This window comes from Balaenoptera ricei, chromosome 10 (assembly GCF_028023285.1).
Source record: "Balaenoptera ricei isolate mBalRic1 chromosome 10, mBalRic1.hap2, whole genome shotgun sequence".
Classification (NCBI taxonomy): domain Eukaryota; kingdom Metazoa; phylum Chordata; class Mammalia; order Artiodactyla; family Balaenopteridae; genus Balaenoptera; species Balaenoptera ricei.
This window is the reverse complement of record NC_082648.1, coordinates 40,136,500-40,258,395: the sequence shown is the minus strand read 5'-3', so window position 1 is coordinate 40,258,395 and position 121,896 is coordinate 40,136,500. Positions and strand designations below refer to the sequence as shown.

Here is a 121,896-nt window from a genome sequence, read left to right as displayed (position 1 = left end):
TGTCTCCCCAGCTCCCAGCCTTGCTCCTGACCTAAAACTCCCCTGATGGAGGGAAGCACTCCCACCCTTGAAACTCCATCCCATAGTCGGTTCAGCTGGACATCAGGGCAACCCTGGCCAGACCCCACTCCCACCCTGATAGGTTTGGCCTCACCCAGGGTCCCACCCTGGAAGGGACAGACCTTCCAGTCCCAAACTCGGAGGCACCATTGCTTCCTGCCTGGCCAGGGACACTCTCCTTTATTCCCTAAACTACCTGGGGTCCAGGATATGTCCCCGTGCTCCCTGTCCAGGGAGGGTGAGGATTCTGGCTGGCAGTGGCTCAACCTCCGCTTTCCAGTTATGCAAATGACACTTATGCAAACAAAGGGATCCTACTCCCTTTAAGCGGGCTTCCTTCCTGGAGAAAACGGCGAGGCTCACTCCCCGTCGTGCTGGTGGAGTGAGTCCCTTGCAAGGTGGGGACGGCCCCACCTTGCAGCTGCCCACCCTGGGGGACCTGAAAATTAAAGTCTGAGAACTTGGAAGGGATCATTAGCTCCAACCCCATCGTTTCAAAGGTGGGAAAACTGAAGACGGGAGAGAGGAAGAAAGTTCCACTGTTAAAGAACACTGGTTGAGGAGGATGTGCTCACCCCAACTCCACCCCAGGAAAAATGACTGCAGCGTGCTCTCACTTGTTCATCAGTTTTGCCTTTTTCTATGAGACTTCTTTTTTGAGAGGCCTGAGAATCTCCATGCAGTGCTCTTTCTGGAAAGGGCATTTTATTTATTTATTTTTTAATATAAATTTATTTATTTATTTATTTATTTTTGGCTGTGTTGGGTCTTCGTTTCTGTGCGCGGGCTTTCTCCAGTTGCGGCAAGCGGGGGCCACTCTTCATCGCGGTGCGCGAGTCTCTCCCTGTCGCGGCCTCTCCCTTTGCGGAGCACAGGCTCCAGACGCGCAGGCTCAGTAGCTGTGGCTCACGGGCTTAGTTGCTCCGTGGCATGTGGGATCTTCCCAGACCAGGGCTCGAACCCGTGTCCCCTGCATTGGCAGGCAGATTCTTAATCACTGTGCCACCAGGGAAGCTGGAAAGGGCATTTTACTTAGAAGATTTTACCTTTATTAGGAGGGAAAACTTGGCAGCCCTACGTTGCTGCATCTCTGCTCCCAGACCTGGGAAGATGGGAGCCCTGAGAGCCTTGTCTCTCTCTGGGGAGGGTTCCCTGGGGGAGAGGAGTGTAAGAGGGATGAAGGGAGGAGAGACATGATGGTCCTTTGGCTGCCTTTAAGAGGCCTCATAAACCTGGAGCCTGGGAGAACCTGAAAGAGGTAAAACCTGAGATGCTGACTCATTAAGAGTTATAGGCCCGTTTGCGTGACATTTCAAGGGTGATGTGGCCATGTGTGGCTTGATGTAGTAGAACAGCACTTGTTTCTGACCTATGCCTCCTAGATCGCTCCTTCTGGTACCCCAAAGCTTGCTTAAGCACTTCCTGTTTGTCTAACACGTAATGACCATCGTACTATGTTCCTCATGCTGAGCACCTGGAGTTCAAATATGGAGCCAGTTGAGGCCCTTGGAAGGTCAAGCCCCTGGCTTGCAGGTAGGTGGATGTTTGGAAGGCATCATCCAAAGATGAGCTCATGAGTTCTCCTAACCTGGACAGAGAACCCCCCAAACTAGACCCAAGTTTCTGTGCCTGCTTACACGACCTATTTTCTAGCTACAAACAGCTAGCATTACTTGTTCTAAACATCTGGCATTACCTGCCTGCTTAGTTATCTCGCCTCTGGCTTCAAACAGCTGTTGGGCCTACCCACTCTCCACCTCCTTCCTCCTGGAAGGATCTGGAAGCACCAGATCCACAAGTTCTGATGTCTTTAAAAGGATCAGCCTGGGCAACAAGGCTCATTTGGGAGCTGTGATATTCACGTCGACTCTAGTGAAAGTCCAGCAGCCACCCTTTTCGCCTCCAACTGGACACCATGCGGGCCTGTGTTCCCCTGATAGTGGCCGTGCTCTGTCGCCTGGCCTGGGCTGGTAAGTCACTACGGGTGGGGATGACAGGAGTCCTGCCGAGAGTTGGGGAACTTGGGAGAGTGTGAGGGTAGTGAGAAAAGAGAGAGCCAGCTCTGTCCTAAAGCCATGGACACCTTAGACCAGGCCTGGTCTGAGGCAAGGCGTTGCCTCTGGAGTGGATTGGGCTGTGTGAAGGGAGCTACAGAGCTGATGGACCGATGTCATGGAAGCCCCTTCTCGACGACTTGGAAGATGAGCCCCAAGCAGCCCTTAGTCTAACCTGACTTTTGATCTCACCAAGGTTTTGTTTTCTGGGGCCACTGTATAGCGTAAAGCTGGGCTGTGGCTGACTGGGTTTGAATGGCCTGGTCGCCCTTGGTCACTTCCTCTGCTACCTGGGGGTGGGTGAGTTGTCTGGGTGGGACCTTTCCCTGGGTAAAGGCTTAGGAGGAGGGCAGGCTCTGGGGAAACTGGAAGAGCCCCTGACCAGGAGGCAGGTCATGTGGTCAGAGGAATCAGTCTTGTCCTGTGTTAGAGGACCTAAAGCAGAGAAGGGTCCTGGCCCCCAGGTACTAGCGATGCAGGGACGGGACCTGTGGCTAAGGATGGGAACATTTTCCTGTTGAGCAGCTGGCAGATGCGGACGCTGGTGTGTTAATTAGTGGTTACTGGGTGAGTAGGGAGAGTGCCAAGGGAGGGGCTGAGCTGAGGGATGTGGGGGGAATCCTCTGCCCAAGGAGAAAGAATCTCACCCAGGTTTTTCCTACATAGGACTGTGGTAAGGGTGAAATAAGATAACATACAAGAAGCACCCTACATGGAGTGAGATCTCAATAAATTGGGTCTTTGATTATGATTGTGCTTATAAAGATAAATACATGTAAAATAATATATAATATTTATAAGTGTATTTAGAACATATTAATTATATTAATATAGCAAGTATTTATTTATATAAAATAATTATATAAATATAAAATTTACTCTTGGAATCATTTCCAGTCAGGTTGTGGATAAGGAGACCCCTAACAGGATTCCTAAATGGAAAACGTTTGGAGGGGAAAGCCATTCCCAGGCCTCCCACGCTGGATGGGATCGTGTACCCCCTCTCCAGCACACACGGCAGAGAGCTGGGCCCCGGGTGGTGCAGAGCTCTTGGTAGGGAGTGAGGGAGGGTGTGAGAGCCTCTAGCTTACTGTGAAGGAGTGGTGTGGGGTTGAGGCATTCCAGTCTCAGGAGAGGAGAGCAACTGGAGACATTTGATCCTTGGGGGACATCCCTGAGGGCAGAGGCCAAGGTGGCTTCAGAAGGGCAGATGGAGCCCTTGCCCCTGGGGCTGGTGGTCTGATCCTGCTGTGGGATTGATGCGGAAGAGAGGGTCCAGTGGGTGATGCCTCCTTCTTTCCTAAAGTGGGAGGAAGAGGCTCGGTTCTTGCCTGTCCTGTCCCAACATCTCAGAACTTAGATGCAAGAGTATGAATAGCATGGGAGCCAATCTTAGGTCCCTGGTTGTTTCAAGTGAATTGAAGCAGGAATCTGGTCCTGGTAGTGAATCTTCTTGGTTGGCTAGGTGTCCATGGAAACAGCATCTGAGGCCCCCAGAGAAGCACAGATGTGGGAGTCCCCAACCATCAGAGGGGCTGAGGGCTGGCATATGGGGACACCCAGGTTTGGGACCAAGTTTCTTGGTGGGCAGTGTGGTCAGGGACTTGGTGTTGAGGCATACTGAAGTGGTGGAGCGTACGGAGAAATTTAGCATTTCGTGTGGGGATGGGGGGTGGTGATAAGCTCTTCCCGGGAAATGGGGAGGGTACCTCTGTCCAGGAGAAGAAAGGCCAAAATGGAGTAAGGCAGAAAGAGAGAGTCAGAGAGATGGGGCAGAGGATTACTGGAGCAGTGATTCAGGCGCCTGGCTGGTGAGCAAGGCGCACACAGAGTGTTTGTATGAACCGGAGGTACCGGGTGGGATCGCTGGAGCGAGTAGTCAGGGTGACACTCTGACATTCACCTGAGTGTCCCCAGAACAGCACGGGGAGGTACCTATGAGGAGAAGTCCCTCCCACTCCTCCCCTCCCCCCTCAAATCCCAAGGTCCTCTTGAAGCACATGGTGAGGTTTACAGGGAAGTGTGAAGGACCCCTGGCCTGGGGTTCCTACTGGAGACAAAGTTCTTGAACAGAGATGAAAAAGTCCACTCAGCCAGGGCCAGTGGGGCGGTGTCCTCTCGAGCTCTACAGAGCTGACTATTCACTTGCAGCCCTTGTCGACTGGTGCCAGCTGCTGGAATGGAGTGAATTCCTTCCTTGGACTCTGCTGACCTGGCCCATTAAGAACGTTGCCCTGATTTGTCTGAATTCTCTCCCTTTGGACTCTGGGTGTACTGCCAGGCTGACTGAGCAGGCAGCTGACACAGCCTTCCTCCTGGGCTGAAAACTTCTCCTTAAGGTCTTTGCATTTGGGTTCCAAGGGAGCATCATTTAAGATTCAGGGGCAGTTCCCCTAGGCTTGGAGGGACAAGTGGCCTTGGGCCTGGTCTCTTTTAGGGACAATCCACTGGATCTGCCTTTCTGGCCACATGGGAAGCCCTTTACACAGTGTGAAGTTGCCTCAGGACCTGGGTTAATCTTGACGCGACGCCTCTTTGTTGTAAAGAACACAGACTCATAGCGAAGAGGTCAGCTAGAAACCGTCAGCAACATAAATGCGCCGACACCCCAGCCCAAGCGATGGCCCAGCTGAAACCCAGGGAGGGAGTCAGCTAGATTGAGTATATAGACAGGGAAGAGTGCTCCAGCCAGTCTGGACACTTGCCACCTTGAAGATGGGCATGAAATACTGACCGTTTATTTATCTGACATCTAAGTGGTGCTACTATGTGTCATGCAGTGTCCTAAGTGCTTTACAAAAATGAACTCATTTAATTCTTACGACTAGGCTATGAGATGGGCTCCATTATTATCACACTTTTACAGAGAAGGAAACTGAGGCACAGAAGGTCAAATAACTTGCCCAAGATCACGTAGCTAGAAAGCAAAAGAACCAGAATTCTGGCCTCGAGCAGTTTGGTGCCAGAGTCTGGGTTCTTGGTCTCTCTGCTGTGCCACCCTCATTAGCACAGTATAAACCCTAATCCCAGAATCCAAACCAGTGACTAAACCCATATCTCTCTATCTCTCCACCTCCACCCCAATGCAGGCTAAATTTCGATGCTATACCTGTGTGGAATCACAACCAGGACCAAACCCCAAATCTAATCTAAGGCAAAATCAGGATTATTTCTCCTCTCCTAGTCCTGACATATTCCTCAACCCTGCAGTTTTAAACCTATTCCCATTCCTTACCCAAACAGCAACCCAAAATTGTTATTTTACCAATAATTAACTCAAGCCCAAATCCTAACTTTAGCTCTTAATCTAAACCTAATCCACCCCAACCCGGGCCCCAATTAGGTTTCAGTTTCTTCATTCATACAAATTCCAGTGTTAACTGTGACTCTGACTCTGATCTTGACATTCTCCGTAACCCACAGCCTGACCCTAAACCCAGTACCCACTAAATCCAAACCTCAGGAACCTCAAATGGAAACAAAGGCTCTGTTATCACCCTTAAAGCCCAGAGTGAAAGGAAAGAGTGCCCAGCCAGCTGTCACCCTGGCTCACCCCCTCCACTGTCTTTGCTGTGGCGAGCTTGTTTTTTTAGGAGTGCTGGTGGGTTTGTACCGTTTCTTTCAAAATTTCTTGTCTTATGCCCCTTGTGACCAAAAGCTGGCTTCTGCAAGCCACTTGGCTGGAGTAAGGGATGTGGTCTGTGGTTACGTAACAGATCTTATTCCAAAGTCCAATTCTCACCCACACCCACCTCATTCCCCACCCTGAGCTAAACTAATCCAAACTAGAAGAGACAGAAAGACGTGACACAGGGGGGAAGAGGGTGCAGAGGAGACCAAACGAAGGGGAGGGAAGAACAAAGAAGCAGAAGACATAAAAGTGACAGGATGAGAGGCAGAAGTCAGAGGGGAGAAGGCAGGTGGGATCATTGGAGCGAAGGTGACTCACCATCCTCTATGTGACAGGTGAATGGTGGCCTCTGGGCTATGCCCAGCCCACAGACCTCTTTCTTCGGTCTGTCCGAATTTTTTAAAATTGGAAACTTTCACATAAAAATGAAGGCTTCTTTTGAAAACCTGGAGGCTCTGGCAACACGGAGCCTGCATCTCAACATGGCAACAATTGGCTGGAGCTGCTAGTGGCTGCCAATTTCAGGCAGGGCATCGTTCCCAAGTTTGTCACCGTCCCCACCTCTTTCTACTGCCTCCCTGCTTCTTGACTCGTTCGTGTTACAGGTCTAGCCGCAAGTGGCACCTGACGTTGTGATCCTGGTCTATATTATTAGTCAGTGGGTGGCAGGTGGCGGGTGGTGGGGACGAGGCTTATGCTGTGTATGGGAGGCTGTGCACGTACCTCTCCCTGGCAGCTAGCAATGACCTTCCCTGCCAGGTGGGACCCCTGCCCCTGTCTGTGAACCCTCCTGCAGAGGGTGCCTCGATGAGGAGAGTAGGAGCCCCGTAGAGCTAAGTTTGTGACCTTTACTGCCCATAGGCCAAACGGAGTCATGCGCATCTCGCTGTCATGAGAAATTTGACCGGGATGCTGCTTGTCAGTGTGACCGTCGGTGTCCCCGGCACGGGGACTGCTGTGAAGACTATGAGCGCCTGTGTACAGGGGAGGTTCCTTGTGGGATGAAGGGTCTAGGGGGCACGGCAGGCCAGACCATGACCATATCTAGCCTGCCTGAGGGGCTGCTGGCCAGGGCATCCAGCCGTACAGAGCAGGGTTCCAGACTGATGGCTGGGCTCAAAGGGCCCAAACAAGGACCCTGACGAGCAGAGCAGGGGTCAGGGCTTTGGCCACAACTCATCCTGGGTATTCTAGGATGTCTCCAACATGAGACCCCGACTTCAAATAAAGTAGATGTCATTTACCTGGAATATCTGTCTGAACTACCAGGATTAATAATATCTGGAAAATTTAAGTAATTCCAAAAAAAAGCAAAAGGATGAAAATATCATTTTAGCATGTATTACATTACCAATTATCATTTGCAAACGTAAAAAAATGGTAGTGAACTTTCCCAACTTGCATGCCACCAGGAAGACCGCATGGCATCAGTAACTGTCACAATTCATACTCTTCCTATCGCGTGTTGCACGTCTCTGACCCGTCGTTCCCAGGCCAGAGGTTAAATGGGACATGCACCACCCGCAAAAGCCAGTTGTTCTTCTGCTACTCCAACTACACAGTTTTAAATTTGAAAAACTCATTTTGAATAATTCCCTTGTTTGGATGCTTCCAATATTTTAGACTCCCAGATAAATGGTCTTCTGCTTTGTGACATGAAGCCTTGCTAAGTTCACTGTCAAACCATGTGCCCCATGGTAGGTAACCACCAGCAAGACCACTGCATATGGTTGTGCAGGTTGTGCACTGCACAAGGGCCCCTGGTTGAGAAGGTGAGTTGGACCAGAGTTGAATTTGTATCCTTCTCGCTAAGCCATGTGTCTTGGTGAAGAGCCGTGTCTGCTGAGAAAGGAGTACCTTTTCCTAATTTGCCCAAGAGTGGTTTCTGCTGGCCCAGCAATGTGCCCTCAGAGCTGCTTCCACCCAAAGGAACGCTGATTCAATTTACACAAAAAACACCACACATACTAGCAGTTCTGCTCATCAGACCCAGGCAGGAAAACCCAGGCCCAGAGCTCAGTGCCAGAATCAGAGCCAACCCCCCTTCTTTTTTTTTTAAATTAATTTTTATTGGAGTATAGCTGATTTACAATGTTGTGTTAGTTTCTGCTGTACAGTAAAGTGAATCAGTTATACATATACATACATCCAGTCTTTTTTAGATTCTACCCCCCTACAGGTCATTACAGAGTATTGGGTAGAGTTCCCTGTGCTATACAGGAGGTTCTTATTATTGATAGTTATCTATTTTATATATAGTAGTTGTATAGGTCAATCCCAATCTCCCAATTTATCCCTTCTCCCCTTCCCCCTGGGGAACCATAAGTTTGTTTTCTATGTGCCGACCCCTCTTCTGCTGCCCTGTGCCCCACGTGGCAGACACACGGAGGCCTGTGCACCTTGGACAATCAGGCTGGCATTTCAAGATAGAGACGATACTCAGCCTAGCAGCTATTTCATCACTGTCTCTGATGTGCAACTCAGAATCCTTTTCCCACAGAAAAAATATTATAAATGATGGTTGAGACTCTAGATCAGCTCACAAAGGTCTATTTAGCACAAACGGTGGCTGAGTTAAGAACCCTGTGGATTGTCAGCACTTAAAACACAGGCTGGCAGAAAGCAAATGATCAGGAGATGTTTGTTGACTGAATGAATAACCTGCCCCACGGTTCTGATGGTAAGAACACGATACTATCTGGTGACCGCGCTGACAGACTCTGAAGCACTTTGTAATAGTGTTGGGTTCAGGGCGGGGGTGGTGTAGGGGTAGAATTTATTCCACTCTGTGATGAGAGAGGAGCTCAGAGTCCCCAGCAACATTCATTCCCTCCTCTTCCTCCCCAGCCCCACTCCACCCTTCTCTGCCCAGAGCCAAGGTTGCAGTCACTCAGCTTGCAGGCAAGGGAATGGGCCAGCAATAGGAAGGTGCTTTTCTGAATGCGTCTAATTCCCAAATGCAGCCTTTGTGGCCATTGTCAAGTGTAATTGTGAAGAAAGAAGGGAATTTGGTATCTCAGGAAACAGTTCTTATTCCATGAGGCCTGGGAGGAGTTCACCCTTGACTCTGGGAGTCATTACAGGTAAGGGATGTTCCTAAGTGAGGGTCTTGTCATTTGGAGAGTTCAAACCTATCCATCTATCAATTTACATTAAATAAAAGTCATCCCAACCTCAGAGTTTTCAGCCCAGAAGAGACCACCTCCTGCCCACCACCTCCCCTTTCTACAGATGAGCACACTGGGTACCAGAAGGGTAAACAGTGAGGAAGGTTGTCGCCTGGGGATGTTCTTTCACTTCTGTGAACAGTTTTCAATCCCCCTGTCTTACATTTTCAGATTTTCTCCTCCTTCACCTGGTACTTATTCAATGTACCCTCGCCCCTGTTTCAGATTTTCTTCCACTGCACATGCTTGTCCCCGAAGCTGGGAGGACTGAGAATCAGTGCTAAAGAGGAGGGGCCCTTTGGGGATGTTTGGTGACTTGACTTCTCTGACCTACAGCTGATGAGGACCCCAGAGAGCCAGAGCCATTCCTGGAGCTGGAAGAAGAGACGGAGGGGGCCCCGGCTAGCGGTGAGGCTGCCTCCCCAGAGGGGGCCCGTCGGGATAAAGATGAGGGACATGGGAGGATGACGAGGAGGGGGCGGCCATGTGAGCGGCCACAGGCCCAGGCCGAAGCCAGATGGGACCCCAAATCCAGCACCTGGAGGTGGTGAGAGGGGCTCGCTGGACTCTTGGGGTCTGGGAGGGAGGAAGCCCCAGGGCCTCAGTGACCTGGGGGGTCGGCAGGAAAGAGTCCGAGGCCTGCTGAGAGGGAGAGGGAAGGGGAAGAGATTTTATTTTTAGAGAGGGAAGATTATAAAAACAACAGGCCAGCAAGTAGAGTTCGGCACCAGAAAGGACTTCCTGACTGTGAAGGGTGTGCACCAATTAGGCTTGTTTGTTTTCCTTCCCTGGAGTTCTTTAATAGGAAGCATCAGGAAAGCAAGGCTGGGGGGGCGGGGGGAGGGGTTCATGGAGTGGGCACGGCCTGGCCGCTGCGAGGAGCGACCCCTAGAGGTCAGCCCAGGACACACCTCCCCTCTGTCCTCTCAGACTTGTACGCGGCACCCAACTCCTGCCAGGGCCGCTGCCTGGAAGCCTTCGACAAGCACCACCTATGCCACTGCAACGCCCGCTGCCCAGAGTTTGGAAACTGCTGCGAGGATTTCGAGAGCCTGTGTGGCCATGGTCAGTCTCCTGCTCCCTTTAGCATAGCCCCAGAGGCAGAGGAACTCTCTAGAGCAATAGTTCTCCCGGTGTGGTCCCTGGACCAGCACCATGAGCATCACCAGGGAATTTATTAGAAATGGAGACTCTAGGGCCCACCCCGGACCCATCGAATCAGAAACTCTGGGGGTGGGGCCCACCAATCTGTTTTCACAAGCCCTCCAGACAATTCCGATGCATGCCAAAGTGTGAGAAACTTCCTAGGGGCAGGGGGCAGTGTGGGTATTTCGCAGACATTCTGTGGGCAAGGCCATGTGCCGAGCTCAAGGATCCTTTAGGCCCCTAGGCCCCTGCCCTGCAATCACTAGGGCGCCTGACTGCAGCCCCTCTTCCCCGCTGCTGGCTTCTGGAAGGTGCCCAGGAGGGGATGCACACAGACAGCTGCTTGCCCCCTGGCCTCCCTCGGGCTCCGAAATATCCCTCCCCCAATTCCTCCCAGAGGGCTTCTCCCACATCAGCGATGCCATAACCAAGGAGGAACTGCAGAGCACCTCTGAGAAGATCTATAGGGCAGACACCAACAAAGCCCAGAAGGCAGACATTGTTCTCAATAGCCAAAACTGCATCTCGCCCTCGGAGACCAGCGACCAAGTAGACCGCTGCCCAGAGCCGTGAGTTCCCTTCGAGCCTCTTCCTGCAGTCTCTCCCCCAGCTTTGCTCTCTTTGGTGCCTCAGCTCTTTTCTCCTCAAGGCAGGCAGGACCAAAGGGAGAGGGAAAAAACAGGTCTCCAGAGACAGATAAAGCCATCTGAGGACATGTGGGGATCCACTGGGGAGGGTTTCTGGGATTGGCTGGGCTGAGAATACAACTGACCTTCCAAGAGATGAAGTGGCAGAAAAGAGGGACCTCATGTTTTGTCCCCAAGAGTATGTGAGGTCCCCACTCTGCCTCTGAACCCAACCCTCTCAGGCCTGCCCCTGCATCTGGAAGTTCTGGAGGGGTTTCTGCTCCGCGTGCAGGCCTCTCACTGGGCCTTCCTCTACCTCCCCCAGGCTCTTCACGTATGTCAATGAGAAGCTCTTCTCCAAGCCGACCTACGCCGCCTTCATCAACCTCCTCGACAACTACCAGCGGGCCACGGGCCACGGGGAGCACTTCACAGCCCAGCAGCTGGCTGAGCAGGACACCTTCCTCAGAGAGGCCATGAAGACGGCCGTCATGAAGGAACTCTACGGCTTCCTCCACCAGCAGAGTGAGTGAGGCCGTGAGGCCTCCCCCAGGCCGCGAGAGAGAGGGAGGCCCTGCTGAGGACGCGTTGTGCCCACAGCGGGCCAGGCACCCTTGGGGGCTCCACGGTGGGTAGGTTAAGAGAGCAGGTGGGGACTAGGTGGAGGCCAGGGTACCTCTGGGAGGGGACAGAGAGGAGCCCAGATGAGGCCACAGACCCAAGCAGGAGCTGAAACATCCTCTGTCCGGCTTCGAAGTCAACCCATCTTTTGACCTAACCTTAGCCGCCTGGTTTACGCCCCACTTGCTGCTTCAGTCTCTGGGTTCTCCGCAGGCCGTCAACCCGCTCCCCCCCACCCCCCAGGGCACTCCTCTGCCACCTGAGTTGATCCCAGACTCAGCACCACTTTGCAGGCACGTAGGGTCCCTGCCCCTGCTCGCTCATTGGGCATTAAGTCCAGGAAGGAGGCCGGCCCATTCCACAGTTTTGCTGGGGAAACAGCAACAGAAAATCAACAAAGGTTCAGAGGGGCACGTTACACCGGGAAGGGTTCTGGTTGGAGAGACTTCAGATACAGATACATGTGAATCAGACCAAAAAAGGTTTGGGCCGCAGGACTTCTTGGCATGCGGTGTGTTTATTAGTGTCCTCCAGATTCCTTTCCTGAACTCCGGGCAGCTGGGCCTTGCCTGGGGGTGGTTCCGTCCCGGTCATCCCTTGCTGGCCGTGGGATCACCTCTGCTCGGAGCCGTTGCATTCCATCCTCCGGTGGCCCCGTTAAGAGTTAGTAACACTGTTTTTAGGTAAAGCCGGTGACACACAAGCAAGCCCTGTGAAGAGGGCGCGATCCTGCACCGCCCCCTGGTGTTCTCTTTGTAGTAAACACAGGAGAGGATCTTGGAGGTGGAGACTGAGCCCTACCTAGTCCAGGCTGTTCCACTACCCACCCGGTCTTCATATCTCTCCCTGTCCAAATCCCACTTATCCTTAAAGTTCTAGCTCACATGCCACCTCATTTTTGAAGCTGCACTTGCTGCAGCTCACAGCTGGCTTTCAGAGTCTCTTCAGAGGTCAAGGGTTTGGAGTGTGTCCTAAAATAGCCTTGGGCCAGAGAGACTTGGTTTCACTTGCTAATGACGCATGTGATCCCGGGCCGTTTGACCCTCAGACCCCATCTGAACCTTGTCTCTGCAATGGGGTCTTGGGGGATTCATGCATGTAAAGCACTCAGTGGAAAGCCTGGCACCGGTAAGTTGTAGCCATTCAGATTGTGAAGGTGTTCTCTGTTCTATCGTGTGTTCTTAGTCTTGTTTTCCAACTGTGTGGTTTTTTAAAAATATTTATTTATTGTATTTTATTTTTATTTTTGGCTGCGTGGGGTCTTAGTTGCGGCACGCGGGCCCTTCGTTGAGGTGAGCGGGCTTCTCTCTAGTTGTGGCGTGTGGGCTCAGTAGTTGCGGTGCGTGGGCTCTCTAGTTGTGGCATGCAGGCTCAGTAGTTGCCCCTTGGCATGTGGGATCTTGGTTCCCTGACCGGGGATCGAACCCCCCATCCCCTGCATTGGAAGGCGGATTCTTAACCACTGGACCACCATGGAAGTCCCCCAACTGTGTTTTAAATCCTTGAAAGGAGGGAACATGCCTGGTATCTCTTTTGTGTCCTCTACACACAATTCTGGGCAGTGAACCGTTGACAGTTGATAGCTCCCTAATTCAGATCCCCAGCCCTGACATTCCCCTGCCTGTCTAACTGGCATCTACTCAGAACTTAGTGTAAAGGGAACTCATGGTTCCCACCTCTTCCTCCAGACCTGCTCCTTCCTCATCTTCCCCATCTCATAAATGACCCCATAATTCATCCAGTTGCTCAGGCCCAAAGCCCAGAGGTTATATTTGATTCTTCTCTTTACCTCACCACTCCCCACCTCCATCTCCTCCACCAGGAACGCCTGGTACCAACCTGACGTGAAGAATCAACGTGAGGACTGAAAGCACTCAAACAGTGCCAGGCACACAGAACACACTCAGTAAATCTGAACTATTTTTGTTATTATTAAGGTTTGACTGAGCTCCAGCCTTCTTTGCATGGGCCCTCAGCTCTTTAAACACCAAACTCAAGGTGTCCTGGAGCCTTTGCATTTGCTGTTCCTTCTACGTGGAAGGCTCTTTCCCCCAGGTCTTTGCACGGCTGCCTCCTTACCCTTCAGGTCTCTGATCAGTGCTACCTTCTGAGAGAGGCCTTTCTAGAAAAGCTCCTACCCGAACCCCACCTCCAGGCATCATGGAATAATCTGCTTTATTTTCTTCACAGCACTTATCTGAAATCATACTGTTTATTGTTTATTTGTTTATTATCTGTCTCCTCCACTGGAATATAAACTATAAAGACAGGAATCTTGTCCTTGTGATTCCCTGATGAATCCTCAGCCTTTAGATCTGGGCCTGGCACAAAACAGGTGCCCCATAGAATCTATGGCATAGATAACTGCTGAGCGAACAACTGACTACATTTGTTGGCTGAACCCACCTGTCTCTTGTCACGCTGGAGCAGGTGGCCCTTCCTTGCTTTCCAGGACCTGGCTCTGCCTTCCCCTCTCCTCAGTCCTCTGTGTTCCTCTCCCCAGACCGCTACAGCACAGAACAGGAGTTCGTCAACGACTTGAAAAACATGTGGTTTGGGCTGTATGCAAGAGGCAAAGAAGAGAGGGACTCAGGTGGCTTTGAACATGTCTTCTCAGGTGGGATTACTCTGCTTGGGAAGAAAGAGTTGGAGGGATGAAGAGAGATGCTTCCCTCAGGCGCAGGGCAGCACCAGCACTGATGAATCAGCAGTCAAGCCAGCTCGCAGGGCAGGGCACGTCTACTCCCCGGCCAAGAGGGAGGGGACTGAGGGGCCATTTTGGAGGACCAGTTTCTTCTGGAGTATCGGAGGGAGAAAGAAGCCCAGATACCGGGGGCTCCCTAGGTGCACACGTAAGAAGGGAGATGTGTTTGAGGCCTGTCTACCTCTCAATGGTCCTCTGCTTCCAGGCCTCGGTCAGTTGCTTCCTAAGGAGGCCATGATCTTTTTCTGCACTGCCCCACCCCGTAAAGCTCCCACCCAGTCTGGCTTGCTCCTAGGGAAATGGCTAGAGAAGTATCTCAGATTGGCCCTGGGTCAGCAGGGAGAAGGAACTCTCCCAAGGGCTTCAGCTGAAATGGGAGTTGTGTGTGTGGGGGGGGGTGGGGGGGTGGGGGGTGGGTGGAGCTTTCTGAGGTGAGAGTTAGGGACGTGAGGGACTCCGGGAAGTTGGGTTGGACATTCTAGGAATCAGAGACTGGAGAAGGGGTACAGCCTTGGCACGGGAGTGGGGAAAGAGGTCGGAGGGGAGGCCCAGATCACCCACCTAGATCTGTTTATTACAGGTGAAGTCAAAAAAGGCAAGGTCACTGGCTTCCATAACTGGATCCAATTCTACATGCAGGAGAAGGAGGGCCTCGTGGACTACTACAGTCACATCTGTGACGGGCATGTGAGTACTGAGTGCCGACCCCGTGGGCTGGACAAGCCTGGTCAGTACCCAGACGTCCCGTCCTCATTCTGAATTCCAAACAGGCAGACTTGTCTCCCACCCTGACCCTCTTGGCAGCCTAACGGGGATCGTGAATAGGACTTCCCTATTTGCTGGAAAGAGGGTTTAGCCAGCCAGGACGCTTCCAAACAGTGAAGGCTCCCGAGCTGCAGGGGGCAGGCGGCAGAGGGCATCCTCTCTGGATGGGAGAGTGTGGGCAGGGGAGAATCCTTAGAGGGGAAAACCAAAGTCCTGAATTTCCTTAGAATGTGGTGTCAGCTGAAGTTTCAGTCTGGCTAGTCTGAGTTAAACTTCTTACATTTTTATAAAAAAAAGAAACCTTTGCTGCCCTGATCCTGGAAATAATTTGGCGGCAATAAACTGTCCTTCTCTTCCGCATGTGAGGGCCACAGGGAACGGTTATGTCCCTGCTCCCCTGGCATCGGGCACGTGGGTGCCGACTGTGGCCTTCCTGGGAGATGCGAGCTGGCGGCTCCGGAGAGAGGGTTTGAGCAGGACTCAAGACATCCTAGCAGGGCAGACTGCACCCTCTGTCGATTTAAAGAATCCAGTCTCCCCAGAAAGCTCACACAGGCCCCCACGGGCCCTCGACAAATCCTAGCCAACCCTCTGTGCGACTCTGCACTGTGGCACTCACCAGACCCCCTTTGCCGCCCTTCTCTCCGCAGTGGGATTCTCACCCCCACGTGCTGGCCTTGCAGTTCAGCTGGGACGGCTACTACAAGGAAGTGAGTTCAACTTTCATCGGCAGCAGCCCCGAGTTTGAGTTTGCACTTTACTCCCTGTGCTTCATCGTCAGGCCAGGCAAAGTGTAAGTCCTGGTGGCTCAGGGGGGCTTGGACAAATCACTGTTCTGGGCCTCGGTTTTCTGTCTTGGAACGTGAAGCTGTTGATCGGATCAGTCGTGTCGCTGCCAACCTTCATCCCAGCGGCAGAACCACATCCCCTCCCTCCTCCAAGTGCAATCGCACGCAGGAGCTTAATACACAGAACAGCTAGAAATGGAGCTGCCCTGGGGCTGCAAGCCTCTCTATTTGGCCCCTGAGGCTGTTTGGGGGAACCCTGGAGCCCCAGAGGGTACAGTTAGAAACCACTGGCCCTCATCTTCTCTAACATTTGAGGACTCTGGGTCCAACCACTTCTGAAACCCTAAGCAGACATTTCATTTCTGGGGGTTTCAGCTCTGGAATTGGATTTGAGAATATTCCTGTAGGAAAGATGAGGAGCAGTATTCTCTAAGAAGACAGAAAATAAGACAGATTTTGAAAGGGCCCTCTTGCACGTGGGGAGCCAGAGGCAGAGGCTGAAGCAAACTGTGGCAGCTCCCTCAGAGGCTAAGACAGGGTGGAACCCTTCTGCGTGGGCTGAACTCGATCCTTCCAGCTTGGGGACGGAGGTGGAGTGAAGCAGGTCCCTGTGATTTGCTGATCTTTCCCCACAGGTGCCAGTTAAGCCTGGGTGGACATCCCTTGGCCATCCAGACCTATACCTGGGACAAGTCAACCTACGGAAATGGCAAGAAGTACATCGCCACAGCCTACGTGGTGTCTTCTACCCAATAGAGCTTCGAGCTAGAAAGGGGCATGAGGGCAGTGAGAGCTCTAGTCGGACTGAGATTCTATTTGCTCTGCGCTGGAGGGGGAGGGAATGGAGGAGACTGGGAGGGACTCCCCAATCCAGAAACGCCCATATGAGAAAGAGAGAAAAGATACAAATTAGAGAAACAGTCAAATCTTTGTCCTCCAGTATTTTGGAAACAGAAAGTGGGGACCCTCAATAGCTCTTTGCCCTGCTGGGAGGTGGAACCGTGAATAAGTCCTTGAGGTCTCCAGGCCTCATGTTTCCTTTTAATGCAAAGGGAAGGGGTTTGCCCCATTTCTTCTTTTGGGGGTTGGTGAGAAGGCAAACCTGATGACATTCTTACGGTGAAGATGTTTTCAATTGTTCTTAGGAAGAATGGCTGATAGAAATTCAAGGTTACCCTAATGGCTGTTATTGTACACAGCTCTGCAAACTGTAATCACCCCCATACTGGGGCCTCAAAGAAATCAGGCTATGGAGATCAAGGGTGGGTATTTGGTCTTTTCTAGGGTTAGAGCCTCTCAGAACAGGGTCTGCGAGAGGGTAACGGCTGATGCAGTGAGTAGGCTGGAGCGGCAGTGGACTCCTCCAGGCCTGATTTTTTTGTAGTCAGCTAGGTAACTGCAACAAGAAACTTCCTAATTGTGGATATTTAGTGCAGTTACAGAGCTGTATTTTGATTCCAAATAGTTTGTAAAAGAGTTCCCCTCATAGGAGGAAGATTTTGCATCAGAAGAAGAAAGGAACCTATAGCTTGGTGTCACTAACATAATTATTTTAAGTCTAATTCAGCAGCCATAATTTGCATAACTTCTTAGGATGGAAGACAGGGAGACTGGGGCTCCCTATTCCAACTCAATTATGCCTTTCTCCCCTAATCACATTGGGAACCAGATGCTGTCCCACAGGGCAAGGCTTGAACTATGCTTTAGAGTCTTGAGTCTCAAGTCATTTAAGAAAGCTTGAAATGTGTCTCTTCTTTGCATATGGCCCCCCCACAACTGTCTGTCTCCCAGCCTTTTCCGTGGAGCAGAGCTGGGAGTGATGCTTCTGGCTTTAGTGGCTCTTTGGGATGACCTGGAGGATGTGGTATCTTGGTAAAGTTCCTGACTCACCTAGTCTCTCTAGCTGAGATGGGTGGAGAACTCACCTGGTGGACTTGTAACGTGAAGGGTGGAAGGAGAGCCCTTCCCGCTTCTGGTTCCACATATAAGGAACCTGGAAGTCACCATTCCATCCTAACAAGTAAAAACTGAACAGGGTGAAAAACCAACAATTCTTCTTGGATCTGTAAGACAGGGGAGAACACAGGCAAACTGCTGCCCTCAAGACTGGAAAGACAGGTGAATGTAGGAAGACACAGAAACCAGTGCTGGGGTAGAAAAACCTGAACTGTAATTGATAATTGCTGGAGGTTCAGTACAGTTGACTCTGAGAGTTAAAAACTCCAGGGGGCCCAGTCACAGGGTGCCTGCACAATGTTGTGAAATTTACCTCCGGGAGCCCTCAGCCTTCCAGCACAGGTGTGAGAAAAGAAACCATTCTGAAATACTCCAGAGCATTCTGTCCTTCTTAACAAAGTCTGCCCTGAGGGGAAGCTAGTTAGCCAGAGCCTAAGCTGCTGGGGTATCGTCAGAGCCTAACTGACAGGAAGGGAGAGACCCAACTCTGGCCTTCCACGTAGGAGAAGAGAATTACCCAACTCCAGTCCCCTTCTAGCCATCCTCTCCACACAAGCGGGGAGAAACACTTGTGAAGTTCACAGTACAGAGGCGTAGGCTGCCTGAAGGACAGACCTACAGAGGACTACAGAATGCTTTCCCTCCCCTCACACCTCACCACCCCATTATTAAAGGCCTATTTACAGCACTTTCTTTTACTGGTACATTGTGTCTGGCTATCAAGAAAAAACTGTTACCCCAAAACGGGGTTCCCCTTTTGGTGGGTGTCGAGCCAAAAGACAACCAAGCCAAAGATTGGAAGGAAGAAGGATTTATCACTTGCAGCCAGTCAGGAGAATACTGGGGATCTTTCCCAAAGCAGTGTCACCCCAAACAGCAAAACTGGGGAAGCGTTAAGCTAAGCGTCCGTGCATATTCACGGAGGGGCTTGGGCTGTGTGACAGAGTCCGAGCCTTAGCTGACTGAAGTCATGAGGGTCAGAAAAGGTCAACAACATCGTCCCTCAGTTTCCAGCTGATCTGGTGGTTGAGTTCTTCAGGCTAATCTTTACCACTGAAACAGAACCGGGAGTTTTTACCACTGATCTTTGCTATCTTTTTTTTTTTTTTTCCTGATCTTTGCTATTGTTACTTCTCTTGCCTGATAACAGTCCTTTGTTTCTGCATTCTTTTGTTCCCTTAAGGTCATTAAATACTCAGACCTGTTCAAGGGCAAGCACGGTGGCCAGGCTTAGATTACAGAATGGCTTAGGCCCCAAGTGGCTTCTCTTCTGTCAAGAAAGCCATGCCTGGTTCTCTTTCTCTGGGGACTCCCTACCCTATCTGCTTGCATACCGAAAGGCAAAAAACACAATTTGAAGAGATAGAGCAAATAATCAGAACCAGACATGGCAGGAATGTTGTAATGATCATACTAGGGATTTAAAACAACTATGATTCATATGCTAAGGGCTTTAAGGGATAAAGTAGATGGCATGCAAGAACAGATGGGCAATGTAAGCAAAGAGATGGATGTTCTAAGAAACAATTATTGGGCTGCACCCCGCAGGCCTGCAAGCCCTGTACTTGCCCAGCCTGAAGGCTGAGGAAAGAGCCCAGAGCCAAGGACAGAGACATCAATGGCTTAGTGGATAGGGGGATCTTACATGTCTGAAGCAAGGTCCTGGAGCAACACCCCGCTCTGTGCAGCAGGTGGCAGGCAGCAGTATTCACTACCATGGGGGTGGGTGTGTAGAGGAGAGGGAGGTTACCGGTGATAGAGGGAATTGACCTCAGCACGCCCCTCGCTGCCCCTCTATGGTGGCAACACTAGTATGATGGGGAAACTATCATAGTGGAGACATTGTGATCTAAAGGTTAGAACAATCACTAGCTGGGACCTGGGGCAAGTAGCAGGCATTTACCGATTAGGCTCTATGATTAAGAGGGAAGGTCAGTTATGTGAGTAGCGTGTAGGCAAGGCAGGGACTGGTTGAACAGGGATGTACAGAGAGCAAGAGAACAGTCATCTTGGGTGGCCTGATCATACAACAATCAAAAAGAAATGTTAGAGATAAAAAACACTGTAATAGAGATGAAGAATACCTTTGATGGGCTTATTAGTACACTGGACTGCTGAGGAAAGAGTCTCTGTACTTGAGGATAGTTCGATAGAATCCTGAAAAACCAAAAGGCAAAGAGAACAAAGACTAAGAAAAACAGAACATTCCAAGTACTGAGGGACAACAACAAAAGGTATAACATATACATAATGGGAATACCAGGAGAAGAAGGGGCAAAAGGAACAGAAGAGATATACTTAAGAAAAACATTTTTTTTTCCTCGAAGGATATTTATTTATTTATTTATTTATGGCTGCATTGGGTCTTCGTTGCTGCGCGCGGGATTTCTCTAGTTGCGTTAAGCAGGGGCTACTCTCTGTCACGGTGCGCGGGCTTCTCGTTGCAGTGGCCTCTCTTGTTGCGGAGCATGGGCTCTAGGCATGCGGGCTTCAGTAGTCGTGGCGCACAGGCTTACTTGCTCTGCAGCATGTGGGATCTTCCCAGACCAGGGCTTGAACCTGTGTCCCCTACATTGGCAGGCGGATTCCTTTTTTTTAAAATTAATTAATTAATTAATTAATTTTGGCTGCATTGGGTTTTCATTGCTGGGCACGGGCTTTCTCTAGTTGTGGCGAGTGGGGGCCACTCTTTGTTGCGGTACGCAGGCTTCTCATTGTGGTGGCTTCACTTGTTGCAGAGCACAGGCTCTAGGTGCGCGGGCTTCAGTAGCTGTGGCACATGGGCTCAGTAGTTGTGGCATGCGGGCCCTAGAGTGCAGGCTCAGTAGTTGTGACGCATGGGCTTAGTTGCTCCGTGGCATGTGGGATCTTCCTGGACCAGGGCTTGAACCCATGTCCCTGCATTGGCAGTCGGATTCTTAACCACTGTGCCACTTGTGCTCTAGAGCCCACATGCCAAAACTACTAAGCCCGTGTGCTGCAAGTGCTGAAGCCTGCATGCCTAAAGCCTGTGCTCCACAACAAGAGAAGCCACCACAATGAGAAGCCTGTGCACTGCAATGAAGAGTAGCCCCTGTTCACCGCAACTAGAGAAAGCCCACGTGCAGCAACGAAGACCCAACGCAGCCAAAAAAAAAAAAAAAAAAAGACAGACATTGTCAGGGTGAATCAAAAAACAAGACCCAACTACACATTGTCTACAAGAAACCCACTTTAAATATAAAGACATGTACAGATGAAAAGGAAATGGATAGAGAAAAATATACCATGCTAATACTAATCAAAAGAAAGCAGGAGTAGCTATGTGAATTTCTGACACAGCCGACTGCAGAGCAAGCAAAGTTACCACAGATAAAGAAGGGCATTGCGTAACGATAAAGGAGTCAGTTCTCCAAGAAGACATAACAATTCTAAACTGTATACACCTAACAACAGAGCATCAACTACATGAGGCAAAACCTGATAAAACTGAAAGGAGAAATAGATGAATCTATTATCATAGTTGGATATTTCAATATCCTTCTCTCAAAAGTGGACAGATCCGGCAGTAAAAAATCAGTAAGGACATAGTTGAACTCGACACCATTGATCAACTGAATATAATTGACATCTATAGATTACTTCATCCAACAACACAGCATACACATTTTTCTCAAGTTCATACAGATCATCCACCAAGACAGACCACATTCTGGGCCATAAAACACACCTTAACAAATTTAAAAGAATAGAAACCATACAATGTCTGCTTTCAGACCACAATTAGCAAACTGAATCCAAAACAATATAAAAAGAATTATACACCACCGACCAAGTGGGACTGATTCTAGGTCTGCAAGGCTGGTTAAACATTCAAAAATCAATTAATGTAATCCAGTACATCAACAGTCTAAAAAAGAAAAATCACATGATCACATCAGTAGATGTAGAAAAAGCCTATGACAAAATTCAACACCCATGCATGATAAAAACTCTCAGTAAATTAGGAATAGATGGGAAATTTCTCAACTTGATAAAGACTATCTACAAAATAACCTAGAGCTAACATCACACTTAATAGTGAGAAACTCAAAGGTTCCTGCTAAGATCAGGTACAACGCAAAGATGATCCCTTTCACAATTCTTTTTCAACATTGTACCCCAAGTCCTTGCTAATACCGTAACACAAGAAAAGGAAATAAAAGATATACCGATTGGGAAGGAAGACATAAAACTGTCTTTATTCACAAATAACATGATCATCTATGTAGAAAATCTGAAAGAATCAATGAAAAAACTCCTGGAACTAACAAGCAATTATAGTAAGATTGCAAGATACAAGGTTAATATACTGAAGTCAATTGCTTTTCTATATACCACAATGAACAAGTGGAATTTGACATTAAAAACATAATACCATTTATATTAGCCCCTCAAAAATGAAATACTTATGTATAAATCTAAAAAAAATATACACAAGATCTATATGAGGAAAACTACAAAACCCTGATGAACAAAGTCTAAGAATAATGAAATAAATCGAAAGATATTTCATGTTCATGGATTGGAAGACTCAATACTGAAGGTGTCAGTTCTTCCCAACTTGATCTACATATTCAGTGAAATCCCAATCAAAATTCCAGCAAGTTATTTTGTGGATATCAACACGCTAATTCTAAAGTGTATATGGCATGGCAAAAGACCTAGAAGAGTCAATAAAATATGGAAGAAGAATAAAGGAGGACTATATTACCCAACTTTAAGACTTACTATAAAGCTATGTAATCAAGACAGTGTGGTGTTGGTGAAAGAACAGACAAGTAGAACAATGGAATAGAATAGAGAGCCCAGAAATAGACACCCCTAAATATAGTCAACAATCTTTGACAAAGGAGCCAAGGCAGTACAACGGAGTTAAGGTAATCTTTTCAATTTTTCAATCCTTTCAACCTGTCAATGATGTTAGACCAACTGGACATTCACATGCAAAAAAATCTAAACACAGACCTTATATCCTTCACTAAAATTAACTTAAAATGGATCATAGACCTAAATGGAAAACACAAAACTATAAAACTCCTAGAAGATAACATAAGAAAAAAACCTACATGACTTGGGGTCTGGTAATGCCTTTTTATATATTTTTTATTTTTTAAAATATTTATTTATTTTTTGGCTGTGTTGGGTCTTCGTTGCTGCGCGTGGGCTTTCTCTAGCTGCGGCGAGCGGGGGCTACTCTTTGTTGCGGTGCACGGGCTTCTCACTGTGGTGGCTTCTCTTGTTATGGAGCACGGGCTTTAGGCATGCAGGCTTCAGCACTTGCAGCACACGGGCTTAGTAGTTTTGGCATGTGGGCTCTAGAGCACAAGGGCTTCTGCAGTTGTGGCGCGTGGGCTCAGTAGTTGTGGCTCACAGGCTCTAGAGTGCAGGCTCTGCAGTTGTGGCACACAGGCTTAGCTGCTCCGTGACCTGTGGGATCTTCCCAGACCAGGGATCAAACCTGTGTCCCCTGCATTGGCAGGTGGATTCTTAACCACTGTGCCACCAGGGAAGTCCCTGGTAATGCTTTTTTAGGTACAACATCAAAGGCAAAATCTGTGAAAGAAAAAATTGATAACCTATACTTCATTAACACTAAAAACTTCTGCTAGAATAAAAACCATATGATCATCTCAGTAGATGCAGAGAAAGCTTTTGATAAAATTCAATATCCATTTATGATCAAAACTCTCCAGAAAGTGGGCATAGAGGGAACGTATCTCAACATAATAAAGGCCATCTATGACAAACCCACAGCTAACATCATACTCAGTGGTGAAAAACTAAAAGCATTCCCTCTAAGATCAGGAACAAGTCAAGGATGCCCACTCTCGCCATTTTTATTTAACGTAGTTTTGGAAGTCCTAGCCACAGCAATCAGAGAAGAAAAAGAAATAAAAGGAATCCAAATTGGGAGGGAAGAAGTAAAACTGTCACTGTCTGCAGATGACATGATACTATATTTAGAAAATCCTAAAGATGCCACCAGAAAACTACTAGAGCTCATCAATGAATTCGGTAAAGTTGCAGGTTATAAAATTATAACACAGAAATCTCTTGCATTTCTATACACTAACACAACTATCAGAAAGAGAAATTAAGGAAACAATCCCATTTACCATCACATCAAAAAGAATAAAATACCTAGGAATAAACCAGCCTAAGGAGGCAAAAGACTTGTACGCTGAAAACTATAGGACACTGATGAAAGACACTGAAGATGACACAAACAGATGGAAAGATATGCCGTGTTCTTGGATTGGAAGAATCACTACTGTTAAAATGGCCATACTACCCAAGGCAATCTACAGATACAATGAAATACCTATCAAATTACCAATGGCAATTTTCACAGAACTGGAACAAAAAATTTTAAAATTTGTATGGAAACACAAAAGATCCCAAATAGCCAAAACAATCTGGAGAAAAAAGAATCGAGCTAGAGGAAACATGCTTCCTGACTTCATACTATACTACAAGGTATAGTAATCAAAACAGTATGGTACTCAGGACTTCCCTGGCAGTCCAGAGGTTAAGACTCCATGCTTCCATTGCACAGGGCATGGGTTTGATCCCTGGTCAGGAAACTAAGATCCTGCATGCTGCGTGGTGCAGCCAAAAAAAAAAAAAAATACACACAAAAAAACCCAGTATGGCACTGGTACAAAAACAGACACATAGATCAATGGCAAAGGATAGAAAGCCCAGAAATAAACGCATGCACTTATGGTCAATTAATCTATGACAAAGGAGGCAAGAATATACAATGGAGAAAGGACAGTCTCTTCAATAAGTGGTGCTGGGAAAACTGGACAGCTACGTGTAAAAGAATGAAATTAGAACATTCTCTAACAGCATATACAAAAATAAACTCAAAATGGATTAAAGACCTAAATGTAAGACCGGATACTATAAAACTCCTAGAGGAAAACATAGGCAGAACACTCTTTGAGATAAATTGCAGGAATAGTTTTTGGATCCATCTCCTAGAGTAATGGAAACAAACGCAAAAATAAACAAATGGGACCTAATTAAACTTAAAAGCTTTTGCGCAGCAAAGGAAACCATAAACAAAACAAAAAGACAACACACAGAATGGGAGAAAATACTTGCAAATGATGCAACCAACGAGGGATTAATTTCCAAAATATACAAACAGCGTATACAGCTCAATATAAAACAAACAAACAAACAACAGAATCAGAAAATGTGCAGAAGACCTAAACAGACAGTAGGGAACCCTCCTACACTGTTGGTGGCAATGCAAATTGGTGTAGCCACTATGGAAAACGGTACAGAGGTTCCTTAAATAACTAAAAACAGAGTTACCATATGATCCATCAATCCTACTCCTGGGCATATATCCGGAAAAGACGAAAACTCTAATTTGAAAAGATGCACCCCAATGTTCACAGCAGCACTATTTATAATAGCCAAGCCATGGAAGCAACCTAAATGTCCATCAACAGATGAATGGGTAAAGAAGATGTGATACACACACACACACAATGGAATATCACTTAGCCATAAAAAGGAACGAAATAATGCCATTTGCAACATGGATGGACCTAGAGATTATCATACTAAGTGAAGTAAGTCAGACAGAGAAAGACAAATATCATATGATATCACTTAAATGTGAAATCTAAAAAAATGATACAAATGAACGTACTTACAAAACAGAAATAGACTCACAGACATAGAAAACAACTTATGGTTACCAAAGGGCAAAGAGTGGGGAGGGATAAATTAGGAGTTTGGGTTTAACAGATACACACTACTATATACAAAACAGATAACCAAGAACCTATTGTATAGCACAGGGAACTACTGGGTTGGCCAAAGAGTCCGTTTGGTTTTTTTCTGTACGATGGCTCTAGTAGTGCTCGTCTTTAACTTCATTCGAAACAATTTTGTTAGATTATATTGTGACAGCATATCAGCATGCATTAAAAAAAAAACTTATCAAAATTGGTGAATTTTTGTGTAGCCATTTTAATACTGAAGTTGGAAGAAAAAAAGCAACATTTTCAGCATATTATGCTTTATTATTTCAAGAAAGGTAAAAACACAACTGAAATGCAAAAAAGATTTGTGCAGTGTATGGAGAAGGTGCTGTGACTGATCGAATGTGTTGAAAGAGGTTTGCAAAGTTTCATGCTGGAGATTTCTCGCTGTATGGGGCTCCACCGTTGGGTAGACCAGTTGATGTTGATAGCGATCAAATTGAGACATTAATTGAGAACAATCAACGTGGCTATACCACATGGGAGATAGTCGACATACTCAAAATACCCAAATCAAGCGTTGAAAATCATTTGCACCAGCTTGGTTATATTCATAGCTTTGATGTTTGGGTTCCACGTAAGTTAAGCGGAAAAAAACCTTCGTGACCATATTTCCGCATGCGATTCTCAACTTAAACATAACAAAAACGTTCCATTTCTAAAACAAATTGTGATGGGAGATGAAAAGTGGATACTGTACAATAACGTGTAACGGAAGAGATCGTGGGGCAAGTGAAATGAACCACCACCAACCACACCAAAGGCCAATCTTCATCCAAAGAAGGTGATGCTGATGTTGTGTATATGGTGGGATTGGAAGGGAGTCCTCTATTATGAGCTCCTTCCAGAAAAACCAAACGATTAATTCCAACAAGTACTGCTCCCAAGTATATATATATAACTGAATCACTTTGTTGGACACCTGAAACATTGTAAATCAACTATACTTCAATTAAAAATAAAATTCTGCTCTGGGAAAGACAATATCAAGGGAATTAGCAGACAAGCCACAAATGGGGAGAAAATATTTGCAAAAATATTTGATAAAGACTGTTCTCCAAAATACAAAAAGAATGCTTGAAACTACAAAAAGTAAACAACCAATTAAAGAATGGGACCTTAACAGACATCAACCATCAATAGACCAAAGAAGATATACCGATGGCAAATAAGCATATGAAAAGATGCTCCACCGCATATGTCATCAGCGAAGTGCAAATTAAAACAAGACACCATTACACACCTGTTAGAATGGCCAAAATCTGCAACACTGACAACAGCAAATGCTGGTGAGGATATGGAGCAACAGAATCTCTCAGACATCGATGGTGGAAATGCAAACCGGTACAGCCACTCTGGAAGACAGTTTGATTTTGTAACAAAACTAAGCATATTCTTACCATATGATCCAGCAATTGCACTCCTTCATAATTACACTCCTTCATAATTACACTCCCAAAGGAACTGAAAACTTCTGTCCACACAAAACTCTGCAAATGGATGTTTTTAGTGTTTCATTCATAATGGCTCAAACTTGGAAGCAACCAAGGTGTCCTTCGGCAGGTGCATGGATAAACTGTGGTACATCCAACAATGGAATATAATTCAGAGCTAAAAAGAAATGGGCTATCAAGCCATGTAAAGACATGGAGGAATCTGAAGCTCATATTACTAAGTCAAAAAAGCCAAACTGAGAAGACTCCATACCGTATAATTTCAACTATTTGACATTGTGGAAAGGGCAAATCTATGGAGACAGTAAAAATAATCAATGGCTGCTGGGGGTGAGCGTGGAGGGGGAGAGATGAATATGCAGAGCACAGAGGATTTTTAGGGCAGTGGAAATACTCTGTTTGGTATCATAATGATAGATATATAGCCATCAGTCATCTGTCCAAACCCACTGTACAACACCAAGAGTGAACCCTTAGTTAAATTATGGATTCTGGGTGACTATGATGTGTCAATGTAGGTTCATACTTGGTAAAAAATGTACCATTCTGGCAAGTGATGTTGATAAAGGGGGAAGGCTATGTATATCTTGGGGTAGGGGGTGTATGGGAAATCTCTGTACCCTTATCCTAATTTTATTGTAAACCCAAACTGCTTTCAAAAAATAAAGTCTTTAAAAAAAAAAAAAAAGAATGGAAGGAGCCTTGCACATAGACTCTGAGGGGATACATGGAGACTGGTGGTCCCTAGCCTTGATAACCAGCCCCCTTGACCACGTACACAGGGAACATAAGGACGCCTCTGGATGCAGCTTCTGTGGTTGCAAAGGTTGACCAAACTGAGGGAGGAGGAGTGCCAGAGAGATACAAGGAGACTTCTCACCTGTAAACAGATTATTTAGGCCACAGATGCTAGGAAAATGCCAGGTATGGAGGAGTGCCTCAGGTAAGTTACAGAGTACAGATTTAAGAAACAGGGCCTACTCTTACCCTTCCTCAAGGGAGGTCACAGTCAAATGAGCAAGACAGGGGGTAGTAGAACAGGCCGTCACAGGTGCCAGCTCTGAAGTCAGACTGCCCAGGTACCTCACCAGGCTCCGTCATTTGCTGGCTGTATGGGCAAATTTCTTAATTATTCAGGTCAGTGTCTTCATCAGCAAAATGGGGATAATATTACCATTGTTGTGAGATAAGGAATGTAAAATAACATGCTTATTTCTTATAATAATTCTTACTTGTCTTCCTTATTATACAGATTTCATTTTGCATTAGGAGAGGCAGTTTACCTTCCCTGCTATCACCCTTAACCTTTATCTCCTGGTGCCCAGTACCTGTGCTCCTTAGAGACGTCTTCAGAGGTCTTCCAGATAGTCAAGTGGGAGACAGGGAGAGATGTAGGAGAGAGTTATTAAATCCCCGGGTCTGGACCTTAGCGTTACAGGAGGGAGAGACAGGAAATAACATTTGTTGAGCTCCAACCATGTCCCAAGCTGCGCTAAGTAGGCCGTCTACATACATTTTCTTATTCCAGTAGGTATTTTTATCTTCTCCATTTTAATTTTAATTTACATTAAGCCTCAGTGTACAGATTACATTCAGATTACATTTTCAGTAAGCGGAAGAATCAGCATTTCAGAATTCAACCGTTTTCCTCAGGTCATAATGAGCCTGGATTTCTAGCAGTATCGACTCATTCATTCACTATTCTTTTGACAAATACTTATTAAGGCCTTTAAGATAGAGGTTACTGGTTGCCCCTCAGTATCTGCTCCTTTCTTCTCCTTCCTTATTTATTGAATTCTTGTTTTTAGATGAGCACATGACTGCCAAGAGTAAAAAACCCTCAACCTCCCTTGCAGAGGGAAGGCTGCCATTACAGGCATAGCTTTTTGTAGGACAGTGGGAGCTTCAGGATTAGGTGATGGTGGCCATCAAGACCATCTGACTAACTCCTCTCACTTTGATTTTGTATTCACCAAGCAACAACTGATTATTATGTGGAGAGAGACAGAGAGAGAGAGAGAGAGAGAGAGAGAGAGAGAGAAAGATGTGGAGGGTCTATGAGGTTTTACTAGAGCAGCCAGCTGGCCCCCTTCTCTCTCATCTCAGTTGACTCTGCCAGAATTAATTTTTAAAGACAGAGTTGCTTTGGGACTTCTCTGGTGGTCCAGTGGTTAAGACTCTGCACTTCCACTGCAGGGGGCACAGGTTCCACCCCCAGTCGGGGAACTACGATCCAGCAGGCCCTGCGGTGTGGCCAAAAAAAAACCCAAAACAAAACCCATAAAAACCCCAACAGAGTTGCTTTAGTTAAGAACATCTATAAATCAATATGTTTTAAAATTATTTATTATTAGATTAATTTTAAAACACACACAAAAAACCCCTTAAAAGTCAGTTTTCTGTCCGCCAACACAAAAAGCAAAAGAATCATTCCCTTAGTAAATATTTTGGTGACAGTTAATGATTTGACTACTATGAGTTTAAAATACAAAGATACCAAATAATTATACAGTGGGAAAGATGTGCTGATGACTTTGTAAGGAAGGTCCCCAGGGTGGTTTTTCACTGATCCTTACCTGGATTAGTGGGTCCCAGCCTCAACTGCACGGCTATATCTTGTGCTTTTTAAAAAATCAGGATGCCCAGGCTGTGCTGATTAAATCACAATCTCTGGGGAGAGGTCCTAGAAATCAGTATTTTTTCCCCACACTCCCAAGGTGATTCCAAAGTTCAGCCAAGCTTGAGAGCCACTAATCTGAATTTTTGGTCTAATGTTTAAGATCATAGAGCTATTTCAAATGGAAAGGTTTGTTTGTTTCTGTTTGTTTTTGTGGGCTTTTAAAATTACTTTTGTTTTACAGTTTTAGAGTTGCTATGAAAAATGAGAGAAAGTTCACTCATACAGGAAGCAGAAGCACAAAATATTAAAAGCTTCATATTCTTTTTCCTTTGTGGCCAGGGAATTCTAAAGACAGACCTTAATACCTGACACACATCCAAGAAAGACTCAGAGATAGATACATTTAGAAAAGGAAAGAGTTTACTTGCAAAGGTTCAAGGTAGGCAGACTGAAAAACTGGTTTGCCGAATACAAGAACTTAAAGAAAAAAAAAACTACTACAAAAATTGCTAGAGTTACTAGTTTACATAGCCTGTTTACGGTAGACAAACAGTAACTTTCTCACATGATTATCATACAAAGGTTGTAAAATACCATTACACGCAGCAAGGCAAATATTAACATTGAGGGGAATCCAAGGAACTATTCAAGGCGTTATTATTTGGGGAATCAGAACAAGTCTGGATGACCCTGCAGTTTTTGGATTACCTAGTGTGAAGTTTGGTCATACCGGAAGCAGGCAAAGCAGCAGATTTTGCTTTAACACACCTGTCAACGCTCTAGGCTGCTTCTACCCCGAAGAGGGTATAGTGTATCTGACCTTCTGCGCACGCTCCGTCCCGGCTCCAGGGGGCGGGGCGAGGGCACGCGGGGACTTGTGGGAAAGCCCAGGAAGGCGGGGCCCGGCGTGAGTCACTGCGGGCGGGAAGTCGCGGCAGTGGAGGCGGTAACGGCGTGTTGAGGTGAGCCGGCTTTGCGGTTATCACCGGCTGCAGCAGCGAGGAGGCTTTTGGGGTCGCCCTGCGGGAGGAGGGGGTGCAGCCGTGGGTCCTGGGTGAGGCGGAGAGGGCAAGGGCGGGCGGCAGGGCGCGGCGGCGCGGCGGTGTCCAGGGTAGAGGCGTACCGGGGAGCGCGTTCCGGGAGGGGCTCGCCCCGAGCAGCCCGGGCCTGGACGGACAGCCTTGCTGTCGGTCTCTCCACCCCGGCTGCCCGGATTATTGGGCGATTTGCGGTGGTTAGGACCGCAGATCCACCCTCCCCAGGAGACCTCGGTGGTGCTCGCCCCCTTTCGGCGTGGGTGTGCAATGCTCGCCCGGATATTGGGTATGAAAGTGATACCCAAGGCGCTGGAAGTTTCTGGTTGCCTGCTTGGACGCAGGTTCCGTTGGAGCAGAGGTGATAGGTGAAATGGAAAAGGTTTATTTCCCCGCCCCCCCCCCCCCACGTATCTCAGTGGTTTGCTGCGCTTTTATTCACATTTTTGAGTCCCTCGGCAAAACATTGTACTAGCTTTGTTTTTTAATGAGATATACGTATGTGATCAAACATGGGCACTGCATGGAAGAAACTTAAGTTTAGTTTACTTTCTGACGCAAGGCCGGGGGGTCAGAAGACCTATATGCGGTTGCAAACATCTTTTCCTCCTCCTAAACGAATCCCTTAGCTAATCTCTTCTATCTCTCCCATCCTAACCAACCCCCGCCCCCCTGTCCCCCCCATACACACTTAAGCTTTGAATTCCCTCCCACCTTTTTGGGGACCTTGCCCCATCACGCATCCCCTTTCCTATATCTTCTTTTACTTTGTTCCTCAATTCCGCCCCCCCCCCATACTCGTGGGCAATTTTAGGTTATGAAGGCAAAATTATGCTAATCCCCATATAATCTTATTTACTCAGCTCATTTTATTTCTGTCCTTAAAAACAAATCCCCTTAAAACTCTAAATAATCTTTATATGACTAAATATAATGCACTTTATTTCCTCCATGTGACTTCTGTGGCCTTTGACACTGCTAACTTTCCGTCTTCTTGAACTCCTGAAAATTCTCTTCGGTGACAGTACTCCAAGTTTTCCTCCCAGGTCTCTAGATGCCACTGCCTGATTTTTACTGTGTTGGCATTTCTTCCTTGTTCTGTTCCCTAGATATGCGTTCTTCAGGCTTCCCCCAACAGCCCCCCCCCATTGTCACAGTAATTAAACATATCCAAATCTCATGATTGTAGCTTCTACCTTTATGCTAGTGACACCCAAATTTATATTTCTAGCCCTCTGTAACTACATACTGGCTATGTCCTGATGTCCCATAAGAACTCAAATTCACCTTATCCCAAACTGAAAAAAATCTGGCTTTACACTTGTTCTGCAATTCTGAAACCTCTTTTCCTTTTAAAATTGTGATTCCTGACTCAAAGTGGTACCACTAATCTTACCAGGCTCCCAAACCAGAAATCTAAGACTTTGAGTCCTTCTCTTCTCACCAACTCCTCAATCTAATGAGTCATCATGTCCCTTTTATTTTACCACCTTAATGTTTCCCATAGCTTTCAGACTGTAGGTCAGATCTCATGGCCTGGCATTTCCTGATCTGTCCCATATTTGCCTTCTCTTCCGTCATTCTGCCTCCCAGTCCCTCATTCTCCTGGCCCACTCCTCCACATTAATCACTTGGCTGACCCCTTTTGAAACATGGCTAAATTTCAGCACCTCTGGGGACTCTTTCCTTGAACCTGCCACCCTACTGTGTGATTTATACCTGTCCTTTGTGGTCAGCCCCATAGCATCTGCATGTACCTCTAGCACAGTGGTTCTCAACCAGGGGATATTTGAAAATGTCTGGAGACATTTTTGGTTGTTACAGTCCAGAGGGAAGGGAGTAGTACTGGCAACTAGTTAGTAGAGGCCAGGGATGCTGCCATCCTACAACGCACAGGACAGCCAACCTACAACACAGCATTATCTGCCCCAAAATGTCAGTAGTCCCAAGGTTGAGAAACCCTGCCTAGCATAATATTTTGTTACTCAGTACTTCGATTATTTTGTTTTCTCCTCCACTAGAGAAGGGACCTTGTCTTGTTTTTGTATCCCTAAATCTTGATACAGGGCCTTTCACATAGCCAAAGTTCAATAAATGTTGAAAAAAAAGAGTAAAGGAGGTAATTAGGCTAAACTTATAAACTCTAGAGATGAGCAACCAATCTGCTACCATAGGCTGCTTGCTAATTTCAGTGATTTCCTCCCTGTTGCCTTTCATTCACATTGCATGGATGCCCGACCTTTCTGTTTATTTTGCATTTGTTTATTCAGCAAACACTGATTGACTCATTTTAAACATAATATACTGATATTTTCTTTCTTCTGCATCACTTTAGGTTCCTTTCCTTACATGTATCTTGGCCATTTATGAAGAGGTAAAAATCATTAATTAGCTGGGTTTCAAAAAAAATAAACCAAATAATTCTATTTAATTCTTATCAGAGGTTGGTTGATCAAAACTGTGCAGGCCACAATGACTTCAGCAAGTAAAGCAATTGAATTACAACTACAAGTGAAACAAAATGCAGAAGAGTTACAAGACTTTATGAGGGATTTAGAAAACTGGGAAAAAGATATTAAACAAAAGGATATGGAACTTAGAAGACAGAATGGTGTTCCTGAAGAGGTAAATTTCTTAATTAAATTCCTACTTTAGCATCCAGCAAAACTATTTATTTTAAAGTAAAGCACCACCTTTAAAATGTTTTGTGGAAATACTGATTGAAGTGATTTGCTTTCTGCCAATATTTTGAAAAATTCTACTTTTTAAAGTCTTTGTAATAATTGTATTAACTATATTAAGACATTTTAAGGCTTAGTGAATAGTTACTGAAAGGAAGACCATGTGATAATTCTTAAGGTAAATGAACAGAATCATAAAATATGTAGGTTTGTATATAATTATGTATATCATATATAATTATATATTTAGTGATATATTAACATACAGTATTACCGTAGAAACTTAGGTAGTACCTAGGCTCAACCAAATGGTTTTCTTAAGACAGTGCATTCAAATACGGATAGCCTTTTCATACTGTTTGTAATGATGTGGAGGCAGTTCAGTGTGCCATTGTACTGCTGCTAAATCATTGTACCAAGGCTGAAGATCAGGCAGTTTTTGAATTTAGGATTGCAAATCCTAAAATGCAAAGTGTATAATTAAAATTTCTAGGTAATAGCAATACTTTTCTTATGACTGAACAATGTTCAATATTTGTCAAAGGATGAATTAAACTTTTCAAGCATAAGTTATCATTATAAATGAGTGAATTGGTATTTCTAACCACTTGAAAATTAAATTAAAAATTACTTTTACTTGAAAATATACTTTAGTGAGAATTTTAAACATCGCTAGTTCAGAAAAGTAAAAGAGCAGTCTTAAAACGTTGTGTTGTTTTCCCTTCCTAGAACTTACCTCCTATTCGAAATGGGAATCTTAGGAAAAAGAAGAAAGGCAAAGTTAAAGAGTCATCTAAAAAAACCAAAGATGAAAACACAAAAAACAGGATAAAATCTTATGATTATGAGGCATGGGCAAAACTTGATGTGGTAAGTTAATCTGGTTATATGCTTCTTAGTATTTGAGTAAAATTTTCTTGGAGTTAGTTAAGAGTCATGGATTAAATGAAAAATAATGTAGAGTTCTTAGGACCTGTGTCTTTCTCTTATAGGCTATTTTGTGTGGAATGAAAACTTAAATACCTAGTTGTTCAATTAACTAGATTATTTTTTCTCCTATAGTCCTCTTCCAGTGAATAGTGGCTAAAACAGCTGGATTCTTTTCTTTTTTCCTATTTTTTCTTTTTTTCTCCTTTTGCACAAATAGTACATAGAGATCCAGTGTACTCTTCACCCAATCTCCCCTAATGGTTACATCTTATTTAACTATAGTACAGTATCAAAACCAGGAAATTGATATTGGTGCAATGTATGTGTAGTTCTTTGCCATTTTATGACCTGTAGATTTGGGTAACCACCATTGCAATTAAGACACGGAAATATTGCATCACCACAAAGACCTCCCTTATGCTATCCACCTATAGTTGCACCCACCTCCTTCCTCGTCAACACCTCTAACCCTTAAACAGCCAGAATTCTAAGATAGTAATAATGTGAGAAAAGAAGGACTCTACCAACATTTTTTTTTTTTTTTATAGACTGAAGGACCTGTAGAATACTGGCTAAAAGAGAATGCCTTTGGGTTTAGTCTTAGGGCTAGGGCTGCGTGACAATAGAAGTAGGGCTATCTTGATTTCAGGAAGGGTGGGCTTCACCCTTCTAGGCTGGTGTGGTGCATGCCTCCCATCTCCCACACATGAGACACAGTGTAGCTGGAGAATTAATTACTCTGCCTCATAACCCTCTACCCAGTATTCCAAGCAGCCACTGTCAGGCCAACCTGTGAACAGGAACCTGTTGGCCAGCCTTATTCTAGACTCTGACCCACCCTAAGGGTTGATTTAGTTAGGTTGATTTGGAATACACACTCGCTTTTAGTCTTTTTAAAAGTGTTCATTATGTAATATTTGATTCATACAAAACAGTTTGTAGAGATACGTGTTCTAAAGCATGATAATAAAATGAATACATAAACCCACCACCTAACATAAAGAGAATTATTCCAATCCCATTGAAGCTGCCAGGGTGCTCCTTCCCTGTCCCATCTTCTTTTCTCCTCTCTACCTTCAGAGGTAACTACTATTCTGATTTTTATGTTTATTATTTTATTTTCTTTTCACTTTTTTGTTTAACATTTTTATTGAGGTATAACATTCATACAGTAAAGTCCCAAAATCTTAAATGTACAACTTCCTGAATTTTCACTCATGTACAAAACTGAGAAACTACCATCCAGATCAAGATATAGAACATTTCTGGTATCCCAGAAACCTCCCTTTTCGGTTGATTACCTCCCAAAGGTGGCCACTGTTGTGATCTCTAATATTGTAGATAGGTTTTGCCAGTTTTGGAATTTCTTGCAATTGTATCATACAGTATGCACTCTTCTCTGTTTGGCTTCTTTTGCTATTATTGTCTGAGATCGATCCGTACTGTCAGTAGCAGTAGTTTGTTCTTTTTCATTGCTGATCAGAATTCCATTGTGTGAATATATCACAATTTGTGTATCCATTCTCCTATTGATATACACTGAGTTGTTTTCAGCTTGGGGCTGTTGTGAATAAACCTGCTATGAACATTCTTGTACATGTCTTTTGATGGATATAAGCACCTGGGATGGTATTTGCTTGGTCATAGTTTGTATATGCATTTAGCATTAGAAGATACTGCCAAATGGTTTTTCAAATTAGTTGTATTTCTCTATTTTTAAAACATTTATTTTTAATTAATTAATTTTTTAATTGAAGTATAGTTGATTTACAATTTAGTTTCAGGTGTACAGCAAAGTGATTCAGTTTTATATGTATATATATATACACACACACTTATCTGTACTTTTTCAGATTCTTTTCCATTATAGGTTATTACAAGATATTGAATATAGTTCCCTGTGCTATACAGTCGGTCCTTATTGTTTATGTTTTATATATAGTAGTATATATCTATTAAACCCAAACTCCTAATTTATCCCTCCCCCACTTCCCCCTTTGGTAACCATAAACTGTTTTCTATGTCTGAGAGTCTGTTTCTGTTTTGTAAGTGAGTTCATTTATATCACTTTTTTCTTTTTCTTTTTTTCTTTTAATTTTTATTTTATATTGGAGCATAGTCGATTAACAATGTTGTGTTAGTTTCAGGTGTACAGCAAAGTGATTCAGTTATACATATACATGTATCTATTCTTTTTCAAATTCTTTTCGCATTTAGGTTATTACAGAATATTGAGCAGAGTTCCCTGTACTATACAGTAGGTCCTTGTTGGTTATCTATTTTAAATATAGTAGTGTGCACATGTCAATCCCAAACTCCCAATCTATCCCCGCCCCCCGACCCTTCCCCCCTGTAACCATAACTTTGTTCTCTAAGTCTGTGAATCTGTTTCTGTTTTATAAATAAATTCATTTGTATCTTTTTTTTTATTTTTTAGATTCTGCATATAAGCAATATCATATGATATTTGTCTTTCTCTGTCTGACTTCACTTAGTATGATAATCTCCATATCCATCCATGTTGCTGCAAATGGCATTATTTTATTCTTTTTTGTGGCTGAGTAATATTCCATTGTATATATGTACCACATCTTCTTTATCCCTTCCTCTGTCGATGGACATTTAGGTTGCTTCCATGTCTTGGCTATTGTAAATAGTGCTGCTAGGAGCATTGGGCTGCATGTATGTTTTCAAATTAGAGTTTTTGTCTTTTCCGGTTATGTGCCCAGGAGTGGGATTGCTGGATCATATGGTAGCTCTATTTTTAGTTTTGTAAGGAACCTCTATACTGTTCTCCATAGTGGCTGCACCAATTTACATTCCCACCAGCAGAGTGGGAGGGTTGCCTTTTCTCCACACCCTCTCCAGCATTTATTATTTGTAGACTTTTTGATGATGGCTGCTCTGACTGGTGTGAAGTGATACCTCATTGTAGTTTTGATTTGCATTTCTCTGATAATTAGTGATGTTGAGCATCTTTCCATGTGCCTATTGACCATCTGTATGTCTTCTTTGGAGAAATGTCTATTTATGTCTTCTGCCCTGGTTGTATTTTTCTTAATGAAACCAAGGCTAATTGAGTCCAGAGAGAGCGCACATTATTATTTAAATAGTATGTCATCTGCTTTAGTAACGTCTCGATGTAAGAGAAGTATGATTTTGGGTCTTGAATTTATTACTGTTGGAAATGATACTTTCTGAACATGTGATTTATTCTCTGCTGAGTATTATTTAGTCTGCTTTCATTTTTTGTAACTTTACCCCCTTCTATGTAACCTTTTCCTTTTCATGAATTGGCATCTTCTTATAGTGCCCTTTCCTAAAAGGCATCATGTCAGATGATTTCTTAGAGAGTTGCTGTCTACAGTCATTTATTCATTCAACAGATATTGATTGAACTCCTGCTTTGTGTGGCCAGTGCAGTCATGGTTGTTCCATTCTAGTTCAGACCTGAGCAGCGGCTTTGGCATTCTGCTGCTGTTAGTTTTCTACACATGTCTGCGTAACAGGGTTGGACGGTCTTGGCTTTAATCTTGGTAGGCTGGTGGAAGTTCTAGAATCTTCATGCTAAAACACATAGCTAAATTTCAGTCCATCTTTGAATGTTCATTCAATGAAACTAAGCATAGGTCTTATTTTGTTTTTTAATTTATCAACAATTTTTTTCCTACATAAATTATTTAAAATAGTATATTGTTAAATACAGAAAGGATTTTGTTTATATAATAATTAAGTTTTTGTTTACATGAGTTTTTTTAAAAAATAAATTTATTTATTTTATTTTACTTATTTTTGGCCGCATTGGGTCTTCGTTGTTGCGCACGGGCTTTCTCTAGTTGTGTCAAGAGGGTGTGCTACTCTTCGTTGCAGTGTGTGGGCTTCTCAATGCGGTGGCTTCTCTTGTTGCAGAGCACGGGCTCTAGAGCGCAGGCTCAGTAGTTGTGGCTCATGGGCTTAGTCGCTCTGCGGCACGTGGGATCTTTCCGGACCAGGGCTTGAACCCGTGTCCTCTGCATTGGCAGGTGGGTTCTTAACCACTGCACCACCAGGGAAGCCCTGTTTACATGAGTTTTAATTAACTCTTTAATGGTTACTGGTTTAAAATCTCTTACTAGGGAGTTCCCTGGTGGCCTAGTGATTACGATTCTGGGCTTTCACTGCCGTGGCCCAGGTTCAGTCCCTGGCTGGGGAACTGAGATCTCGTGAGCCAAGTGGTGTGGGAAAAAAAAAGAAAAAAGAAAAGTCTCTTACTAAAAATCATTCTTTTATTATATGTGCTAAAAAAAATGATTAAAAAAATACTGATGGGGTCCATGAAATGATTCGTTACCGTGAAAGGAATGTGTGAGTCAAAAGAGATTGGGAATTGCTGGACCAGCATGTTATGTATTTTCTTTGGTAGAGTCAGCTATATTTCGGAATACACTGAGAAACAGTATAATATAGTCATTGAGAGCCCTCTGGAGGAGGCACACTGCCTGGGTTCAGATCCTCATTTGGCCACTTACTAGCTGAGTGACCTTGAGTGAGTTAACTAACTTCTATTTGTCAGTTCCTTCAAGTGAAACACATGGGTAATTATATCTACCTCATAGGTTGCTGTGAGAATCAGGAGTTAATTGTGCTCTACAAGCAGTTTTTGTTTTAAAAATAAGAGAGAAAAGTTTTTAGATAAAACCTTTCTCTGCTGTTGGATGCAATTACATAGATTTGGGGTTATTTGCAAACTTCTCTTATGTAAAGGAATAATACTTCGCTGCTAATAGTTTGTGATTTAGGGGTGATTTTTAGACTCTATTGACTTAGCTTACTTTATGAATTCAAAGTCAGATTCTCTAAGTGGTTTGGATCTTGGTTTTCTAAGCAAGAATACCCTTTTCTCTGGATTTAATCTTAAGAATGAGAGGTTATTTGAGTTGCTTTTGTAGGCCTTTAGGTCCTTAGATTGTAACAACTTAATGTTCTTTTGAATGTTCTTTTTGGGGGGGCGGAGTTTATCTTCTTTTTTTAATGGTCATGTAATTATGAACACTGTTTCCCTACTTTTGATTTCAGGACAGTATCCTTGATGAGCTTGACAAAGAAGAGAGTACCCATGATTCTGTGTCTCAAGAATCGGAGTCAGAAGAAGATGGGATTCACGTAGATTCACAAAAGGCTCTTGCTCTAAAAGAAAAGGTACTCTTTAGGTTAGCTGTTGGTTCCTTCAAGTAAGCAGGATATGTAGGAAATCATGTCCATACCAAGATTTCTACAGCATAATTTAGGGGGTGTTCAGACTTTAAGCTGTTATTGGCTATATCCCTATCAGGAGGCAGTATAGCATAGTGGTTAGGAGTATGTGCTCTGAAACCAGATTATCTAGGTTCAAATCCTGTGACAAGTTCTTTAAATTGCCTGTATGTACTCAGTTTTCTCAGCTGTAAAATAAGATTAATATTATTACTAAACCTCAATGGGTGGTTGTGTTATTAAATGAATTATTATATGTAAAGTGCTTGGAGCATACAGAGAGTTATTCCAGGGCTTTAAGTAGTAGACTAAAGTACTAATCAAATCAGCGTGTGATTCTTGACATGGACATTATATCCCACTCCTCCATATCACAGACCATCTTTGGTTGCTTTTTGGAACGTTCAACATCTCCCTGAGGAATGCCTCATTATTGTAAAACTGGCTATATTGCTTTTCAAAGAGGTGGCACTCTTTCAGATTAAAATTTATCTTTATGCCTTTCTTTTGTTACATTTCTGTGGGTTCTTATTGTCAATAAAAAGTATATAATGCTAGGTATTTTACTCATTTTTCTGCCAGGGCTCTTGGATTGTGACCAAACTATGACTATATAGTGAATTTTAGCACTTGTAAAAAGACCACTTTGCTTAATTCCCTTGCCTTTCCTGTGAGCCTTGATCACATGGCTAATGAGATAAGGAAGAGATGGATAATAATGAAAGAAAATGGCTCTGGAATTCTATGCCAGTATATATCTGACTTGTATGCTTTTTCAGGGCAATAAATACTTCAAACAAGGAAAATATGATGAAGCGATTGAATGCTACACCAAAGGCATGGGCGCTGATCCGTATAATCCCGTGTTGCCAACAAACAGAGCGTCGGCGTACTTTAGACTGAAGAAGTAAGGCGTTTCCATAATGTGTGTGAATATTTTATGTGTATGTGGAGACTTTAAAAAAAAAATCTTTCGTGATAAAGTGTGTGGGAATGCTTGAAAAAGTTTTACATTTCTTTTCAACTATAAATTTTTATAACTCACTCCCTTTTATTGAGTTCTTTTACTTAAGCCATTTTAAACATTCAGGTGCTCAAACCATGCTCCCGTAGCTCACTTTACTGAGGTGTTCCTCCTCTAAAAGTTGAGTAATGATGCTCTTTACCTAATTCACAGACGAAAAAAAAGTTAGCTGGGTAAAAATGTTTTATAAATTAATTTTGCTCCATTATTTTGAAAAATTATGTATCCACTATTAAACACAGAGAACTTATATTATGGTAAACTTAAAATATGTTTCAACATTTGTTTAAGTCATACCCTTTAAATAAATACTTAATGTTGAAGAACATAAATGTGTATGGTCTTAATCCTAAGCAGGGAACTGACCTATCATAAGAAATTTTAAAAAGACAAATACCATCAAGGAGGACATTCTTACTGTTTTAATTATTTGGAAATACGAACTATATTGGTATCTGAATTTTTACTGTTTTAAATAGCATATTTTTAGATCTTTGAAACTCGTGCTATTCATATCCTGACAAATTAGGGGACTATTTATATTTTATAATATTTGATATCTACACTGTGTAAGTGATGAAGAATAATTTTAAATAAACCTGCATGAACCTGCCACCCAGCTTAAGAACCAGAACATTATTTTTGAAGCTACCTTTGATATTCTTTTCCATATCCTGACTCTTGTCCCTCCCTGTAAACCACTATCTTGAGTTGTATATCATTCTTTTGATTTAAAAAAAAAAAAGTTCATTATATATGTATGTATCTTTAAATAATATATTGCATAACATTGCTTATTTTTGAGCTTTAAAAGTATTTCATACCGGATGTAGTCTTCTGTGGCTTGTCTATTTCTTTGAATAGTATCTTTCTAAGATTTGTTCGTATTTTGCATATAGCTGTAGATCTCTCATTTTCACTGTTATATGCAGTTCCTTTTTAGTAATATACCATTATGTATCCATTCTCCGGTTGCTGGATTGTTGGTTTGTTCCTTTCTTCCTCTCTTTCCTTTTCTTCTCCCCGCTTTCTTTCCCTGCCTTCCACCCTCCTTCCCTTTCTTATTTAACAACAGTGATACTGTGAACACTCTTGTACCTGTTTCTTGGTGCTGGGTCATAGGATGTGCACAGGTTCAACTTTAAATGGTGGTGACCAGTTGCTACAAGGGTAGTTGTAACATTCCCATTAGCAGTGTATAAGAATGAATGTTCCGTATCTTTACCAACATGGGTATAATTGGGCTTCTGAATTGTTTTCAGTCTAGGGGGTGTAAAATGGTAATTCACTGTGGCCTTAACTTGCATTTCCCCAATTTCTAATGAGGTTGAGCATCTTCTCATATGTTTATTCACCACTTATTTTTTTTTCTTCTGTGAAATGTCTGTTTTATCTTTTGACCATTTTTCTGTTAGGCTGTTTTGCTGTTGATTTTTAAGAGTTCTTTATTCTAGATACTAATTCTTTAGTGTTTATAATAATTATCTTCTCTCAATTTGTAGCTGATCTTCCTTTTTTTATGGAGTCTTGGTGAGCAGAAATTTTTAATTTTATTTTATTTTTAAAAAATATATTTTATTATTATTATTATTTTTTCGACCCCACCATGTGGCATGTGGGATCTTAGTTCCCCAACCAGAGATTGAACCTGTGCCCCCTGCGTCGGGAGCTCAGAGTCTCAACCACGGACCACCAGGGAAGTCCCAGAAATTTTTAATTTTAATGTGTTTCATTTATTGATTTTTGTAAAATGTTGGCACTTTGAAAAATATGATTTGTTAAAGTAGTTTCCTTCCCTGAGTTCATAACAGTCTCCTATGTTTACTCGTAAAAGTTTTACTTTTCACACTTGTCTTTTTATATATGCTGAAGGTAGAATTCCAATTTCATATCTTTTCACATGAATATCCCAGTTGTTTCAGATCTATTTGTTGAATATCCATGCTTTCCCCATGGATCTGCAATTCCACTGTTGTCATATGTCAAGTTTGCACGGATCTCTTTTTCTTCTCTCTATTCTTTACATTGATCTGTTGCCCATTACTATAACCATTCCACACTGTCTTTAATTATTATAGCATTATAATTATAATAAGTCTTGGTATTTGGTATAGGGCATTCTCCTACCTTATTATTCTCTAGGAATGTTGGGTATTTTTGAACTTTTACTTATCAGTATAAATTTTAGAATCATCTTGTCAAATTCCTTGAAAAATTTTGATTACAATTGCATTGGATTTATACATCAGTTTGGAGAGAATTATATTGTTGTGTTTTTGTGTCTTATTATAGATGAATGTGAAATTGCTCTATTTCTTTGATGTCTTTGAAGACAGTCTTGTAATTTTCTGCATATAAGATCTTGTACATCTTTTGTTAGATTTATTAGTTTTTTGTTGCTGATTTCTAATAGAGTAGCCACCTTGCTAAACTTTCATTATTTCTAACAATGTCTCTAGATTGTTTTGAGTTTTCTTGGTAGACCATCATATCATCTGAGAATGTCAGTTTTGTTCCTTCCTTTCCAGTTCTTTTGGCTGTTGTTTCTTTCTTACGGAACTACATTGGCCAAGACCTCTAGCACAGTACTGAGAAAAAGCAGTGATAGTGGGCATTTTTGTTCTTTGCTTTAAAGGGAGTACTGCTCACGTCTCACCATCAGGAATTATTGATTTCAGTGGGCTTCAGTAAAAGGAGATGGGAAACATGCTTTCAATGGGGAAGTAAATTCCCTTTTCAGAGATTTCAGAAACAAATTTTTTGAAGTTTTGGTTTAACAGATGATTTTTATTAACTTTATTTTTCTAAATTGTAGATTTGCTGTTGCTGAGTCTGATTGTAATTTAGCAGTTGCCTTGAATAGAAGTTATACAAAGGCTTATGCAAGACGAGGTGCTGCTCGATTTGCTTTGCAAAAATTAGAGGATGCCAAAAAAGGTATTAATATTTTCCAAGTCATCATTATCTAAAAAATTATTGAAAATTTTAATTTAACTGATGCTATACGAAGAATAATAGAGAATCACAGTTACTACCTTTAGAGATCTGTCTATTATTGAATAAAACTCATTTTTGAAACTTAAAACGTGTCTTGATATTTTGGGAAAAGAGCATGTTATTTGCCACCAATTAGACTTTGGTTCAAATTCTCATTTGACCATGAGCTGTGTGACCAGGGGAAGGTTATGTATCTTCTCTGATTTTCAATTTCTCATCTGTAAAATAGGGATTAAAACATCTTGTTGGCTATTGTGAGGCTAGAGGTAATGCATGTAAAGCCTTAACACATTTTTATTTGTAAATTCTAAGCCTTCCATTATTCCATAAAATAGGTTTGCATAGTACAAATCACAAAATCTGAATGAAGCTGATGTCTGAAAGATTGTGCTCCTTCTTGGTTTTATGAAGTATAACTATGATAGCAAGTATTCTTCCTGGGGCTGGTAGAAGAAGGTGATCTGTCACAAGGATTCTGTCAGGGTTTTGTCTGTCCTGGGGGAATGGAGGAAGTCCAGTGGCATAATGTTAGTGTTTCTTAGTTCCTCTTAATTTTGCTATAGGATAGTTACCTATTTGTCACATGTAAGCAAATGATTGTTGTTCTATACAGGTTTTTTAATCTCATATATCTTTCAAATATTCTTTATCTTCTGTTTTACTCAGATTATGAAAAAGTATTAGAACTGGAACCCAATAACTTTGAAGCTACAAATGAACTCAGGAAAATTAATCAGGTAAACTATAGTTATTTAAATTAAGTATGTTACTTATTACTTTTATTTGGTAAAGTAAAGGTTTTTGCATAGACTTTGTACTACGTAACATAGACATTTTTCTACTTTTAATTCTTTGTACTATAGAGTTTTTTACTAAACAAATTTGTAAGCTAGAGGTGGTATAATGGTATTTAAAGATTCTTAATTAGTTATTATCTTAAAAAGTTGTCTGAGATATTTAGAACTACTGCTGCTTCACTTTTTCCTAGATGTCAGAATCATTTTTCTTTATCTCACTGATTTTTCTTATTTGGCTTGTGCTTTGATTTTTGTACTTTTGCATATTTCTTTGATTTCGTATAGTTTTAAACTTGCTCCATCTTTATGGTCTATATAGCAAAAATAATACTAATTTTTTAACAGTAAGAAAATAGATACTTAAATGTAAAATTTGCTGTCAAATGATACTGAACAGTTACATATTCCTTTTACTTTGCTGTTGAATCAGTTATAATTATTTTGCCATCTGTTGAAACTTTGATAAAAAAGTGACAATGATTGGGGAAAGTCTGCCTTTAAATATTGCCGTTACTTATTGCACATAGAATCTGTTGGTAAATATATCAACTTGATTATAATTGTGAACTGTATTGTATATTTTTGTGTTTTGTCCTAGGTCAAATAATGACTATGAATATTAAATTTGAGAAATTTGGTGATGTGGTCTCAATTACCTTCTTTATTTTTGAAAATTGTTCCTAGAACAGTGTGGAAATTCAGTAAATATTTGTTGAATAAATAAATGAACAACTGTCTTTAGTGAATATTACTTATTTGGAATAAGATGCACATTAAATTTCTTTGCTTTTTATTTTAGTAAGTAGAAAGATTTTGAATTGGCATAAATATTAATTATTTGAAATGTGGCAGGAATTCTAATATATTTGAATAATTTATTGTTTTAAAGTCAAATATGTATGCGTCTTCCATTACTTGTTTTATTTTAGCTGACTGCTATGTCTCCTAGGCTTTAACTTCCAAAGAAAACTCATATCCAGAGGAAGCTGATACAATGATTAAGTCAGCTGAAGGAGAGAAAAAACAAATTGAAGAGCAACAGAATAAACAGCAGGCCATTTCAGAGAAAGATCGGGTAATACAGGATTCCAACAAATATATGTTTCTCTGAGCTTACTCTTAGCTTTTTGTGTATCAGTTAAGTTTCTGTCTTTCCTAATATTATATTAAAATTCTTCTTCAGTAGAAACTGAAACTTAAATATACTAAAACTTCTGGGGCCTACTAATTAAAACTTTGAGTAATTGATGACTTAATACATAATTTTAAAAGTATTTAAGTTTAGGAAACAAATTATTTTTGAGCATTTTAACATATATTTACATATAGTGGTTATAAATTTAACATACAAATAAATTACAATTCATTCTTACTTATTTTTCATTAATTCCCACTGAACTATTTCTGATCAAAATTTCTTTAGAAATCCTGAGTTGAGATTTAATTTAACATATTATAGCCTTTCATGGACCCACAAAAGATTCCTAATAAATACTTATGGAATGATTATTGATTGTAATATATCTGATTCTGATTATAAATAAATGTTACAGTGAAATCTAGTATACACATTCCAATACAGTTTAACTTATTCTATGTTTAGGCATATTAATGTTACTGGAGAGTGAGGTATACAGTCTGGTACTCTGTTCTTTCACAAAAATTATTTGAGTTTTGAAATTCTTTTGTACAGATTCTATTTTTTATGGCTGTGCCTTGTGGCTTGTGGGATCTTAGTTCCCTGACCAGGGTTCGAACCAGGGCCCTCAGCAGTGAGAGCGTGGAGTCCTAACCACTGGACCACCAGGGAATTCCCTGTACAGATTCTAATATAACTAAAGAGTGTAATATTCGGGCCTATATTTATTTATTTATTTATAAAATTCTATTTACTTATTTATTTTTTGGCTATGTTGGGTCTTCGTTGCTGCGTGCGGGCTTTCTGTAGTTGCCACGAGCGGCAGCTACTCTGCGTTGCGGTGCGCGGGCTTCTCATTGTGGTGGTTTCTCTTGTTGCGGAGCATGGGCTCTAGGCACACGGGCTTCAGTAGTTGTGGCGCACAGGCTTCAGTAGTTGTGGCTCACGGGCTCTAGAGTGCAGGCTCGGTAGTTGTGGCACCTGGGCTTAGTTGCTCCACGGCATGTGGGATCTTCCCAGACCAGGGCTTGAACCCGTGTCCCCTGCATTGGCAGGTGGATTCTTAACCACTGTGCCACCAGGGAAGCCCCTGGGCCTATATTTATTAAAATGTGTTTTTAATTTAAGCTTTGTCCAATCTTTAATTAATAAAATAATGGTTAATGCTGCAAGGTAATATAGTAGCATACTTTTTTCTTTTAGTACTGAAAAGAGATTAACGCCAATAGAAAAGCAATCCAAACTAACAGATTCTAAAACATGTATCATGGATTTTTAGCAATTAAAATATAGTTTAATTACTGATATAATGATGGGTATACTTGCAGTGTTGCTAAAGATTTGAATTCAAATAATTTTTTTTTTTTTTTGCATTTTCTTTTTTTATTCTTCTCCATGCTTCTTTCCAAAATGATAGGGGAATGCATTTTTCAAAGAGGGGAAATATGAAAGAGCAATTGAATGCTATACTCGAGGGATAGCAGCAGATGGCGCTAATGCCCTTCTTCCAGCTAACAGAGCAATGGCCTATCTGAAGATTCAGAAGTAAGTACTGGTTACTTTTAATTCTTTTCAAGATGAAAAATGAAATTTACCATAAATTGGCATATTAGCTAAATAATAAATTTAAATTTAATTCATTTACTCCTAAGCATTAAAGTTAGAGAGAGAGAGAGAGTGTGTGTGTGTCATAGTACATATTCAGTAAAAGTTAGCTCTAAAATATTTTTCCAGTTTTAATGCTCTGGCATTACACAGTTTAACACTTCTTTAATTTCTTTATGTTATTCTGAATTAGTGATTTGAAAGTTATTTTTAACCTCAGAACCCTTTGGGCAGAATCTTATCTAGAAGTGTATACATATATAACAAAAGGGAATTGCTGTCATTGAAACTGCTGATTGATTACATATACAACTAAAACTTGGTCCTGTGATACTAACCACATATTTCTCGATGCACTCAAGGGCTCCATGTTGGACAGTCAGCAGGATAATATCTGATGACAGAAACTATGTCTTTGAATCTGTTGTAATAATACTTTACACACTAGTTACAGAATTAAAAAATCCTATAAATATTATAAGTAAGGATTCTAAACATTTTTGGTGCCATAGACCACTTTGGCTGCATGGTGCACCTTTCTCAAGATAATATTTTTAACTGCATAATTATACATTTAGGATTACATAGGAAATCAACTATATTGAAATAGAGTTTTAAAAATATTAAAATTTGTGATACATTGGTATACATACTTTTAAAACTTAACATAGTACAAAATGAGAAACTATGTTTAAAATGCAGGCAAGTTAAAAATAAAAAATACAGGCAAGTTAAAGTTAAAAAATGTGTTAAAGACATATTGTTGTGAAAGTTTGAGTATAAGCCACTAGAATTTGGGGGTGTTCTTTGACACATCTTCCACATATTGATCAACCAGTATGTCTAGGGAATGCCCAGAAAGCAGCACAGATGATTACATTATACCAGTGTGATAACATATGGCTTCATTCTTTGGCATCTGAGTGACTGCTAGGGACAGAGTTGCCTGGTAGTTGGCCAGCTGTGTCGTAGGAGCATTTATAAACGGGTACTATGATCACATGCAAACAAACAACAGGTTAAACTACCACTGTATTCCTGAAATAGTTGTGGTATCTCAAAGATATCTGTAACAAATGTAATGTGATATGAAAATAACTGATTTTTACTGGTGACAAAGTCATAGGTACTGTTTTTACTACTGTGGTTTGTTATCTACAGTTGTAATTGAAAGGAAAGCTGCATTTCATTTAAAAGTTAATGAAAATAAGGATACAGTATTTTTCCCATCCAAGTTTTCAGATCTCTCACAGGATCTCAGGCTAGGAACCTCTATCACAGAAGAAAATTTTGATTGTATATTTAACCTCATTGAAACTAATAGACACATTAGAAGTGTATTATTTTGATTAGTCAGAGTAAAGATCATTGCATATCTTACTAACTTAGGAAAATTTAGAATTTTGCTATTCCAGAATTGCACATGATTTAAAAATTGTAAGGCCTACATTTTTAGTTTTGACTACTGCCAAGAATAATACCTTCTAATAGGTGATTATATTTGCATTTATGAGAGCTCTAATTTATTGTGTTTTATTGCTTTAGTTGATAACCACATAAGTATATTATGACAAGTTAACAGTATTTTTTAATTTGAAAGAACTATTATGTGACTTTTTAAAACATCTTTAGTATAATTGCTTTACAATGGTGCGTTAGTTTCTGCCTTATAACAAAGTGAAGCAGCTATACATATACATATATCCCCTTATCTCCTCCCTCTTGCGTCTCCCTCCCATCCTCCCTATCCCACCCCTCTAGGTGGTCACAAAGCACCGAGCTAATCTCCCTGTGCTATGCAGCTGTTTCCCACTAGCTATCTGTTTTACATTTGGTAGTATATATAAGTCCATACCACTTCTCACTTCGTCCCAGCTTACCCTTCCCCCTCCCGGTGTCCTCAGGTCCATTGTCTACATCTGCGTCTTTATTCCTGTCCTGCCCCTATGTTTTTCATAACCATTTTTTTTTTTTAGATTCCATATATATGTATTAGCATACAGTATTTGTTTTTCTCTTTCTGACTTACTTCACTCTGTATGACAGACTCTAGGTCCATCCACCTCACTACAAATAACTCAGTTTAGTTTCTTTTTATGGCTGAGTAGTATTCCATTGTATGTATGTGCCACATCTTCTTTACCCATTCATCTGTCGATGGACACTTAGGTTGCTTCCATGTCCTGGCTATTGTAAATAGAGCTGCAATGAATACTGTGGTACATGACTCTTTTTGAATTATGGTTTTCTCAGGGTATATGCCCAGTAGTGGGATTGCTGGGTCGTATGGTAGTTCTATTTTTAGTTTTTTAAGGAACCTCCATACTGTTCTCCATAGTGGCAGTATCAATTTACATTCCCACCAACAGTGCAAGAGTGTTCCCTTTTCTCCACACCCTCTCCAGCATTTATTGTTTCTAGATTTTTTGATGATGGCCATTCTGACCGGTGTGAGATGATATCTCATTGTAGTTTTGATTTGCATTTCTCTAATGATTAATGATGTTGAGCATTCATGTGTTTGTTGGCAATCTGTATATCTTCTTTGGAGAAATGTCTATTTAGGTCTTCTACCCATTTTTGGATTGGGTTGTTTGTTTTTTTGATATTGCGCTGCATGAGCTGCTTGTATATTTTGGAGATTAATCCTTTGTCAGTTGCTTCATTTGCAAATATTTTCTCCCATTCTGAGGGTTGTCTTTTCGTCTTGTTTATGGTTTCCTTTGCTGTGCAAAAGCTTTAAAGTTTCATTAGGTCCCATTTGTTTATTTTTGTTTTTATTTCCATTTCTCTAGGAGGTGGGTCAGAAAGGATCTTGCTGTGATTTATGTCAGAGTGTTCTGCCTATGTTTTCCTCTAAGAGTTTTATAGTGTCTGCCTTACATTTAGGTCTTTAATCCATTTTGAGTTTATTTGTGTGTATGGTGTTAGGGAGTGTTCTAATTTCATTCTTTTACATGTAGCTGTCCAGTTTTCCCAGCACCACTTATTGAAGAGGCTGTCATTTCTCCATTCTATATTCTTGTCTCCTTTATCAAAGATAAGGTGACCATATGTGCGTGGGTTTATCTCTGGGCTTTCTATCCTGTTCCATTGATCTATATTTCTTTTTTTGTACAAGTAGCATACTGTCTTGATTACTGTAGCTTTGTAGTATAGTCTGAAGTCAGGGAGCCTTATTCCTCCAGCTCCGTTTTTCTTTCTCAAGATTGCTTTGGCTATTCGGGGTCTTTTGTGTTTGCATACAAATTGTGAAATTTTTTGTTTTAGTTCTGTGAAAAATGCCATTGGTAGTTTGATAGGGATTGCATTGAATCTGTAGATTGCTTTGGGTAGTATAGTCATTTTCACAGTGTTGATTCTTCCAATCCAAGAACATGGTATATCTCTCCATCTGTTTGTATCTTTATTTTCTTTCATCAGTGTCTTATAGTTTTCTGCATACAGGTCTTTTGTCTCCTTAGGTAGGTGTATTCCTAGGTATTTTATTCTTTTTGTTGCAGTGGTCAGTGGGAGTGTTTCCTTAATTTCTCTTTCTGATTTTTCATCATTAGTGTATAGGAATGCAAGAGATTTCTGTGCATTAATTTTGTATCCTGCTACTTTATCAAATTCATTGATTAGCTCTAGTAGTTTTCTGGTAACATCTTTAGGATTCTCTATGTATAGTGTCATGTCATCTGCAAACAGTGACAGCTTTACTTCTTCTTTTCTGATTTGGATTCCTTTTATTTCTTTTTCTTCTCTGACTGCTGTGGCTAAAAATTCCAAAACTATGTTGAATAATAGTGGCGAGAGTGGGCAACCTTGCCTTGTTACTGATCTTAGTGGAAATGGTTTCAGTTTTTCACCATTGAGAACAATGTTGGCTGTGGGTTTGTCATATATGGTCTTTATTATGTTGAGATAAGTTCCCTCTATGCCTACTTTCTGGAGGGTTTTTATCATAAGTGGGTGTTGAATTGTGTTGAAAGCTTTTTCTGCATCTATTGAGATGATCATATGGCTTTTATTCTTCAGTTTGTTAATATGGTGTTTCACATTGATTGATTTGCATACATTGAAGAATCCTTGCATTCCTAGGATAAACCCCACTTGATCATGGTGTATGATCCTTTTAATGTGCTGTTGGATTCTGTTTGCTAGTATTTTGTTGAGGATTTTTGCATCTATGTTCATCAGTGATATTGGTCTGTAGTTTTCTTTCTTTGAGACATCTTTGTCTGGTTTTGTCTGGAAGAGTTTGAGAAGGATAGGTGTTAGCTCTTCTCTAAATGTTTGATAGAATTCGCCTGTGAAGTCATCTGGTCCTGGGCTTTTGTTTGTTGGAAGATTTTTAATCACAGTCTCAATTTCAGTGCTTGTTTTTGGTCTGTTTATATTTTCTATTTCTTCCTGGTTCAGTCTTGGAAGGTTGTGCCTTTCTAAGAATTTGTTCATTTCTTCCAGGTTGTCCATTTTATTGGCCTATAGTTGCTTGTAGTAATCTCTCATGATCCTTTGTGTTTCTGCAGTGTCAGTTGTTACTTCTCCCTTTTCATTTCTTTTTTTTCAATTTTATTTTTTAAATTTATTTATTTTTTAACATTTTTATTGGAGTATAATTGCTCTACAGTGGTGTGTTAGTTTCTGCTTTATAACAAAGTGAATCAGTTATACATATACATATATCCCCATATCTCTTCCCTCTTGCGTCTCCCTCCCTCCCACCCTCCCTATCCCATCCTTCTAGCTGGTCACAAAGCACTGAGCTCTGGCTAATGGTTTATCAATTTTATATATCTTCTCAAAGAACCAGCTTTTAGTTTTATTGATCTTTGCTGTTGTTTCCTTCATTTCTTTTTCATTTATTTCTGATCTGATCTTTATGATTTCTTTCCTCTTGTTAACTTTGGGTTTTTTTTGTTTTTCTTTCTCTAATTGCTTTAGGTGTAAGATTAGGTTGTTTATTTGAGATGTTTCTTGTTTCTTGAGGTAGGATTGTATTGCTATATACTTCCCTCTTAGAACTGCTTTTGCTGCATCCCATTGGTTTTGGGTCATCGTGTTTTCATTGTCATTTGTTTCTAGGTATTTTTTGATTTCCTCTTTGATTTCTTCAGTGATCTCTTGGTTATTAAGTAATGTATTGTTTAGCCTCCATGTGTTTGTATTTTTTACAGATTTTTTCCTGTAATTGATATCTAGTCTCATAGCGTTGTGGTTGGAAAACATACTTGGCGCGATTTCAGTTTTCTTAAATTCATCAAGAGTTGATTTGTGACCCAAGATATGATCTGTCCTGGAGAATGTTCCATGAGCACTTGAGAAGAAAGTGTATTCTGTTGTTTTTGGATGGAATGTCCTATAAATATCAATTAAGCCCATCTTGTTTAATGTATCATTTAAAGCTTGTGTTTCCTTATTTATTTTCATTTTGGATGATCTGTCCATTGGTGAAAGTGGGGTGTTAAAGTCCCCTACTATGATTGTGTTACTGTCGATTTCCCCTTTTATGGCTGTTAGCATTTGCCTTGTGTATTGCGGTACTCCTATGTTGGATGCATAAATACTTACAATTGTTATATCTTCTTCTTGGATCGATCCCTTGATCATTATGTAGTGTCCTTCTTTGTCTCTTGTAATAGTCTTTATTTTAAAGTCTATTTTGTCTGATATGAGAATTGCTACTCCAGCTTTCTTTTGATTTCCATTTGCATGGAATATCTTTTTTCCATCCCCTCACTTTTACTCTGTATGTGTCCCTAGTTCTGAAGTGGGTCTCTTGTAGACAGCATATATATGGGTTTTGTTTTTGTATCCCTTCAGCCAGTCTATGTCTTTTGGTTGGGGCATTTAATCCATTTACATTTAAGGTAATTATCAATATGTATGTTCCTATTACCATTTTCTTAATTGTTTTGGGTTTGTTATTATAGGTCTTTTCCTTCTCTTGTGTTTTCTGCCTAGAGAAGTTCCTTTAGCATTTGTTGTAAAGCTGGTTTTGTGGTGCTGAATTCTCTTAGCTTTTGTTTGTCTGTAAAGCTTTTGATTTCTCCATCGAATCTGAATGAGATCCTTGCTGGGTAGAGTAATCTTGGCTGTAGGTTTTTCCCTTTCATCACTTTAAATATGTCCTGCCACTCCATTCTGGCTTGCAGAGTTTCTGCTGAAAGATCAGCTGTTAACCTTATGGGGATTCTCTTACATGTTATTTGTTGTTTATCCCTTGCTGCTTTCAATATTTTTTCTTTGTATTTAATTTTTGATACTGTGATTAATATGTGTCTTGGCATGTTTCTCCTTGGATTTATCCTGTATGGGACTCTCTGCACTTTCTGGACTTGATTGACTATTTCCTTTCTCATATTAGGGAAGTTTTCAACTATAATCTCTTCAAATATTTTCTCAGTCCCTTTCTTTTTCTCTTTTTCTTCTGGGACCCCTATAATTCGAATGTTGGTTCATTTAATGTTGTTCCAGAGGTCTCTGAGACTGTCCTCCATTCTTTTCATTCTTTTCTCTTTATTCTGCTCTGCAGTAGTGATTTCCACTATTTTATCTTCCAGGTCACTTATCTGGTCTTCTGCCTCAGTTTTTCTGCTATTGATTCCTTTTAGAGAATTTTTAATTTCATTTATTTTGTTGTTCATCATTGTTTGTTTACTCATTAGTTCTTCTAGGTCCTTGTTAAAAGTTTCTTGTATTTTTTTAAAAATTTATTTATTTTATTTATTTTTTTGGCTGTGTTGGGTCTTCGGGTTTTTTTTTCTTTTTCCTATACAAGGGCTTCCTCTAGTTGCGACGAGCGGGGGCCACTCTTCATCACGGTGCGCGGGCCTCTCACTGTCGCGGCCTCTCTTGTGGCGGAGCACAAGCTCCAGACGCGCAGGCTCAGTAGCTGTGGCTCACGGGCCTAGTTGCTCCGTGGCATGTGGGATCTTCCCCGACCAGGGCTCGAACCTGTGTCCCCTGCATTGGCAGGCAGACTCTCAACCACTGCGCCACCAGGGAAGCCCTAGTTTCTTGTATTTTCTCCATTCTATTTCCAAGATTTTAGATCATCTTTACTATCATTACTCTGAATTCTTTTTCAGGTAGACTGCCTATTTCCTCTTCATTTGTTTGGTCTGGTGGGTTTTTACCTTGCTCCTTCATCTGCTGTGTGTTTCTCCGTCTTCTCATTTTGCTTAACTTACTGTGTTTGGGGTCTCCTTTTCGCAGACTGCAGGTTCGTAGTTCCTGTTGTTTTTGGTGTCTTCCCCAAGTGGCTAAGGTTGGTTCAGTGAGTTGTGTAGGGTTCCTGGTGGAGGGCACTAGTGCCTGTGTTCTGGTGGATGAGGCTGGATCTTGTCTTTCTGGTGGGCAGGTCCATGTCTGGTGGTGTGTTTTGGGGTGTCTGTGGCCTTATTATGATTTTAGGCAGCCTCTCTGCTAATGGGTAGGGTTGTGCTCCTGTCTTGCTAGTTGTTTGGCATAGGGTTTCCAGCACTGTAGCTTGCTGGGCATTGAGTGGAGCTGGGTCTTAGTGTTGAGATGGAGATCCCTCGGAGAGCTTTCGCCATTTGGTATTACATGGATCTGAGAGGTCTCTGGTGGACCAATGTCCTGAACTTGGCTCTCCCACCTCAGAGGCACAGGCCTGACACCTGGCTGGAGCACCAAGACCATGTCAGGTACATGGCTCAGAAGAAAAGGGAGAAAAAAAGAAAGAAAGAGAAAAAAAAGGAATAAAATAAAATAAAGTTATTATAATAAAAAAATTAAAAAGTAATAAAAAAAGAAAAGCAATAAAGAAGAGAGCAACCAAACCAAAAAACAAATCCACCAATGATAACAACGCTAAAAACTATACAAAAAAAAAAACGGACAGACAGAACCCTGGGACAAATGGTAAAAGCAAAGCTATACAGACAAAATCACACACAGAAGCATACACATACACACTCACAAAAAGAGAAAAAGGAAAAAAATATATCGTTGCTCCCAAAGTCCACCTCCTCAATTTTGGGATGATTCGTCATCTATTCATGTATTCCACAGATGCAGGGTACAACAGGTTGATTGTGGAGATCTAATCCGCTGCTCCTGAGGCTGCTGGGAGAGATTTCCCTTTCTCTTTGTTCGCACAGCTCCCGGGCTTCAGCTTTGGATTTGGCCCCGCCTCTGCGTGTAGGTCGCTTGAGGGCGTCTGTTCTTTGCTCAGACAGGATGGAGTTAAAGGAGCAGCTGATTCGGGGGCTCTGGCTCGCTCAGGCCGGGGGGAGGGAAGGGTACGGATGCGGGGCGAGCCTGTGGCGGCAGAGGCCAGCGTGATGTTGCAACAGCCTGAGGCACACCGAGCGTTCTCCCGGGGAAGTTGTCCCTGGATCGCGGGACCCTGGCAGTGGCAGCTGCACAGGCTCCTGGGGGAGTGTGGATAGTGACCTGTGCTTGCACACAGGCTTCTTGGTGGCGGCAGCAGCAGCCTTAGCGTCTCATGCCTGTCTCTGGGGTCCGCGCTGATAGCCGCGGCTTGCGCCCGTCTCTGGAGTTCCTTTAAGTGGTGCTCTTAATCTCCTCTCCTCGTGCATCCCAAAACAATGGTCTCTTGCCTCTTAGGCAGGTCCAGACTTTTTCCCGGTCTCCCTCCTGGCTAGCTGTGGCGCACTGGCCCCCTCAGGCTGTGTTCACGCAGCCAACCCCAGTCCTCTCCCTGGGATCTGACCTCCGAAGCCCGAGCCTCAGCTCCCAGCCCCCACCCGCCCCGGTGGGTGAGCAGACAAGCCTCTCGGGCTGGTGAGTGCTGGTTGGCAGCGATCCTCTGTGCGGGAATCTCTCTGCTTTGCCCTCCGCACCCCTGTGGCTGCGCTCTCCTCCGTGGCTCCGAAGCTTCCCCCCCCGCCCACCCCCCGTCTCCACCAGTGAAGGGGCTTCCTAGTGTGTGGAAACTTTTCCTCCTTCACGGCTCCCTCCCAGAGGTTCAGGTCCCGTCCCTATTCTTTTGTCTCTGTTTTTTCTTTTGCTCTAGCCAGATACGTGGGGAGTTTCTTGCCTTTTGGGAGGTCTGAGGTCTTCTGCCAGCGTTCAGTAGGTGTTCTGTAGGGGTTGTTCCACATGTAGATGTGTTTCTGATGTATTTGTGGGGAGGACGATGATCTCCACGCCTTACTCTTCCGCCATCTTGAAGGTCTCCCTATGTGACTCTTATTTGTATCTTTTTCTAGTGTGTCTTTTAGATTCAGTTAATATCAGAAGTTTTCTCTGCTACATAGTAACTGCTCTCAGATATTATAGACTAAATGAGGAACAAGGAAAAGAGCAACTCTTTCAAACAGGAGTTTGAACTGAACCGAGATCTAAAGGGATAGTATGATTAGTGATGTGAAAAAAACAGGTCGAGTGTCCTCGTGCAGGTTCAAAGGCACGGGAGTGGGAAATTCCATGGTACCTCTGGAAAGGACAGGTGGTCCATATGATGGCTGGTATGCAGGGGCAGTGGCAGAGATAAGGCTGGAGTGTCATGCAAGCCCCCGACTTTGTGCTGTGCAGACTTTATTGTAAAAAATGTGGGGACCGTGCAGTTTCTTGAATGGATGAATGATATAATCAGTCAAGTAGAAAATATACTGGTTGGGGCATGGGCATGAACACACACAAACATGTTCTTTATCTTGCTGAAAAGTGAATTAAAGAATTCAGAGGTGTTTAATCTTTTTCATACTAGGTCTTGTTTTGAAGGTAGAATGGCATTCACTTAGGCCTTGGGAAGAATGTGATCACAGAAGATTCTTTTTTAAAAAAATATTCTTTATTATGAAACTTTTCATAATAAACTCTATGTACCAAATCATCTAGTTTTCACTAGCCATACCTTTTTTGTCATATTTGTTTCAGCTTTTTTCCGCCCTGAATTATTGTAAAGCAAATCAGAGACATTATATTTCATCCCTAAAGGATGTTTCGTACATAACCACAATACCATTATTATGCCAAATAAATTCACAATAATTCATTAATGTCATTTTAATATATATGAGGGTCTTACGTTTTTTCTGTTGTTTGTTTTCTTTAGCTTTTCTTAGCTTTTTGTTGTCATTAAGCAGTACTCAGACTGAATTAATTGCTGGTTGCGTGACTGAGTAGAATTTATGAAAAGTAGAATATATGAAAAGCATTAGATGATATGCTTTCACGTATATAATGAATCCTAAGTTTTGTGTGTGTTGTTTTCCTTAGGTGATGTGTACTGTGGGTAAATATTAATGAAGTTTGGAGATTTAATGCCAGTTATAATTTTTAATATAGTACCTGTACATACTGAGAGTTGTAGGGGAGGTACACTGCCAGCAGTGGTGTTCTTTTGTCTGCTCTACTCATATTTTATCGTCATTAATTTCATCCTTCCAGCAGACTCATTCCTGACTTTCCCTTAATCTGATACCTTCTCTCTCCTCACTAGATGGTTCCAAAGTTTGGTGAGAATAAAAAATTTAAAAACTAGTCTTTTCCCTCAAACACAGATTTGGGAGCTGGTAATTGAAATTATATGTATATTTTTATATTAGAAACTCAGTTTATATGAAGTTTTCTGTAAGCTACATTTTTCTACTTGGTCATTTTATCATGTTTAATAGGTATGAAGAGGCTGAAAAAGACTGCACACAAGCTATTTTATTAGATGGCTCATATTCTAAAGCTTTTGCCAGAAGGGGAACTGCAAGAACATTTTTGGGAAAGCTCAATGAGGCCAAACAAGGTAAGACTATTTTTATAACACCTGGCCCTCACTCTTCCTGTTGACACTCCTGTTATAGAAGCAGAGATTTGCATAGCCTTCCCATGGTCCAAAGATACAGAACTTAGAGAAGTACATTTTCTTTCACAGTTTAGATCATGAATAGGTTTGTAGATTTGAAGGAATTCAGCTTCCATAGTGGACCTGTTTATCTTTTAATAGCATACAGTACAATCTGACCAAAATTAATGAAAAATTCGAATTATAGGTGAGAAGGAAAAAAGCAAGAAAAAGGCAGGAATGAAAAGGGAGTCAGCAGCCAGGAGGTAGAGGATAATATGAGACTGTAGTGATGCCCCCACTTTTTTTCTTGTTACTAGTTATTCTTATTTTTTCATGATCTTTTAAGTATTTATTCTGTTAGTCATTTTGAAGAACCAACTTACTTCTCTTGTGTGTTTTCTGTTTTACATATTTCTGCTTTTTATTTCCTTCCTTCATCTATCTTTTGGCTTAATTTGCTGGTTTTCTAACTTCTTGACACATCAATACTTATATAATTGATTTTCAGCCTTTGTGTTTTGAATGTTCATTTAAATCTGGCAGTTTAAGTCTGGCTTCAGCTGTAGCCCATGCATTTTTTTATTATGGTAAAATAGACATAACATAAAATTTACTGTTTTAACCATTTTTAAGTGTACAGTTCCGTGGCATTGAGTACATTCACATTGTTGTGCAACCATCACCATTACACATCTCCAGAACTTTTCATTATTCCATTCTGAACATTCTACCCATTTGACAATAACTCTCCATTCCCCCTTGCTCCAGCCCCTGGTAATCAACATTCTACTTTCTGTCTCTGAATTTGACTGTTCCTGTACCTCATGTGAGTAGAATCATACAGTAGTTGTCCTTTCGTGTCTGGCTTATTTCACTTAGCATGTCTCTAAGGCTCATCCATGTTGTGGCATATAGCAGACTTTGATTCCTTTTTAAGGATGAATAATAGTCCATTATCTGGGATTCTCTTAGATTCTGTCTTACGTTTGTGATTACCCTGTCATTTGTTAACAGTGTGAGTTTCGGTAAGTTAGATGACCTCTAGATCAAGGCCTCAGTTGTTTCACTGTAAAGTGGAGTTGTGGTCATGGTTACATGAGAATTCATATAAAGCAACTAGAATAGCAGTTGGTAAATGTTAGTTCTTATTATTGCCCACCAGTTTCCTAGCATCCTGAGTAAAACTTCTTGAGATACATATGGGGTTACTAACTAAATATATCATTTCTTGAACTCCATAAAGTATTTTCACTAATTTATTATATTTCTTAAAAATTCATTTTAGATTTTGAAACTGTTTTACTTCTGGAACCTGGAAATAAGCAGGCAGTGACTGAACTTTCCAAAATTAAAAAGGTATGCATTCTTTCCACCAAAATATGGTCTTATTTTCTGAAGCATAAACACATTTATTTGTTGCGTGATTAACTTGAGAATATTTTGATAGTCATGATTACAAATTTATTTTCAAGGAATTAATTGAGAAAGGACACTGGGATGATGTCTTTCTTGATTCTACTCAAAGGCAAAACGAGATAAAACCCATTGATAATCCACCTCATCTTGGATCAACTGTAAGTAAAGCCCTTTAATTTTTTCCCTTGCTATTTAAATATCAGTGTTCTATTAATAAGAGCTGAAAACAAATGTTGAATTAGTAGACTCTTAAAAGAAATGTTGAAATCTCTTCCTAGAGCCATTTTTAGAATCTTTAAAAAATACTTCTTAGGAATATTGACATAGTCAAATTGGGGAAAATTGAGCTGTTTAAAGTTCTGGGGTAACTTTTTAAAGTGACTTTTAGTTTAACACTAAATATTTCTACATATTTTCTGGCTTTAAAGGAATTTGGAGCAGTTTTACATTTTGTAATTAAATATTTTTATTTCTATTACTATTCTTATTTGAGATTGGGATTTTATTACAGTAGTCTTGCATCTTCTGTGGGGTTTGATCTAAAGTTAGCACTTTGGCAAAAATCTAGTACAGGCATACCTTATTTTATTGCACTTTGCAGATACTGCATTTTTTACAGATTGAAGGTTTGTGGCAACCCTGTGCTGAGCAAGTCTATCAGCGCCATTTTTCCAATAACATTTTCTTACTTCATGTCTTTGTGTCACATTTTGGTAATTTTTGCAATATTTCAAACTTTTTCATTACTATCATATTTGTTATGGTGATCTGTGATCAGTGATCTTTGTTACTATTGCAAAAAGATTTGCTGAAGGCTCAGATGATCGTTAGCATTTTTTTTTGCAATAAAGTATTTTTAATTAAGGTATGTACTTTTTTTAAGAGATAATGCTATATTACACACTTAAAAGAGTACAGTATAGTGTAAACATAACTTTTATATGCATTGAGAAACCAAAAGATTTATGTGACTTGCTTTATTGCAATATTCACATTATTGTGGTGGTCTGTAACTGAACCTGCAATATCTCCAAGGTATGCCTGTATAGGCAGAATTATTCTTAAGAATATACACTGCACATTGTTTTTGGTATACCATACTGTTTTTCATTAAGTCCAACAAAGCCAGATTTTTCCTGCAATACTGGAACAGAAAGAGTAGCTGGTAAAATTCAGTGGTTTGTTTTGTTTATATATATATATATATATATATATATATAAATAAATATCTGTCAGAGCAGATATTTTTATCCTCCTTTTACAAAGGAAGAAGGTGTGGCAAAGAAAGTTTGTGTTTTGCCAAGTTCATAGTTCAAGTTAGTAACAGATAGAGGAATTCTTTGTTTAATATTTTTCTTGGGTTCTTATTTTGACTTTATTCTTGAATTTTCTGAGATAATAATTGTTTCCTGTGCCAGGCATAAATCTTAGTTGCTTTCATACATTTTCATACATCATATTCACTTGCTATTATTCTATTCTTAACAATAAAGGTGATTAAATGTTTAATCCAATGTGATTTAAACTTTTATTTCTTTGTAAAACTTTGTCTCAAAAGTTAAAAACAAAGCCTTTGTCAGACTTTTGCTATCCATAATTATAAAGACATTACCATGTGGTAAATCAGATATCTGTATATGGAAGAATGTCCCATTGCCAGTATACCCTAAACAGCTTTTATAAATCTGTTGGGTTCTCTTCTCCCTCAGTTTAAATATCAGTTTATGTTAATAGTTGTGAAAATGCAACATAAATTTGAATCTTTTGTGGCTGGATCTCAAAACAGAACACCTTCATGAATTGAGAGATCTGGGGTAAACCATTTTGTAACTGATCCAACAGAAACAAAATCATTATCCTAGTGGGAAGGGGAAAAAATTGCTATTTATTTTTGTAATAGGTCTCCATTTTAAAAAGTGGGCATTATTTAGAAAATAGTAGGTGCAGTTTGGTATGATGCTTTTGAGTTGATTTGAGCCCCATTTCATAAGCTTTAAAATTTTAGGCGAATGTGAACTCTATGTGATTCTTACTTTTTCTACTTAAGTTGAGAATAACTCACAGGTTAGTTGAGATCAAAGGAAATAATGTCCAATAATGCTAAGGCAGTTTCACGTAAAACAAATGTTAATTTCCTTTTCAGTCATATATGTGTGAGGCCACCTGGACACTGAGGAAAGTGGTCAGGAAAGAAAGGAAGGCCCAGGAGGTGGAGAAAAAAGAGTCCTGGGGTTACTTTATTCAAGCGAGAGGCTCGGTTGGAGTGTCCTGTGCTTGAGGGCTTGCAGCGGGGAGTACTGTTAATATATATTCTCTAGAGAGACTGTAGGAGAGCAGTAATGTAGGTCAGCTGGGCCTGGGGTTCCTAGGTAGGATAGTAGTAAATGAGAGTTTGTCCTGATCTCTTGGTGTCCACTAAAATATTGTATTTTTTTCATTTTCCTGGTTTCCCGTATCAGAATTTCACCTTTCTGCGTGGTGCTTCGTCTCTTTCTCCTTTTCTGTTTATTCTTGTTTTTTTTTTTTTTTTAATAATTTTATTTATTTATTTATTTATGTCTGTGTTGGGTCTTCGTTGCTGCACACAGGCTTTCTCTAGTTGTGGCAAGCAGGGGCTACTCTTCGTTGCGGTGCGCGGGTGCCTCATTGCCGTGGCTTCTCTTGTTGTGGAGCACCGGCTCTAGGCACGTAGTTGCCAGTAGTTGCGGCTTGTGGGCTCAGTAGTTGTGGCTCGTGGACTCTAGAGCACAGGCTCAGTAGTTGTGGTGCATGGGCTTAGTTGTTCCGCGGCATGTGAGATCTTCCTGGACCAGGGCTCAAACCCATGTCCCCTGCATTGGCAGGCGGATTCTTAACCACTGCACCACCATGGAAGCCCTCTGTTTATTCTTATTTCTTTTTTCTTTTTCTTGAAATGGTATAATATAGAGTGAAATAAAATGTTATGCTTCTAAGTCTTAATTTAAAAAGAGATGAATTGATTCTTTCATATTTTCTTACATCTTTCAACTGTAGTGATATCTTTTGTGTTTCACTCCTGTTACCAGCATACTGTCATCCCCTCATCCCTCCCAGCCATCAGTAGCATTGAGCAGCTCTCAGTAGCCACTGGTCTACCCTGAAAGAGATCATCTGTTAGGAAATTTATTAACTAGGATCATGTTTGCACCTCTGTTGTCAATGAAAGGATTTGGTTTTAAATGGAACTGTATTGATACAATTCAGTAGTTATAGTCTATTTTTTATAGCCTGTTCTTTAACACTATTTTTTAACACTAACACATATCCATTCGTGGTCAATATCTTGATAGAAAACTATTGATGTTGATAGTTATCAGCAAAGCAAAGGCCTTAGATTAACATGATTATCCTTAAAGATAGAACCGCTAACAGGATTCTGTTAACAGACTTTTAATAGCTTTTTTATTTATGTGCATTCATCTAGTAACAATCAGTTGTTACCATTAGGTCTTTTTTTAGTTATGCTAATGGAATGCCTGGTTTTAACAGAGTTTAGTATATATGTCAAAAGTTTTTATATTTACAGCTTTTTGATTTAAAATTCAACTGTACAGTTGGAATGAAAATGAGTATATTGAAGAACGTCTTTTATTAAAAAGTAAAGAGTATTACATGTAAACTTAGGAAGAAATTGAAAATATTTGCCACCTGTTATGATTGAAATAAATAGTGAATGCTATTTATTTTAATAAATTAAAAACCATTATTGTGGTCAGGTACTTACCAACTTTGTGTAAATTATTTGGCAAATCTTTAATTCTGGGCTGGTTTTATCCAGCAGTTAGAGGATGCAGTTAGGTTTTTGTTTTTGTTTTTTAAAATACTTATTTATTTACTTATTTGGCTGCATCAGATCGTAGTTGTAGGATCTTCGTTGCGGCATGCGGGATCTTTTCTTTCATACAGAATGCAGGTTATTGCCTGGCCTTGTTCTACTTGCCTTCAGCCCACAATACTGATGTCACTTGGTCATATTTTTTCTTGGCTTTGTTGCCTCTAGGATAAACTTCAAACTCCTTGATATGGCACACAAGTCCCTTTATAAGCTGTCTTTAAGCAGCCTTTCAGGCTTTGTCTCTACCTCTCCTCCCCTTACACCAGCCCTACTGGACTTCTCACCTTTCCACTGGCCATGCCATACCCTTCAACACTGCATTCCTGGGTACTTTTTCTGTGAAGCCCCCCGATGTCAATTTTTATCTTCCTTTCTCTGTTCTTTTAGCACTTTGTACCTGTACCTTTTATAGTGCATATTCCATTGCCTTGTAATGATTTATATATGCATCTTCTTTCCCCCATTTAGACCTACATATGGTAGTAGTCTGGCAGTATGACTCCAAATTGAATTTACTTACAACTGGGATATTGGCTGTAAAAACACTTTAACCTTTTAATTTGTGTTCCTAAAATAGGAAACCTTTGTATGTTGATGTAAAGAATTGATTTTAATTGTTTTAGAAACCACTCAAGAAGCTTATTATTGAAGAAGCTGGTAATTTGATTCAGACTGTTGATGTGCCAGATAGCACTACTACTGCTGCTGCTCCAGAGCCTAATCCTATCCATCCAGCAAAGGTAACAGCAACCACTGGCACAAGTAAGAAGAACTCAAGCCAAGATGACCTTTTGCCCACAAGCGATATCCCAAAAGCAAAAGTATTGAAAATAGAAGAAATCAGTGATAATTCAGCTCAGCAGTGAGTAGAAATACTTTCATTTGATAGTCATCTAGAATGGTAATAATCCCACTAGAAAACTGATATTGCTGGTGAGACTTCTGGTTTGTACTCATCCCCATAGTTTTTTGAACTATCCGACTTTACATTGTAGTTTTTCTTTTAACTGTAAGAGAGGTTTTGCTGAAGGAATGATCACTATTCCTTTACCACACTGAGGACTTTAGAAATAAGAGAAAGTATGTTTTTTTAAAAAAATATTTTAATTTTATCAGAGTATAGTTGATTTACAGTGTTGTGTTAGTTTCAGGTATATAGCAAAGTGATTCAGTTACACATATACATATATTCATTCTTTTTTAGATTCTTTCTCAATATAGATTATCACAGAATATTGAGTAGAGTTCCCTGTGCTATACAGTAGGTCCTTGTTGCTTATTTATCTTATATATAGTAGTTTGTGTATGTTCATCTCAAGCTCCTGATTTATCCCTCCCCCCCATGTTTCCCCTCTGGTAACGATGTTTGTTTTCAATATCTGTAAGTCTGTTTCTGTTTTATAAATAAGTTCATTTATATATTTTTAAAAAAAATTAGATTCCACATATGAGTGGTATCATATGATATTTGTCTTTGACTTACTTCACTTAGTATGATAATCTCTGGGTCCATCCATGTTGCTGTAAATAGCATTATTTCATTCTTTTTTATGGCTTAGTAATATTCCATTGTGTGTATGTACCACATCTTATTTATCCATTCCTCTTTTGATGGACATTTAGGTTGCTTCCATGTCTTGGGTGTTGTAAATAGTGCTGCAGTGAACATTGGGGTGCATGTATCCTTTCAGATTATCGTTTTCTCCAGATATATGCCCAGGAATGGGATTGCTGGATCATATGGTAGTTCTGTTTTAAGTTTTTTAAGGAACCTCCATACTGTTCTCCATAGCAGTTGTACCAATTTACATTCCCAGCACCAGTGTAGGAGGGTTCCCCTTTCTCCACACCCTCTCCAGTATTTATTATTTGTAGATTTTTTGATGATGGCCATTCTGACTGGTGTGAGGTGATATCTCACTGTAGTTTTGATTTGCATTTCTCTCATAATTAGTGATGTTGACCATCTTTTCATGTGCATTTTGGCCATCTGTATGTCATCTTTGGAGAAATGTCTGTTTAGATCTTCTGCCCATTTTGATTGGGTTGTTTGTTTTTTAGACATAGAGCTGCATGAGTTGTTTGTATATTTTACAGATTAATCCCTTGTCATTTGCTTCGGTTGCAAATATTTTCTCCCATTCTGTGGGTTCTTTTCGTTTTGTTGATGGTTTCCTTTGCTGTGCAGAAACTTTTAAGTTTAATTAGGTCCCATTTGTTTATTTTTGTTTTTATTTTCATTATTCTAGGAGGTGGATCAGAAAAGATATTACTGCAGTTTATGTCAAAGAGTGTTCTGCCTGTGTTTTCCTCTAAGAGTTTTATAGTGTACAGCCTTACATTTAGTTCTTTGATCCATTTTGAGTTTATGTTTGTGTATGGTGTTCGAGAATGTTCTAATTTTATTCTCCTACATGTAGCTGTCCAGTTTTCCCAGTACCATTTATTGAAGAGACTGTCTTTTCTCCATTGTATAGCCTTGCCTCCTTTGTTGTAGATAATTGACCATAGGTGTGTGAGTTTATTTCTGGGCTTTCTAGCCTATTTTATTGATCTGTATTTCTGTTTTTGTGCCAGTACTGTACTGTTTTGATTACTCTAGCTTTGTAGTATAGTCTGAAGTCAGGGAGTCTGATTCCAGCTCTGTTTTTCTTTCTCAAGATTGCTTTGGCTGTTCAGGGTCTTTTGTGTTTCTATATAAATTAAAAATTTTTTTGCTCTAGTTCTGTGAAAAATGCCATTGGTCATTTGATAGGGATTGCATTGAATCTGTAGATTGCCTTGGGTAGTATAGCCATTTTGACAGTATTGATTTTTCCAATCCAAGAACATGGTATATCCTTCCATCGGTGTCATCTCTGATTTCTTTCATCAGCATCTTATAGTTTTCACAGTAGAGGTCTTTTGTCTCCTTAGGTAGGTTTATTCCTAGGTATTTTATTCTTTTTGATGCAATGGTAAATGGGAGTGTTTCCTTAATTTCACTCTCAGATCTCTCGTTGTTAGTATATAGGAATGCAAGAGATTTCTGTGTATTAATTTTGTATCCTGCAACTTTACTGAATTAATTGATGAGCTCTAGTAGATTTCTGGTAGCATTTTTAGGATTTTCTATGTATAGCATCATGTCATCTGCAAACAGTGGTGAAAGTATCTTGAACAAATTGATTTTGTGCATTTTCTTTTCTAGAACTTCAGTAGATGTTTCACTTTGTAATTCAGGAAGAATTTTTAATTTTTTATAGGGAAGCTTCATAAACAATGTAGAATTTAGGCATTATCATTATTCTAGCCATTACTATTTAAGATATTCATGGGCTCTTTAAATTTTGTTCAGAATTTTTTAAAAAGTCATGCATTTTCTTAATGATGAGAATATAAAAGACATAGATTAGTAGTTTACTTTAGGGTGTTGAAATTTTATTCATATATTTTTGCATTGCTACTGAACAATCCTATTAAAAGGTTTTTTTGTTTTAAACGTTGAACTTTAGTAGTTCTGTTTAGAGTGATAGTATAGATTGTGGGAAAACTAAGTAGGCAGGTTTGTTTTTTTTTTTTTTAAAGGAGGAAGCATTTCTTCCTTCTTGGAATCTTTCTTGAAACTGTGGTAATTCACATAATTCAGAGTGAAAGGTTGACTTGTGAGTATATGTGATATAATAATGCAGTGTATAGAAATGTTTTGTCAAAAGGTGGCCAGGCTATTAGCCCAGCTAATGAGAATAATCATTACGTAACCAGCATCTGAAAATTTGCACAAGTATAATCTGTCTTGCCAAAAGTATACATATATTATCAGCTGAAAGAATTTACTACTGGCAGAATATAAATAGAAATACAGTATGAATAAAGTAGAAATTTAAAAATCTCTGTTGATGTTTCCTTATATAAGCTTTGACTATTTGTGGTTCTTCTCTTTGTTTTTCTTTTTTATTATTATTATTTATTTATTTTTGGCTGCCTTGGGTCTTCATTGCTGCTTGCGGGCTTTCTCTAGTTGTGGTGAGCGGGGGCTACTCTTTGTTGCAGTGCATGGGCTTATCATTGCGGTGGTTTCTCTTGTTACAGAGCACGGGCTCTAGGCGTGCGGGCTCCAGTAGTTGTGGCACGTGGGCTCAGTAGTTGTGGCTCGCGGGCTCTAGAGCGCAGGCTCAGTAATTGTGGCGCATGGGCTTAGTTGCTCTGCGGCATGTGGGAATCTTCCCAGGCCAGGGATCAAACCCGTGTCCCCTGCACTGGCAGGCGGATTCTTAACTACTGCGCCACCAGGGAAGCCCTGTGGTTCTTTTCTAATTGTTTGATGCCTCTGAAATATTTCAGACCTGAAGTCAATTTGAAAAAGAATGTATGTCAGTCTTTGAGTGAGAAGATTTCTATAGAGGTAGACAAAACACCTGCTCAGTTTATCAGGACTGCTCTTCCTCCAGTTCCTGCAAACTCATTTCAGCTTGAATCTGATTTCAGACAACTGAAAAATTCTCCAGATACGTTGTATCAATATTTGAAGGTAAGAAAGAGGGAGGAAGCTGGTAGTTCTCCTGTAAGTTAGAGGTCAAAGAACTTCTTTGGTCACTATATAATAATAGTGCTATATTTGCTTATAATATGATTGTAGAAAATGCTCTTATCCCTTTCCTGATACAAATATATCAGCCTGGTCAGACCATTTTAAATATTTGCAACCAGTGAACCTCTGAAAAAGGTTGTGTTAAATTTTGTTTTCTAAAGTAACTTAATCTAGTTTCATACATCATGACTTAAACTTAACTCTTCATCCTTCAAGATGAGGAAAGAAGCTGAAATACATTGAGTGCTTTCTGTGTGCCAAACAATGCTTGCAATATTTAGGCCGTCAGTCTCCTGAAAATGAGCTTTTATTTGCTCAAGGAAAAGAATTAACTCATATGAAATTTACCAAATAATGGATTTTTAGCATTGTCTTTTTCAAGTAGTTTTATTTTTTAAACTCTCTAATTCTTTTTATTGCTCCTTGAGAGCTCTCTTTCATTTCCTGTTTCTGTTGGGTAGTACACATCTCTCCATGAGATTTTTCTCTGTCTTGAACAGAGTGATTATTTTATAGTTCCTCTAACTTTCATTCTTCTATCATAGTTACATTTCAGTGTGACTCCATTATTATATATTCATTGAATACTAATGCATAATAGTTATTTTTTACTATGTTGAACTAAGCAATTATTATATAAATAATTTGTGATTGGGAATGTTGCCATAATTTAATTTTCTAACACCTTATTTTTCCCAAGCAAATTGAACCATCCTTGTATCCCAAGCTGTTTCAGAAAAATCTAGATCCAGATGTATTCAACCATATCATTAAAATTCTGCATGACTTTTACATTGAGTAAGTAAGTTTAGTTATGCTTTCATGTTGTAATGCTCAGCTGTTTCTAGTGATTTGGGAAATTCATTCTTTTTGGTGTCATATTACCTTTTATATAGCAAAATTAGCTCTCTTGTAAATTTAGCTGTTGCAGAAGTTGTAAAGAGATGACAAGTACAAACAATGAAGAAGGAAATGATTAGGAGGAAAAAGGACTTAAAATTTTTTTTAGAGAAAGGTAGAGTATGGAAGTGACAAATATTATAGCAGATTAATAACATCTGTGCTATGCCTCACATTTAAGAATATTACAATTTTTTCAGTTGACTTGATAAAATTCTTCATTTGGGCACTTAAAATATAGACAGTATGCAGGGAAAAATGATACATGAAGACCTTATTTATATATAATTAGAAATATTATTTTAGTAAGCAGACTGAATGAGCTGCTTTTCATTGATCATTTGTTTTTTTATTTGGGTTATTTCAGGAAAGAAAAGCCATCACTCATCTTTGAAATCTTACAAAGACTTTCTGAACTAAGAAGGTTTGATATGGCAGTGATGTTTATGTCAGAACCTGAGAAGAAAAGTGAGTTCTGTGAAGAAAGCTTTTTCATATCTCTTTATTCTTGTGTGTTCCTTTATTCAACAAATGATAGCAAATATTTATTGAATGTCAATTATGTACAAGGTACATACAATTAAATTAATTACAATTAAGCTAATTAAATTGAATGACTATTAAATTAAGTAAAGTTAAATTTTTTGATTCTGACAAGAACTTTGTGAGGTGTAGGTATGATTATCATTTTGGTTTTACAAAGGAGGAAACTGAAGCATACACAGGTAAGGACCTTGACCAAGGTTCCATAGCTAGGAAGCCAGACCCAGGAGTTAAACCAAGGTGTTCTGGGCTCTTCTACTTGAAAACGCAGTGATAGCGTAATGGTTGAGCTCCTGGCATGATGGAACTCGTGCAGGGTTTCTGCCACAGGAGCTTGCAACTGGGCGTGGGTGCATGGGAGGTCTCACCCATTTTTTGAGCTAATTTCCTTGAGTTTGTTTGATTTAAGCTGAATTCTCAAAAAAGTGCAGGAGTCAGATGAAGGAGGTGGGAATGTGCAGAGGTTTTGAGGCAGGAGAGAGCCAGTTGAGCTCAGAAAATTAAAAGGAGTGCAGTATGGCTGGATTGTAGAGTTAGAGGGTAAAAAGAGGCAGGTGATGAGCCTGAAGAGTTAGATTCCTTATTTATTTCTACATCTCAGTCTTTGGCATAAAGTGTAAGTTTTGGGGAACCCTAATTTAAGTAAAATCAAACTATGGAGAAGCTTCAATTACAGTTGACCCTTGAACAACATGGGAGTTAGGGGCACCAACCCTCCACACAGTTGAAAATCCACGTACAATTTTATAGTCGGTCCACAGTATCTGAGGTTCCTCATTCACAGATTCAGCCAACCGTGGATCATGTAGTACTGTAGTATTTACTTTTGAAAAATATCCGCCTTTAAGTGGATCTGTGCAGTTCAAACCCGTGTTTTTCAAGGATCAATTGTACTTGGAGTTTTAAGGCTATACTGTAGTTTTAGGAAAAAGAGAAAAATCATTAGAATGCAGGAATACCAGTTTTTTAGTTTTAAAAATAGCAAAAACTATGATTTTCAGATACTTTCTGGACTAAACATACTTTGGGCTCCTTTTCTGTTTCTTCTTTATGTTTGTAGCAGTGACATTGAATCTGAATCACTAAGAAAAATACTCTGTATGTTGAACTTAGGGAAGTGGACATGTAATTTAGAGAGATTCCTAATAGGGGTAAACCAAAAGAAGTTTCTTCTTAACCTTTAATCAGAAACAGTCCCTGAAATTCCCTGAAAGTATTACTGTTTCTTATTACTATTCTGACCTCGTTTTCTATCACTTTTTTTAGTCATTCTGCCCCACTGCACTGACTTTGTGTCTTTTTAATATACCAAATTGCCAAACTTCTTATGGCCTCAGGGTCTTTGTGTTTGACTGTTCCCCCTCAGCCTAGACTATCTTCCCCTGCCTCTTCCTCACTTCATTCAGTTTCTACCTAATAGTCACCTCCTCAGAGACACCTTTCCTCACAGGCCTACTCACAATAACTGCCTGCCTCCCTTTCCTCATCACCCTCTGTCATCTTACCTCGCTTTATTTTTCTTCATAATACAGAACTAGCTGACAGTATTTTAAGTATTTGTTTATTATTTCTCTCTCCCTAATAGAATGGAAGCTCCATGACAGCAGGAACTTTGTCTACTTTGTTCTCTAGGCCTCAGCGTGTAGAACAGTGCTTAGTACATAATAACCTCTTAGTCAGTGCATGAGTGAATGCATTTCTTGCCACTGTGATGTGATAACTTGAAGTGCGGTCAAAGAATGTGAGTTGGTCCTTCAGACTGGCCTGCCAACAGTACTGTCTTGGTGGGGTCACCACTGTCCACTAAGTTAAACATGGGAAGCACTTACAGTGGTTCCTGGCATGTAACTAAATATTCAGTAAATAGTAGCTGTTGTTGTCTTTTATTATTGTCATTATTATTAAAGACTGTTAGCTAGTTTTAATGTTGAGGAATGTATGAACTATAATCCCGTTTTCCATAGTGTTGAGTGTAGACCAGCCATTTCAGTGGTATGAAAGATAAAGATTTTAAATGACTCATAAGCAAATCTTTTTTTAACTTTTAATTGTTATTATAAAAATATATATAGCTTGCCCATCAAACATGATTTTTGTGAATGTTATTGCTAATTTTTAATTTATAGTAGTGATATAAATTTTTCTTTTAAAATGATTTAAGTTTTGAAAAAGTTAATTGGAATATTAAGTAAGTAAAAGTGTACTTGTTACACAGGTCAAAAATCTTTAGGGTAGTACAGAATGAATTATGTTTAATCTGCAAAGTTAATGTCATTGAGGATGTAGGGGAAATTTTTTTACTGCCAAAGCAAAATATTCTGCTAAGAAACATCATTGGACTGCCGTATAATTTTCTGTTCTCAGGTTGGCTTTTTAAATATTTGAATTAGAATTTATAAATAATCCTAATGATTGCTTTATAATGTAAAAAATATTTAACAGATTTGATTACTCCCTTTAATTTTTGCTTTACTTTTTAAAAATGGAGATTAAAATGAATTTTTTTTCTTTTTCAGTTGCACGTGTATTATTCAATCACATAGGCAAATCAGGATTGAATGATAGTTCTGTTGAAGAACTCAAGAAAAGATACGGTGGTTGATTTCCATTTTTACTGAAATTATTGCCTTTGGATTTCATATGTAAATTGTTTTCTACTGAAAATAAAATGTTTTGCTTTTTAAGAAAATGATATTATACAGGAGAAGTACTGTTTTTGGATGTAAGCTAATTAAATATAAAGTGATTTGTGATTTAACTAGTGAGAAATATATGTAAGTGAACTATTTATAAGTTTTCTTCTGAAAATAAAAATATAAATAATGAGGTATACTTGTAAAGATCAGTGTTTTATGTCATTTTATTTTATTATTTTTATTAAAATTTTTTTTTATTTATTTGTTTTTATCTTTGGCTGCGTTGGGTCTTTGTTGCTGCGCTTGGGCTTTCTCTAGTTGTGGCGAGCAGGGGCTACTCTTCGTTGTGGTGCATGGGCTTCTCATTATGGTGGCTTCTCTTGTTGCAGAGCACGGGCTCTAGGTGCACAGGCTTCAGTAGTTGTGGCATGCAGGCTCAGTAGTTGTGGCACATGGGCTTAGTTGCTCCGGGGCATGTGGGATCTTCCCGGGCCAGGGCTTGACCCCGTGTCCCCTGCATTGGCAGGCAGATTCTTAACCCCTGCGCCACCAGGGAAGTCCTATAAGTCATTTTAAATGTTAAGTTTAGATACATTCTTCAGTGCCCCGTAAGTGTTACATTTTTTAAAATATTTTCATGAGTTTTTGTAACCACATGACAAGGTTGCTTCCTTAGCATATGAATAAAGTTATATAGAGGAGTTAAGTAGATAATCAGATTGTTTCGTTATAAAACGTTTTCGTACCATTGTGCCAGTTCACTAACATAAAATTGCTTGGTTGCAGGATGTGTATTTTTAGTATTTATGTTGAAAGGAGACTTTCAGTTAGACTTTTTAAATAGGTTACTTGACAGCATACTTAAATTTCAATGCTACAGCTTTTTTTCCTCATCATAGCCATGTTATATTTCAACTGAATGCAGATAATCTAAAGCAAGGTGTAAAAGTTTAAAAACTAGGAATGTTTAAGGTAGTAATTAGTGTATAGCTTGTGTGTACATGGTTCATGTGAGTGTGGTGTCTGTGAGCTTTTGAAATCCAGGCTAGTGTTCTACTTATCCTTGTTCTGCATGGTCCCTGGCCCAGTCCTTTGCACATAATTAGGTGCCCACTTGGTAAATTTAATTGAATATAAAATTTAATTGAATTGATGGTAGGAATCAATTTTAGTAAATGTTCAAAGTAGCAACTTAGCAAATTTTGGGCATCCTGTAAATATTGCTAAAATCAATTTAATTTTAGAGGCTGTCATGTTAAAAAAAATACTAGGTCACCATCCTATAGCTGTTAGCATCAATAAGACAGTCAAATTTAAGAATTTATTTTTGTTGCAGCATACATATTATTATGCCTACAATTACTTGAGGAATAATCAATCTGTTTAAAAAGATAATTTCCCCAGTTCATGGTATAACTTATTAAGATGATCATAATTTGTATAGCTCAATGTTTTACAACATGCTTGGGGTTTATTAATGTTGTATGTTGCTAAATGTATAGTCTTATGATATATAAACAGGCAATGAAATTTAGTCATAAAGTATAGCTTATACATAATAATAATGAAGTTTGAATGACTTGAATTTTTCTTAAGTCATTAATAAGAAGGTGATTTTGCAGGGGTTTTGCAGCTGATAGGCAGGAGGATGCTTGTGGGGGCTTGGCTGTGGGGAGATGGTTGAGAGGGTGGGAGCCAGGTCATGACGGGCCTTTAATGCAGTGACAAAGAAGCTAGTTTTCTGAAAGTGATGGGGAGCCACTCAAGGTTTTAAGGAAGAGAGTGACATGTGGTTTGAGTTTTAAGATCATTCTGGTAGCAGTGATGAGCAGTGGATTGGTGATGGTGTGGCTAGAAACAGGGAGACCAATTAGAAGAATACAAGAATGCAGGAGATAAATAACATTTGAACTAATAATAATGGGTAACGTGAAGTACTGCCTATTCGCCTGACATTAGGGGCTTTATGTCTTTTTTCATTTAAATCCTCAACAAACCTAGGAGGTAGGTTCTGCTATCTCCACTTTACAGATAAGGAAATTGAGGCATATATAGGTTATGTAACTTGCCCATGGTCACCTGGTAACGGGTAGTCTGTATCCAAAGGCTACTTGCCCAACCACCATTCTATACTATACTGACTGGTGCAAAGGGATGGAAGACAGGTTGAGTTTAAGATATCTTAAGGAGGGAGAATCCACAGGGCGTGGTGGCATTCATTCACGTCTATTCAAACATTTCTTGAGTGTCTATAATGTGCTGGTAGGTGACTAAGCACTGGGGAAAACACAGGCCCAGTTTCTGCCCTCCGGTAGTTGGCAGTGTAGCTGGGGAGTCAGATAAACCAGCAGTTACAGTACAGTGTCATGAGTGCCCTGACAGTTTGGAGAGGGCACTGGGGGAGCACGGAGGGTGCATCTCTGAGTCAGACTGGGTGGCACAGGGAAGGAGGAGGCAGTATTTGGTATGAGACTTGAGATAAGAGAGCGATGGTCCAGGTGCACAATGGGAGGGAAGGGGTCCTGGCAGAGGGATCAGCATAGGTGAAGGTCATGTAACATGTCATGAGCCCCTTGACTTGCCCTGGGGGTTGTAGGCAATTCCATACACTATCAAGGCTATTGTATGGGATCGAGTTTGAATTTGATTGGCTACAGTCTCCTTTCATTTGTTTTTGTTTTTGTTTTTGTTAATTTTATTTTTTAATTTATTTTTGGCTGTGTTGGGTCTTCATTGCTGCACGCGGGCTTTCTCTAGTTGCGGCGAGTGGGGGCTACTCTTCGTTGCGGTGCATGGGCTTCTTATTGCGGTAGCTTCTCTTGTTGTGGAGCACGGGCTATAGATGCATGGGCTTCAGTAGTTGTGGCACGTGGGCTCAGTAGTTGTGGCTCGTGGGCTCTAGAGCGCAGGCTCAGTAGTTGTGGCACGTGGGCTTAGTTGCTCTGCGGCATGTGGGATCTTCCCGGACCAGGGATTGAACCCGTGTCCCCTCCATTGGCAGGTGGATTCCTAACCACTGTGCCACCAGGGAAGTCCCTCCTTTCATTTGTTTTTATTTGTTAATTTTTCATGTGCGTGCATCCTGACTCCATACTAGATTTTAAGCTCCTTGATGGTCGTGACACTGTCATGTGTGTTCTTAGTGCTAACATTGGCCTTGTCCATGACAGAGGCTCAGTTAACGTTTATTGATGGATCAGTCTAGATTATTACCACCTTTCTTCTTAGATTAGGTTAGAGTTAGTGCATTTCTTCTCTCACTGTGGTTATTTAATGTAGGACCCTCATTAATCCTGGCTCTAGGAAAACAGTTTCTCCTTAGTAAGATTCAGTGATGTTGAAACCAACTCCACAAAGAAGCTATCGATTTAGTTTACCACATACCAAATCCTTTTTTGGGGGGCTGCTACTGATTGGCTTTGATTGCAGATATTTTGCTACAGCTAATCTTCACAGATGTGGTTAAAGAAATCTTGTTTTCATGCTTTTAAAAATCTGAAAAGGTAGAAAGTAGACTTTAAGGAACATTTGCTTTTGAAAAAGAGGTGAGAGATTCAGTTGTTTTCATGAAGCGAGTTATAAAGCAGGTGGCATTAGAAAATAAAGCAGAATTTCTAATTCACTGGAGAATTACACTATTCACAACTTTTTCACAGAAATCACTTGGAAAATAGAAGAAAAATGAAACTATACATAGTATGGGTTATCCCCGTATCAGTAGGATTAAAATCAATAATAATTTGGGGCAACAAAAGGACTTGATTAAAAATCCTTTTTAACATGATTGTTTTATTGAGCTTGTATAGGTATAAAAACTCAATTATTTCCCCTTGAAGCATGAGGATGGATAGCTTCACTTTAACTCAGCCCTAACGTCAGCTCATCTAGCCGTAAGACATTTAACAATATGAGTGATGTCTTTTACTTTTATACAGCAGTCCTTGTGGCCTTCTAATCCCAACCTGGCAGTGGTGAGGAGGCAGAATTCCTTACATCTGAAAAGGGCTGCTCCTACTTGAACACCTCAATATGTGGAATCCTTCATTAACTGATGCTTACTATGGAGTGTAAAAGTAAGCAAAAAAGGCCTCTGGGTAATTGTACTTCATAAATGTTCATCTGCTATGTATGCCCCACTAGATGCAACTCTTGTGGCGACTGTGGTTAACAGTGCGGAGGGCCTACAGAGGGCTTGGTGTCTTAGTTCTCCTGGGCTCTTCCTATCCCAGGATCCAGGGCCGTGGGCAGCTTATCTAAGAAGACAACACTCCTTCACTTTGTGTTGACTTCTCTGATGGCAACCAGCCAAGCACATGGGAGATGGGAAATAGTAGATTCCCACGTAGCTTATGGAATCAGTATGGTGCTTTGGCAGTGACTGGCGCTGTGTTGACAGCTGCAAAGCCAGCAGGAGAGTGATGAAAGGCTCAATGGAGCTGGAGATGTGGGGAGCAGACAGGGAAGGTTGCAGGGAGAAGGTGGGGTCTGAGCGGGCCTCAAAGGACAGGTGGGATCTGGTTAGGTGGGGGAGGAGTGACGACATTCTAGCTGTCCTGAGTTGCAGATGGGTAGTAACATGGCGAAGTGGAAATTGCTGTGACAGCAGTTGCCTAATGGCACAGCAAAACCCAGTCCTGTTCACGCAGGAGAGGTCGCAGGGAGAAGAGCAGTAGTGGACTTGTCATTTGGTGTGTTTCCTGGAGGATCTTACATTTTACATAATGATCCTGCAGCATTTAAACTTCATGTTTTGAAATAATCAGCTTGAGTGGTCAGAGAAAAAAATCAAAGGGAACAGGCGGTCATGTAGTTGACATGGGTAAAAGTAAATTTAGGCCTCATTAGAATCCTTCTTTTGTTTATTATCTCTGGGGAATAGTGTAAATGAGGAAGATATGCCTGAGTTCCAGTGGTCTAGTTTAATCTACTTAAACTAATCTGCTTCTTTACTGACCGACAATTAAAACCATCAAATTGGACATATTGATGATGACCCCGAGGCTGATGATGGGGGAAAATGTAGTTTCATGAAACCAAGGACATCCCTTGGGTGGTGTGGGACAGATGAAATCAGGATACAATGAGCAACTTAATAAAGGTTGAGTATAGAAATAAGAAATATTGAAAAGTATGGAAAAATGTCATCAGTAATAAAAGATTCTCAGCTGCTAATACGCTACTGAAATACATCAAATGCTCTTCCAACCCCTGTCCGTTGTCTTTCACTAATGAGCCTCCTGAGTTGCTTCCTGTCTCGGGATGGAGGCCTACTGTATTTGCATAGAGCAGAGCAGCTGGGCGCAGGATAAACGCTCACTGAATGGAAGGGAGTGGAGCTGGAGACAGCTGTTGCTGTATATTGTCCGCAAACACCAGGCAAAAGTGATTCTGAATTAATTCAATTTTACAAAAGGAGAGTTTAAAAAAAACAGCCATTCCTATAGCCAGAGTGGTGAAAACACACAAGGGTAGATGACTCAATCATTCCATTAATCATGTAGCAGAATGGAATTTGCAGCACCGTTTAGAATACATCTGGAATTTTGTCCCGAAGAATCAGGGCCATAGAGAATATACAGTTTTTATCACAACAATGTGCTCTGTGCTGTATAGTTTTCTCAACACTTAGTTGGTCCTATTTGACCTTTGAAACTTGAGATATTTAGGGCAGCACTTGGTTAAATTATTTGCCCAAAGTCATGTGAATAGTGATATAACTCAGAACCCTGTGCTGGTTCCAGAAACCTCTATCAGGTCTCCTCACATGGAATCCAGTAATGATACGGACTTTACTGAGTCAAGTTTTACACCACAAACCATTGAGCGTGGACTCAGTGGGAACTAGAATTAGTCTGCATATCAGTGGGATATAAACATGCAATGTGTTTTCAAGAGATGGTTTCCATAGCACATTACCTGGCTCATAATAGGAAGTTAATAAATATTTGCTGAATGAATGAATGAATGAATGGATTCAAGCACTATAGAATGAGCTGAAGAATCTAGATGAAGAGCCTTTTAAGTTTGGCTCAAAGCACTTGCCTGAACATTAAAGACCTTTTCATCGTCAGTGGGGATTATTTCAGTTCTCTTTCACAGGATTGTGTTCAGAGAGCTCCTACCCGCAAACATTTTTTGAATACTAAATTAGTGTGGAAAGGGAATAGGAATTTTATGGAACTCTCTTATTGGTCCTAACAGTTCAAACAGACTAGTGATACTGTTAGCTGCCATTTGTATGCACTCTGTTGTATGCTGGGCACCGTACCAGGGCTTTGCATATATCATCTCACTTAATGCTCAAAATATGCTCAGAGAGATAGGCTGTCCTGTGAAGCTGGGAGTCCAACAGAGGTTAGACTGACTTAGACACTCTTATTTCTATGCTGCAGTCACAGCTGAACAATCTTCGTGATAACACAAAAGCAGGACCAGGGGAGAAGCAGGCTGGCAGCTGGGATTTCTTTATTACTGCCACCCCCTGGATCGTCAGAAAATAGCATGTACGTGGCAGAAAGCATAGGAATCAAAATGAAAGTGAATTTATTGTTTATTGAGCTAACATTGGTTTATATATAATATTATGTAAGTTTCATGTGTATAACATTATGTTTCTACTTCCATATACACTATAGTGTGTGCTCACCACCAAAATTTTAGTTTCCATCTGTCACCATTCAGTTGACCCCCTTTACCCATTTTTCACACCCCAAAGCCAGTGCCCCATACTGACCATGTCAGAAGCCCCACCTTCCTACACCAAGCAGAGTCCCCTTTTCCAGTTTCACAAGGTCTTTCTAGGGACCTGTAGGATGTGGAAGGGTATTCTTCCTTCAGTACTTTAGTGCATGGGACCTGGATCTAAAATAAATATCAGACCGGGCTTTGAAGAGGAAGAGACGTCACAAAAATGCAGTCAGAACGAAGTGTGCAGAAATGTCTGTCTTTCCTTGGGCCAGAGAGAGGGAAGTACATGTTTGTGTGTGTGTGTGTGTGTTTGTGTGCATGCCCACGTGTGCGGTGGGAAATGGCTGTGTCTGTATATGATACTCAAGTCTGTTTTAACTACCGGCATACAGGGATACCTGTTTCTCTTCTATTTTCCCTGCCTCCCAATTTCTATCATCAATAAATTGTTTTGATATTTTCTTTATAGAGTCCATTTACGTAATATAATATAGGGATTTTGCTTTTTAGTCTCACTGGAATCATGGAATATGTATGTTCTGTGACATCAGAGCAAAAACTATAATAATAATGAAGTCAAGGCAGATCCTGAATTTTGGTAAAGGAGTGCATTTGCAGTGGCAAAAGGCCAAGTTGAGACCAAGAAGTTGTCACTGTTTTGTGGTCATTGGTTTGATATCCCAAAGATTATATCATGTTCCATCCTCTCTTTTCTACCCTTTGTATGAAGCCTTTTGTGAGTGCTAAACATCCTGGAATTCTCTGTGATTAGTTACTGCTCATTGGTCAGGTGGTAGTTTGTTAGGATGGCAAGAGGACCAAAGGAAAGCACTCATGTATTTATTAGCCAGCAATAGATAGAGACCACTGATGTGCCAGTCTGTTTCTCTAGCTACTGATCTTATTTCAGCACCAGGAGACTACAATTCAAGACCCAAGCAGTGTTATCCAGAGAGTCTTGCAAGGGTGGAAGCTCTGCTTGGTTGAAGACTTGATCATGTCCTCGGCTCTAGCCCTGGATTGGCCACCGAGCAGTGCCAGAGGGCCCCTTGCCAGATACGTCTCCCCACTGGCTTGCTGCAGTGCCTGGAAAACCTATTCTAGACCTCTTGGAAACACAAACAGTTTTACTCGGCCCAGGCCTTATAATAATTTGAATTTGAGCGAATTGGCCCATTAGCAGAGATAATTTTATCTGATAAAACCCATACCATCCTCATGCCTTGGAGAAGAGGATTCTGAAAAAATCCAAAGGCAGGCCTTGGGACACCAAAGCCAAGGTGGAGTTTAGGGTAATCCAGAAGTGAAGAGGGTGATCTAACTGGGGAAATGGAGGAGAAGAGTAAGGTAAGGAGCCTGCCACCTCCCACAGGCTCAGAGCTTTGCCTGAGTGGGGCCTGGAGAAGCTGAGGTCCCGGGCTCACAACTTGACTTGAGGATCCATGAGTCTCCAGGGTGAGCATTCTCCTGAGTCGGTTCAGTGCTACGCACTCCTAACTTATAGCTCTGGTTATTGTTACCTCAGTAACAGCTGGGCTGAGGTTAGTGGAGGGTGAGGATGCTGTAAGGTGGCCCCCATCTGCCTTCAGTTCTACTGCAGACCAAACAGTAAGGCCATGTGAAGCCCCCAAGATGCAGAATCCAGAGAGGGTACCAGACTTAAATAGACTTAGGTATCATCACTAGGGCTCCAGCTCTAGGGGATCATTCATCACTTTGATGCCCCCAAACATAACCTGAGCTGCCTCCTTGTGTCACTGGAAGACACCAGGCTTTAATGGGTCCCAGCAACACCCAGCCCAGGGAGTGCTTACCCGTGCCCAAGTCCATCCTGACTGCTTGTCAGCTCTTCTCTGGACGGCTGCTGCAGCCTTCCCTCACAGCCTCCAGGCTTCGCTCCTCCCCAGGCCGGTTTAACCCCACGTGTGGGCACAGGCCTCTCCGTTAGCTTCCCAAACTCAGCTGATACCAGAAGGCAGAGTTTAACAAAACGTTACCGAATACTTGAGGATGCCATCAGAGCATTAGGGGACAGAAAAGAGAACAGGCAGCCCTGCTCCTGGAGTCCACTGCTTCTTTGCACTGGTGCCCCTTCTCCACTATGAGCTGCCTAAGTCAGGTGAAACAAGCCCAGTTCCAAACCTCACAGTTTATGAGCAAACCTCATAGTCTCTGCAGAGTTTCACTACTCTCCGTGAAGACGGGCCTTGCATTTGAAGGCTCAGCATCTCAGCCTGCAGCCTCTGCACTTGGCACTTGTGTTATTCCTGCTTTCAGGACTTCCCTTGACCAAAACCCCAACTGTGTTTCCCAGAACAATGGGAGAATCTTCCCAAAGGAAAAAGAAAAGCCAGGAAACACACAAGAATGCAGAAATGCTTGTGAGTCCCCGATGTTGGCTTTATTTTGATTTTGATTTTGTCTATTACATTGGGTACCTGGGATTGGACTTTGCCCTTTTGACTCACCCTATCACCTTCTTTCCCATCCAAGAAAGCCTGATTTGGATAATCAGAGTCAGTCAAAATGTGGATTTTTAGTCTGTGGTAAAAACTCCAGCCTGCAGTCTGAAATGCTACAGTCAGGTTGCACTGCATATTTGCCATCTCATTTTTCATTTCATTTAATTGTCATTGCTTTTGATAGAGCAAAGCAGAACAAAGTTTTCTCTAATATCAACCACATGACAACTTTGATCACCAGAGAATTTTGAATCCAGGCTGGGTGGACATTCAGAAAAAGAAAATCATGTAAGGGAGTGCGGCTCCTTAGATGAACTTGGAAGACAGTTTTAACAGGTCACCTTAACTAGCTGTAAATGACCTGAATTCAGGACTAAGATTTTCATTACCATAGTGATCAATATTGATTTTAATTATATTATCCTTAACATTTGTTAGAAGGAAAGCAAAGAGTCTCATTTTCACCTATAATTACTTTTCATAGATCTGCTTTTTACTTGGAGCTGTATTCATGTCATTTTTCAAGGGCTGCATTATTAGCTTTGATCCAGGAGATGGCAGTGTGCTTTTCATTTTGGGACTTGGACGTGAACTCTTACACCTTCTCCCATAAGCTGTCATTTATAATAGGGCTTGTGCATTGTGAAATCCATGATGTAATATGTTCATTGATCCACCACATTAAAACATTAATAAAAAATTAAATTGGAATATAGGAATGGGGTCATATTATAAATTCATAAAATTAATCTACTTATTTTTAGCAATCAAATAGTGAACACTTAATACTGTACTGGATATTCAGTGGGTAAATGGAAATATAAAAATCCATTATTACTTTAAAAAGCTTAAAACCTAGGTGTGGACTCACCTAGGTTTGAAACAGAAGACAGAAGACAGTTATATGTCAAATGAATTAGGAGTTAAGAGATTTCTATGTTCTAACATCAGCAAGAGAACTTCTCAGAGGGAGTGGTAATTAAAAGGATGAGTAGGGACTTCTGGATAAAGAGGGTGGATTAAGCACCATCATTTTCCCCCCTCTCCTCAGATCCTACTAAAATAATAGTAAAGGATTACAAATAAATCAATCACGAACAGCAAAAAGAAAGGCAACAGGGCATTAGGAAATAAGATGTCAACAAATTTTGGAAAGATGAAGGTGGAGAGACTTATAAAAAGGATTTCCATGAAGGAACATAGGAAAGTTTTTATCAAGTTGAAGAAAGTGCATTTTATTTCTATTTTTCTCAAAGTTTTTTTTTTTTTTTCAAATCAAAAATGGGTGTTAAATTTTTTTCAAATGCTTTTTTGGCACTACTGATCATGTGATTTTTTTTTCCATTAGCCTTTTAATATGGTGGATCATATTGGTTGATTTTCAAATATTGAACTAGCCTTGCATCCCTGGGATAAATCCCTTTGGGTCATGGTATATAATTCTCTTTATATAATGCTGAGTTCTATTTGCTAATATTTTGTTAAGAATTTTTTTTTACATCTATATTCATGAGGGATATTGGCCTGTGTTTTTCTTTCTCTCCCTTTCTTCCTTTCTCCTTTCCTTTCCTTTACTCTTTCTTCCTTCTTTCCCTTTCTTCCTTCCTTCCTTCCTTCCCTCCTTGCTTGTCTGGTTTTGGTACCAAGGTAATACTAACTTCACAAAATGAATTGGAAAATGTTCTTTCCTCTTCTATTTTCTGCAAAGGATGGTGTACAAGTGGTGCTAATTCTTCTTCAAATGTTGGATCAAATTCTCTAGTGAAACAATCTAGGCCTGGAGATTTATTTTTTGGGAGTTTTAAATTACAAATTAAATTCCCTTAATGTTATGGGGCTATTCAAATGATCTATTTAATATTGAGTGATATATGCTAATTTGTGATTTTTGAGGTATTGATCGATTTCTTCATTGTTTATTTATGTGTATAAAGTTGTTTGTAGTATTCCCTTATTATCCTTATTATTTTAAATTTGTTGAAGTTTGTTTTATAACCCAGGATATGGTAAATGATTTGTGGGAACTTGAGATAAAACTATGGATTCTACTGTTGTTAAGTGTATATTTTATAAATTCCTACCTGTTGGTTGATGGTATTGAGTTTTTCCATGTCTTTGCTGATTTTTTGCCTAGATATTTTATCAATTTTTGAGAGGAATGTTGAAGTCTCTAACTATAATTGGGAATCTGTCAATTTCTCATTTCAGTTCTATCAGTTTTTGCTTCATATATTTTGTAGCTCTGCTCTTGGTACATGTACATTTAGGATTGCTATGTCTTCTTGGTGGATTGTTTACTTTGTCATTATGTAATGTCCCTTCTTGTTTCTAATAATTTTCTTTGTTCTGAAATTTACTTTGCTTGATATTAATATAGCCACTCCTGCACTCCTTTGATTTATGTTAGCATAATATGCCTTTTTCCATCCTTTCAACCTTCTTATATCATTATACTTGAAGTGAGTTTCTTGTAGACAGCATATAGTTAGGTCATGGTTTATAATCCAACCTGCCAATCTCTGTTTTTAATTCATATATTTAGACCATTTATATTTAATGTAATTATCGATATGTTAGGACATAAGTCTAGCATTTAATTTTTTTGTTTTCTGTTTGTTCTATTTTTTTTCATTTCTTTTTTTCCCCTTGCCTTCCTGCGTGCTTCTGGAACATATTTTAAAATTCCACTTTGATTTATCTTTTTAAAAAAGTATATCTTTTAATATAGCTCTTTTATTGGTTTCTCTAAGTATTACATTATATATATATATGTATATATATACATATATATGTATATATATACATACATAGATATATATGTATGTGTGTGTATATATATATATATATATAAAACTTATTGCAGTCTACTGGTGGTGTCATTTTACCAGTTCAAGTGAAGTATAGAAACCTTACCTCTCTTTATATCCCTTTACCCTTCCCTATTTATAATATAACAGTCTTAACTATTTCCTCTACATACATTTAGAACCATACCAGACAATGTTATAAATTCTGCTTCAACCTTCAAACATAATTTAGAAAACTCAAGTGGAGGAAAGCCTGTTGTATTTACTTAGTTCCCTAATATTCCAAGGTTCCTCCTTGTATTGTTTTCTATCTGTTTAGAGAAATTTCTTTAGCTATTCTTTTTGGGTAGGTTTCCTGGTAAGACTTTAGCTTTCCTTTATCTTAGAAATTTTTTATATCCATGTCATTGCTGAAGGATATTTTCACTGGATGTAGGATTCTTGGTTGACAGTTCTTTTCTTTTGGCACTGAAAAATATAATACCACTTCCTCTAGCCTCCATGATTTATGATGAGAAATCTGCTGTCATTGTTATTTTCCTATATGTGAGTTGTCATTTTTCTCTGGCTGCTTTCAAGATTTTTTCTTTGATTTTAGTTTTCAGAAGTTTAATTATGATGTGTCTTGGTATGGATTTCTTCAGGTTTATCCTGTTTGGCATTTGCTTAGCTTCTTGAATCTGTAGGTCTTTTTCTCCTGGGAAATTTGGGAGGTTTTCAGCCATTATTTCTTAGTGTCCTTTTTCAGCCCTGCCATTTTTCTCCTTGCCTTGTGAGACTCAAATTACATAAATGTTAGATCTTTTTTAAAAAAATAATCCTACAGATCTTTGAGACTGTATTTTTGTCTCTCTTCTCCGTTTTTCAGGTTAATTTCTAATGTTTTGTCTTTCAGTTCACTGTTTCTCTCCTATGTTTTCTCCTTTTGCTGTTAAGCGCATCCACTGAGATTTTTATTTCATTCATTGTATTTTTCAGTTCCAAAATTTCCATTTGGTTTTTCTTTATATCTTTTATTTCCTATTTTTATTTGTTTGAAGCATATTTGTAGCTGCTTGTTGAAGCATTTTTATTGTGGCTGCTTTAAAATCACGTCATATTAATAACTGAAATCTCAGTGTTGGCATCTATTGTCTTTTTCATTCAGTTTGAATGCTTCCTATTTCTTTGTATAATGAATTATTTTATTGAAACCTGGACATTTTCATATTATGTATGAGGTTCTGGACCTTATTTAATCCTTATTTTAAAAACTGATTTAATCTGACACTTCTCTGGCAGCGGGGGTGGGGTGGAGTAGGAGAGTTGGGAGGAGCACCACCACCCTGTTTCTGTCAGATGGAGGTAGAAATCTGTGTTCTCCATTCAACCTCCTAAGTGGTGGGGGTGCGGGTGAGGAGTCCTCCTTACTGGTGGGTGGAGATGGGAGTGTTGTTTCCCACTGTGGTCTCCACTGACACTGTGGTAAGGGCAGTCTTTGTATTGCTGAGTGGTGTTGAAAGTCCTGATTCTCCATCAGTCCTCCTCCTCTTCTGACCCCATCCCAGTGGGGAGGGGGAATGGGCACCTCATTATTGCTGGGTGGGGGTAGAAGTCCATTTGCCCCATGTGGTCTCCATGAATACCATGAGGGTTGGGGTGTTTGTTACTGGCCAGTGGGGGTAAAACTCCTGGCTCCCTACTTGGCCTTTTCTTATACCAGCCCCTTGGGTATCAGAGCTCCTCATTAGAGCCTTACAAGGGTGGGAGACTAGGCTTCCTACTTGGTTTTGCTGGTGTGGATGAGAGTGGGGCCACAGATTTTTCTGCAGTGTTTGCCTGGAGTAGAATAGGTATTATCTAAAAGTTTCTGTCTTGGGACTTCCCTGGTGGTCCAGTGGGTAAGACTCTGTGCTCCCAATGCAGGGGGCCTGGGGTTCAATCCCTGGTCAGGGAACTAGATCCCTCATGCGTGCCGCAACTAAGAGTCCGCATGCCACAACTAAAAGATCCCACATACCGCAGTGAAGACTAAGACCTGGTGCAGCCAAAATAAATAAATAAATATTAAAAAAAAAAAAAGTTTCTGTCTTGCTTGGCTGTTCCTTTCCTATTCTTTTGGTTAGAGAGAACGGGCTTTTGGGGGAATTTTTTTGGTCTCTGCCCCCTGGTGTTGCTGGATTGCTATCCTCATTAGCCCCACATTTGGGATATACGAGGCAAAAGGAAAGCCCAGGGTATTCACCACTGTGTTTTTTGGGTCCCAGAGTCCCTAGTTGATCTGCCTCCTCTCTACTTTTTAGAGTCTTCTTATATTTGATTTATAAATAATGTCCAGGATTTTTAATTGTACTTAGCAGGAGAAATAGGGGAAAGTACACCTACTGCTAGTTGTTTTAAAATATTTTCTGTACTTTCAAACTTAATCTCACCCAGAACCAAGTCAAAATCTCCACATCAAGCTTGGATCCTTACTTTCCCTCGTTTTCCACAGTCAGTCCTCTTGGCTCTATCTCTGAAACATATTCAAATCCTCTCCTCTCCATCTTCGCTTCTATCAGCCAAGGTCAAGTCAGCATCTCCTTCCTAGACTACTACAGTCAGGAGCAAGCACTTGTTAGAGTGAACTTTTAAAAACATAAATCACTTCACATCACTACCCTGATTAAGAAACTCTAACTGGTTTTTCATTGCACCTTGAATAAAATATGAATTCCTTATCCTAGTCTATTAAGTCCCCAAATAATCTACCCCATACCTACCTCTCCAACCTCATCTCCTCCACTCCTCTCTTAAGTAAAAATGCTCTCATCATACTTACCTCATTTTCCTCTCATATGGACTTCTAACTTGTACCTGCCTCAGGGTATGAACTTGCCATTGGAGAGCTCAGAGTGCTCTTTTTCCAGATCTTCACAGGTTTTCTTGGTCACGTGGATTCCAGCTTAAACATCACCTCCTCTGAGAAGCCTCTCCCACCACCTCCCTTGCCCAAGTAACTTTCTGTATCAACACCCTGTTTAATTTTCTTCAAAGCATTTTATCACTAGTATTTTTTGTTATATTTATTTGTGTACTAGCCATCAGCTGTCTTCTCCCTCTGAGATATAAACTCTGTGACATCAGGGTCATTGCTTATTGTGTCTACTGAGATTCCCTGGGGACACAGTATCTAAATAATTTTTATTGAATGGATGAATTTAATCAATTCCTAGTGAGCTAATTATGTACAAGGGTTTATGTTGGGTGCAAGATAATATTTTACATCTGACATATCATTGAATCTGAACGCTGATGTTTTGTTGTAGACATCTTTGTCACCTCCTATAAAGGAGGAAATGGAAGCTTGAAGAGATCCAGTCCTTCCCCCAAAGTTGATGAATTTGATTCCACAAACATTTACAGGGGGCACATTTACATGCCAGGCACAGTGCATGATACCAGGGATACAAATGTGAATAAAGCAGGGCTCTTGCCATCTAATTGCTCACAGTCTGGTGTGGAGACAGAGCACAAACCACTAACTGTACTATAATGTGCTGTGTGAATAAACTGTGGTAAGCCTTATGCCAAAAGTAGGAACAAAACATTAGGAGATAAAGAATTGTGTGACTAATTTTGCTGGATGGTTGGATGAAGACTTTGAAAAGCTTTACAGAGTAGATGGCATTTGAGCTAGGTCTGCAAGGATGAATAGACTTTTGCCAGGTGCAGAAAGGGTGATAAGAGCTTTCCAGACAGAGAGAAGAGGAGATGTGAAGGCAGAGGGGCTTGAAAGAGGACACATCCTGGCTAGTTAGCTATTTGAGAGCAGGCTGGACTTTCACAGGACTTATGAGAGCGTTAAAGTGAATCAGGCTGCAGGACTGAATGAATAGACTTTCATTCTTTTCTGAGTTAATGAAGTTTTGATCTACCTCCAAGAGTCAGTAAAAGTTTGCTTTGTCTAAAATTTTATTTCCAAAGCTTTATGTAGTTTTTCTTCAGTCAGCCTCTTCTATTTGAGTGAACTATGGTAGCACCATGAAGAAGGGGAGATAGGGCATGGTAAACTCACAAACAGCCCTGGTTTGCCTGTTCTGCAGGCTTGGTATAGGGTGATGTGCTGTAGTTAGGAGAAGGTTCTCTTACCCTCTGCCAATATGACCACGTAGCATGAAATCTCAGAACTAGAAATTCTTTGCTATGGATTCAGCCTTGCTGGCTGGAACACAAATATCCCTGGGAAGAGAAACACATAAAACTGTTAATGAGTATTAGCACCTTCATGAGAATGAATGTGTGAGCATCTTCGCTCTGTGCTAGCCAGTGTCCTTAGGGAACCAAGGGGATGGGTGTTTGGTTGTAGGGGAAGGACGAGAAGGTTGAGTACTGAATTATGCCAGATACGGAGCCAGGGGCTCTGGTGCTTTTTGCATTTTAATTTTCTCAACACTGTTTTCTTAATTTTGGAGACTGGCCTAGTGAGGCACATAGAGGTTAGGTAGCTTGCCTGAGGTCACACTGCTAGCGGTAGTAAAGCTGGAATTCAAAACCAGTTCTGCTTCTAAAGCTATGCCGCCTCTCTACACCTGCCTCTTGCAGTATAGCATGACGTCACATGGGGTGGGGCAGTGGTGAGCATGGTAGGAAAAAATGATAAAGATGTAGAGTGCGGAGGTCCAAGTTCACTCAGGTCACAGGCACACTTTGGGCTGAACCCGAGAAGAGTACTGCCTGTCTAGGCCAGGTGTTGTCTCTTTGACCATATCTATGTGCTATCTGTCTACAGCACTTGGAAGTGTAGAAGCGTTGTCTGGATAGGCTGATAAAATTCTCAGCAAAATAAGAATATGCCAAACGACTATTTAAAGGGGCCTGCATGCTTGCTTTGTACAGTGAATCCGTGGCTTGGAGATAATCAGAAAACCTTTTTCATCAGATGGCATATCACAGACGAGAAAAGCAGTGTGAAGGCAGAGAATCGGGCAAACAGTGTCAACTGCAGACTGGCTGAAGCCCATCGTCCCCCATCTTTGGGAAGGCTGGTGTGATTCTTCACCAAGTTCCCTTCCTGCTCATGCTCAGGGTGCCTTGGAAGCAGCAAGCATGGCTCTGCAGAATCTGTCACCCCAAAATGAAAACTACACTCCACAGGGAAATGGCATCCTCCCATATGTTACACACGTTTTGTCCTCCAGAGATGGAAGAGGATCGTGCGTGTAGCCAAACAAGGAAGCTGTTATGCAGATCGTGAATAGGGGCACCGCACACACACACCCAGCAATGACACATTCTTCTCCTACTCCTTATACAGGTGTTCCACAAAATGCAAAAGGCCTTTGATTTGTGGTTCTCCATTTCTGCTGTGTCTCTGGAGTTTCTAGCCCCCAGTCAGGCTCGCAGGGGAGAGCAGAGGTGGGGGGAAGAACATTGCATCCTGGGTCGATACAGGATCCACCATTCTGTTCCTCCTTCCTTAGAGCCGGGAGCTGGATATTGTTCTGTCTTTCAGTGACTATTACATGTACCTTGAACACATCGCTAAGTGCTGTAGAATTGGTGGTAAAGGAGAATTTGGCTGTTTATTACACTGAAAATAAAGCCTCACTTCCATAAAGACGCAGACCTACTAGAGAATGGACTTGAGGACATGGGGAGGGGGAAGGATTAGCTGGGACAAAGTGAGAGAGTGGCATGGACATATATACACTACTAATAGATAGCTAGTGGGAAACAGCTGCATAGCACAGGGAGATCAGCTCGGTGCTTTGTGACCACCTAGAGGGGTGGGATAGGGAGGGTGGGAGGGAGGGAGACGCAAGAGGGAAGCGATATGGGGATATATGTATATGTATAGCTGATTCACTTTGTTATAAAGCAGAAACTAACACACCATTGTGTGTAAAGCAATTATACTCCAATAAAGGTGTTAAAAAACAAAACAAAACAAAACCAAAAAACCTCACTTCCAGCATCAGGTAGAATCTCCTTGTTCACTTCACCTTAGCCACATGAGCCTCCTTTCTATTTCTTGAACACACCTTAAGCCTTTGCCTGGCCTTCTCTTCCCTCCTCATCCTGCAGGTCCCAGCCCAAAGGTTACCTCTTCATTGAGGTCTTCCCCACACAGACTGAAGTCACTCTTTCCCTCCCGGCCACACACCTGCTTTAGTCATTCTCTAGCTAGCATATTTGCTTCATTTATTGCAATCTTAGCCTTTATCACTTTTTGGATTGTCTTTTTCATTTATCAGTTACTGTTTCTTGTCTGTTTTCTAACCTCTAGAATGTTAGTTTCTTGCAAATGAGACCCTTGCCTGTTTTATTCCTAGCATATAGCTTAGAATAATCTGTAGTAGTTGTTCAATAAATATTTGTGAATGAATGAACAACACAGTTGCTGCTTTTGGGCTTACAGTCTGAAGAGGCAGTGTAGCATCAGAACTTAGACTCAAGATTCAGAGAGCCAGGAGTTTGAATTCTAGCTCTGGTGCTAATGACCCAAAGTTTCAGAACTTCAGATTTTTCATCTTTGAAAAGGAGATAATAATAGCACTTACTTCACAGAGTTGAAGCGAGGATTAAATGAGATAATTTGTCTAAAGTGCTTGCCATTGGTTTTGCAACATAGTCAGGGACAATAAAGGTCGTGTTTTATTATTATGGGGAGCAAATCTATAAATGTAAAGAATGCAATAAAATGTAATAAATGGGATGAGAGGGGAGGTGAAGGGCAGGTTGCCTCAATGGCATCTAAGGTGAGACCTGTTTCAGACATATTTCATTGCAGAGCCATATCCATCTAGTTACACCCATGACCGAAATCAGCAAATCCACTCTGAAGGAGAGACGTTAGTGACGAGGGTCCTCACTGGCATTACAGTACCAGAAGGATCATACCCGAGCTCTCGTCCACTTACCTACAGCCCGAGAATCAGGCTCTTTGTTACAGGGGAGGCAGCAGCCCCAAAGCAGTGAGCACACTTTGATTAGGGATGCTGATGAATGACTTTAATAATGTGATGCCGCTGAGATCGCTTTCTCTCATTTGGAGTCTGGGTCACGCATTGGAAGAAGCATACTAGCCCTTTATCTGCTGTCAGTTCAGATTTCAGGCTTCCTTCTGCATGCTCTATCTAAATTAAATCTCCAGTCCACTGGGGAGCCCTCTGGCTTTTAGCTCCTATTTTTGGAACAGTAGTCAACACTTGGATCTCCCGAAAAGGAGGCCCCAGGCTCCTGCTGTGGCCCGGGCTCCCCCAGGCTCCGCCTGCTCTGCATATTCAGCCAGACCACAGTGGCTCTGAGAGTTTGTTTCTTTTTTTCTGCCACCGGGTAATTGTTCAGCAAGTGCCACCAGTGGTGTCTCAAAGCCAAGCCCTTGTCCATCAGCATTTCCAGGACCTCCCCCACAGGCTCTGAAGCCAGAGGTCCAAGGACAGCAGTGGAGGTCCTGCCTTTCATGCTTGTCTGACTCTTTTTTGGATGAGTAAATAGACTCCCACAAAGAACGACATGTAACAGCAAGCTAGAGATCTGCGGGGGTAGTAATGGCTATGGAAGCTCAGATTTATGTGCTGGATTGAGAATGTTGTCAAAGGTCAGCTGTGAACAGTCCTGGACCCTGTTGCTATTTTCAGTAACAGGTGGGTAGAGCTAGGGTGGGGTGGGGGGGGTAGCTGATGGTGCTTTTTGACTGACTATAGTTACTAGTTAATGAAAGTTGCCAATGTATTTTACAGTTTCTGGGTTCATTGGGTTGCTCACATCATACCTTTAGTTTGACTTTTCTTTTTGCTAGAGAACACCCTTTAGTAGTTTATATATAGAGAGAGTGTGGGTGGTAAAAAAAAATCTTTTAGTTTTTGTATATTTAAAATGTGTTTATTTTGCCCTTATCTTTAATGATCATTTAGCAGAATAGGTAGTTTTTGTTACATTTTCTTTTAGTACTTTGGAGACACTGTTCTATTGTCTTCTGGCATCCATTGTTGCTGCCGAAAACTGAGCATGGATTTTATTCTGGAGACAAAGGAGAGCCTTTAGAGAGATTTGAGTTCAGATGTAATTTGGGTGAGTCTACTTTTAGAAAATTGGTCTGGGTGCAATATGTAAGATGATTATATTAATTTTAATTGCAGAGTTGTAGACAGCAGTGTATTGAATGAAAAATGTTATATAAACATTTTATTTACAAAAGCATAACTCTTACATTATGTAGTGGCAGAAGACTATTTTAAGATACCAACAGATTTTTTTTTTCTCCCTGAATTTCCTTCTGTCTCTTTTGCATGTAAGCAATTAGTTGGTCCTGTGCTCCTTGTCACAGGGAAGAGGATGGGGTAGAGATATATAAGTGTGGGAATCCTTTTTTTTAGTTTATAAAACAATTTACTTTTACATATATATGTATATTTGTTAAGGTCATAATCATTATTTATGAGAGTTTGAATATTGGCCTTTACTATGTTATATAAAGTAATTTGTAGTGAAGTATGGATAAGAACACTTGCTTTTCATGTTCAAGTTTGGTTTTCTTGGAATGTTACAAGATTATATTGTGAAATGTAATTTGGGTAATAATAGGCAAAAGCCTGCTTAGTTGTGGGCTACATACAGCCAGAAAAAAGTAAAAAACAATAAAGCTTCATGGTTAAAAGTGAGGATTCTGGCCTCAAAATCCAGGGGTGGGAATTTAATTGACTTTTTTTTTTTTTCAAAAGGCTAAACTCCAAGGAACAGGGAAACGATTCTGAAGAATAGATAAAAGTTCCGGGTCAGACACTGAAGGGAGGTGTGATCTCTCAGAGACTAGAAAAGAAAAATCTCCATCTTGTCCCCAGGGTGGGCAGAGGGGGGTGAGAGGTGGTGAGGGCAGGGAGAACCTGCACCTGCTGCCAGTCAGAGCGCACTGCCAGGGCCTGCACAGGCAGCCGGGCCCCCGGGCTCGGCGCAAGGAGGATGTGGCCTCCGGCAGCTCCCCAAAAGCCTGGGACTTCGCGTCCCTGCAGCATCAGCGCTTGGGATTCCAGCAGCGCCTGATGTGAGCAGACAGCAGGGTCAGGAGAGGGGACACTGTCCCCACAGCAACCTGATGCTGGCTCGCATTCCAGGATTGCGGCTGAGTAGGAAGCCTACCCTTCCCTGTGTGTCTCCTTTGCTCTCACGCTATGACCTCACTCGCGACACTGCTGACACCAGATGTGGGTTTGTTTTTTCCCATGCCACGCAATTCTCTGATACCAGCCGGGTGTCCTACAAGTTAACTGACACCATCTATGTGGAGACAGCGTCAGATCCTGCAGGTTGAGGTTTCAGTACCACGGGACTGCCCTCCATCCACTTCAGCTGCCCATCGCAAGTGGCTGGTCCCCAGGTTACCCACAACTTCCATCCAACTTGGCTACAAATCAGGGGTTCCCATGACCTCCTCCCCCTTGGATTTGAGTGTTTGCTAGAGCGGCTCATAAAACTCAGGGAAACACTTACTGTAGGATGAGATAAAGGATACAGATGAACAGCCAGATGAAGAGATCCATAGGGTGAGGTCTGGGAGGGTCCGGGAGCACAGGAGCTTCCTTCCCTGTGGAGTTGGAGTTGGGGTGCATCACCCCTCCAGTATGTGGTGTGGATGTGTTCACCATTCTGGAAGCTCTCTGAACACCATGCTTTGGGACACAGGTGTGATCAATTCTTAACTCCATGTCCAGCCCCTCTCTTCTCTCTGGAGAATGAAGGGGCGGGGCTGAAAAATTACAAGCTTCTAATCGTGGCTTGGTCTTTCTGGTGACCAGCCCCCATTCAGGAGCCATCCAGGAGCCCACCCAGAGTCGCCTCGCTAGAACAAAAGACCCTACTATCACTTAGGAAATTCCAAGGGATTTAGACACTCTGTGTCAGAGACCAGAGTCAAAGGCCAAATATGAGAGCAAAAGATGCGCCTAGGGCTTTTATCACTCAGGAAATTACAAGGGTTTTGGGAGCTCTGTGCCAGGACCTGGCACAGAGACCAATGTTTATTTTTTTGATCACTTCCCTATGGCGGCACATCCCAGGGAGAGGGTTGAGAAGTAGTGCTTCCACTATTCCGGGAGAAGGAGGATTTAAAATAGAAACTAAGTTGAGTTATAAAAAGAAAGGTATAATTTTTGACCCCAGGGTATATGGCTTGAGATTCATAGTGGCTACAAGGTTAATTTAGCTATAGTGACAAATATTAGTTTACTTGACTATGAGTATCTGATAGAGGCAGCTTTTAAAAACTGTCCATTTGCAGATCTGGGTGGGGAGTCTAGACCCCTGACCCCAGGCTGGTAGAAAGAGCCCTGGGCTTAGAGGAGAAGCCCTGCCATATAGTCCCAACACTGCCATGTTGGGACCGTAAGGAAGGGCTTAAGGTTGCCATGTACGGACAGAACACTCAGTTAAATTTGAATTTCAGATAATGAATAATTTACACTAACATATTATTTGTTATTATCTGGAATCCAAACTTAACTGAGTATCCTGTGTTTTTTTCCCCCCTAAGTCTGGCAACCCTACTTTGGGCAGGTCATTTAACCTCTCGGAGTTTCAATTCCCTCATCTGAAAGACAGCAGAACGATACCCACTTGAGAGCGCTGTGCTTAGGATCACGTGGGGTCCCTGCAGTGGGGCTGGGTTCCCCTCAACCCTCTCAGGGTCCCTGTCTGGGTCTGATACTGACCAGTGTTCTTAACCTTCCCCAATCAATAGAACTTGATAAGAGGCCAGACAAGAAACTCAGGCAAGGCTTTACTGGGGCCCCTGCAGTGGGGGGAGTGAAAACAAGTAGCAGGTTCCTTTGCTCTCTCCCTGAGGGGGGCTGAGCTGGTTCTTTATACAGGGTGAGGTTAGGGGTGGGTCCAGTGTTCAGTGGCTTAGGTGGTCTGCCCACCCCTTTGGTGGCGTTGCGTGCAGGGGGCATGCGCAGTACCCTGCTGTTACTCCTGACACCTGTTTTTGCTCCTGGCTCTTAAGAAGTGGCAGTTGGGTTTTTTTTTGGTCTTTTTGTATCTTTTTGTCCATAATTTGCCCCAACAGCGCATGCACTCCGTTATTTTCGGTCCCTTATAAGTTCTTTGTATTTTGTTGCTTGAGGAGATGTGCGTCCAGGTGCAAGTGCTGCAGCAAAGGGTCTCAGGTCCCAGGTCCCAGCCTTTCTGAGGTCTGAAAATTAAACTGACACAGATTAACAAGAGAAAATTATACAAATTTATTTAATATAAATTTCATGTGGCACAAGAGGCTTCATAAGGAAATGAAGAATGGAGCATAATAAACCAGTTAAACTGACTATTTTAATGCTGGGTTTGGTGAAGAGTGGATGGTCATGGAGAAATAGGATAAGTCAAGGAGTATGAGGTACGTATAGTAAACTGGGGAAGCTTAGCAAGGCCTACTTCTTAGGATTCTTCTTGGGGTCCCTTGGTCTTCAGAGATAAGGATGCTCCTTTCCTCCAGGTAAAAGGAGGGCACTTTTCACAGGAGAGTTTTATGACCTGTTTCAGGGGGAAAAAAGATGGGGAGAAGTCCAAAGTGACCTTGCTTCTTCGATTTTCTCACACTCCTTCAGCTTAAAATACTCAATATACAAAGGTGCCATATTTGGGGATAGTGTGTCCTGAACCCCATCATTACTAATGGTTGAGATGATTAAGAATCTGCAGTCCTATGCACTCCTAGAATAGTTCTATAATAGTTAAGTCTGTGTGGAGTAAGATGAACTCAAGTTTTAATTCTTCTACTTAATAACCGTGTATTGTTAGCTGTCTGTAAAATGGGATATTAATGGTATCTACCTCATGGTGTACTTATGAGGCTTCGATGTGTTAATGGATGTAAGGTGCTTAGCCCTGAGCAAGGTACCCGATAAGTGCTCAATAAATAATTCTTAGTTCCCACTGCAGCTGTGCAAATATGATAACATTTTATCAAAGTGAATCGAGGAGACTTGGAAGTGAGTCATTGAACGGAGGATGACTTAGTGCTATCTCTGCACTCAGCGCTGAGGGGCAATGCCTTTTCATTCCTGTTAGTTATCAGAAGAGGACAGAAATTGCCAAGTTTAGAAGGGGAAGAAATTTACAAAATTTTCTGAGTGTGTTAAGAGGCAAAGATAACACCTTTGTGAGCATTTTTGAAGAGTAAAGAATTTTCCTGAATCTCGGTGCATTCTATAAACTCAGAAGAAATCAAGGCTGATGCCTACATTTTACCCGAGGCAAAAACGTCCCTCATATACAAACTGTGGATTCACTGCAGTCTTAGATGTATCGCTAGCCTGAGGCTAAAACTCTTCCTGTCTGAAAGAAACAGACCCTATCTGGGTCACAGCCTTAGTGAATGGTGAGCTGGCCTTGCCCAATTTCTTCAGATCCCTGAACACAGAGGGAGAAAAAAAAGAATTAATCAAACAGAGCTTGTCAGGTGAGTTTCAGGAGGGGCTCTGATGTCTTTTAGAATAGGAAAGCATTAAGATGTAACTACACAGAAAGGGAGAAATAAAAGCTAGATTTTAGTGACAGCAGCATCAGGTTTAAACAAGTTTTTGAGCTTGTTTAAGAAATACGAATATTTGTTTCGCTGTATCTCTTGTACTGTCAGTGATGACTTTTCAGGGACCTCAGAGATTTAATGGAAAAGTAAACTGATGAGCACGTGATTAAGCCATCAGACCCTGCAGCCATCAGGTAAATGGAAAACCCAACTTTCCCCTCAGCCCCGTCTCTACGGCCCCTGAGCCCACCTCGACTTGAGGTGCAGATTTCTTTACAATGCTCTCTCTCTCTTTTCTCTCTTTCAGTCTTTCTCTCTGGTGTCTTCTTTACCGAGTTTTTCTATCCTAAAGCTTTCACGGTCCAATCTCTATGGTGCTCCCTTGCAAAGTCATTTTAACATTTGGTAGGTTTAATTGCTGGAATAATTATGCCCTTCCCTGAACTGATGCGCTGGGGTGTGGAGTGGAATGAACAAGTGAATATCTGTTGATGGCACTTGAAGAGTGATAAACAGATTTACATCAAGCAAGCTGCGTAGTCTGAACTGACATGTAAGATGCCCCTGGGGAGTGACTGATTTTCTGCTTTTTTTTTTTTTTCATTTGAAGTACCTGTCGTTTCTTTTCATTTCATATTTCTTCAGAGGCAATCAAGACATGTTAGTGAATATAAAATGCACAAGTCAAACATTTCTTTAAAAAGAAACTGCTTTGAAATAATGTAACCTGTAAAAGTCAGATATATTTTCTAACCTTATGAGAAACATTTGCTAGTGTAAAAGCCTTATTATGTAAGCCCATCTGCATATGCAATGGTAAATATTTCCTTAATACCATCAGTTGGTTATGAAATAGTCTTACAGGTTGAAAAATAAATTATACCTTCTGTTAAAAGTATATATTTCTCTCCTTCTTTACTTATGGTTCCTGTAGCTCAAAATCCATGGTGGTCTGTGAAGTCTCCTGCATATTATTAGTTTGGTTTCTTCGGTGAACCTCTGTTAGATTACCTTGTGGTTCTTAAGCCTCTTTCAGTTTGTTCTTGTCTCATTTTCTCTTTCTCTCTCCCAGAAAAATCATTTGGAAAATTTATCGCTAGTCAACATGTGTTGACTGTTTCCCATTATAGGCTCTTTGTGGTTTGGAATGTGGGGAGATATGAATTAAGCAGTGGGAGAGGCAGCCTGTGGAATGGACCAGGCTGACCTGGTTGATCAGGTTGATGTAACCAGATCAACCATCTCATCACCCTCTCTCTCCGCTTCCCCCCATCTGCCCACCTCCTCCCACTGTCCCCAGTACTTCAGACAAAGGCAGTAGAAAGAGCATGAGCGTTGGCGTCAGACAGACCTGTCTTTGAATCCTGCCAACTCCTAAGCTGTGTGACTGGTCAGGCACTTGGTCCTGTAGGTCAGGGTTTTGTTAGCTGGAACATGAGCTGGGTGACCATATGCCCCGCCTTGCCTGGCCAATCTTGGCTTATGCTTTGTGTCCTGGCATCCTTATTAATAACGTCTCCTGGACTTCCCTGGTGGCGCAGTGGTTAAGAATCTGCCTGACAATGCAGGGGACACGGGTTCGATCTGGTCCGGGAAGACCCCACATGCTGCAGAGGAACTAAGCCAGTGTGCCACAACTACTGAGCCCATGAGCCACAGCTACTGAAGCCCACGTGCCCTAGAGCCCGAGCTCCACAACAAGAGAAGCCACCGCAATGAGTAGCCTGCACACCACAAGGAAGAGTAGCCCCCGCTCGCCACAACTAGAGAAAGCCTGTGTGCAGCAATGAAGACTCAACGCAGCCAAAAAATAAAAAACTAAAAAAAAAAGTCTCCTTTCACTGCCTCAAGTGCCCTGAGTAGATTATATGGTGACTCTAAAAATGAGGATAACTGTTATCTTCTGTTGTTGTGGTGAGGATGGCATTACAACCGTCTACTGTAGTGTCTGGCACATAGATCCTCGAGATGGTACCTTTCATTAGTAGTAGTAATTATTTGAAAGGAAGCTCCACCTGATCTAAGTGGTTTACTTGATGGGTGAGTCTGGACATGAGCTCAGAACTGAAAATTTCATTTTCGTTTTCTACTATAGAATTCATTTAGGTTTTATGCTTTGTTTTAGAAATAGAATTAACTCCCACCTAGGTTTTTTAGGCTCTCAATTAAATGTAGGGCTTACCAAATAAATTTACCAATGTCAGAAGAAGTAATGATGACTTTAGGTTGGAAAAGAGAAGAGAAGTTAGGCACAATTTATTTCATTTTTAACAGGAAAACAGTGCTGTTTAAAACAAAAAAAACAAAAAAATAAAGCATTCCAGGGAAGGGTAGAATTAATCATAGGCATAGATTGCTTTCTTAAAAGTACTTCTCTCGGATGAGCTCTTTGGGTAGAGGTTGAGAGCTGAATAGCCTGGTAACAAAATCCAGAGGGCAGAAGTCCTTGGAAAGATGGGTGGGGTGTCCCAGTAGGGGTCCAAGTGATGCACAAGGTAGAAACCGCATATACGAGAAGTTCTCTATCGTGGAAATGGCAGAGGGATTTATGCGAAAAAGATTGTTAGGAAGAAAACCAAGGGTTGGCCCTGTGTGTTTCTTTCCTGGAGTCATGAACCAGCTGCCAGACATATTAACTGCACACTGTAATGTTCCAGACCCTGTACGAGGCCCTGGTAAGGTGGGGATGTGACACATGGTCCCTGCCTCAAGGAGCACAGACTATAGAGAAGGAGAGACACATGAACAACAGCAGTCCTCTGTACTGTGGTAAAGATGTGCTTGGTGGCTAGATTGGTTAACTGCTGCAACAAACAGCCCCAAAGCGCTCAATGACTCACCACATAGACATTGTTTCCCTCTTCTGTTAGAGTAATGAGGTGTTGGGAAGGCAGTCCTCACACGGCTCCAGTGATCTCCATGGCCTTCGAGCTCTCTTCCAGATCCTCTGCATCCAGTCATCAGATGGAAGAAAGAGGACACGGAAGTGTTGCACAGGAAGACTTTCTGGGCCAGGTTTGGAAGTGGTGCCCACAGCCATTTGTCATAGCTTAGTCACATTGGCCCATGTAATGCCGTGGCCAGGCAGCCAATTTCTGGCAACAATTCTACACTATGGAAGAGGAACTTTAGTCTTTGGTGAACAGCCAACTGTTTCTGGGACTTATGCATGGAGAAGGAGTGAAATGGGAGCTTAGAAGCAAGAGAAACGCAAGTGTGTGCCGGGGGTCGGGAGGAGGGAAGGGAAATGATAGTAAAAACCTCTCAGGAGATTAACATTTAAACGGAGTTTGGGAAGAGAAAAAGGATTTAAGTCATAAAGAACAGTGGGGGAAGGACAGTTTAAATAGAAGAAACAGCATGTGCAAAAGCACTGGGGCACTCATTCATTCATTTATCTAACGAATCTTTATAAAAGCGCCTTTGAGGTGCAGGAATCATTCCAAATGCTGGGATGGCACTATGTAAAAGACAGACGAGTTTCCCACTCTCATGACCCTATATTCTAGTGAAGGGAGACAAACCATAAATAAACAAGCCAGTAAGAACACAACTCAGAACATCAAAGAGCGTGTTGTGTGGGGGAACCACATGTCTTCAAGTCGGGTTGGGGCAAACGGCACATGGTGAAGGTGGAGGTGAAGGCAGAGAGAAATGATGAGACTGGAGAAGACAGACAAGGCAGCCAGGAAAGGGCCCTTCATGCATTAAGGGGCAGCAGGCAGAGGAGACAAGCTCAGCTTTGACTCGTGGAAAGGTCTGGGGCAGGCTCGTGGCTGCAGGGAGCCCAATTACAAGGCTGTTGGAATAAATGAGGTATGAAATAACGAGGCGTTGGTGGAAACGAGAGCTACGAAGGAGGTACAGTATGTAGCAGGGGTCCCCAACTCCCGGGCCACAGACCGCTATTGGTCCGTGGGCTATGAGGAACCCCACCATGCAGCAGAAGGTGAGCGGCGGGCGAGTGAGCGAAGCTTCATCTGCATTTACAGCTGCTCCCCATCGCTCGCATTACCGCCTGAGTTCCGCCTCCTGTCAGCATTATGGTGAGTTGTATAATTATTTCATTATATATTACAGTGTAATAATAATAGAAATAAAGTGCACAATAAATGTAATGCGCTTGAGTCATCCCCAAACCATCCCCCCTCCCCCCCAGTCCATGGAAAAAGTGTCTTCCACGAAGCTGGTCCCTGGTGCCAAAAAGGTTGGGGACTGAAGGTATATAGGACTAGGCAGTGGCGTCACAAGAACTAAAGAAACAGAGAGTCCAAGAATGACCCCTTGTCCCCTCCTCCCAGGTTTCCAGCAGAAAACAGGTAGCATGTGTCTCGTTGACTTCAGTCCAATCATTCTAGTTTGTGAACACTTTTTAAAAATATATTTGTACAATGTCACAGAAAAGTTGAAAAATTAAAATTTGTCTCTGTTCTTTTATTAGACAGTAGTGGGTACAAATTATTTACTTAACACTATTTGTTTTATACGTATTGGCTTAACTATTTCCATTTCTTGTTCCAGGTGTTACCTGTTGTAAGGGGCATGTCTCCAGGGAAGGGTAGGCTTAATGGCATTGCTGTGAGAGGGGGGTGTCCACAGGGTCTGTTCCCAGTAGGGTGGGCCCCCCACTGGGGGGCATCATTGGACTGTGTCTGCCCAACATGACAGTCGAAAGGGGGAAAACGCATTTGAATATATGCTGATGTAAATATAAACAGTCCACTAGGTTATAGAATTCTGTAGTCACGTGTTGTACATGAGGGTTTTCGGAGCTTGGGAGAGGTCAGCTGTGCACCATGCAGGCTGGTCCATAGGGATCCAGACAGAGAAGAGAAATCACTGAGAAAAGACTGGCTTGTGTGAGTTCCTTATAATAGAAACCTCCCACTTCTCACAGCCTGACAGATACTTACTACACTCCTCTAATATGCCACTGTGTTAGGTGGCTGGGAAGGCAGTAGATTAAGGCTCAGCAGAGCAAACTTTGGAATCAGACTTGGGTTTAAGGCAGCGGTGTGCGGGAGGGAGCCCGAACAAGCTCCCAAGAGCCGGTACTGAAATATGCAGGAAATTTGCAAGGTGCATGTTAAACCATTGGTAGCTTGAAATCAGCCACGGAATATTTACACTGTGGAAATTGACAAGTGCTACAAATCAGGCCTTTATTTATTTGTTCATTTATTTTTGCCCAGTGAGCTGGTGTACCAGCATGCCACTGGAAGTCAGCTGCTACTTACTAGCTATGTGACTTCAGGTGAAAAATGTAACATTTTCTAGCTTCATTTCCTCATCTGTAAAATGGTGATTCAGTTCAATGCTGTTCACCCCATAGCCTTATCTAGAGAGTTAAATGAAATAATGGTTGGAAAGCACTTTGTATAATGCCAATTCCATATTAAGAGCTCAAACCATGGTTACTATTATTGTTGTTGTTGGATGCTGTTAGATAACAGTATCTACATATACTGAGGACACAGACTGATTTGCTTGCACAATAGGTGTTATTATCTCCATATTAAAGGTCAGGAAACTGAGGTTCAGTGAAGTCAAGTTACTTGCTTGAGATTATAAACCTAGTAACTGATGGAAGTAAAAGCTGCCAGATAGCAGAGCCCATGTACTTTGTGGAAAGTACAGATTCCATCCTGCATCTGTGCTGGTTGCCGGTGGCCTTTAAGGTTGCCTGACCAGGTTTCTGGCCCAGAACAGCACAAGGAAGCACCTGGCAGCCTTCTGTGGCCTCACCCATCTCTGAGACAGGCTGGAACCACACCACCTGCCGCTTTCTTTCCACGTTATCACATTTCACTTTCTTTCATCCCTCAAATGAGACGACCCGACATTCTTCGTGACCAAGCTGGAATTCTAGCTAGTATTTTTGATTTGGAACTAAAATTTTTAAAGATAGCAATTGACAGTTTAGAACTGATTCACTATTCTATTAGAAGTGAACAGATATATTTTGGGGAATAGGAAAGAAAAGAATATTGAGGTGACAAATGCAATTATTATTACACAGAACAGCTTTCCTGAAGACCAGCTCTGCAATCTTTATATGTTTTTAAATTAACTTACAAAGGATGTGACTAAACATATCTACTTTGTTTGTGTCTGTGGCTCCTGGGGTTTTTAGCATACACTTTTATAGTAACTCTTTGTAATAGAAACATGGCTGTCTTCTAAGACAGATTTAAAATATTTCTCAGAATAAATATGACCATCAACTGGGAAGGAGACTGTTAAACGGTGAGTTTAGTTTCCTAAGGTGCATCATTAGTAGCAACTGTTTTATGTGTAAGAACTTCTCCCTTAGGGAGAAAAATGGAACCCCAGTAGTCAAGGCAGAACATTATGCCTATAACCTTCTGGATTCAAATGATGGGGCTCTAACCTGAATGTAATGAAAATTTCAAAGATGAAGTGAGTTGCCAGAAGTGCAACTCCTTAGAGCATAGAGGGAGGAAGGAGAGGCATCAGAGAGGATCCCAGGACAAGTCTACTCACTCCAGATATCCTGGAAACGAGACAGATGTGCTGCTGAGGCAGGGGTGCAGCGGCCTTCCCTCTGGGTGGCCCCAGATATCCCTGTGGAAGGAGCTGGGCTCCTATCCCAATGCCCTGGCGAAGGGAAGGGATCAGGAACTCTGGAGACTGACTTGTTTTCTCAGTGAAGCTGAGCAATGCTAGGCAGAGCTCGGAAGCCAGAAATAAACAGTCCTTTAAAGTTCAAGGTGTCCAAGAAAGAAAGATCATCTCCTTTCTGCTGTGTGTGTTTATAGAGAAGAGGCATGCTAGATTTGAGTGTGAATTTAATACCAGTGCTGTTAATCAATTGCGTATTCATTTTTTCAGTTGATTTTTGTTTTTTATTTTATTCTCTTTTTCCAGTTTTATTGAGATGTAATTGACATACAGCACTGTATAAGTTTCAGGTTTACAGCATTAATGACTTGACCTACATACATCTTGAAATGATGACCACAGTAAGTTTAGTGAACATCTGTCACCTCACCTCATAGATACAAAAGAAAAGGAAAAGAATATTTTTTCCTTGTGATGAGAACTCAGGGTTTACTCTCTTAATAACTTTCATATATAACGTACAGCAGTGTTGATTATATTAATCATGTTGCACATTGCAGCCCTAGTCCTTATTTATCTTATGCATTTTGCATATTCATTTATTCAAACTCACACTTCTTGAGCATCTACCATGTGCCAGAAACTAGGCTTGATTCTAAGGATCTAAAGCTGAATTAAGCATAATGTTTTATCTTCCAAACTCAAAACCCCAGTGGGAACAGTCGTTTAGACAAGTAAATTTAATACAGTGAGATAAGTGCTAATAGACGTATGTACAAAACGCCAGGAGGGACCATGGTAAGACCAGCTCCATGAAGTTGGGGAAGGTTTATTTCATAGTGGAGATGATATTTAAACAGATTAAACTTATCTTCCCTTGTCTGTCTAAACTCCAGTGAAAACCAGTAAACATAAACAATATTGACTAGTTCAGTGCTTCTTCTTAGCTACGCAAACCACAGAGGACAATGGAGCAGTTTCCAAACCTGGCACCCTGTGGGTGCCTGTGGGGCTTAACAGAATTTCTGTGACCTTGAAACATATGAAAAAACTCTCAACCACACTCACACACACAAAAACGCAAATTACTTGTCACATTGACGAAAATCCAAGACCCATTCTGTTCGTGAGGCTGTAGGGGAGACAGGTCCTCTTGTGTATTGTGGTGGGAATGTAAACTGGTACCATGCAGGGGAATGTGGCAATACATTATAGGGTAATAAATTAAAGAAGCGCTTATTCTTTGACCCAGCAACTCCACTCCTAGAAATGTATTCTAAGCGTAGACCTGCATAAGTGCAAAATTACACATGCACAGAAGTTATTCTTTGTGGTTTTCTTTCTTTCCCCTCCCTTCCCTTGTAATTGTTAGGTATCTGTGGGAAGGGACTTTGAAACTATGTAAATATCCTGTTTCTCAACAAACTTTTGATTAACTCATTAATATCGTGATTCCCTATTTTATTCATGGATTATAATTTGTCCTATCATTACTTACTTTGAGGCCCAAATTGTCCCAGATTGGTCTAGTAGGAGCTTCTTTAAGCTGGCTTCTTTGTCCTTTTTATTTTATTTTATTTTTTAAAATTAATTAATTAGTTAATTAATTTATGGATGGCTGTGTTGGGTCTTCGTTTCTGTGCGAGGGCTTTCTCTAGTTGCGGCAAGTGGGGGCCACTTTTCATCGCGGTGCGCAGGCCTCTCACCGTCACGGCTTCTCTTGTTGCGGAGCACAGGCTCCAGACGCGCAGGCTCAGTAGTTGTGGCTCACGGGCCTAGTTGCTCCGCGGCATGTGGGATCTTCCCAGACCAGGGCTCGAACCCGTGTCCCCTGCATTGGCAGGCAGATTCTCAACCACTGCGCCACCAGGGAAGCTCTCTTTGTCCTTTTTAGATGGTGTCATTATTCTTGGAGTACTTCCTTGCTTTCTGGCACAAGATGTTCTAACGTTGGACTCTCCCTGCCCCAGCCCTGGAATTGGTCCAAGGATTCCTGGTTCCTTTTCGTGGTGAATGGTGTTTAGAAACTAAGATTTATGTGCTAGCTGTGCCCATTCCAGTTGGGGTGTCACTGCTCTCAGGCTCTCTCAGTGGACAGATGGATATATATGTGTGTTTGTGTATATATGTTTACATCTGTATTTATTTCTATGTCTATGTATATATTTCAAAACTGAGTTTACCTTGATATCTCCAATTCCTATCTAATATCACAGGATTCATCCTAGTTTTCTCCTTATTATTTGTAACTCCCTTCTCTGACACTGAGAAACTTGGCTCCCATTTTCCTTAATATAGTCACGTATTTGCTCAATCCACCTGGTGTAACCCACTTCCCATCACTGCCTCTGCCCCTATGCAGATGCTCTCCTCACTCCACCTGTGCTCTGATACTTGCATCAGTTGGAACCACTGTCCAGAGCCCTCACCTTGCTGGGGCTCCAGCACCCTGCACCAGGTAGCCTTCCCAGGTGAACCCCTCCTCACCCTGCTCGGGCTCTGATGACCCATGCCCAGCCCCTGCCACCTGTGGATGCCCTCCTTACCCAGCCTGGGCTCTGGCCCCCTGTTTTGGGCCATCACAGCAATGCCTACCTTCCTCCATAGCCACTTGCTTTACTCTGACCTGCTAAGAGCTTTAGGACTAAATAGTTCAGGAAGGCAACATTGGGAGGAGGAAGTGGAGGAAGAAAAAAATTGGAAGCATTTAAATAATTTCTTTTTTTTTAATTACAAGATGGAGGAGACAGGGTTGGAATCAAGACTCACGTACATTTTTATTTAATTCTGATTTTTTGACCGAGTGACTCTTTTAATATTCAAAAAGAGAATTCTTAAATTTGAAAATAAATAAATGTAATTATATATCAAATAGGTAACAAACATACCAAGAAAATCAAATTATTTTAAATGCTTTAGAAGACAATATTTTAAAATTAATTTTATTGAAGTATAGTTGATTTACAATCTTGTGTTAATTTCTACTGTACAGCAAAGTGATTCAGTCATACATATATATATATATATATATAAATTCTTTTTCATATTCTTTTCCATTATGGTTTATCACAGGATATTGAATATAGTTCCCTGTGCCATTCAGTAGGACCTTGTTTATCCATCCTGTATATAGTAGTTTGCATCTGTTAACCCCAAACTCCCAATCCATCCCTCTCTCACCCCTCCTTGGCAACCACAAGTCTGTTCTCTATGTCTATGAGTCTGTTTCTGTTTCGTAGATAAGTTCATTTGTGTCATATTTTAGATTCCACATATAAGTAATGTCATATGGTATTTGTCTTTCTCTTTCTGACTTACTTCACTTAGGATGATAATCTTTAGTTGCATCCATGTTGCTGCAAATGGCATTATTTCATTCTTTTTTTATGGCTGAGTAATATTCCACTGTATATATGTATGACATCTTCTTTTTCCATTCATCTGTCGTTGGATGTTTAGGTCATTTCCATCTCTTGGCTACTGTAAATAGTGCTGCAATAAACACTGGGGTGCATGTATCTTTTCAAATTATAGTTTTCTCCAGATATATGCCAAGAAGTGGAACTGCAGGATCATAGGGTAACTCTATTTTTAGTTTTTGAGGGACCTCCATTCTGTTCTCCATAGTGGTTGCACCAATTCACATTCCCACCAACAGTGTAGGAGGGTTCCCTTCTCTCCACACCCTCTCCAGCATTTGTTGTTTGTGGACTTTTTAATGATGGCCATTCTGACTTGTGTGAGGTGGTATCTCATTGTAGTTTTGATCTGCATTTCTCTAACAATTAGTGATGTTGAACATCTTACATGTGCCTACTGGCCATCTGTAGATCTTCTTTGGAGAAATGTCTATTTAAGTCTAGAAGACAATGTTTAACCTGCTTAGTGGGGTATATTCTCAGAACAAAAAATCTCAAATTTAATTCCGGATTTTAAAACAAGTTGTAATACTATTTTAATTTTTTAAAAAAACATACCAGTTAGCTGATTTATTTATTTATTTATTTTAATAAATCTATTCATTTTATTTATCTATTTTTGGCTGCGTTGGGTCTTCATTGCTGCATGTGGGCTTTCTCTAGTTGTGGTGAGCGGGGCTACTCTTCGTTACTGTGTGTGGGTTTCTCCTTGCCGTGGCTTCTCTTGCTGTGGAGCACGGGCTCTAGGCACGTGGGCTTCAGCAGTTGTGGCACGCGGGCTCAAGAGTTGTGGCTTGCGGGCTCTAGAGTGCAGGCTCAGCAGTGGTGGCGCACGGGCTTAGTTGCTCTGCGGCATGTGGGATCTTCCCGGACCAGGGCTTGAACCCGTGTCCCCTGCATTGGTAGGCAGATTCTTAACCACTGTGCCACCAGGGAAGTCCCTGATGTTTTAATTTTGAAACTAATATACATTGCAAGATAAAGCAAATAAGTGATATGTTAATGTTGTTAGCAACTAAATTTTTAGTATAAGAGAAAAGCAGTGTTAAGTATAAAAATCAAAAAAGTTAAAGACCTCTGTATTGTTAAATTTGAATTGGAAATTTCAGTATGAACATATGATTTAAAAATATATACATGTATATTTCCCCCTACCTCTATCCATTGGAAGGACCTAGAAGAATTAACAACTCAGTAGCAGTGAGTATCCCTAACACCCAGATTTTTATGTCTAACCATTATTCTCACTGAAAGGAATCAAGGTTCTTTTAGAGAAATGGCTGATTTTGGGTCAGGGTACAAGGTGAGACTGGGCTACATTTCTGTGCCAATAATTGGTTCTCACTGGCCAGAGATGGGACAATCTGAGCTTCAGAAAGAAAGACTGCAATGGAATAAAACACTGAATAGATACAAATCTGTAAGTCTATAAAACGATACTCAGAAAAGAGAAAAACAAAGACAGAACAAAACAAATGAAATACCATTTGTCACCTATCCCTGACTCTGAAAAGTGATAATTTAAATAAATAATTATCTACCTTGCCTTTCCAGAAGGAGCAGTTGATGAGATAAATCTCCCTTTCTCTCTCTCACTCTTTCTTTCTCTCTCCTATTATCAGCTAATAAATGTTGGATGAATGTTAGAAACAAAAACATAATCATATTGCAACCCCTAATGTAGTAATTGATTGAGGCAAGAATCATCCGCAGATGAGAAAGCCATTATATATATAGTGATGGAGAATTGGATGCTCCAGTGCTGCTGAAGTATTACTCCACAGATTATCTGATGATTTAAAAAGAAAAATGGAACTTTACGATGGAGGCATGAAGCTGTCTGTGGCTTACTGATAATGGGTCAATTAGGTATGATGTACTTCGCAATGTGTTGCAATATGATACAGCATCAGTAATGATATCTTGCCTAAAATGTTTAACCAGAATGTAATCCAGCCTCTATCTCCAACCTCCAGTTTACACGAAATGCTTGGGTGACTGGAATAAGTTAAATGACACTACAAATTTAACAGTTGGGCAAAGTCAGAAAGTAGGCCATTCTGAGGAACAGCTGCCCTGGCCAAAGAAATGGGAGGGGGGCATTTTTCTGGGTTACAAGTGACTTAACAGATATAACAACGAAATATAATGTGGATTGGATCCTGGTAGGACTAAACTGGGAGTAACATATATTTTTGTAGCAATTGACAAAATTTGAATATGGATCAGGTATTAGAGGATGATAAAGAATTTTAATTAATTTTGTCAGCTGTATAATGGTATTGACTTTAAGAAGGAAGATGTTCTTATTTTCATGGTGTCAATATAATTTATTGAAAACACTTTAACAAAAAGATTAATGAGGCAAACATGGTAAAAATGTTAACAATTATTAGTCTAGGAAATGGGTATGTACGTGGTAAGTATACCATTCTCTTTTTTTCTTTATGCTTGAATATCTTTATAATAAAAAAGTTAAAAATCATTCTGATTCCTCGGTCCCAATCCAGACTTACTGAATGAACATAAACCCTAGTTGGTATCTGCATTTTTTTCAAGTAGCCTATCTCAGTGAAGGGATGAATGAATGAATGTCTTCTTGCTATGTGTAATCCTTTTTTAAACAAATATTTATCAGGTCCTTACTGTGAGCCAAGCACTTTTCTAGGTGCTGAAGATGCAGCAGTGAACAAAACAGATACAAGGCATCTTAAACCCATCGACTTTGGCACCCTGCCTTGTCCATAGTAGGCATCTTTAAAGCAAACAAGCAAACTTTAAAAAAATCATTAACTATAACACAAACACAGAAAACCACATGAAACAGATGCACAGTTTAATGAATTGTTCGGCAGCACACCCCCGCCTCCCACAGGAGTTAGGAGTCTTCCATTCCCCCCAACCCCAGTCACCACCGCCCAGTCAGAAAGCCTCTCACCCCTGCAGAGTATGTTTTAGGATGCTATTAAGAATCAAAGACAAAGTTCAGAACGCTGCCCTTAAAATTCTTCTGAGTATGTCTCTACCCCCGCCCCCAAAGTGAAATTTTACATTTTTCCTTTGGTTCAGAAGGTTTTTTTCATCTCAGTTTTACAGAACAGTACAACTCAGTTAATGCATTATTAGACATGCAATTTTCACTTTATGATATCAAGGAAATGGAGCAGCTCTGGGGCAGACTCATTCCTGATTCACAGCTAATTCTGAGAACATAATGTCATAAAGGATCTTCAGAGGCAAACACGTAATACTATCATGGTGGGATGAAGAAATTAAAACGTTATTTAAAATAACCTCAGAGCCGGCTTCAAACGAGTGAAGGTAAGGTCTCCAGTGACTGTCTGCAGAGTCATTATGCTTGTAGTGATATTAAAAGGTGGCCGGAGGCACTGCTTGTTACCTGGGGTGGTCGAATCAAAATGAGAAATAAGCTTTTCTCCTTTTTTTTTTTTCCCCCTAACACTCAGAGAACTTTAATCTTCTCCCCATTTTATACGATTTTTTTTTTTTCTCTTTTAATTTGGGTCTTCCAGACCCAGAGCTGAAAGAGTGTAAAAATGGACCATGTGTTCCCTGCCTGACTGTTCTCAGAATGCCCAAATCTTGGTAAAAACACAGGGGCTGAAAAGTAAAGATACATGCGTTTCGTTTGGAAGTCACAAAGCTCTAATACTAGGCGATTTTTAATGCACAGTAATGTGCCGTCTTCACCAGGCTGTTATGTGCATTAAGTAAAATAATAAGCATGCACAGCGGCTTGGGGTACACCCCGGGAGTGCAGGAAGGGTTGGGAAAGCAGCTGAGTTGGGGGGCAAGCGTTCCAGACTGGGTAGGAATTGGACTCCCCTTCTTGCAACTCTATCTCCTCCCTGGATGGCCTTGGGCCCATCTCCACGTGGTGAAGCCTCAGTCTCTCCACAGGTAAATGGGGGGAAGATACCACTTTCTCCCAGGGATGCTGAGGATTAATGGTGATTCTTACCATTGCCCTAGTGCTCACTGTGGGCTGCTCTGTCTTGACATCTGTCATCGCATGTGTTCCTCTCAACGTACTGCCCTCCTCATGTTACTCATGAGCAACTAGAAAATGTAGGAGACATAAGTTTTTTTTTTTTAAAAAGGGGCACTTTGCCATTTCCCCTCATCCCCATCCCACCCCATCCTCAGACAAGAGGCATATTGATTGCGTACTGGGTCCTCCTTTGACAGTTTGAAACCTCTTTCAAGTTACTTGATCTCTCTAAACCTTAATTTCCTCACATATAAAATGGGGATTAAAATAGTACCTTACTATTGGGTTGTAGTGAGGATTAAATGAGATAAGGCATTTTTGTTTTTACTGGTGGTGACAAGTCTGGGTTGTTATGGAAGGTCTCATCTGAGGCTCTGCTGCCCACGGGGCGGCCTTTGCTGTGCTGAGAGTTCCCCCACCTCATCCCTCCAGGTGTGAGCGAAGTAGAGAGAGTTTTCTGCAGCTGGGGCTGGAGGATGACAGATGTGGCTTTTGGCCTGTGATGGAAACTCCTGCTACAGCCCAGGCTCCCCTCAGCAAGACCTGGAAAATAGCAGAGAGATGGGGAAAGCACAATGGTATTACCTTTCTCTATCTATCACTTCCTTTCTCTAGTTCATAAATTTCTCCCAGCTATTGCCTCTCAGCAGCTTCCTCAGGGTTTAGAACTTGACACTTCAACTTTTAATGAGGAATGATAGCCACATTTGGCTTTCATTGTTTTTCTCTTGTGCAAAACCTTTTATTTGTTTGCTTTCTGGAAGAAAAATAGAAGTGTATCATGTTGTCCATCTTGGGCTGGACATTAAATAAAAACAGTCAGATTGAAACTGAATGTCAGAAAAAGTGTTTAGCTTTGGCTGTGGGGTTTCGGACGTGACCTTCCTGGTCCCTGAGGACTAGGAAGAATTGCGACTCCTCACAGCAGGAGTACAGGCTGTTTCTTTATGGAAGTCTCTTAAAGGGCCTTGATAAAGGAAATTTTCACATATTTAGGTATGGGGAAGTCATTCTTGTTTATACATGAGTTAACTTGAATCTGATGTTAACTAGAACAGCCTGTTTGTGGCCTATCAAACATACATTGTACATCTGCTTTAATTATTAACGAAAAGGGCACATTGACCAGAAGTAAAGAACATCCTTGTTAAAAATAAAGACATCCATTTGCAGCAACATGGATGGACCTAGAGATTATCGTGCTAAGTGAAGTATGCCAGACAGAGAAAGACAAATATCGTATGATATCACCTATATGTGGAATCTAAAAGAAAAAAGAATGATATAAATGAACTTCTATATGACACAGAAATAGACCCATAGACATAAACATAGAAAACATAGACATTGAAAACAAACTTGTGGTTACCAGTGGGGAAGGAGGGGGAGGGATAAATTAGGAGCTTGGGACTAACATACACACACTGCTACGTATAAAATAGATAACCTATTTTATACAGTAGCAAGGACCTACTGTATAGCACAGGGAGCTATACTCAATGTTTTGTAATAACCTATAAGGGAAAAGAATCTGAAAAAGAATATGTATGTGTATGTATATATATAAAACTGAATCACTTTGCTGTACACATGAAACTAACACAACATTGTAAATCAACTATATTTCAATTAAAAACATAAAAAATAAGAAAATAAAATTAAAATAAAGACTAAGTTCCTCCCTTCTTGGGATGGAATGCTGGTACTCCTTTGATGATAGGACTCCCTTCCCAGATGCCAAGGCCGTACTGACTCACTGTGTACGTGCTGACCTGTTTTTTTGAAACTTTGAAGGAATGTACCCCTGACTTGTTTGATGTTCTTTGTTCTGACAAGAACATATAAAACTGCTGAAAACCATCCTTCTCTGGAGTAGTTCCCCAGAGTTATCTGAGAGGCTGTCTTCCGGGCTATAGTCCTCAGTTTGATTCAAATAAAACCCTTTTCTATTCCTATTATAGATTGTTTATTGATTATTTTCATTGACAGCCTATTGTATCAAAAATCCATGTGGCTCTGTTCACAGGTTGAATGCTGCCTTCATTTTGCTTCTCTTCTGGGTCCTCATTTGAATGCAGGGTATGTGCCCAAGGACTAGAGAGACTCAGGCTGCTCTGAGGACCCTCATCTCCCCTGAATGTCTTCTTTGCCCACTGACCTAAATTTCTGTCACCAGCCATGACCCCTAGAAGGCTACTGATGTAATGTTACATGGGAGGTGTTCTGTTCCAGGGTCTCAGTTTCCTTCCTCGGAGAGCATCGTGGGCACTGGCTGCCAGACTCCTCCCTCCAGGCTCCCAGGCTCTACCCTTGTGACCTCAGCACTCTCCTTTGACCACTTAGCCCCAATTCTCCTCTCCCCCCGCAGCTGTATTTCATCCACAGGCCATTCATTTACTGTTGAGTCTGCCGACTTTATATTCTCCTGGGAAAAGTACATATACTTCTCTCTTTGTAAAATACATTTTATAGATTAATTTCTTCCTCTTTGTAAAATTCCTTGGCACCTGACATGTGTTGAAAAGTACAAGGTTTTTGATCTCCCTTCTGTCTCAAGGAATTAAGATTCCCACAAGACTGCAGATATTTTTCCCCAAGCACTCTATGCTTTGGCAAAAACAGGCGGACAAACAAAACAAAAAAAGCACCCTTCTCAATTAGCTGTGTGATGTATTAGCAATTCTCACCGAAAATGAGACACACAAATTTCTTCTCCTTTCTTACAAATATGATTTTAAAATCACTTTGAAACTGTTCTTCTCTTTCTTCAGGTGAGATTAGAGTAAGTGTCTTAAAATCTATTTGTACATTTCTGATTACTTGTACCTCAGGTGTTTATGTATATGCCCATATGACCCAATATGTGTACAACTAATATGTTTAATTGGGCCCTTGTTCTTTCCCTGGGGATTCCTGTTATTCATTCATCCACTCAATCACTCTCTCATTCTTTCATTCAATAAATAATTTTGAATGCCTCCTTTATATTAGACTTTGTGCAAAGTCTACTAAGGGGATACTATGGAATACACACAACCACAGGCTAAAATACTACATTTTTTTAGCCATCTGAGTATCTGAGTATCACAGGTTGAGTTGTCTAGAAGTAGACTCTGGAGTTTGGAGTATACAGAGTTTTTAAGGGATGGATTCCCCTTCCCGGCTGAGGTCCAGTGGTATCTGTACTTTTCTGAGCTTCAGGAGACTGAGTTCTACTATTAGCTCTGCCCCTAACAAGCTGTGTGATCTTGAACAGGTTGCTTCACCTCTCTGGATTCAGTTTTCCAACGTCAAAACCTAGGAAAGAGAAGTACTACCTGCCATTTCATCAGAAATGGGCATAGTAATAATGATGTTACTGCTTACACTTGTGTGAATACTTCATTACTCGCAGAAATAGAAAATCTGTCTTCATGACATCAATATTCAGTAGGCTGGAAAGGAGATGTAATTCCAATTTTACAAATAAGAAAATAGTTTTAGAGAGCTTCTTAAGAAACTTACTTTGGTGGTCAATTTTGCCTCAGTGAAATCATCAGACCAGTAATGTAAAATAGCTCCTAAATTCACTCAGGTATCCAATGGTTTTGGAAATAGAATCTTTACTTGGAAGGAAGGAGACTAATATTTATTGAGCGCTTACTCTGAAGCAGCAGTGGTAGGTCATTTTACCCGTATACTTTCATTGTGTGTGACCATGTTTCTGTGTTGTTATGTATTATCCCATTTTACAGACTAGAGAACTGAGGTTCAGTTACATGGCTTGCCCTAGCGAGAAGTGGAGATGGATTTAACCTTTGTCTTCTCTGACTCCAAAGCACAGAACTGCCAGGGAGCATGGAGTACAACCCTCAACTAGACTTTTCCAGTGGGGCCATCAAAGCAGGGCTTCCCTGAAACAAGGGTAGTCTTGACTGGGGTGTTTGTGCTGTCCCAGCCCGATTGTCCCAGTATCCGCAAACCTTCTTTCATGAACTGCACATACTGTCTTTATGGAGATTCATGGAAACCCTGTGCTATTGTTACAGTTGATGTTTTAATGTATCTCTTCTCCAGGCCATATTTCTTCACACGGTAGTCACGTCTTTTGAAAAAAGGTATTTAAGCACGCTTATTTATTAATTATGCTCCTTCAGACTGGTAAACACAATCTGTTAGACAGGCTTGATCTAAAATTTATTTATTATTGAAATAGCACTGAAATTTCCTGGTTTCCTGGGTTTACATGAAGCCTCGTGGTGTTGATATATTATCCACTTTAATATTTAAATGTTTAGTTAGGTTCAAAATAAATCATTTTGTCCCCCTTCCTAACTCTTACTTTGTCATAAAGTTTGTTTGGCTTACTGGCTGCTTAGATTTCCCTCCACAGCAAATCCTTTTGTAACTCCGTATTTCTTCCCCCAGAGTTAGAAATATGCCCGGAGCAGGAGGCTGTGGGGAAAAGCAATTTGCAGTTCTTGGTAACTTTGGGCAAACCACAAACAGCATCAGAGAACTGAGAAAAGTTCAATCTCATGGGCAGTAAGCATAGTTGTTTATTGCAGAATAAGCATTGGGCATAATAGTCCAGTAGAATTTTTTTAATACTCACTGAATTCTTTTTCATCAAAATCTTGAACTGTTTGATTCACTAAGGAAATATCATATTTAGGACGTTACAGCTGAATCAGGTTTTCAAATGGACGCTTATGTGAAGTTTATTTCCTCTTTAGAAATTTTGAGCTTAGGAAGAAGTTGAGAGGAAATTTGGTTCCATCCTCTTGATAGAGGTCAAAATATGAAGTAACTTGCCTAAGAGAACACAGCTGGCTGGGGCAGAGGAGGAACAAGACAAGGTCATTGACTTTTCTTTTTTTTTTTTTTTTTTTGTACGGTGGTATAGTTGTTTCACAAGGTTGTTAGTCTCTACTGTACAGTGAAGTGCAGTAGAGTTCCCTCTCTTGACCTTCTGACAGGGCTATTGTTCTTGCTCTAAATGCTGCAAGCTCCCCTGTATAAGAAACAGGATAGGACTTCCCTGGTGGCGCAGTGGTTAAGAATCCACCTGCCAACGCAGGGGACACAGGTTTGATCCCTGGTCCGGGAAGATCCCACGTGCCGTGGAGCAACTAAGCCCGTGCGCCACAGCTACTGAGCCTGCACTCTAGAGCCCACAAGCCACAACTACTGAGCCCGCGTGCCACAACTACTGAAGCCCGCATGCCTAGAGCCTGTGCTCCGCAACAAGAGAAGCCACTGCAATGAGAAGCCCGCGCACTGCAACGAAAAGTAGCCCCCACTCCCCACAACTAGAGAAAGCCCGCGTGCAGCAAAGAAGACCCAACGCAGCCATAAATAAATAAATAAATAAACAAATCAATCAATCAATCTATTAAAAAAAAGATCATTAAAAAAAAAAGAAACAGGATATTCAAATGTTGGTTAACAAAAAGTTACCACTCACTGGTGGTAATTTACACATGGGTGACTGATTATGTATTTTTATAATGCTACACACTTATAAAAAATTCAGGCAATATGAATGTGTATAAAAGGAGATAAAAGTGAAAACTTGCTACTTCCTGGCCTCCTTCAACCTTACTCCCCAGAGTTCACTACCAGTAGCCTGGTCTGTAGCCATCTGGGTATTTCTAGCCATATTTAAAGCCCCTTTCTCCCCCAGAACACACACAGTTTACTTTTAAAAATTAAAATTAAATTGTTTATATATACATAATCTTCTGTAATTTGCTTTTTCAACAGAAAACAGATTGTGGGCTTCTTTCCATGTCATTATACATAGCTGTACCTCCTTCCTTGTGTGGTGCTCCAGTGGGTAGAACCGAATACATTTAACCAGTTTTCTACTGATAGGAAACTTTGCCAGTTTTTAAGAATTACAAATCATGACCATGGAATATTACATTAGTGGGTCACAGCACCATCCAGTCTGCCTCTCCTCTCCCCTTGCAGTTGTAGGAGTTCCTTCTACCCATGTCTGATTGTCATTCAATCTTTGGTCTAATAGTTCCAGGGGCCATTACAGTCAGTACCAGCGTCTGCCAGTCACAATGCAATGTGCAACTCTAAAATCCCACTGAACATAATTTGTGCTCCTGGAGTGATTCAGAGTTTTGCAGCGCTGCAGGCTCATTATTAAATGGCCATTATTCTGTAGAAATCAGGCAGTGCTGGGTATTAAAGGCCTGGACTGAGAGAACATTAAAATCAGTCACCAGCATCTGTACACCTGAAAAACACTGCTGCTATTTCACTTTTTCTTTCTTTCTTTCCTTCTTTCTTTCTTTCTTTCTTTCTTTCTTTCTTTCTTTCTTTCTTTCTTTCTTTCTTTCTTTCTTTCTTCTTCCTTCCTTCCTTCCTTCCTTCCTTCCTTCCTTCCTTCCTTCTTCTTTCCTTCTTTCTCTCTTTTTATTATTATTTTTTGGCTGCAACAAGTCTTAGTTGAGGCATTCAGGATTTTTCCTTGTGGTGCGTGGGCTTCTCTCTAGTTGTGGCGTGCAGGTTTTCTCTCTCTAGTTGTGGCACACGGGCTCCAGAGCATGTGGCCTCTGTAGTTTGCAGTATGCAGGCTCTCTAATTGAGGAGTGTGAGCTCAGTAGTTGTGGCACACAGGCTTAGTTGCCTGGTGGCATGTGGGATCTTAGTTCCCTGAACAGGGATTGAACCCAAATCTCCTGCATTGGAAGGCAGATTCTTTACCACTGAACCACCAGGGAAGTCCCTCTTTCTTTCTTTCTTTCTTTCTTTCTTTCTTTCTTTCTCTCTCTTTCCCTCCCTCCCTCCCTCTTTCCCATCCTTTCTTTCTTTTTTTCTTTCTTTTTAAATATGAGAATAAAGGACCTTAGTATCTGAGATTAACAAACTTGAAAAATCCTGCATGTCATCCCTTATGTCATTCATAACTCAACAGCCATTTCCTGAGTGCCTGCTCCATGCAGGTTCTCATCAGACACCAGGCTTCCATGCACATCACACATGGTTATACCCCAGGTGCTCACAGTACAGACACTGACACTTGAAAAGACAGTGTGTTCTTTGGTAGGTACTGGATGCTTTGCTAATATTAAAAAAAAAAAAAAAAAAAAGGAAGGAAAAATATAAAGCAAAGATGAAGATGGAGAAAGAGGAGGAGAAGTGGGCGGCGGAGGAGAGAACGCCCTTCTGCACCCTGTGTTAAAAATGATTCAAGAAGAAAATTTAAGGGATGCAAACAAATTTTATTTAACACTTTATGAAGCAGGTAGTCTCTGTTCTCAAGGGTCCAGAGAACTGGAAAATGGGGCGAAAGTCAGGAAACTTTTATAGGATAAAGAATAAGTAACAAGGAAGAGAAAAGGAGAAAATGAGTAAGGAACAAGGAAATAAATATAGAGCCCAGAGCTGGCTTGGCGTGTGGGGATTGGCTGACTGGACAGACTGCATTTCTAGTCAAGTAGAGCCTTTATAGGGACATGACAGTTGGCTGAGTTGTGTTTGCTGATGTGGCATCTGGGCAGGAGCTGCTCCATCCTGAGCCCAGAAAGGTATTTCAACACCTGTATACCCAGAGCAGTGGTTTCACATTTTAGTGGGGATCAGAAACCCTGGGGTGCTTGTATTCAAGCCCCAGCACCTTTTGCCTAAATTATTAGGAAAGAAGGAAGAAAGGATGGATGTGAGGGAGGAAGGAGGGAAGGAGGAAAGAAAAAGAAAGAGAGAGGAAAGAAGGAAGAAAGGAAGAAAGAAAGAAAATAAGTCTTGAACAATCAGTCCTAGCAATTTGCCTTTTGTCCCCCGTTTCCGCCGCCCCCCAAGCCCCCCAAGCCCCCCACTTTCACTCTCTGGCTCTAACTCTCAAGAGCTTCACAGCTGGGCCCTGAGCGCCCCCTTCCCCTCCCCAGTGGCTTCCAGAGGCAATGAGGGGCCGCATCTGCCAAAATGTAGTCTCTCTGCTACTCCTAGCCTGCTTTGCTTACTGGACTTCGCGTGTAACGTTTCATTTTATCAAGAGTCCCACTGCCCAAGAGCAAAGCAATACAAACTGAGTCTAACAGCTATTGGCCTGGAGGATGAAGTCGGGCGCCTGGCCTGGCTTCTGAGACGGGTCTCTCTGTCATCTGCCCACCATCTCCTTCCCCATTCCCTCCAGCTGCCCCTCAGGGGGATCCTCCTCTCTTTGGATCTCCTCTGGGTCTTCACCAAACGCCTGCCACCATCCTGCTTTTCCTTGTGACAAGTGCATCTGGTCCCTGAGCCCTCAGCTCAAGTCCCCACCCTGATTCCACCTCCACCCACGCTGGGACCTGCCTCCTGAGAATGGAGCGGTTCCTTCCTGTGGGTGTTGAAACAAAAACAAAAGCAGACCGTGTGGCCTGAGAATGAGGGGCTTGGACTCGGAATTCAGAGCACCTGGGGTGAGCAAACTCTGGGGCTTTGTGAGCCTTTGTTTCCTCACCTGTAATTATTCCCATTTTGCAGGGTTACTGTGAGGATTGAATGAGATAGTGTTTGTCGAGCGTTTAGAACAGCACTTGTGCTTAGTAAGCATATAAATGTTAGTTGGTATGTGCTTATTTTCTTTATTAGTATGATTAGGATCCCATCTCCTCTCATCTCTTCCCCCCCGAGCTCTCCATTTATTTATTTATTTATCTATCTATCTATCTATCTATTTATGACTGTGTTGGGTCTTTGTTGCTGCGCCGGCTTTCTCTAGTTGCCATGAGCGGGGGCTACGCTTCGTTGCAGTGTGCAGGCTTCTCATTGCGGTGGCTTCTCTTGTTGCGGAGCACAGGCTCTAGGCGCACGGGCTTCAGTAGTTGTGGCGCACGGGCTCAGTAGTTGTGGCGCACGGGCTTAGTTGCTCCGCGGCATGTGGGATCTTCCCAGACCAGGGATCGAACCCGTGTCCCCTGCATCGGCAGGCAGATTCTTAACCACTGTGCCACCAGGGAAGTCCCTCCTCTCATCTCTTTAAGGACACCCATCCAGCAATTCTTCCCCACATCCTGCCTCACCAATCTGACTCTATACGATCACTTCCATACACAAATAGGTTGTTGTTACTCCTATCTTAAAAAACAAACCCGAACAAATTAAAAGACGCCGCCCCACCCTTCCCATTTTTAGGAAAGCTCCCTGAGGGTGTTCTCTCTACTCCCATCTAGAGTCTCCTCCTTTACTTCTTTCCTGAACTCACTCGAATCAGGCTTTTGCTTCCCCTGCTTCACTGAACGGCTCTTGCTGCCAAGACCACTATGACCTCTGCATTGTCAGTGAAGCGGCCACTGAGAAGTGTCACTCAGCTGTGACACAGCTCTCCCCTCCTCTGTGAACCACTTTTTGGCTTGGATTCTGGGCACCACACTCTCCTGATTTTGCTTTTTCCTCAGTTCAGTCTCCCTTGCCGGCTTCTCCTTAGTTTTCTGGCCTCCTAGACACTGGGATGCCCTGGGACTCAGCCTTTGGCCCTTTTGCCTTTTCCATCTACACTGACTAGTGATCTCATTTGTCATTTGAGATCATCGACCTGCCCACACTCCTAAATTTACATCTCCAGCCTGGACTTTTCTCCTGAATTCCTGACTCAAATAGTTATCTGCCCACCTGGCACCTCCCCTTGGATTCTAGCAGGCATCACAAACTTAACATGTCCAGAACCAAACTCCTGATCCCGCCCCGACTCCCAGCCAGCGCTCCGCACTCTCTTCCCCGTCGGGTAAGGACAACTCCATCTTTCCATGTCAGGCTGAAAACTTTGGGGTCAAGCTTGACCATTCTTTCACCACAAACTTGGTTGCTTGTTCCTTAAAAAAATACATGCAGAATCTGACCACTTCTCACCACTACCGCTGTTCTCATTCTGGTCCAGGTCACCATCGTCTCTCCTACACACGCAGATTCCTGTAGTCTTCTCCTAACTGGTGCTATGGCTCGGGACGTTCCACAGTTAAAGGAGAAAGGTTAAATCAGATAGCACCACTCCTCTGTTTTAATCCCTCCAGTAACTTCCCATGTCGTCCTGCGTATAAGCTACAGTAGATAACAAAGACACTGCACAACATGCCTCCCTCCCAGCCCACTCCCTTGTGGCCTCATGAGTTCTTCGTCAGTCATGTCAAGCACGCTCCGACCTCAGGGCTTTGCACTGGCTGTGCCCTTCACCGGGAATACTCTCTGCCCACATATCGCATTGCTCTTTCACATCTCCTTCAAGAGTTTGCTCAGATGTGTGCTCCTCAGTGAGGTCTTCCTTAGCCACTTTATTTAAAAGGACACCCCCTCCCCCAACTGGCACTCTCTTTCCCTGTTTTACATTCCCCTCCTCCATCATACTAATAGTACTTAGCACCATCTAACTATACTTGTTTACTGTATTTTTTGTCAGTGTCTGAATTTTTGTCCCTTTTGTTCACTCTGGCACCTAGAACACTGCCTGGCACACAGTGGGCACCCAATAAATATTTGTAGAATGACGAACGGATAAGTGAACGAATGAGGAAACGGGTAAAACAGGCAGATTATTTTGAGGGCTGTGATCTTTTGATGATTTGGAGCCTCAGTTTGCTGGTTAAGAAGCTCAGTTGTATTTGTACACGTGGAAAAAAATCAGACTTGGAGGAAGGAGCTACAAGAACTAAACTCACAGGTGGCCAGTCTGTCCTAGACATGTGTTTACAATGAGCCGTACCTGGCCCAGCTCCAGCCCCTGGAGGAAGGAGTGCCCTTTCTGGTGCTTACATCTGTTTAGGAGCCCAAAGAGAGCAGGAGGCTTCTGGATGCATGAAGAACTAGAGCAAAGAGAGCTGCTTATTCTCTAAAGGCACTTATTGATGATTCACCTGTATTCATGGCTACTTTGGTCCAAAGAATAAGGAAATATCAGACGCTCTTTTCTTTGGATGATCCTGAAAAACTGCTACAACCTCTTACTTTCTGCCTCTGGGTGTTCTGTGTTCTGTGGAGGCCATTGCCTCTGCTTGCATTTGCTGCGAGAACTTCCTTCATTTCATCATTTCTCCCTTCAAATTACAGACTATCTTTCAATGGTTCTGTTTCAGTTGGCTCTTCCCTAAGGGACCTATCTCTTAAAGCAGCAGTTCCCAACATTTTTGGCACCAGGGATCGGTTTCGTGGAAGACAATTTTTCCATGGATGGGGTGGGGGGGGACGGTTCAGGCGGTAATGCAAGTGATGGGGAGCTATGGGGAGCGGCAGATGAAGCTTTGCTTGCTCACCGCCCCCCCCCACTCACCTGCTGTGAAGCCCGGTTCCTAACAGGCCGCGGAGTGGGAGCAGTCTGCGGCCCAGGGGTTGGGGACCCCTGTCTTAAAGTCCTAGGGAAACTGTTTCAAATGTCATGGACACCCTGACACCTTTCAGCTGAGATCTGGTAACATTCCGCATTGCTCAAATTCAATAAAATGGCAGAAGAATACCTTTTCCCATTGGAACTAGTCTAAAAATTTTCATACTGGTAAGCACTAATCCTTATTGACCTGAAAACTTAAACGAACTCCATAGATGTCTTAGTCCTTTCGGGCTGTTATAACAAAATCCCATAGACTAGGTGGCTTGTAATCAACATACATTTATTTTTTATAGTTCTGGAGGCTGGAAGGTCCAAGAACAAGGTGCTGGCATGGTTGTGCTCTGGTGAGGGCCCTCCTCCTAGTTCATAGCCAGCTCTGTCTCCCTGTATCCTCATGTGGTGGAAGGGGTGAGGGATCTCTGTAAACCTCTTATATAAAAGCATTAATCACCTCCCAAACACCCCACCTCCTCATACCATCACATTTGGGGGTTAGGATTCAACATATGAATTTTGGGGGTGCACAAAAATTCAGACCAGAGCAATAGACATCATCCCATCTGGTTAGACTCAGAGAATATAGGACCCCATTTTTAAAAATGACAACTATTTCATGTACCATAGGCCTTTCACCTCAATGT

The 121,896-nt window shown here is 41.3% G+C and overlaps 2 protein-coding genes and 1 long non-coding RNA gene across 8 annotated transcripts; 2 read left to right on the top strand and 1 right to left on the bottom strand.

Moving 5' to 3' along the window:
- The first annotated feature begins 10,324 nt into the window (after window positions 1-10,324).
- On the top strand, window positions 10,325-18,189 carry ENDOU (endonuclease, poly(U) specific). 3 transcript variants are annotated; one of them, XM_059935743.1, is made up of 6 exons: window positions 10,325-10,627; window positions 11,010-11,209; window positions 13,809-13,922; window positions 14,590-14,696; window positions 15,425-15,567; window positions 16,198-18,189. In XM_059935743.1, exons 2-6 carry the CDS (start codon window positions 11,161-11,163, stop codon window positions 16,316-16,318), a joined length of 534 nt encoding a protein of 177 aa, XP_059791726.1. In that variant the 5' UTR covers window positions 10,325-10,627; window positions 11,010-11,160; the 3' UTR covers window positions 16,319-18,189. The 3 variants fall into 3 exon arrangements, with proteins under 3 accessions (XP_059791726.1, XP_059791724.1, XP_059791725.1); XM_059935741.1 differs by lacking the exon at window positions 10,325-10,627 and adding an exon at window positions 10,834-10,883; XM_059935742.1 differs by lacking the exons at window positions 10,325-10,627; window positions 11,010-11,209 and adding an exon at window positions 12,205-12,433.
- Window positions 11,666-30,205, bottom strand: LOC132373130 (uncharacterized). Of its 4 annotated transcripts, none has more exons than XR_009505353.1 (7): window positions 30,106-30,205; window positions 28,106-28,202; window positions 27,765-27,885; window positions 26,567-26,678; window positions 19,603-19,675; window positions 13,712-17,625; window positions 11,666-11,978 (listed from the first exon to the last, which is right to left on the bottom strand). It is a non-coding gene; the product is annotated as an uncharacterized LOC132373130 (long non-coding RNA). The 4 variants fall into 4 exon arrangements; XR_009505351.1 differs by having other exon boundaries at window positions 11,666-13,864; window positions 17,488-17,625; XR_009505350.1 differs by having other exon boundaries at window positions 11,666-17,625.
- Window positions 30,206-30,289: 84 nt separating this feature from the next.
- RPAP3 (RNA polymerase II associated protein 3) lies at window positions 30,290-71,657 on the top strand. Its single transcript, XM_059934564.1, has 17 exons — window positions 30,290-30,359; window positions 32,873-33,056; window positions 33,842-33,982; window positions 39,098-39,220; window positions 40,054-40,181; window positions 43,114-43,235; window positions 43,962-44,032; window positions 45,042-45,167; window positions 46,648-46,775; window positions 57,431-57,552; window positions 58,880-58,950; window positions 59,067-59,168; window positions 63,490-63,728; window positions 67,190-67,376; window positions 68,137-68,234; window positions 68,704-68,804; window positions 71,396-71,657. The coding sequence occupies exons 2-17, from the start codon at window positions 32,904-32,906 to the stop codon at window positions 71,479-71,481; spliced, it is 1,998 nt and encodes a 665-aa protein (XP_059790547.1). The 5' UTR covers window positions 30,290-30,359; window positions 32,873-32,903; the 3' UTR covers window positions 71,482-71,657.
- The last annotated feature ends 50,239 nt before the right edge of the window (window positions 71,658-121,896 follow it).

Coding starts and splice junctions, on each gene's coding strand:
- ENDOU (XM_059935741.1), top strand. Junction 11,210..13,808: donor CGGCTTCCTCCACCAGCAGA/GTGAGTGAGGCC, acceptor TCCTCTCCCCAG/ACCGCTACAGCACAGAACAG. Junction 14,697..15,424: donor GTCACATCTGTGACGGGCAT/GTGAGTACTGAG, acceptor TTCTCTCCGCAG/TGGGATTCTCACCCCCACGT.
- RPAP3 (XM_059934564.1), top strand. CDS start 32,904: ATGACTTCAGCAAGTAAAGCAATTGAATTACAACTACAAGTGAAACAA. Junction 45,168..46,647: donor CCATTTCAGAGAAAGATCGG/GTAATACAGGAT, acceptor CCAAAATGATAG/GGGAATGCATTTTTCAAAGA. Junction 46,776..57,430: donor GCCTATCTGAAGATTCAGAA/GTAAGTACTGGT, acceptor CATGTTTAATAG/GTATGAAGAGGCTGAAAAAG.